This window comes from Falco punctatus, assembly GCF_963210335.1.
Source record: "Falco punctatus genome assembly, chromosome: 5".
In the NCBI taxonomy this organism is placed as follows: Eukaryota; Metazoa; Chordata; class Aves; order Falconiformes; family Falconidae; genus Falco; species Falco punctatus.
In genome coordinates this window covers 50,734,278-50,878,456 of record NC_137584.1, presented here as the reverse complement: position 1 = coordinate 50,878,456, position 144,179 = coordinate 50,734,278, and the positions used below count along the sequence as shown (strand labels likewise).

The 144,179-nt window shown below is 38.9% G+C and overlaps 1 protein-coding gene across 6 annotated transcripts; it reads left to right on the top strand.

The window, feature by feature from the left end:
* Nucleotides 1-24,186: 24,186 nt before the first annotated feature.
* On the top strand, nt 24,187-137,980 carry ADGRG6 (adhesion G protein-coupled receptor G6). 6 transcript variants are annotated; one of them, XM_080390059.1, is made up of 26 exons: nt 24,188-25,876; nt 31,900-32,000; nt 69,553-69,894; nt 73,706-74,326; nt 80,083-80,151; nt 83,402-83,485; nt 90,503-90,588; nt 91,971-92,023; nt 92,104-92,157; nt 100,726-100,868; nt 101,564-101,678; nt 103,610-103,671; nt 105,134-105,341; nt 105,829-105,994; nt 109,234-109,374; nt 113,062-113,178; nt 114,325-114,370; nt 116,101-116,207; nt 119,017-119,144; nt 120,458-120,726; nt 122,240-122,354; nt 123,422-123,705; nt 127,588-127,689; nt 130,014-130,166; nt 132,684-132,730; nt 135,092-135,231. In XM_080390059.1, coding segments are annotated over exons 1-25 (3,582 nt in total). In that variant the 5' UTR covers nt 24,188-25,874; the 3' UTR covers nt 132,698-132,730; nt 135,092-135,231. The 6 variants fall into 6 exon arrangements, with proteins under 6 accessions (XP_080246184.1, XP_080246185.1, XP_080246186.1 ...); XM_080390058.1 differs by lacking the exons at nt 132,684-132,730; nt 135,092-135,231 and adding an exon at nt 130,424-130,804 and having other exon boundaries at nt 24,187-25,876; XM_080390060.1 differs by lacking the exons at nt 132,684-132,730; nt 135,092-135,231 and adding an exon at nt 130,480-130,804.
* Nucleotides 137,981-144,179: the final 6,199 nt, after the last annotated feature.

The following is a 144,179-nucleotide window of genomic DNA, read 5'->3' as shown; positions in this document are numbered from 1 at the left end:
GTGTTTGTTAAAAAATTGGCCTCTGTACGTTACTGTTTAAGTAGTCAGATTATGCTTAAACAACTAAATTAGAATGTTAAACAGGTTCCTCTCAACAGTGAAGTAGCAGTGTCCTCGATTACTCCTTTGTCTGTCAAATTAAATATTTTGGTGATGCCCTTTATTGGGAAGAGCTTCCTTTAGGAATATTATTTCTAAAGCATTAAATCTGCATTTTCTACTGGAGCAGAAAAATTAGTCATCAATTGTGCTATATTTTTTCCCTCAGATCAAAATGCCTTTGAGGACCTTTTTACTGCTATACAACAATTGTTCAATTTTTAAACTGATGTGTACTGAAAGACCTTTTCAGCCATACCAAATCAAATTTCATTTGCCCAAATGTTTTCTGTTTTTCAAAGGGTGAATGCTACTAACCAATCAGATACAGAGAAGTATTTGGCATCAGCTACACTTCTAGTATATCCCTTTAACAGAAACTGAAAAAGTGTTTCCTTTTTGTATTTAGGTACTTTTAAAGTAAAGTTTTCACATGAATTGCCTACATTCAGGTAAGGTACTTTTTTAAAAAAACATGTCTTGGCAGAAGAAGAGACTTTATGAGCTTTCATACTTCAATACCAATGCAAAACATATGCTAAAGCAGTAATTATAATACATGTGATTTCCTTATCATATAGATACACTACAGCTAAATGCAATTTTCAAACACAATGCAGTTGAAATTCCACACAAATTCACTGAAGCCAGGTGAGCCCCTGTAGCAAAATTCATGCAACATAATCCCATGACAAGCTGCAGTGTGTTCTCCTCCATGACTTCTAGTTTGCATCTCTATATACAGGTAGAAAAGGTTATCCACCAAAGCTAACTTTGTCCTAGGGAGGTAAACTTTCCTGAAATACATTTCTAATCTTCAGTTTCAGGTAATAAATTTGCTGCTAGCAGTTAAGCTTGATTCAGGAAACTGCTGAAGCTGTATGCAGTCTGCAGGAGGTACCCGAATACCTGTTAGAAAACATTGTTGATTCTAGTGCAAAAAATTATTCTTTTTAAGTGAGAAAAGATAAATTGTAGTTATAATTTTACTGTTACCTGAAGAAGTGAGGAAGATGGAAGATTTTACGAAAAAAAAAAAAAAAAACAGAAAAAAAACCCCACACCACCTACATCTCTGCTAGGTGTAGTTTTCAGCTGTACAGATGTGCATGTGCTTTGGTTTCCAGTGGAGCCTGAATTTCTTAGTTGCACAGCGTTGCACTGTTGGCCTTTATTTCCTGTCCTTTGAACAAAAGTTGAGTTTAACTGCTTTATCTGGACTGCAGCCTCCTTTTTATAACTAGTGTATTAGTATTATAATTACTAGTTCTAGAGAAGATAAATAGCATGTTTATGAGGAAACTAAAAAGTAAACAAATGATTTCATTAATGGCAGTGCTCTGACACAAAAGATTTGTAAACAATAACTGAAAATAGTAGATTAGGCATGAAAAATAAGTCTGTCCTTAAAAGTGACTCTGTGCTGCTCCTTAAATCTCTTCCTATTGTGGGACTGCCTGTTTGAACTGTTTAATTAAATCTTGGTGCCGAGGGCTGTATCAATTATAACCTTGTTAATGACAGACAATAAAAAAGCTTTCTCTTTCAGTATCCTCACTTTATATGTAGTTTCCCAAACTTTAACATTGGGAGGAACAGTGCATTGCTGTTGTCCTGGCTCTGGTTTTTATTGAATAGGTGCTACATCAAACCCAGTAATTCTGTAGCTGATTTGAGTAATTTAGGTAGTATTTCTTGGTAGCTTTCGGTGACACCTTAGGGCTGGATCTGTATGATTTCTCTTTTGGCAGAACTATGTAAGGAATTACATCAATACGATGACTTTTGGGAGCAGATTTCTTTTTTGGCAGAACTATGTAAGGAGTTACATCAATACAATGCCTTTTGGGAGTATCAATATGCTTTTTTACTAGCATAGTTTAGTCTTCCCTCCAGATGGGTGTAAATTATTTCAGTATTAACAGGTCACTACTAGGGTATGATTGCACCAGTTGTCTTAATTGATGAAATGCAACAATTTCTCTGTGCAGTGAAGGCCTGTATCCTTTTTTTTTCCCCCCTTCTTTTTAGGGAGTATTCTTTACCTCTGGAATGATTCTATATTTAATATCTCTAATTTTTAAGCATATCTTAATGAATAATACTGTGTAGCATTTTTAGTTTGAAACTGCCAAATTAATGATCAGGTATAGATTGATAGTTGCATCTAGCCAAAACAAATGTATTTTACAACAAAGCAAAGAAATAAATGAAAAACAAGATGTGCACCTGCATCTTATGTATCCAGTGCAGTGCAATGAAATCAACAAAATAATTAAAGCATTGTTCTGTCCTCTATAAAATATTTTTCTAATGCAAGCCAGGCAGTACATGCCCATATGAAGTACACTGCACAAGCATTTTCAATAGTGAAAAGAACTGCAAATCACTTGCAGCTTGGCAAGGAGTTTCAGTAAACAAAAAAGGTCTAAAATAGTGTAACTAACTAGTGAGCACTACAACCACCTGCAAGGTCTTCCAAAAGAAATTCCAATTCATAAAAAGAGGTCCAGCAAAAGGAGGGACAGTGTGGGTCAAGATGATTAATGAAAAGGAGCGCTGTGTGTGTTCTGCCTGCCCCTTTCCACCTACTGTAAAAAACATGGTTATGTCTACATATGTTAATTGTCAAGTTCCATTCCCACATCTTAAGATGTACTCCGCAAACTAATAAATCACATTTTAAAATATTTCTGATTGGAAAGCCTCAGCTTTGCAATTCTCATGTGCAATAGGGAAAGGAGTAGAGATGTCAGAAGGATCAACTTGGAGCAATTACAAGAAAAAAAGTCAAGGAAGCCTTCAAACATGGACAGGAGAGTGATAGCTACTTATGGAACAGGAGTTATATTTGACATAGCTTGTCTTGAAAAGTGAAATATTGTCACCTTTAAGAACTTGTTGCTTGAGTGATGAAATGCACTTTATAAATTGTTTCATGTGGCTCAGGAATGTCCATATATGAAAAATGGCCCATCACCTAGGGCCATTTTAGGGGAAAATTAAAACCTTAAATTCTCATTCTGAACACTGAATTGTTGGCAATTAATTTTTTCTTTTAATTTTATGAACAGAGGGGTTTTAGGGTACTTCAACCCACCAGATGCCTGCTGGAAACACAACACAGCAGGGAGGGAACAGCCTAGGAGGCTCCTGGAGTGTGTGGCAGGTCCCTTCCTGACACAGCTGGTGAGTGAGCCGTGAGGGAAGGCGCCCCGCTGGGCCTGTTGTTTGTGAACAGAGAAGGACCTGTGGGTGATGTGATGGCTGGAGGCCGTCTTGGGCACAGCAAACGTGAAATGATAAGAGTTTTCAATTCCTGGAGAAGTAAGGAGTGGGGTCAGCAGAACTGCTGCCTTGGCCTTCCGGAGGGCAGACTTTGGCCTGTTGAGGAGCCTGGTTGACAGAGTCCCTTGGGAGGCAGTCCTGAAGGGCCAAGGAGTCCAGGAAGGCTGGACACTATTTGAGAAGGATAACTTAAAGGCCACCCCCATGTGCTGAAAGATGCACCTTCAGGGAAGAAGACTGCTCTGGCTGAACAGAGAGCTGTGGCTGGAGCTCAGGAAAAAAAGAGTTTATGACCGTTGGAAGAAAGGGCAGGCAGCTCAGGAGGACTACAAGGATGTTGTGAGGTTATGCAGGGAGAAAATTAGAAGGGCCACAGCCCAGCTAGAACTTAATCTGACTACTGCTGTAAAAGGCAATAAAAAATGTTTCTCATTGAGAACAAAGGGAGGGCTAAGGACAATCTCCATGCTTCATTGGATGTGGAGGGAAACTTAGTGACAAAGGATGAGGAAGAACCCTGAGGTACTTAATGCCTTCTTTGCCTCAGTCTTTAATAGTAAGACCTGTTGTTCTCTGAGTACCCAGCCCCCTGAGCTGGAAGACAGGGACGGGGAGCAGAATGAAGCCCCATAATCCAGGGGAAATGGTTAGCACCTGCTACACCAGCTAGATACTCACAGGTCTATGGGACCAGATGGGATCCACCCAAGGGTACTGAGGGAGCTGGCAGAGGTGCTCACTGAGCCACCTTCAACCATTTATCAGCAGTCCTGGCTGACCAGGGAGGTCCCAGCAGACTGGAGGTTGGCCAATGTGACACCCATGTACAAGAAGGGCAGGAAGGAGGATCCAGGGAACCACAGGTCTAGTAGTCTGACCTTGGTGCCAGGGAAGGTTATGGAGCAGATCATCCTGAGGGGCATCACGTGGCACATGTAGGAAAATCAGGGGATCAGGCCCAGCCAACATGGGGTTATGAAAGGCAGGTCCTGCCTGATGGACCTGATCTTCTGTGACAAGGTGACTCAGTGGATCAGAGAAAGTCTGTGGGTGTTGTTCACCTAGATTTTCATAAAGCCTTTGACACTGTTTCCCACAGCATTCTCCTGGATGTACTGGCTTCTCATGGCTTGGATGGCTGTACTCTTTGCTGGGTAAAAAACTGGCTGGGTGGCTGGGCCCAAAGCATGGTGGTGAATGGAGTTACGTCCAGCTGGCGACCTGTTACAAATGGTGTTCCCCAGGGCTCAGCACTGGGGCCAGTTCTGTTTGATATCTTTATCAATGATCTGGATGAGGGGATCAAGTGCACCCTCAGTACTCTGCAGGCAACACCAGCTTGGGGGAGAGCGGTGGGGGAAGAGTGTTGAGCTGCTTGAGGGTAGAAGTGGACCTCAGGGGATCTGGACAGGCTGATCAATGGGCCAAGGCCAATTGTATGAGGTTCAACAAGGAGAAGTGACAGTACCTGTGCCTGGATCACAAGAACCCTACGCAATGCTACAGGCTTGGGGAAGAGTGGCTGGAAAGCTGCCTGGAGGAAAAGGACCTGGGGGTGCTGGTCAATAGCTGGCTGAACATGAGCCAGCAGTGTGCCCAGGTGGCCAAGAAGGCCAACAGCATCTAGGCTTGTATCGGGAATAGTGTGGCCAGCAGGACTAGGACAGTGATTGTCACCCTGTACTTGGTACTGCTGAGGCCGCACCTCAAATACTGTGTTCAGGTTTTGGCCCCTCACTACAACAAAGACATTGAGGAGCTGGAGCACATTCAAAAAAGAGCAGTGAAGCTGGTGAAGGGTCTAGAGAACAGGTCTTATGACGAATGGCTGAGGGAACTTGGGGCTGTTTAGCCTGAAGAAAAAGAGACTCAGAGGAGACCTTATCACTCTGTACCTGAAAGGAGGTTGTGATGAGGTGGTGTCAGTCTCTTTTCCTAAGTAATGAGTGATAGGACAAGAGGAAATGGCCTGAAGTTACACCAGGAGAGGTTTAGATTGGATATTAGGAAAAATTTCTTCATCAAAATGGTTGTCAACTATTGGAACAGGCTGCCCAGGGAAGTGGTTGAGTCACCATCCCTGCAGGTATTTGAAAGATATGTAGACAAGGTGCTTAGGGACATGGTTTATTGGTGGACTTGTCAGTGCTAGGTTAATGGTTGGACTTGATGATCTTAAAGGTCTTTTCCAACTGAAATGATTCTATGTTTCTGTGAAACAGATATTTGAAAAGGTGACTTTTTCTAGCTGTGGACTGTAATGCAGCTAGACAACCAACCATTCGCTACTCCATTCACAAACTGAAATCTTAGCTTAATTTGAAGAGTGTTCTATGTCAGATACAAATGCCAAGTGCTGCTGTTGGTGACTCTCACCCTGATTTGTTCATGCAAGTTCAGCATTCAGTGCTTTTGAAGAAAAACATATTTATTCTGGCATATTCTCACAGCATCTTTGAACTTCAGTGGTAGTTACATTTCCTGCAGAGAGAACTATTTGTGTTACAATGTCATAGTCTTCAAAAAGGCCGCAAAGACAAGCCTCCATATCTTGCCCTTGCAACATTCCACTCATTTCATTAGATATATGTCCAGTCAACAGGCAAATGTGCATGTGCAGTTTCTAAAGGGTTTGCATGTTGGTCCCACTGTCCTTCAGCTGGAACCCTGATTATTCATAGGCTTCTGGTTTGCATAATGGAAACCAGAGATATTTCTCAGCTATATCATTAATGTATTTCCAGTTAAAGTTGGAGGGATGTTTCTTGCTGATGTGGCTGGTAAAAGACAGGATAGAAAGGCTTATCAATACAGCACCCAGATATATTCTGTAACTCATACCAAGGCAAGTGTTGTGTCAGGTTGTAAATTTTGGGTCCTGATGGTAAATACATGCAGAGAGCATCCAGATAGAAGGCAGAATCTTGTCATGCAACAGAGAAAATAGAAGTAAATTTTCCTACAGTGACAGGACAAAGTAAAGTAAATTTTGTTACCACGTGCTAATTTGTCATTCTGACAAAATACAAAAGGACTTTGGAAGGAAGTCCAAAAGTTTTAGAAGCTCTCCCGCAGGTAAACTAGCCTGAAAGCCAAGAAAATGAATCTCAAGAGAAAGATGATATCAAAGGTTTAGCCCAGAAGGAACAGTGATACAGACTGTCCTTCAAGTCAGAGCTCTGATCTCTTAAACTGTGTGGTGGAAGTTCATGTGCATGTGCCTGTCATCCCATTACCTCTGGAAAGGCCTGCAGAGTAAAAACAGTGTACCTGGTAATTCTTTCAGATCTTGAAAACCAAAAAGTGGTTCTGAACTGTTGGATCATAGAGATGCATGTGTGTGAGAAAGATGTTCTGATTTCCCGAGAGTGCATACTGCTGTGTTTTTTCTTGAGGGGACTGTGGCTGGAAGGCAGAAAAGAGAGCAGCTGACCTTCTTGTCTTGTCAAAGCTGCCTCAGCCGACAACCCTGCAGAAGAAAGTGAAGATTACACCAAGGCTAAAAGTAAGCAAGCTTAGCAAGGGAGAGGTTCACAGTGCAAGAGTGAAAGAGAGCACAAATGGGATACTGGGGGCACTATGAGGAAAGCAGGGACTAAGCAAACAATAACAAGAAAGTAGTTTTCGTAGACATTCAAGGGAAACAGTGCAGCACTCAATGCTGTGCAGAAAGCTGCTAAAAATTGCTGGTCTAGAAATCAGGCCTTAAGTAAAGGTCTTATCGTTCAAAGGTAAGAGCAGGCAACAGAGAAATTGCTTTGGTTTTTGTCTGATTTATCTAGCAGATCTAAAGACCTGTCTTTTGAGTCATCTGGTTCTAATTTGTGTTCTGAGTATGCCAGTATAGGTAAAGATCCTGTTGGGGTGTTCAGTACACTCACTGTCAGGAAGAAGTGCAGACAGATCCACCACTAAAATTTTGGGCTCTGTCGAGATCCCATCTTAGACTCCAACAGCCAAAATCTTAAAGGCCTGATGCAGCTTTCAGTAAATGTTACAGGATTACCACATACAGTTTAAAACCTACAACCAACATGTTACAGAGGTGCTCAGTAGAAAGAAAGTGGTATGTGTCGCAGCTGAAGGAGGAGTTCAAATTCAGTATCAGAAGGAGAGGTATGGTGACAGCCCCTGCCTGATGGCATTGCATCAGCAAATGTTAGCCAGGGAGGTGAATGAAATCGCATGGAGGATGGGATGGGATCTCACTTGGCATCTAGTGAGCTGGTGCTGTCCTAAAACTAAAACAAGTGGGTATGACCATGAGAGGACAACTCAGAAAATCATTCAGACTCCTAGGAACAGTGTGGGGAAAGGAGTCAGAATAGCCCAGTCCACACTACAGATGGACTACACATTACTTCTTGTAGGGAATAACTTTCCTGACGGCTGAGACTTCATTCACCATAAGCAATAAGCTTTAGGAGGGCAGAGGGGAAGGGGGATTAGACCAGGTGGAGAGAGCATTTGTACCTTGAGTTCTGACACTGTGCAATGGGAAACTGAGACCAAAGGGTGACTGCCAAAACTGTTATGGAGATGGATATGTTATCGATTGTCTCCATAAAAATATTGTTGTCTTATTGTTATACTTCCCAAAAATGAAAGCCAGATTCCTTCTCCTCTTCAAATTTTCTTTGTTAGATGCCAGTATCATTCTTAAGAGAGAAAGGAAATACAGCAGTTATGTGGGGTCTTCTTCCATCCTTTGCTTGGTGTGATTGAATCAAGTTGTAGTCTATTCTCTATTTTTTTTGGTAATTCTGTAAAGGAAAGAGTAGAAATGCATGACAAACTAAAAAATATTATAAATAGCCATGACAACCATTACAAAATGGTTTTCCTTCACTCATGTGATGGTCGTTTAAGGAAAGTCTGGACACGTTATTTCTGTGCACAGAGCATAAACCACCCTTGGCTGCTGAATGGGTCTTCTGAAGAAATACTGGCAATCTTTTGACTGTCAACTAAGCTGACATACAAAATGGGAAATAATTTTAAGATAGTTTCTTTTGGAGTAAAAGGAACTGTGTGACTCGAAGAACAAGCTCTGTTGGAGTTCACCTCAGTCTGCCATTGTATATGTGTGATATTTTACTCTAAGTTTTTCTTTAAGTATGGTTGTGTGCACATCATTATAAGGGTGCACACATAAAACTTGTGAATTCTTGGTTTACAGTCATTCTGATTAGATTAAGCCTGAAATAAGTGTTTGCACTGGGAAATTACAGTTTCCTATCTTAAAGCTTAGAACAGTGTATGTCAAGAGTTATATATCAAGTTCTTTGGTACTGAATTTAATTATTCACTTCACATCTCACCATCTTATCTTTAAAGTGCCATACCAGTGCAAAATTCTTCTCATTATTTTGAGAAACAGCCAATAAACATTATATTGCCTGTTGCATAATAGGAATTTGTCTATATAGATAGATACATGTATATATAAATGTAACTGGCTTTTCATGAAAATAAGCCTCAGTCCTCAGAAAGGAAAATTTTGCCTGTGTTGTCTCAGTATGTGAAGCTCAACATGTTTATCAATGACATTCACACAGTTAACAAAATCAGCAGTGAGTTAGCGCCCCCAGGAATTTCTATTTTATAGTGGTAGTTAAGGTCACAACTGTACCTGAAACTTTTTGAAAAATGCTTAGGCTTATTTTGAAATAAGGAGGAGCACTCCTGCATGTGAGAAGTAGCTACAGCCTGCCATGACATAGTAATAATACAGGCAGAGCCAGGATAAAAGGGAAGAAATTATTTGCAATGTCTTATAAATACCAGAAGGGGACTCCAAAACTGTTGCAGACAAAATAGTGTCAAATTTATTTTATTTCTTGCTAGTTAACATAAACTTCTAATAATTGATTCAGAAATGAAAACACGAAAAATTAAACACCAAGGGAAACACCTTTCCTCCCCCTTTCCTAGGCTCAATTTCAGTCAAATATCACTCCTCTGCTCTTCCTGGTCTCAGCTCCCCTCATTTTCATCACCTGTTGCACTGAGGCTGTCCCAGTGCCTTTACAACAGGTACTGCATGAGATGGCGGCAGTGGGTAACTTTCTGACACTCCTTGATTACTTTTTCCACTGATGCTCTTCACTTCTTATTTATCGTCCTCTGCCCCAGCGTGGGTCACTCACAGGCCACAGTCCCTCTGGGGTGTTCCTGCCCTGGCATGGGTCATCCGTAGCTGAAGTCCCTCAAAGCCATAACTCCATTGTGGGGCACATCTTTCCTAGTGTGTGACTTCAGCCACATCCCAGGCAATGTTCATTTCTATGCCCATCCCATTTCTTCTGCCCCAGCAGCCAGCTACTGCTCTTTATTAAACGTCTGAGCACAGGTGCTAGATGCTCCCCCGCAGTGGTGTGCAGTAGTTACCCACACGGGTTTCAAAGCCAAGTGTGATGGGATGCCCAGGTGCGTTTCAGAGCCAGGTGGACCCAGCTGTAGCCAACACAGAGCAACTCATGACCTCCTCCTACACAGGTCTTTCCTGCTGCCACCTGTCTCCAAATCCTGCCAGTTACAGTCAATATATTAGCCATGATGATTTTGAACATACCATCCCTTCTCTATAAAGAAATAATGTGAAATATTATAACTAATAGGTCTGTAAGTTACAGGACAATATATGATAGTTGACTGGATGATTCTAAAGAGTTGGTGAGATAAAAGGGAAAGGAAAACATAATGAATTTGCAGAGGAAATATGGGATTCAACTCATTTGACATTATCAAGTTTATCAGACATCCACGGGAAGCTGATTTGCATCCCTCAGCAAGTAAATTCTCCCATCTAATTATAGGTGTCCAAAAGACATGGGATGGCTCTTCTATATCTCTCCTACCTAATGAATGAGGTAGCATGGGTGTCTGTATTAGACTGTACACCTATCTTCTAGTTAGTTTCATTTTTATGCACTCAATCCCACTCTATGTCAGTTGTCAGTTATGAAATGAATTATAAAATCCGTGCTGTTTGCACAGACTGAATATCGATTACCATTGTGAGAAAATGTATAATTTAATGGCACAAAACTTTTCTCTTTGTGTTAGCTTATTTGTTTTTCCTCTGTGTTTCTGTTGAGAATAGCCCCAGAGCTATTCTCAAAGATTTACATGCATGGATATTTCCGTAATGGCTCAGACATCTCTCCCACTTCCACAGAGGTTAATTCAGTCTTCTCTAAGAACAGCCCACAGATTAGTTAGATTCTGCCAATTACCTGTCTTTCATCTGGCTTGTGTCAGCTTGCCTCTCTCATTTAACAGGTCTACTTCCAGAATCTGAGGATGCAGTGAGGCAGGCTGGGACAGAGGGAGTGTGAAAGAAAAGAGAGGTAGGTAAAAGGCTGTGGTCTGAAAAATTGATAGTATAGAAAATTATTTGCTTTATGAACACAACAGGGAGGAAAGCAGACTGGGAAGAGGATTCAAGGTTAGTATGCTCTTGCATTGCCCTGAGCACCACAGGGAATAGTGCTGTTAGTTGGGATGGGATAGAGGCAGCAGTGCTGGGGTCTCCACAGCACAGTGAAGGTCAGGAGAAGAAGGAGCTTTTATGAAAAGATGGGCAGTATGTGGGTTGGAGGGAAGACATACTGTAGGTAGCAAAATTTTTCCCAGGCAGCTGCTTTCTATTGTTTCTCCATTGGCACCATGGGGAGCCAGTTCAGCACCCATCAAGCAGAAGGCAATTTTGAAATTTTAGTGCATCATGGTTTTGAGAGGAATGACTAAAAGGCTACATTTGCCATGGTTTAAGCAGTTTGAAATACAAGCAGAAATACATGGATAAAGCATTAGATGAGGGACCATCAACGTTTGGTTAGACAGTGTTACCCTCATTTGGATTCTGGATCTTAACTGTTGTCTTGGTGATTTTACTCGCTGCACTGTGCAAGACTTGTTTTTATCACATCAGTAATTTAAATGAGTAATTCTAGCATAAGCTACAGCTAAAATAATAAACTAGAATATATTTACACCTGTATAGACACAAGTGGGTTCTTAGCTCCTTTATTAAGGTAATATTTTACTTGAGTAATGCACATATTAGCAAGCTGATTGTTTTCCATGTAATTTTCTGAATACAGCACTTTTTTTCAGCATACATCTATGAGTTTTCAGTTTCTTTCAGTCCCCATGTAGGCAATAAATCAATTAGTTATTAGTCAGCACATTATGTGTGTGTGTGTGCATAGGATATATATGAATATATTTTGATCATAACACACAACATTTTCTCTGAAGAGGAAATCTTGTACCAGCTACTCACAATGTCCTGCTGTTTCTTATGCAAAGCAAGTAGAAAAGGCACGGTGAGTTGCCAAGGAACTATTACCTCAAGGGAAAATAAAGCCAAAACCTCAGGCATTTGGATCTATTGTGCATTTCAAGTAAAAAAAACTATTCCATGCTAAAAGAGACCCAAATCAAAGGACCTGCAACCTCATCAAGGCTCATTCATATATCTGTTTCATCAACTAACAAAAGTAGAATATAATGTATTGCATCCAACTTGCCTGCAACAACTTTTGCATCATTAACTAAAATTGCACTGAATTTGGCCCCATGCTTTAACAATCTAATTGTCAAGATGACCTTTTTAGACATGCCATGGTGAGGCAACCCTAGTCTATCACTGTATTGTTTTCCTGCTAAGTTTGGGCTGGCGGATGTGGTGAATAGGTTACAGTCAAGGGACTTTTTTAAATTGTGCTTCCCAACTGCTTTTACATGATTCCCACCAAAAAAATGTTAGTGGGAAACTTAACTTTGTATTTTCTGAAGAAAGCCTCAAGGGCCGCATTTTTTCAAAAGCTTAGACAATAACGTGTAAGTTGCACGTATTTGCACTTCTGACACTGGGAAAGATGAATGTGCTTTCTGGCTCAGAAAAGGACAAATGCTTTCCTCTGCACTGGAAGTTCACAGTCTTTATGAACTTGCTTCCCTACATCAGTCTTTGTTCAAACCTGGTTTTCTGGTAAAAATTATGTTTGTTATATCTTAAAAACACCCATGTGCCACAATAAATTTAATACAGCACTCACATTTGCTTCTTTTGTCTGCATGTCTGCTTGAGCAGAAAGTGCTTGAAGATAAAAATGGTGATAAATCCATTGATGATGTAAAGAATACAATCTTTAAGCATTTGCAGTGCCTAATATGATGATTTTAATACATGTTCCAGCCTATGACATGAAAATAAATCAAGGTATTTAATTCTGGTCTAGTATATAAATTATGTATTTTCAAGGTGTGGTCCCCCACTTCATAATGATTTTTAAATCTAGTGTAACTCAGAAGGCATTAAGACTTAGTTTAATAATATGAAAAACAATGGGAAATTAAGAGAAACGTTGCTCAATATAAATTGGAATTTTTGCTGTGCTCACACAAAATCAACTTTTAGAGGGATGTCTTACTATAATCTCAATAAAAAGAGCACTCAATAAAAGGGATATTCCTTGGCTCTTCATAATCCCAAAATTGATAAAAGGGAGGGGTAATGTTATATATTTTCTCAAAGAGGATAACCCAGGATTAATCATCAGGCTCTTTTCAAACAAGCACAAAATAGATGCTGATGGGGAATGAATTCTCCAGTGTACATTCTGACATTTAACCCAAACCTCGTTTAGAAGAATTGTTCCTGGGTTCTAACACCATTGACTGTTCTCCTAGATCATACCTTCCTATGTTTTGGTTGCTGTCACTGTCAGTAGCATCAAGAGTATTTAAAACAGACTGGTTTCTCATGAATGTACTCACATTCTGTCGAAGATTTGAGACAGAAAGAAAAATTCGGTCTTTTCTCCTGTTCCTTTCCCCCTGACCTCATTTGGATGGGGAATAATTAGAGCTAAAAAACAAAGGATAGAAAGTCTCATTTCTTCCAGGAAAGAAACATTCTGAAATTCCCTGTTTCTGTGTTTATCTGGCAGAGCCCCAGATCCTGTCACCAGTATTTACCCTGCGCCGTTTCTTACTCACAGCTTAATCCAAAGCGTGTTGAAGTCAGTGGGAACCTTTCCCTTGACCTCAGGGGGAATCAGCTCTGCTTGTGTAGGCAGAGCAGTTTCAATTCGTTTCCACTGCTGATTACAGAACAAGCGCAGGTTGAAATCGGTAACCTGTCCTGAGATTCAACACTACAGTGAAGTTGATGATGTCTTAAGTCACTATTATACTCTTTTAGTTGTGCTTTAAGAAGCTTAAGTAGTGACAGCTGCCAAAAAAACCAACAGATACATGACTTTTTTCTTCTCTGTTGAGTGAAGAAATTAAAAACTGTACTGCTTCTAATGACTGTGCCATTAATAACCATTGCTGGAGACATCATGGTTCTTCTTGTCTTTTGAAATGTTTATGTCAATAATATAAGGTAATTTAGTCATTATGACTGAGAGAAAAAAACCTTAGGTTTTGTCTGGAGATTGTTTTTAATAGTAGAGGAAGTTCTTCTGATACAAGATAAAGGGACAAAATCTGGCGAGCAGCTTAATAGACACTGTTCTTACTGACTTCAGTAGGAATTTGGGGTGTTCAGACCTTTCTGAATCTGAGCTGGTTATTTATGGGAACTCTACAAAAAGTCAGTTTTGAATCTTACTGATTATTGAACCAAGCAGCACTGGGAGCCATTCCAGGCAGACTAGAACAAATTCAGCTCCATTTTCCTCATTAGCTTAATGGATGTCTGCATCCAAGTTCATAAAAAAAGGAATGGGAAACGGAGGAAGAATGTAATGATTGTAAATTCATGGCTTTTAATGATTTAGGTTGTTCATCCTTATAATATTTAGTATAGTGAGGATTATCTCTACACACACATTCTCACATAGTATGTGTGATACCTAAAACCAGTACTCTGAAAAGTGCATTTCCAATTAAGTTTTTAAAACGTTTACAAAAATACTTGCTTGCAGTGTATGATCTCCAGGTCCAAGTTTTTGCATCATCTGTTCCACACCCATTTCCTTTTGATCTAATAATTTTAATTCTAATGCTTATCTCATATTTTACAAGTTAGCCAATTTGGGTTGTTGTTTTCCTTCTGTACTTCCTTCTACTTTCTTCCATTCTTTCCTTTTCTCACAATGATGACATCTCTTGCCATTTTTCCAGTCTGTAGCAGTATTTCTACTTTTCTCTCTATTAGGTGGTCCTGTCTCTACCTCATCACCACCTCTTTGGTTTATCCACCCAGCCTTCCTCCACCAGCCCATCTTCAACACTTCTACCATTTTCCCAGTGTCTTCCTTCTGAACTTCCCACCTCCTGAGATTTCCTGTAGCTTTTTAATCACCCCACAAATGTCTGTCTTCTGCCACCTCATACACTCACCTTTCTTCCTATATGGTTTGCACTCCTTTGTTTACATGTGCCTTATTTTCGAGGATGATGTGTGAAATTCCAGTGCAGGGTGGATCCAGTTGCCTATTATTGAGCAAGGAGAAGGAGGAGGAGGAGCGCTGCGTGCCTGGGGGTCAGAAAGATGACTAGGAAGCCATTGTTATGGTCGGTGGACACAGTGCTGTTTCCTTTTTCATTATCCTCGAAAAGCACGCATGGGGAAAAGGGCGGAGAGGAGAAGGGAGGAAGCGTGTTTTGCAAGGAGAAAGGACAGTACCCATAGAAGCACCCACTCTGACAATCTCAATGCAGCCTTTTATAGTAGTATCATTTAATGATACACAAAAATACTCTACTAATATGTTAGTATTTCTAGTATACTAGTGTAAATGTCCTAAGGCAGTTATTTGAAAATGGGACTCTAGTGCTGCACACTACCTTTTCACAGGAGGAGTTTGTGGTAGACATTGCTGCCTTCCAGGGTTGTTCAGCTAACATGCCTTGTCCATAAGCTGAATGATATATACCTACAGTAAGAGAGAGGTCCGCCCTCACTGTGGTTCTGTTCACTTCTCTGCTGAGACTTAAATAAAGATCTCAAGGCAGATGTTTAGAGTTATGATGTGATGATGGTAAAACCGAGTCATTGAGAACTGGACTCCAGTAACGTAGGACATAAAAGAACCTGTATATTAGGTCATTGCTTTAGGGACATATTTGAGCTGCTGAGTCATTAACTCTTAACTGCTTTGCCAAATACCTCTAGTTTAATAAATTACTGACAATATTAATGTTGTGAAGTTAATAAGCGGCACTAACATTCAACTGTCTGAATTTCCTTTTCTATTTGAAAAAATAAATAAGTATGTTCAGGATAGATTAGACAAAGGTTAGCTGCAGGAAAACATTTCAACATCATAATGAAAATGGTGAACTTCAAAAGAATTACTGTATTTTTTTTAATTAATCTTTGTGGATTATCAAAAAAGATAATTAAACTAAGTTCAGATGTTTTCTTACAGGGGATTTATTTGGAATTTGTTCTTTAACCCTCTTCATTCTCATGATTACCCATTTCTAATGAAAAAAAATTAGAATAGCAAAATAAGAAAGTTAAATAGGAATTATATTTAAAATCTTGAAACTTTGGGAATCTTGAATATTTATACTTGTATCTGTATGTACATTACTTGCAAAGGTTTGTCACTTTATTGTAATAGATTTCAGAGCTTAAGAGTATATGTAAGTAGTCATTAATTAGTATTATTAATAATGAGAAGAGCAGGTTTTGTTTATTTCTTTTACTTTAGTAGCACAGTAACCCTAATGTATGCTATAATGTAACACTTAGAGCATGTAAGTAGCAGCAGCTCTGATGATTAGCTAGACCTTAAGGCTGAAATATGAAGCGAGCCACAGGAACACAGGAGCAGCTACAATTCCTGTGCCATGGGATATGTCCTCTGCTCCTGTGTCCTCATCCACAGGCAAAGCTTGCTTCTCGTTTTAGTAAGTAGTGGGTGATTTTGTCTCACCGGCTGGGATTTGCTGTGGGTAAGCTACCAGCTCTTGCTGCTGTTGTTTCACTGGGGAACACTGTCCTGAGCCTTTGTAACCCCAGCCCTGGGGAAAGGGCTGTGGTATGGAGTGGGGGTGTGAGGGGGGAATATGCTGCCAGCTATGTCTGCATTTAAACTCCTCCTGGCAGTCAGGGGTACAGCCAGTAGGATTATTTTGTGTATCCATGTATAATGTAATGCTTAGTGAAGGAAAATAAACAGTCTCCAGGTCCTAGCAAAAGAGTACAGGAGACACCTCTGCTGAGGCTAGAACTGGTCCATATTTCCCAAACAGAAATGGAAAACAGTACTTTAAAATTATGAAAAAATTAGAGGTAAGAGGGTTTTTTTCTTTCTTTCTTCTTCTTTTTTACGGTTTGTCCTTTTTGTGATGTTTTGAAAATTTTAATACAATTCAGGAAAATGACTGAATACATCTAGGTAATACAATCTTGGAGTTAGTGGTTTGGGGTTTTTTCTGCAAACATATATTAATCTCATATATTAATGTTTTTCAAAATACATGCAAAATATAGATTTTTTTTAATACTTTAAAAGGTATGTAATAATTTTCATTTCAGTATGTCTTAATGTAGAGTTAAGTTGAATAACATTGAATTTAGAATATGTAATTAAAACAATTTTCCCATCAAATATTTGTAAGGGAGGGACATGAAGGGAGAAGGGACCGGGAAGAAAGGGGAAGCAGGGCAGGAAGGAAAGAAGGAGGAAAGGAAGGTAGGAAAAAATTTATAATAGTAAGAATGAAACACCAGTTTCACATGGGTTAAATGGAAAATATTCTCTTTTCTCCTTGTATAGCTTTCTGTGACTTGTCAAGTCCTGATTTTGAGTTAGGGAAGTAGACATTCTTTGTTTATTTCCCCTTCCTCACAAAATTGTCCAGGTCTTATATATTCATTACAAAGAAATACAGCCTCAACTGTTTTTCTTATGGACTCCTAAATTAAGGAAAAATGCATAGATATAACCATCCAACACATGATCCATTGAAGTAATACTAACAGATAAGTGAATTAAATTCCTGAGGCTATGTTTTAGGATGCTTTACTATGTCTTATTCTTAAAAACTGAAGAAAATGCATAAACTTTCACAAAGGATCTAAAAGATTGTAAAGAAATTGTGTTTGGGGCTATGACAAGTTATAACCGTATCCTACAACCACAGTCTTAATTACCCCTCACTAAATTCATGGGACTGCACACTCACATTGCAGTACAAGTAGGTGCAGTCTTGCTTCTATGATAAGAGTCACAGCCATGTTTAAAAATAAATAAAATTAATTGAAAATGTGTATCTAGCTCAGCTTTCACAGTGAATTAAGATGTTCAGATGGTGGACTAGCTGTTTTATTACAATTCTGAACTAAAGCTATCTGTAAAGCTTTGGTGTCTGTTTCTCCACTGCTGACTGACTTCCCCTTTTCTGCAGCTGGTCTGTGGGAAGTCACCACTGATACCTTTCCTTGTCCCTCGCAATCACAAAAAGATATTCCTGTTCCAGTACCATTCTCTTAATGTGGCTGCGCCTTTGCTTTTCAATTTTTTTCGCTGCTTTTCTTTCTTTCTTTCTTTTTTTAAATTATATTCTACCTGTGAAAAGAAAAGAGAAGATACAAAGAAGCAGCAAGGAGATCTGCAGGGGTGTGGATTCTTAAATAATTTTCTAGAAAGGTCCAGGTTTGAGTGAGGCAAATACACATTAATCTAGTGATTTTGCACTCAATTTTTGGTATTCCTTGGAGTAAATAAATTGTAACCTGTTTCAGATAATCTGTTTTTCCTCTGTAGGTCCTAACAAGGATGTTGTACCAGTGTCAGGTCAAGTTGGAGTAAAATATGGTGGCTTAATTGGAGGTTCTGGAGTTAGGTGATACAGTTGCAAGAGGAGCTCAGTGAGATGGACACAGTTAGCAAGTAGCCACATAACAATATATATAGTGATATAACCTTTTATTTCTCCTTGCACCCTCCTCAGGGTCCCAGATTTATTCACTGCTGGAAGTCTGTACGTATTCCTGCAAGAATCAGTATTATTTGCAGAATTTGAGACACTTCTTCACTGTGCACGAGTGAGAATGGGGGAACAAAACATGGGAAAGGAGCTGAAGGCAGACAAAAATTAGTTTAAGGAAGCTACACAGAACTGGTTCCTGGCACTCCCATGGAGTTTTTTAAATTGAAAAAAAACATTACTAGCTGCTGTATTTCCACTTCCCTATTAGTTTTTACTATGAGGAAGCCTGAGCTCAATAGGAACACTTAATAATATAGAAGTATTATAAATACAGACAAAAATCACAAGGGAAAATAATATCCTAAGAACTCCAAGCTGGAAGCTTAGTGTGTGGGCACTTTTCTGTAATTTTGCTATTAATCTCTTTGTCTGTCAGTTCTCTATTTGGAAAATAAGGGTGAGTCCATGTGTTTACTCAAGCGTGCTGTGTTATCAAGTATTCAGCTATTATGGTAAGGGTAATTTTAAATGTGCTTTGAAAAGTTCATGTTTTAGATTTTTTCTCTCAGATCATGCTCTTAATGGGAAAAACTTTTTTCTTTTAATTAACTGTTCTTGTACTGGCTGGGGCCTGGTAGTCTGAAGCTTGAGTTTAATTGTTACTCTGAATTCACACCAGAGTCTGTCCTATTTAGTTCAGCTTTTAAAGCATTCCTAATCATTTGGTTTGAAGAGCTGAATGCTTCCAGATTAAATGTTACCTGTACCACTGCTTTATGTGCTTCGGGCTCAAGAAACTGTCAAGTTCCTTGCAGGTCTTGTGGAACAGATAGTATATGCTTGTGTAATTTATAACAGTGCATAGGCACAGGAAAAGGAATTTAAGTTATAGAAGCAGTTCAAATTTTCATGTAGTTTTGAACTTATATTGTTCTTTTTTGTATAATTTATTGAGAAGTGGAACTGTTAAGAACTTTTTATCATACCTTCAAAACAATACTTTACAGTACAGGCTTAAAACACTGCTGTGTCCTGTCGCTTCAGCCTAGATACAGTAAAAAGTTTTAGAAGAGCAGTTGATAGCCAGTTCATCTCAAACATGGCACTATCTCATGTTTTTCTTTCATTCTTTAGAAGCAAGAAAGGGTTTATACATCTGTACATTTACTGCTTTCACCCTACAACTGTAACCCCGCTCTTTGAACACTATTTTTACTTAAATGTTGCATTTGTGTTTAGCATCTAATTTCCATTGTGCATGAGAAGTATATTATTGCTTATGATAGGGGGAAAACTTATTGATTATGATTGATGTGCAATTATTTCCACTTCTATGTGATCCTGTGATTTTGTTACCACTTGTGTGTTTTGTTTCAAAGAATGATGAATGAACTTCATAATGTTCACTTTGGTTTCAATTCTGATAAGCATCCAAATATTTTGATGCTTACTCAAAACTTATCCAAAGTTTCCTAAGCTCTTGAGTCTGCAAAACTAGTCTGAACACTTTGACAGAGAAGGGCTTTCCTCATGAGGTTTCCAGTTGTTCCACTAGTGGAACCTGATGGAAATACCATGAGGTCAGCTTTTCTTCCAGTTGTTCCAAATCTTTAACATCTGGACAGAAACCAGAAGTGAGAAATCCTGCCCTGAAGTGGTATTATAGGAAAAGTTGGGTTCTAAAAATAGGTGAAGAATGACTGTTTTTTTAACTCCTCCAAGCTGGTTAATCCATGACTAACAAAAATCAAGAACCCAGAATTACAGATGAACGTTAACTAGTACCAGAAACTATAGCCTACTCAGCTGAAACCTTTTGCTCCTTAGAATTTGGTTATTTGCAAAGTGACACATGCAGAGCAAACCTCAAATCTGTTGACAGCTTAGAAGTTTTCAGGGATAAGTATTCATGTTCATTCCAACCAAGTATTTATCCATTCATGAGGGGGTAGTGCACAGGCCCTGGTGGGAAAAGGTTATCTCAGCTTTGTACAAAAAAATCTCTGTGTGTTTCCTCTCAATATTAATACTCTGGGTGAGCCCCTAGCTATCAGTGTTACCTTCTTTAAATATCTCTAGTTTCAGATTTAGTCTATTGAGAAGGAGGGGGAGTTTAGCTGGTGTTGAACTTAGCATTGAAATGACTTGCAGCCACAGAGATGTATTTTTAGACAAAAGAATTGGATAGCTTAATGCGTTCTACCCTGTTAGTTGGTATTTAGTAAGTTTAAAGTATACTTTGGAGAAATCAATGATCTCTTTGATGAAGCCCCTGTTTTCACTACCTGTGATCTTCTGTTTACTGTGCTGCTTCCCACATGCTTCATATCAAACCAAGGATGAGTAGCACTCCCTGCATATCCTCTGATTTTACAAGCTCTTACTTGTCAGGTTTATCTTCCTATTCCAATCCCAGACACCAGTGCAGATCAGGCTACTGATAATTGTTCACTGCCAATACCAACATCATGCTACAGGTTCTCTATAGCAATAGAGTGCATCACCATGTAACGTGAGTATTGCTCCCAGGTTCATTCATCTGAAGCTGGGAAAAAGTTCTGAGGTTCCTTTTCCCCTTGAGAGAAATTAAAGTTCAGGAAGCCTTTACAAGTGGGCAAGCAAGGACCGCCAGCATCCTCCCAACCCCACAGATCAGAAATGTGTGTGAGAACACCCAGTGGCGACATGCTCCACCAGGCTAAGGTTTAGGACCCCCAAAGTGCATGATCAAGAGTAAGGAGTTGAAATGGGCTCAAAAAGAAAAAAAAAAAAAAAAGATAAAAAAAAGACAGTGATTAAAAACCTGAAATTTTTTGTGAAAGCCCAAATTAGTTTGCTGCCCGATCTGTCTCTCATTTTGCTTGAGGTCACAGACTTTACAGAATTTTATGGAGTGCAATGTGTGCAGGCACTGTATAAACCATGCTCTCAGCACTTCATCAAAGACATTTCATCTGGGACGAAGCAAAGAATTTTAGCCATTGGTAACCTCCCTGACAGGAAATACTTCATAACGAAAGTTTTATCCACATTGAAGCACACAGGGAAAGTACCAATGAGGCAAACACAGGAGTGTGTCTTAGCCCCTGAACTTCTGCACATACATTGTAAAATAGATATTAAAGTTAGTATTCACTTTATGCTTGTTTTTAGGAGACAAATAAATAATTTCAAGAACATATATGTCATTGCAATCATTTATAGGCAGTATCACCGATAACTAACTTAAGTCAATACGGTCCTTCCAACTCCCTTGCCTCCCAAGTCCCTGGAAGCCCATGGTTGCTTGGTACTTGGTCAGACATAGAAACTGGGTGCCATTTCGCACTATGTACTGAATCAGCAGCCTCTCAGAAATGATCACTCACCCAGCATTCACCCATTCCTGACCAGCATGTACATGAAACCATCGCATTAATGACCACAGTGAAAACTGACTTGCTGCCTCTTCAGTCTCTTAGTAATAGGAAACAGCCCTGTCTGGATGGCATCTCAGACCTGAAGGGAAAACATCTCACCAGAAATAAGAACTGAACAAAGAGAAAGACCTGCCTGATCCTGTCCTCAACTCATCTGCACCTGAAACAGAAAGGTAAGGCTCTTAATCTCTCAAATAAGGAAAAATGAGACAAGCTGTTTAGAGACTTTCTGGCAGACTCAGTAGAAAAGCCAGGAAGTTCAGGCAGATTGTCCATCCGACTATGAAAGATGGTTTCTGCTGTGACCCAGCTAGGGGCAAACAAGGCTGACCGGGTCTGGGAGCTGATTAAGTAGTCTTATGAGAGATAGAAGACCCTCAGAAAGGAAGAGCTCAGGACTCTAAGGTTACTTTATGTAAAAGCATATTGAAACAGAGTCCATGTCTCATATCTCAACAGTCTGAAGTAATTCTTGAATTACAAGTATTGGGAGCAGCAGTTCACATCAACTCTGCCACTTCACCTTTTAGATCAACGCCCAGACTTTGATCCTCAAAACCAGCTTCTGGGAGCTCACCTTTGAACTTTCAGACTCAGCAGGGGTATCCATCATGTTTTCTCCAAGATAGGAGAATGACCAGGCAGAAAGCCAGGAATGATTGTAGGGTGCACAGCCTATTTTTTTTTTTGGCCTTGGACTTTTTGAGAATGCATATGATCTTGAATTTTCTTCATAAGTTTATAGCATTGCACTATTTATTTTAAGCTTCCTTTTTTATTGTTGTGAGTTAAGTGTTTTCTCTTTTTACTGTTACAGGCAATAAAGTTTCAGTATTTGCACTTCTTTGGAAAATAAACACAGGTTTTCCTAAATGTAATTGATATAATAAAGAGGAAAGTTTCAAAAGTTCAGAGAAAAATCAAGTTTCTTAAACATTAAAATGAAGTATCCAGACATAAAATATGATACTTTGGCTTATTGTTTCATGAAATATTCTTTAACATTCTTATAAAATATTTTCAGAGGTCCATGCAATGTTGTACAAGACATAAGGAAACCATCCTAACCATTAATTTAAAAAAAATATATGAACAAAGCCATAAAAACCAGGGCCTATAAAAGTCATACAAAGTATTTAACTATTCACTATATATCATAATATTCACTAAACATTCTGGAATATTCATAGAATATGATACCCCTGTACCTAACAATATTCAGACAGCATTGCTTGTAGTATGATGAAATAATGAAAGTAAGTGTAAAGCAACACTGCCACTACAAACACAGTAAGAAAAGAACAAAAAGATCCACTCGCCTTTCCGTTGGTATCACTCACAAGGTGTGATCTGGTTGGTTATAGCACTGTTTCCCAGACTTCGGTAATTTTTTTCCTCTTACTCATATTGTGCAAAGCACAGCCCACAATGTTAACCTGAGACAGGTGTTGTAAGGCAGCCTGCAGTCTCTCATTCTGAGACGGAGACCTTAAAATCACTGTGATGCACACACTCACACCCTTGCTTTTGCTAAACAGCATCCAGATAAGTAGCCCTTCTCCGACTGCTCACCCCATACCAGGTTGTTTCACTATTGATTAAAGGCAGATGTGGCGCCGTGAGCTGCTGCTAGGTAATGAAGGGCATTTTCTCGTGAGCAGTTAAGCTGCTCTTGCTGCTCTGCAGCTCTGAGACAATCTCCAGCAATATGCTACTTCATCATCCAGAGAATCTGCACTGTATACCATCCCCACTGCACAGGCACTTTTCACCAGGCAGTGTTCAGTTTGGGGATCCATAAGTGGCAGTGCTCCTGCAGTGGAGGGGAAAGCAGAGTGCTGATTGAGAAAGTATATCACAGCAAATTCAGAACAGAACTAACCAAGAAACAGCTCAACAAAAGCATGACAGGAGAAAAATCCCATTATTTCTTTTTTTCCTTTTTTTTTTTTTTTTTTTTTTCTTGACTCCTCAGGTTCTGGAATTGCAGTCACCTCTGATGCCGTCCAAGTAGGGAAGGAAGATGAAAGTTTCCAACATAGCCAGCAGTTATGCACTACATGGATATCACTGCTCTCTGCGTGGACGGCAAATTGATTTCTTTCAGAAGCTCTTGACTTACTGTGTATATCACATGCACAGTGGGTCCAATATGCCCAGCAGATAGTGAGCTTAATCTTCAATTGATCTGCACATGTGCAGTGAGTGCAATGCATTCTAGACACAGAAACTTTACTGTGCACATGAGGTAAATGCAAACTGAGTGTTTTCAATTAACCCAGGTGGCAAGAACTTGTAGGTTCATTGCCCAAGCATAAACTGTACATAATAGAATATGTCTTATGTGCATTGATACATTGGACTCATTGCAAGTGCAATATAAAGTTGACCTCCATGGACATTATGCAGAAATAGAGCAGGTTGCTACAGAAAGCAATAGGGCCTTGGCTATGAGTCTTGGAGGCTGGCACGTACCCTTCCCTGTGCCTCCCACCGCCCCTGGGGGGATCCCCTGTGTGACACTAGATCCAGAAGCAGGGTGGAAAGTAGCACAATACCTACTCAGAACACAGAGCTCATTACAGGGAGAAAAGGCCGACCATATACAAAGTCATTTGTGCTGCCTTTGAGTCACAGCTGGCCATGTAGGTTTGGCTAACCCAGCCCAGCTGTTCCCAACCTCGTGTCCAGTGCCGGGAAGTTACAATGCAAGCAAGCCTACAGCTTACTGGTTTGAAAGACAGATAGTAAAAATTGACCAGAATGAGTGAATATTAATGCTCAGTATAAAGTTCATGAAAAATTTAGTGACGTTTTCTTTATTTTTTTTAAATAGGAACTCTGCTTGTAACTGCCATTGCATGCCGATAACATCATTGAATGATTCCCTACGCCAGATCTCCTGTTTCCCCCATCCTTCCTAAGCCAGCTCAGATCCATGGAGTAGGGTGAAAATTTTGGACTTCTTTTGTGCTTGTGTGTTTTTCTGTGTTTCCATTTCTATCATTTCTATGTATCCCTACCTCGCTGTAGTGCAGTGCCACATTCTACAGGTTTCAGCTGAACAGCTCAGGATCTTTAGCAAATGATGTAAACTGCCGCCCTCCAGAAAAGCTACGCAGGAGTGGGGTGTGGGCCTGTGCTGCGTGTGCGAGCAGCATGCAGCCTTGTGTGCGTGAGAAAATGGGTCAGAGATGTGTAACCTCCACCTGCCTCCTATCCAAAGTGCAGTGTGGTCTGTGCCCCGGAGACAATCCACGCACTGTCAGTGCCCAGGGGTCTGTGTCAGCAGCTCTGGGACACGGTGGGGGGGTGTTTCCCGGAGGTGTGGCGCGCCCACCCTGCTGTGCACCGGGCCGGGCCGGGGTGTGCGGTGTCTGCTTGCCCCCGGGGACCCGCTGCCACCGGGATGCTGCGAGGGGCGGCGTGCCCAGCAGGCCGTGACCGCCAAGGGTAGTGCCCTCCATGTGGCATCTCCTGGGAGGGGGCCCGCGCCCGTTGTGGGTGGCTGCGGCCCCGTGGCTGCTGTTGCCTGGAGGGGTGTAAATGTGCCTGGGGACCGCGCAGCCCAGGGCCAGCCCCTAATCGGTGGGCCGGGGCGCTGCGTGGCCGTGACCGCGACCGCGGGAAGGGTGGCGCGTGGTGCCGCCCGTGGCGCCCCCCGCCGGGGGTCGCTGGCGGCGGGGTCCCGGTAGCCACCCCTCTCCCCGTGAGCGGGGCCCGGGCGGAGGAGCGGGGCCTCCCGGCGGCGGCGGCTCCTCGGCGGGTCCGGTCCTGCCCCCCGCGCGGCGGGTGGGGCCGGGCCACCCGGGGACCGCGCCGGAGCCGCCGCCGCCACCTGAGGCCCCGGCGCGGGGATGTGCGGGCGGGGCGGCCGCTGCCCTCCGCGGGGGCGGGCTCCCTCGGCACCGAAGTTTGCCCGACTTGTGCCGAGAGAGGCGCGTCCCGGCGCGGGGGGGGCACCGCGGCGGAGGAGGAGCGGATCGGCGCGGTCCCGGCCGCTGCGGGCGGCGTGTGCGGGGGCGGGCGTGGAAGAGGTGGGCGAGCAGCGATGACCTTTGCGAGGAGCCCGCGAGGGAGCGGGCCAGAGGCAGCGCGAGCGGCAGCGGGGGAGGATGGTCGCTGAGCCCCGGAGCAGAGCCGCCCCGTAATGTCACCATGTAAGTCTCCTCTCCGGGCTCCGGGGCGAGGGCTGCGACTTGCCGTCCGCGGCGCTCGGGGACCGCGATATCCCCCGCGGGCTCCATCGTGGGGCGCGGAACCCCGGCCTATGAGCAGGGCTTCCCCCCACCCTCCGCCCCCGTAGTAGCTGGTGTGTAATGTCAGGTTTGAGCCGCGCAGGTGGGTAGGGCTGAAGGAATGGGGAAACGAGAGAGTCTCACGTCGGGCGCTCGCAGGGCAGGGCAGGGCAGGCAGCGCTCTGCCCCGGCCGGGCTTCGGGTCCGCCGGCGGCTCCCCAGCGGGGCCCGGGCGGCCGCGGCCGTTCCCAGAGCACCGTAATCCCGTCCTTAGGGCCGCTCTGGTGAGTTTCCCGGCGCAGGGAGCCAAGGAGCGAAACTCTTGGCCGCGCTCGCCGCCCGCTGTGAACGCCGGTGCCTCGGCACCCGCCCGGCCCGGCCTCGGGGCCGTGGTCGCGCACGTCGAGGAGCCCCGTCCAGCACAGGCACCATTCCCAGCCCTCCAGGTGCGGTGCCAGCACAAGTAGGGAAAAAGGGAGAGGGAGGGCCGGGCGGGCTCCATAAAACCTTCCCAGCCCCACCGCTCCTCGCCGCAGCGCACGGAGAGGAGGAGGCAGCGCGGGGCTCCGCCGCCGTCCAGGGGCCAGAGGCGGCGGGGGCGCCGCGGGCGGGTCGGTGGCTCCGCGTCCTCCTTCCCTACCGTCCGTACACACGCCGCCTGGCCCCGGGCGGGCCGCTGCCGTGGCCTCTGGGCACCTTCCCCGATGTTTTGCCTTCACTGACAGGCTTTCACCGAAGGTAAGGCAAGGTACTAAGGTTTGGGGTTAGGCGTTGGCAGCCAGGGGGACCTGTGGCTGGACCGAAGGCAGTCAGGGGAAGGGGCGAGGGGTGGGGGTTTCTAACAGTGCACGGTGAAGTTAAGGCTGAGATGAGAAAGAGTTCTTAAAGAGCTAGCGTTGCACTGCTACCAAGCTGCAAACAACCGGCAGATTAGTTGCCTCCAACTGGGAAAAGTTCATTTTGAACGGAAAGCCAAGGGACTCAGACAGATCTGATAGAGCTGGCACTGTTTAAATTAAAAGGCAGTGTCCTGGGTTTTTTCATCTCTTTCTGTGAGTGTGAGGGAGTTTTCAACGTCGACTGTAAGAATAATTAGGAACGTGTTATGCTTAACCAAATGAAAGTTTTAAGTGGTATTGCATAATTAATCTTTCAAGACATTCGCGTACTAGAGTTAAAAACAAGGGTTTCAAAGTTAAAGTCGACTCCTCTGTTAACCTGCAGGGACTGAACTGTGAGTTGTAATCACCTTTCACTTGTTGTAGTTCCACTTAAGAGTGATTAAGCTTAAAATCTTTTTGTTTACAACTTACATGAGAAAAAACTGTGAAATTGATGTTAATTTTCTTTTCATTTCAAAGCGTCAGCAACATTTTTCCTTAATAACTTTAGACATGTCAAAGACCAAAGAAAGTCATGTCAGACTGCCTGAGGCAGAATTCACATCCTACTCCAGGGAACTTTGCCGAGGCTTTGAACAAGGAAGATGGTGTATTCAAATATGTATTGCATGTTTTGAGACCATACAGTATACAAATGCTCCAGGATTATTCACATTCTGTGTATATCTTCTTGCAGAGTTGTGCGCTCCCTAAAAGGTGATAATGTCTGGCTGCTGGCATGTAGAGTAAAAGGTTCAGTGGTTAGATGTAACAAGACTCCCACTAATTTCATCTTGATCTATGACAAGTTACGATCCATTTATGGTTTAGATAAATTACTAAATTTTGCTCTTCTGGAATGAATTGTGAATAAGCTCATTGTCTCCCTATGTTATAGGAAATGAAAGTAGCTGTGGACTGGACTATATTGAATTGGTAGCTAGAGTGCATAGCTGGTCATGTCGCACAGTGCCTACAATGGAATAATGCAAGTCCGTAGAAAAATTAGTAGTTCTTCTATCATACTCCAGAGAAGGTCACTTTCTAATTTTTCTGCTCTTAAAAGAAAAAAAAAAATGTTAGGAGGGATAAGAGTATGTCCAACTGTAATGGATGTACTCCTAGCTTAGGTGTCCTAATAGTCCCCAAGTATATTCAATAAAATGTTGTTTTGGTTCTGTGTTTGACAATCTACAATTATTTATTCAGAGCTACCAGCATGTTACCAGCTGGGGACAGAACAGGGCTTTTTCATTTAAATTGAAACAAAATAGAGAAGAAAACCCAGTATGAACAGTGTTCAGCAATTCTAATGTATCCAGGGTTAAAGACTGAAATAATCCATATATATTCTGAGCTCTTTTTTATGGACTGCTTTGCTTACTTAAACTCTTCGTGTATTTTAGTACATTGCTGTGCTGATATCCATTCTCTGAGCTATTGATGAATATTAAATGACAGAACACATCCTTTTAGTACTATTTAAAATAGCAGCACAAGACCAAAAGGGTCTCTTGGGCCGTCAAGTCAGTGCTGTTGTAGCAGGGGACTGTATCATCCCTTGACAAGATATAAACCAGTCCAGAATTGTTTGCTAATTTTTCTATTGAATTATTCATATGCTGTTTGGATTCAGTTCTAGCTGTTACTAACACTAATAATCAAGAAAATGAACCTTATAATAAATATAAACATAGTGGGTATTAACAGGTGAATAATATCTGCAACTAAGTAGTTTTTTTGATGCCTGGGAAGTATTTAACAGCTGCTCTGGCTCCTTTTCGTAACTGTCTGCCAATTGGGATGTCATATTACAAAAGTATCAGGGATGGATTTTGTTATGGAAGAAGACTTTTTGTTGGCAATGTGTTAGCTGACTTCTACCCCTGACAACTGCTTGTGTGAACAGGGGTGTGACACACCTCACGGTGTAAGGCTGTGAGCAGTCAGGTTTCTGAATTGTGGCTTTTTGTCTATGCAAGATCTCAAAAACATGTGAATAACTGATTTCCTCACTCATTTATAACACTCAGCTAGAGGTTATGCTTTTTAACATAGATCTTTAAAAGTCCTCTCCAAAAAAACCAGGTCTGACTCATGGTGCCTGCATTAGTGGAGTCTTTTGGTAGCATGCTTCTTTTGTGGTCACTCTTATTTGGATTTGATAAACCTCTTTTTCTTGTCAAGTGACATGATGTGGTGTAAAGAAAATTCTTTTTTCCTTCAGCATAGGGAATATAAGTGGCGTAGACAGGTTTGCTATTTTTTACCTATTTATTTTGGTGGATAATTGATTTATTATTATTGTTGTATTTTTTATTTTAATTTTTATTTTTTTAGCAATTGTAGAATTATCCAGCCTTTTTTTTCCCAGGGAAAAGAAGTCTTTGTAATTACTCCTTTCTGCTTTGTTGCTTGCACTTATTTATGCTTTGCTCTGTTGTTGATTATCCATGTTTTTTAAATCTTTCTTGACATGCTTTTTACAAGAGTGAGGATGAGGAATCAAACAGTAAACTAACACTGTGGAATACTGGCTTGTAAGTGTTATCACAATGCAAGTAAACATTAACAGATAGAAACTGGCCAAATAAAATAGTGTTCTCAGACTAATGCAGAATCTCAGATTCTTTAAGAAGGGCACTAAAGGCAGTGTGACTGGGTAGATTCACTCCAGACCTAGGCAGCAGAAAGTTGTCATGTTGTTTTTCCTTAAGTATCTCAAAAGTTGTGTCTTGGATTATCCAGCTATTCAATAAGCAAAAACTCCAGCTGAGTTCACAGAGACATCAGAAGTGGTGATTGCCATAACACATAGAAAATGTACCAATACAATGAAAACCAACACAGATTTCTTCTGAATTACTAAACAATTGTTTGTGACTGTTTCCTAGTCTGGTAACTGTAACTCTGCTTGCTCAAAAGTAACCAACAAACAAAAACCAGTAATGCAACCACTTCTATAGGTTTGCATTGGTAGATTATGCAGCAGGCTGGCATGTATTTTACCAGTAGCTGCAAACTCTTCTGTAGAAACAGCAACATCCTTCCGTATCTCTGGTATGTCATGCTGTTATCCTCAGCATTTCCATTTTACTACTCTGTGAGTATATATGCATGCTGCATGTGTTTGCATATAACCATTTTAATGTCTTTAAAAGGACTAAAGGGCTTCTGTTCAAAGTCCTTTTTCTAAAGTAAGATTAAGGGTACTGTGGATTTATGAATTATATACATTGAACAGTAACTGTTCCTAAACCTCAGCATTCTGTTGTCTGAGACTAATAGGTATTTTTGGGTCATTAAGTTGAAGGACAATAATTCTATTGTTTGATAATCTGGTTATTTTGCATGTCTGGCATCATCAAAGAGATTCTTGTATTTCAGAGCCCAGAGTATTTTGTGCTTGTCTTCAACACTTGTTAAGTTTGACTTTACAATATCTCAGAAAAATAAATCAGTTTCAGATTCCTAATTTGATACAACTAGCTATAAAGAACTGGACTTCTTTTGTAATCAGACACTTGTGCTATGTAACACTGCACTGAAAGGAAACCTAACTGATTTCAGCAGTCTATTGAAGTGCCATTCACCTGGGCCCATTGGCATCTAATCCACAGGAGTGGTTTGATGAACTACTACTTTTAAAACTGAAACATTTGTTGTTCCTTTACAATGGTTTATCTTGCTGCATTAAGTTTGGCTTGTCTACATTACAGAATTCCACTTTGGGAAGAAATAGGAGCTGATACTGGGAAAGAATTTACATTTGCTCCCAGGTTTTACTGGCAAGTTCACAGCAATGCGTGGGGAGCAGAAGGAAGATTATTTTCCCAAGTTTAAGAAAATTAATTTTTCTTGCCACTGAGTATGACCTCTGTACTTTCTTTCTCTTACCTCTTTCGCATTTTCATCTTGATAAATCATACTGGTGGCCATTCCAAATGCCTTTCTTTTTTCTGTATTTAATATGCACTAACCTGCAAGACATTTGTGTTCATCAGTGTTTCTTTGTGACTATTCATTTGTGGTTCTTTTTCACATACTCTTGGTGGGAATAGACTTGTGAAATATTTTGGGGATTCTGCTAGACGTTTGCTCCCAGTGTAAGCAGATAATACCTTACCAAACAAAAGCCAGTGACCATGGCCACATAAGAGGAGTAGAAGTTGGTCAAAATAATTCATGTTGTGTTTCATTACTTGTTGCTTGCTTTTGCTTGTTGCTAACTTGTTGAATAAAATGATACCGGAATGTAATGGAGCACCATTCATTTTGGATACATGGTTAAAAGTCTGACCAAATTTATTAAGAGTCCTTCTTGCTTCCTCTTCTGCCCACTGTGGAGGAAACATTTTGGTTTAGCCATTAAATGTCCTGTGTGCTTCAAGGCAAAGGAAACTTTAACTTCAAGCTATAACTGGTAAATATTTTTATATAATTGTATTGGGTTTATTAAATAATAAAGATGTCCCTGACTTCACTGACAACACAGGTGAGTCCCTAGATTTTGGCAAGGAAAGTTTCAGGTTTTTCATTAAAGTTGTCAGCAGAAAGTGTTGTAGCCATCAAAATATTAGCAGTGAAAAATATGGAAAGGCTGGTTAAGGGCAGAGGCAAATTCTCACCTACCATCTTCATATAGTTAATAACAAACATCTATGTATTTTATATATACATATATTTGAACAGCATAGATGTATTTGTATATGTAAATTATGTAAATAGGTAAAGTAAAACTTTGCAGCCTCCAAAAAAACTCTTTCAGACTGTCAACATATGGGCTGTTTCTTTTACTGAAACACCACCCACACCTATCTGCTTAGAAGCCCAGCGCTGACCAGTCTTCCACTTTGTTGTCCACTAAGAACCAGACAGCATCATTTCTGACCCTTTTCAGCAAGCATAGAGACTTCTGTCCCTGTTTAAGCAACACTAGGGCCATCCATAATTTTCAAGTGCTACTTTATTTACTGGTAGTTACTAGTTTGAGTAACAGGAGTATTTTCTCACTTTCTTGACTTGTAAAGCTTGCTGAATTCTTGCTTGCTTTTTTTTCTACAGGATGTCTCATGTAAGTGAAATGTGGTGCTATCACTGGAAATGGAAGCTGCAGCACTGTCTCTGCTTGTTTACCATATATATTATATTCATGCAACAAGCAGGTAAGTCGGCGTATAATCTTCCCACTTAAATAAACGGTCTAGGAGCCAAAGTTTTGATTACAAAGGACTACGCTTACATATGACTGAATTAGGTACAATATAATATTTTGAGGAAAGTAATGTGTTATAATCATTAGCTGTGATAGGTTGGGTCCTATTTCCTGCTACTGCTGAATTTTCTTTTTGTTGTTTTTTATAATTTTGCTGTTATTGATTTTTTTTTCCTTTGAATTCTTTCATTTTACCATTCCTTTGCTTTTACCTCATTAATACCTACCTCTCTTTTGAATTTCTTCTGGTTGGAATACTGTGAGTAATCATGTAGTTCTTCCATTTTCCACAGTGCTGTTTGTGCCTGTAGATTGTGTATTCAGTAACCTTTCACTCTAGTTCAAAGCTGTAAAATAACTGTAGTATGCTTATTATTTTTAAACACTTTTATGATTCAAATAATACAAACATTCCTCAGCAAGCTATACGTGCATAAGATAATCATACACTGTAAAGAACAATCAGTTTAAACTTGAAATCATCTTGGTCTGTAGTGACACTTGAGTACAGAGTAATGTAAGATATTCTGACTGTTTTCTTTAAACATGTGAATGAGAGATTTCATTTACTAAATGTCTTTTCCTAACCACTAGAGTGCAAAGTATTTTAGGAGCTCCAGCTGCTTTACTGGAAAAAACCTCTGGAGTTTATTCTGGAGCATATGAAAATTTTGGAGCAGCTTGTAGTGCTTAGCTAATTCCATATCAAATGGGTAGTGTTGCTGTTACAGACTTGCCATTGGAAAAAGGATGGTTTATATATAGAAAGAGTTTCTGACTTCTTTGATATTGTTTTTTTCTTTAAATAAAAAGTGCAGGGGGTTGGGGTTTGTTTTGTTTTTAAACCTGCACTTTTTATTTAGGGAAAAAGCGATGCAGTAGCTGTGTGGTAGCAGTTTCCAGCTCTATGTCACTTTAATAGGTGCTTTCCATTTCCATTAAATTGTGTAGCCAGAAATGTTCTTAGGTCCCAACTCTCACCCATGGCTCCATTCGGTGGTGGCCTTTGTGTCCTTGTGTTGCTGGGCTGTATGTGATACTGGGCCATGCAGCTGCCAGCCTCACCATAAAGTAATCAGCAAAACCTGCTCTAATTTACAGCTGCTGGAGGCTGTTATGGAATGACTAGAACAGTAAGACCTGAAGACCATTAGTCTTTGCTAATTACTTTTGATAAAAGTTTAGTTATTGAAAATGCAGGTGATGCAGCAAGGGTAAGTCCCATGAGCCAGAGGGTCTTAGCCAGTATGCTGTGAGGACAGAGAAAGCCAACTACAAGCTCACCAGTGCATTCAGGTAATCTCAGCATATCATTGCTACCTGTGCTGGTACTGAACAAGTAGATGGATCAAAAGCCCTATGCCAAACTCCAAGATACGCTTTTACAAAATCATATATGCCCCTGACTAACTACTTCACCAATGAGGTGGTTGGTGCCATTGCATTGGTAAAAGCAGCCAAAGTGTTCAGCTAATTCAGTCTCCTCTGTTATAGTTACCGGTGGAGCTCTTTTCTCAGGCACGGGTTTGGCATGTGGAGGCTCAGAACCAGGTCTCTGATGGAAATCAGAGCAGAGACCTGAACCTGGGTCTTTACATCTCAAGTACATGCCCCTGGGGTCTTTTTCTTTCTTGTTTTGACTGGAAAAGATTTGCAATCTTCAAAACTTTCAGTAAATGGAAAAGACATTTCCCTATCTTCCTGAATGATGAGTAGGTAAATAAGGTATGCTGGAAACACCCAGGTTCAATAGACAAATGTTTGCTGTTCAACAGTGAAAGAGATCACAGGTAGTCTGCTGTTAATACCAAATGAAATGAAAATGAGGCATTTACCTTTACAGCAACCTGTCATTTGGCAGCACTTGCCTGTAGACCCTTAGGATTCATGTGTCTTTTTATGTTGATGTAAAAGCATAGGTTATACTGCAAAAATGGAGTTAGTTTTTAACTGAGCAAGGCAGACAAGGTGAGAAACACTGCTGCTCCTGCATTTTGTATTGTCTGCTCTTGAAAGGTATTGGTCCCTTTGGCTGTGGATTCATATGGCATCCATAATCTCTGGCAGCTTAAGCTTTGCTGAAGTTACAGTAGAAATATCATAAAACCTGACATTCATCCAGCTTCACTAGTGAGCTGTAAGCTTAGAAAGCTATTGGGGCTTATTAAGCTTTGCCTAGAGGAGGTCACATATAAGCAAGGGATTAAGATCATCAGGTACAGGTTTTATGGATTATTTACAGGGCTATTCATAAGGATAAAAATGTCAGTCATGCTGTGACATGGAAAAAATGCAAAAGTAATAATGTTATAGTTTAACTTGAGATGAACTGTGAGACTTGGCCTGCTTTCAGAAACAAAGTTTAGGAGAAGGATTACACAGCGGAAAACTTAGAACAGGGGCAGGATGGCCTGTGAAGAGGATATTCAGCCACAAATTGATCAGTTAAGTACTAATGAACAGGTGCAGCAGTGGAGTGTAATCCCAAAGTATAGGCCTGATACCTCAGAGGAATCAGTGGATGGAGTCTGACACTTAAAACAGAAAGACGGAAATAAATTATTAAAAAAAATATTATGAAATTATAGAACATACTTTAGTTAAAATCTCAGCAGCTGTAACTGTTCTGGCTTACTGGCTTCAAGTCATGCCTTGTGACATGGGGTGAAGTTACGAGCAGCTCAGTAAGCAACTTGGCAGGTTTCCATTCCTGTCTGTGGGAGGTGTCCCTGATGGCTTTGTGTGAGTCATTTAATTGTGCCTCAGTCTCCCTGTCTATAATGATGAATGATATGTCTTGCCTCCATTGTAAACAGTTTGCCTATCTTCCAGTGGAGGGACTGTATAGAAGCTGAGATGTTACGATCATGGTGTTTTAAACAGAAGTAGTTAAATCTGCTTTTATCTGAGATTCAGACATTCTTAACTTTCCATTTGTATGTACATAATTCGTTTCAGAGGGCCTAAAAGAGAACAAAAAGAGTGAATAGAGTTCTGGAAAACATAACTAATGGGGGCAGGCAGAAGGAACTGAGATTTTTTTGGTCTAGAGTAGGCAGAAGGGGGAATGCATAAGAACTGAGAATATTTAAAGAGATAGCTGCAGTGGGAACAGATAGACAGATCTTTCTGGCAGCTGAAAGGGCAAAAAGAATGGGCTTAAATTACAGCGAGATAGATGAGGAGAGGGCATCTCATCAAAAGGTATAGATAGCAGTGGAATAGATTGCCATGGAAGACTGGGGAATCTCAGTCCTTAGGCATGTTTAGTAGTATCTGCCAGAAATGGTTTAAATCTATAGCCCTGTTTCCTTGGGGCTGAGAAATACATTAGGTGATTTCCAGACTTCCCTAATTTCTGTAGTGCTTCCCTAATCTTTGCCATATAGAATCTGGTTTGGCTCAAAATCTGGGAAATGAGGACATCCATTGGAACTTGCACTTCTCAGAATATGACAGCGCTTTTGCTGTGCCTACAAAATTGTGTTGGTGGTTGTCCTGTTGCAATGGCCTCATTTTCACCTGACATATGGAAGCAGCAGTTCAATATGGGAAGTAAAAACTGGCAGCTTCAGGTGTGTGTAACCTCACAAAAAATGTTCAGTTTAGTCTCCCCTTGCTTTTTGGCTTTTCTGCTCTCATAGCAAAATGTCTAATATTTCAATATTGTACTGTCTCTTGGTTTTGCCTGTGCTTTCTGTGATAACCCAGAAGCAGAACTGGAGATTTTTTATTGACCTTAAAAGCACATTCCAGTTTGCATAATTACTTTCCAATGTCGTTTTCAAGTCTCTTGCCAGTACTGAACTTCAGGTTTTTGAACACTTGCACATTTTGGGGAGATTGCGACATCCTTGTAAAAGTTTTTACTTTCTGTCATCAATAGATACATAATTACCCAAGAGTCAATAGCCATTTTATGACTACCATGCAACTATATTGAGTTTTATTCAAGATGTGGAAAATATTTATTTTAATAAAGCCATGAGTATGTCAACAATACTTATTACACGATTTCTGCATTATGCCCCATACTGCTGTTATCACAGAATTACTATGAGTGTAACTAATGCCAGAGTGAGCATTTGTCCTTTTGTTCATCCATCAGTAAAGTGCATTGGTATCTGTAGCCACTTTTCCATGTCCTCAAAGGGTTTTAATGAATCCCCAGGAGCTCCCCAAAGAGTAGCTTTCAATTCAACTACAGTCCTTGAAATCTGCATTTCATTTAGTGAGGATTCAAAGCAAAAACTTGTGCAGTTTTTAATTCACCAAAAAAGAGAGGTGAGTAAAAAGAATAAATCTGAAAGCAGTTCCTTCACCCACATGGCTGGTAATGGTCTCCAGTAAGGGGTCATCTCTGCCCATCATGCTCCTCAATTGGAACTATGAAGATAAAGGAGGGATTAAAGTCCTCCCTTTGTTTATGGCAGAGTTTCAGAGTGACCGTGCTGGCCCAGGAGCCTAATACGAGATAGGAAGGGAGTATGGTGGGAAGTATTGCTCATGCCACCAGCACTAGCAGCAAGAATCACATTGCCATCTGTGAAAATGAGTTGGGTTTTATCTGGAACAGCCCAAGTCAGGAAGTGTGTTTTTTCACCACAGACCTGAAACTGCATACCACAGGCAAGGGCCAAATATCCTATCACCACATGAATGATGAAATTGTTGTCAGCACGTTCCCTTATCTTCCTCTCTCTTAGCATGTGCACAGCAAGAACCAAAGTGCCAAGACAACAGCCCAGTCAGCCAGCACAATCCTTGCGTATGGCAGGGAGGCAGGGGATGATTTTATAACATTACTACTGGCACTTTATGAAACTTCTCCCATGGCATCCCCAGGGTGGGAATGGGCATGCATATATTACTGGGCAGGGTCAATGTGACTGTGAGTGTTGCCCCTGACTTAGGCATGGATATTCGCGTTTCTGAAAGTTACGGAAGAATTTAGAAAACCTAAAAAGTTTGGTAAAAATAAGTATTCGGTTTGGCAGTCTCTTTCTTTACATAGACATACATACATCATGTGTAATTAAGAGATTAGTCACAAGGAATCTGGATATTTAATAAATAGCTCCAAAGTAAGTATTTTTATTCTTTCACCTTTCTCCGTCAGTCTTCTTTTCTATTTTAACATAGCGTAAGCAAAACAAATCAAAAGCAATCATTTATGTTCTGTTTAATATCTAAATTTCTGTTGGCTTGAGGCATGTGTTTAGAATTTCTGTTCATATAAATCTAGCAGACAAAAAGTTACTGGTTGGCTTTCATGCATTTCCCTTAGTCGACAGTTCATTAATGTCAAAGTAAATCACAGTTGGAATTAATTTCACAGGAAGCTGCCTCTCATTACCTCTGTTTACTTTTTTAGCTGTAGTTTTTTGATGGTGCTGGTAATTGTTTTCCCTAAAGTGTTTGAACCTCATTGCATTAACTATAATAATATTGCCTTAAAAGCACAGTGATATCTCCACACACCCCCTCTAATATGCACTTGTAGCCAAACCCAAATGGAATATGGTCAAACATCACAGAAATTCAAAAGCTGACTAGGACCTCATCTTACAGGGTTGCTGCATTCTTCTAGTAGAAGATAGGCTAAGTAATGTACCTTTTTTTCTAAAGGATATATGTTTCACTGAAGATCGTATCTTTATGACCTGTAGATTTTAGAATCCATTTACAATTTTCTTTGCCTCATTGTTTCTGTTCACTGTAAAATATTAAAAACATAGCCAAATGACAATTTGTCAGTTTGTCAATATTGTCTATGACAATGGACAATAAAAATCTCTAGCTCAGTGGTATATCTAATAATAGTCCCAAAATAACTTGTGGCCAGATGGACTGTGCTTTACAAAAGGCTGTCTCTGGTAGAGATTATTGTGTAAAGAAATTAAGTCTTTATGTATTTGTCAGTTGCTCCCAATGAAATGAATGAACATTCTAAAGTATGTTTCTGTCTTATTAAAAGACTGAAGTCTTTGAGAATGTCACGTTTTTTCTCTTGTGGATTAGAAATGTGAGAAATGTTACATCATGAAGTGAAAGCCTTAACGAGGAATAGAAGTTTTCCAGATAGAAGTACTTTACATATAAGTCTAGCAGTCATATGACATGCATTTCACTATGTATTGCAATTAATAGAGTAATTAAAATGGATGATTTTATATACCAGTGGACCTTTTAGAAGTGAGTGATTACCATTGTGAAGTCAGCATTTCTCAATTAATCATATAATCTTGCATATTATGGATGCATATTGCTGTGTCCCTGATTGTTTTGCCGGAGCATTGGATTTGTTTACTTAATGGGATTGCTTAAGTGATTTGCACAAGGTGTAACATGCAGTGTTCACTAGATCAAGGTGTCAGTTATCACTGATAATTGAAATGTTAAAATGTGTACTTTTATTACAACCACAGCCCAAAGATGTCTGAGATAGATATACTTACCCATATATTATGTATGGAAAATACTAAAATGAAAAACAAACAAACTTTTATTTTTTAAGAAATTGAAGAAAATCAAGGGAATTAATTTTAGCTAGAATTTATTAAGGTACTAAGAAATAAGAAGACCCATCTGGAAAATTACATTTCTTAAGATTGTGTATAGAAATACCTCTAAGTAATTCACGTGTACTGTTTCAGAAGTCCTTCCTTTCATCATAGAAGAGAAAAATATCTTTCCCATGAGAGGAAAATAAAGTATTTCAGCTATAGACTGTAACCATTTTCTACTGAGTTAACTAATATTAGTGTAATAGTGATAACTTACATCAGAGAGGTACATCCCTTACTGTGTTATGCATTGAACAAAAACTACTTTTCCTGCCCTAAATATAATATCGGCACTCATATCAGGGGAAGGGAGGGCTTCCAGAAACATCTCTTGTTTTGTCTGGGTTCAGTGCTTGCTGGTCATCTTAGTTCCTGTAAATGACAGACTAAGCTCTAACTCTTGCTGCAGTATGGGAAAATTAAGTGCATAATTTATAGTTAAGAGTTCTGCTTATGTAGCCTGGCCTCCAGGTATCGTTCACATTAGTTCATTTTATTTGCCTTCCTTGAAGGATCAAGCCACTTTCCACTCCAAGCCCAACTCCAGTCATAATTTTTTTGGTACCGCTATGAACTTGTACTCCTTTTTTCTCATCTTTCGTGTTGTAGTTTTTACCCTATGGTCTGAGACACCAGCAGCTTCACTTCAGCAGTATGTGGACTGTTTTCAATTTGTTAATTGGAAACAATGTTGCTAATTGTCCCCAAGATTTCAGCCCCCAGACATGCTCACCAATTCCCATTCTGTGAATTTCCCCTTTGGGGAATTTCCAAACATCTTTTCAGTTATTTACTATGTTGTCCAAATTCCAGTGCAGCGAATAGTCACTTTTGACGAGAGAGGCCACCACAGTGGTAGCTCAGATGATTGCTTAATATTCCAAAACTACAGATATATCAGTCAAGATGTAAGATACTTAATATTCTATAGAAGTGCAGCTTGGCATATTTTCAGAGGACTTTTTGAACGTTGTTGTAAACTGAGAAGGTGTGTGCTGGAGAATATTTTGCTTGATTAAAGACTGACAGAACATGTTACCATTCTTGAAACCAATTTTTTTCTGGATATTCCCAAAGCAGTCCAGCTGTCTTCCAGTGCTTTTTTTCGGGGCTAAATATCCATAAGAGTTAGTTCTTGCAGAACACAGGGTAGATCCATGAAAAGATCATCACACAGCTAACATAATTTTTGAAAGGATACAATGCAAACAGAGTTTTTCCAGTTCCAGCTTTTTCAGTCATGAATATGCTTCTTAACGGGTGTCAGACAGAAAACTGCAGCTCCGTATCTTGGACAGAGTTTGTTTTGTGCATGCGCTGGCTTTTCACACCTCTTTTGATTAAGAGCTGTGCAGTAACAAATCCATACTATGAAGCTGAAGGCATTTTTTTATTTGAACTTGCTTTTTAGGTGGAGAAAGACCTCATGGTCGAAGTTATTACAGAGGCAATTGTACAAGTGGCCCAGTCCTCTGTGATTTTTGTTTTGTGAGCAGTGAGGGGAAGTGTTTGTTTCTCGTTGTCTTGAATTTACAGGAAAGGTTTATAAGCAGGTTTAAATTTTAAATATTTTACTGTTTTTTCTTCTAAATCAGTGTCTAAATGTTTTCCAGTTCCAAAGTAATGTTAGTCATAAAGTCACATACTCACTTTACAGAAACTGGAAGAACTGGAAGCATATGGAGAATCCTGAAATCAGCTTGTCTGCTGAGTCATTAAAAATATACCAATAACTCAGAGGTTTCATGCTGTGTGGATGTCCACCAATCCAATGTTTTAAAAAAAAAAAATCACTCAAATGGTGTTCAGCTTATCTTGGATTTTAACTTTGGTTAAGAGAATTGCTATATTTCAACAAATCATATCTGTAATACACATAAAGAAATAAAAGCAAAATGCTGATGTCGAACAAAGACATCATTCATACAATGAGTTAGAATCTATGACTTTTAAAAACCAACATACTGTTTGGCTGATAAAAGTATTTAAAGGAAGTGCAACAATAAAAACATTGAGCCCCCTCCCTTGCATGGGTAAGCATGGTACATCAAATGTTCTGTCTGCACCAGCTGCTCTGGTTACATTTGATGATGTAACTAGTTTATAAAAATGTAGGGTTTTTTTCTTTGACCTGTCGGATTTTGGCAGCATGTTGTTTCCGTGATGTGCTGTAATTTGATCTTATTTTGGATTGGGTGTGCATCAGCTCAAGTTTTGCCATTGGAAGTGGCAAAAACTTTGTATAGCAGCAATGCCACCAGTTGGAGCTTCCCACTCTCTGTCTCTGCATATGGGGAATTACTCTTCTGTTAAGTGATTATTTCAGTGCTTTACAAGTGACTTGCATTTAACCCTGCATTCTGAGAAGGGTCAAAATAGAAGTAGCACTGGTACAATGATGAATTCCTCCGTCTGGTGGCACATGGCAATCGGGAGACAGTACTGAGGATTAAAAAGGCAAACATCTCTATATATACACTCCCTCCTCCTAATAAAATCTGTGCATATTTTTCATGTGTGGGTAATACCAAATGAGTGATTTCTAAATCACGTGCCAAACACCAGTAACTTAGAAGTTACCTGCATATAATATGTTTGGCTTAGTCAGTTGTCTCTAGTTTTTGATCATTTTCTTCCCCCTCCTTGTCAAAAGTGTCAATGTATGCCATACAAGTATTCTCTTTCGGGCAACCCCTGTAGTTACTGACTCCTTTGACTACTACCCTCAACAAAGTATCTGAAGTTGTTCTGCATTGTTTATAGCATATCAGAATTGATATTCTGGCAATTTAATTACATCATCAATAGTTGAACTCAAGATCTGGGGAAAAAAATTGCCTATTTTCTTGTGCTTGGCTGCATAAATCTTTTCTGAATAGCGCATCATAGCAATGGAATGCATTTGATGCCAGAAATGTAGCTGAGAAGAGTCCAGTTTTTAAAGTTATTGTTTTCAAAACATTTATCTTGCTTTATTATCTTAAACAGTTTTCTGATGTAATAAATATTCTGAATTTAAAGGAGAAAATTAAAATGTTAATTTTAAAATTTCACCGTATATTTTTATTTCTAAAAAGAATTAAATTTCTTAAACAAAAGATTTTTTCAGGGAAGTAAAGAAAAATAACTCTTACTAATAATTTGATTGGAAAAATAATAAAATCAGCAAGCATGTCACATGTTGCTTGGGTTGTTTATGCTTAGGAGTGGTGAAATTGCAACAGATCTGCTTTAACCTTGAAATAGTTTTGCACAGATTTTGGAAGAAGATATAAGGAAACTCTTCAGTAAATGTTTAGCTGTATATAGTCTGGTGGTTCCTCCATTTTAACTGGATTGCATAACATTCATTTTACTGGGTTCCACCAAAGTCAGTGCAAGTTTTACTGCCCCCTTGTATAAAAGCCAAGATACATCACTCTTGAGCACTTTGGAAAATCCCTCCCCAAATAGAAACTATTTGGAAGTTGGTGTCTTGGCAAAACAATATTGTTGTGTTAGAGGAAGCCAAAGTTTCTGCCCCATGCCTTTAAAAAATTTAACCTGCATGATGCTGCAGCATTGCTGTTCAGTGTTCAGAAAGCAAAAAGGCTTACAAGAACGAAAGAAACATTACTGTGTACACTTGGCAGTGATTATATGTTGTAACTTGTGGGTTTTGTCTGCAGTTTACTGTGATCTCACCCAGTAATGCATGAAATGGAAGAGAGTTTTGTATTCTGCTTTTTGTCTGTGTAATCCCCATGTCATGTGAATCCTGACTTTGTACTTAAGAATTGACTTGAGCTCCAGCAAAAAACTCAAATGCACAAATGCTCCTGAAAGGACTGATACTGAAAGACTTACTCTTCCAGCACTGTTAGTGCTTTATGGAGGACATGGTACCATTTGCAGGAGTTTGGTGTGCCTCAGATTTCCAGAGATTCAATGGGAAATGAGCATTCTCAGCACTCCCAAAAACTGAGCTGAGAAGACAGCATTTTTGCCGTTTCACTGTTTTCAGCTAGGTTTACTGCATCCAGTTGGGGATTGTTCAGTAACGGGCAAAGACAGTTAAAATATAAGAATCCAGAAGTCCACTCTTGTTTCTACTACCCATCCATCCATAATCTGCCTGGTTTTCAATCCTAACACACAGAGGAAAGCATTTCTTAAATGGATTGCTTTTGATTATAGTGGCATGAAAGATTTTTTGAGCTTTCCTTATGTTTTACTGTAGTGTGTATGTTTCTAGTGAGAAGACAGCTCAGCCTCGCCAGAGTTTTAATCTTTAGGGTGAGGTCTGCAATGCTTCTTATCTTAATCAGCTACTGTGTTTATTCACTTGAAATATGTAAAAATCTGAAGAAACATCTTCTGTTAGCAGGCATGAAGCCAAACTAAAAAAAAAAATATATATATATAAAAAATATCTGGTCTTTCAGCAGTTTATGGTATTTCACATTAGATTCTTATTAGCTTTCCTTTGCAGAATTCATTGTAAAGAGTGATACATGACAGCAGAATGGAAATCTTGCATATTTGAAAAATAGGAAAAGGTGTTAAGCTAGAATCTGGTCATCAAAACATGAACCTTGTGAGTCACAAACATAAATTACTTAATAGCAGCTGATGAAAATTAAAGGAAACTCTTTTTTTTCCTGCCAAGAAGCTCTTCTGTGGTACTTGCAATTTGTTCTTTATCTTCATGTTTGTAGTTTAGGATTTTTTTATATTGGCCCTCACAATAGTTCTTATAAACAGTCCCCATTACTCCTTTTATATTAGTCCTTGTAAAACATGTGGTGTTGTAGTGTAAACTTAGAAGTACATATAAAATACCAATGGTAACAAATACAATAATCAAACGCTATGCAAGTAGACTTTGCATGGGCAAGGTAGTCTATACATTCAAGAGCTGGTTACCTGGAATGCAAGGAAATAATCTGTGTCATTAGATACCATTGTTGGGCTATACTTACCAATTTTTCAACAATTATGAAAAACACTGAAGACTAATGTGTCCACTCTAAACACTGATCTAGCAAATATGTTCCCATAAGGATCTTTCTAGGGGTTATTGTGCCTATTACACATACAGTTTTCGGTAAGATTAATAAATCACCTGCTATGTTTTTAAAGTTCTAATATAAATGTTAAGTAGTAATAATGGTGGTATTATATTATTTTTCTCCATGGAGCATGATCTTTCATAAGTAAGCCAGTAATCATCGTCGTATCTCACAGGAGATACAGTCTGGATGTAGGATCGCCCATTACCCTGTGCTTGTGTACCAACATAAATAAAGTTACTTGGCTTGTTCTTTGTTACTACTTTGAAAATTCAATTCATATAAATTATATGTGATAAAAATTACTGATAAAAATGTCTATAAAACATTATATGTTTATGATGCAACTCTAATACAGGTAAACATTGAGCTAAACTTTTGGAACAGTTTAAGGACAAATATCTATACAGAAACATGTTACTGTGTATATTTGGATTGTGCAGGTGGATCTCCTGTGCTGTCTGTGCGCAGTGACAGATTTATAAGTGTAGCCCAATAGCACAGAGCCTTTGTCCACACTTTAACTAAATTATGTTCTTAAATATGGGCTGCTTTGGTCATGGAAAAGTACATTGTATGAGTCTTGGATGAATAATATTTTTCATTGTGAGCACCTTTTTATCAGCAGCAATATGAGAGGTTTGAGTGAATATCCAGACTCCCAATTACATATGGATATTGCCATTTCCCTGTAATCTATCTTTTCTAATTAGGACACAGTACATTTATTTCTGAAATTTCACATGCTATTAAATGTCTCTTACTTGCCTGTTACTGCTTTAAAGTAACACAACGCTTCATTCCTACCAATTCTGACAAAGTGTAAGACATTTACGTTTTTTAACTTTCTAATCATTTCCTCTCTTATGTAGAGGTGAGGAAAAGACTGGGATTCAGCTAGTGAACTGAAATTGAGAATGATAACTTCAGATCAATGCTTGCTACTTCAGGTGAAATGTTGGGGACCTGTGTGGTGGAAATAGCAGCATAAACTAGTGGGATAGGTTTCCTTTGTCACACAACAGTGGTTTTCAAAGTTTGATTTAGTCTAAATAATAGAAAAAGGCTTTAAGAAGGAAATATTATAAAGAAAATACTAAGGCTGGAAAGCTGGCAGTTCAATAATTTGGAAATTGAAGAACTGAAGAATTCAGGTTGCCTATGAAATTTTCCATTTTCATATCCACCGTGATGATGTAGGTTTTATTTACAAAGTCACCTGCTTTTTTTCATTGGCCTCCAGCTTTGTACAGAGCAGACGTGCTATGAGGCTGAAAATAAATGTGGGGTTTAAGGCCTTTGCTTAATGTGTGGCCAGAGGTAGAATACGTACACTGAGCGAGGCACTGGATTGCAAGATCTCATGGCTGGGGTGACTGAAGGCTGTGCTAGAAAACTGGACGCTATCTCTGACTCTTGTCTGCTAGGGGTGGCTGAGCAAATTAATTTCATGGCTGTCTTTAATGTGTCTCATTTTCTGTGCCTAATTTAAAGCTATAGAGTGATTTGCATCTATAATTGCAGTTGAAGTGAATAGGAACTGTGTTTGACTATATTAGCCTCTGTATAATGCCACAAATCATGAGTAAGTTAGGTCTTGTGTGCCTGAAATGAAACACCTAATGTTAAGGGATTCTTCCAATCTTGATATTCCCCAGCTACCCCTCGATAAAATGTATTTAAGAATACATCTTCCCTCAAATTCATATTGTAAGTTTTTAATTAATAAACATTGGAGAAACATTCAAATGTTATACTAATGAACACCACAGAAGAGCTGATGAGGAAATTGGTGATTCTGTCTCGGGAGAGAACTGGAATTGCTGCAAGGCTGAGGGTCACGCATCGAAGAACGGTGGTAAAGCAGGATACTGAAAAGTTGCTTGTTTCATGGGATTTGTCCTTCCTGTGCACTGAATGAGGTCCTGCAAAAACGGTAGTGTGTGATTATGTAATTGAAGATATTTTTTTTTTCAATTATCTGCACAAAGGCCAAAGGAAGGTTAACTCTGGCATTTCCTAACTTCAGTAGTCCTTGATTGTGCAATCCTAATGGTGCCTGCATGTTTCTGGGAGGGGTTTATATTGTTGGTATGTGTGTGTATATGCAGATAAAGATGTGATTACTGTTAGAGATGCTTACTTAGGATTTTAATTTAACCTGTATGCAGAGCAGAAAGTCGTGTTAACAAAATGTTATTTACTTATTTTTCTTTTTTCATTCATTCTCACTTAATCAGGATGTTCTTCACCACACTTATGAGACAGTTTAAGGAAGATGAGATTGACAGTAATTGGAGTAATCAAGCCACTTCACTGTGAAGCTATTCGTTTAGGAGTAAAACAGCTTTCCTTTTGATTTAATTATTTATTGTGGCCTTTGAATGACCCAGAAGTTAGAACAATAGCAACCTCATTCTGTGTGACCTATGTAATGCCAGAACATAGTATTTCATAATGAAAAAGTAAAAAGGAACAAAGAGGTGTTCTGTTGTAGTACTTCCTACATGCTACTATCACTTGTAAGATCCACCACCCACCACCCCCTTCATTTTTTTATTCCACCCGTAACTTCAAGAGGATTTGTGGTTATGCATTTGAAATATATCCTTTCTCCACCTTCTCCAAGACAATATCTTTCCAGGGTGATACTGTGCACAAGGGTTTTGGTGGGGGGTGGGGTGGGGTTTGGTATTCTTTTTTTTAGGCACTGTATTCTTAGTTTATTGATGGTTGATTTGTGTCGTCCGGTTGGAAAAAGGAAACAAAACACTTTGCATTTGGAATTCAATGTTATGCTTAGCAAAAGAAAGACAAGAAAATACCTATCTAGAGAAAAGATGTTAAGGCTTCTACTTCTGCAGTGCTAGTTTCTGGAGGAGCACTTCAGGAATGTTGGAGTCTGGTTGTGTAGGTCCCATGTGGACTGAGATTTGAATGAAGGTGGCATTTTGCTAGGAAGTGGGGTTCTCTGAAATGCATAAAATCTTTCTGTGTATCTGAAATAATGGCAGGGTGCCCAGAGCTTTGTGGAAAGAAGCCTACTTCTTCAGCAATAAATAAAATAAGTAAGTAAATAAATATATTTAGTCAAGGGTAGGATATCTTTGATGTGAAGTTCTTTTGCTAGATGAAAGACTGCAACTGGCATGCAGTGCCAAGCATCCCCCTGCTTCCTCAGTGCCTTTGGTGCCAACATCCTCAAAAAGAACATGGATTGTAATCCGTAAGACATCAGATTTGAAAAAGGATTTCCTTTAGAGCGAAGGTTGTTTTTCTTACCCTCCAGGCATGTAGCTATGGTAGGACAAATGAGTCTCCCAGAAATTAATAAAAGTTTAATAACAGTGGCAGTTTTCAGATTACAGATCATCAAATAATTTAATTTTCCTGTAACCATGGACATGATGCCCATCTGCCCTTGGGACAGAAGTAAGTCTGTTACTGGTTTAAGCCAGGGGTCCAGGCAGGCCAGTGGTCGTAGATGGGCACCTGGAATAGAAGAGTTAAAACAAGGCCTACATACATGGTGCTTCCCCTTAAAACTCTCCCAGTCTTCAACTGTTTCCATTTTGGGAATTAAAATCTCACTGGGGCTGGTGTGGCTTGCCTGTTTAGTAGTCTGCAACAGATTTCTGCCAACACAGTCCTTTGGAACTTGCACATCCACAGTTGTCCTCAGGCAGGGGGTGCCACGTGACCACTTCCTGCTGCATGAAGGGCCACCTTGTTCTCCTTTGAACGTGGCTTCTATAACAAGGGGCCACCAAGTGAAGACAGTGAGCAGATACTGCCTCTCTTCCTTTTCTGGGTCACCTGCAGACATTTTGTATACCTTTATTGGATCTCCGTTACATCATCTTTTCCCCAGCTTGAAGAGTTGTTGACCACTCCCTCGCTCGCCCAGACCATCCCCACACAGGACCCCCACCCAGGCATCCTCTGCCCATGACTCAAGGGTTTCATTTAAGCCCAGGCTGGGACAGCTATACAAGTCCTGGGCTGTCAGCTAGCTGGAAGCAACAAGAGCTGGGTGGCCCATGTTGGGGGAGGATCTGGGAGCAGGGGTGACCCCAGTGCAGACAGGGCCCTCACTGTCTGGGCACAGTCCCACCACGTCTGAGCTGGGTTAACAGACAAGGTGAGGCAATGAACCACATCCAGGGTTCATCCAGGGAGTCAGGTCAGGAGCAGCCAGAGACAAGGCCAGAAACAGATACACCTACAGCATATGTCCAACAAGAACTGAAAGCCAATTAGAGGCTTTTAGTGCACTTGGTGCATTGTCACACTTATCTACATTGACTTTTATTTGCCATTTTATTGCCTAGTCATTCTGTCTTATGAGACCTTTTTTTCAGTTCTTTACAGTTTGCCTTCAAGGTATCTGCTATTTGGAGCAGCTTTCTATCAATAGCAAACTGCATCTGTACTCTTCTGCTGCTTTTCCAAATACTTTCTGGATATGTTAAGTAGTGCAGATCCCAGCAAAGACCCCTGTGGAACTTTGCTGGTGACTTTCTTGCCTTTTTACAGCTTCACATTTGCTCCTATGCCCTGCCTCTTAAACAGTTTTTTATCCATGCCAGAACCTTCCTTATTATGTAATGGCTGCTTAGTTTCCTTTAAAGCCGTTGGCAAAAGTCTTTGCCAGAAACTTTCTGGATATCCAAGTGAATTATGTCAACTGGGTCACATTTACCCACATAGCATGACTGGACGCTGGAGAGAACTCCAAGAGGTTTGTAAGACAACACATCACTTTACAGAAGTCATGTTGACTCTCCCAAATAGGTTTTATTTATCCAGGTGTCCACTAATTCTAGCATTTCTTATACCACCATCCCTTGTGGTAGCCATGGCATTGGTCTGCTCAGTGAGAAAAATAGAATTGGAGTAAACTAATTTTACTTCACTGCCAGTAACCGGCAACCTTTACAGGTGTTAGTGTTATTAGCAAATCTTCAGAATGTGTGATGTAATTATGCTGCTGTTCTAGTGCTCTAGACCGAGACTACATCTTGGAGAAATGGGCTCAAAAATAATAGGATGTGTTTGGTCATGTTGACAAGCAGTGGAAAGGACTGAGTGGTACTTCTAGTACTTTATTAAAATGTAATGAAAGGTTTGAGCAGCTTGCTTGAGTGGTAGTTCCTCAATATAATTTTGTCCCAGAACTACTCTTGTGGCTCACAGCTGTGAACATTAGCAGAAGAATCTTCTCAGTTGCAGCAGGTAGCTAGACCACAGTTTGACTAGCTTGAGGAAGGAATCAAATATTTGTCATATAATGCTTCCTCAGACTGAAGGGGAGAAAAGAATCATCACTGGAAAAAGAAAGCACGAATTTCTGCTTATTTCTGAAATGCAGAATAGACAGGAATAAACTGAAATGCAGAAGGAACTGACAGAGTCTGAAATTCATGCTGTACGTTCTGTCTCACAAATGTAGAGACAAACCTATTACCTTGCACAGTGCAGATCTGGTAGTCATGGGACTAACAGTCCTACCTCTCCCTAAAAGAATGAAGCACTTCTGCATATCTGCATATAGACAGAGATATGCTCACATACATAGAACAGATTATTTCTTATTGATGGGCAGTTCAGAGATCAGCTGTTTCAGAGATCAGTGGGTTTTATACCTTTGTGTTTGAAAAAACACGCGGAAGTCAGTTCTAAGTGAGAGATAACACTGTCGTGCTAGTTTGGGGTTTTTTTAGTAAACACAAATACCAAGAAACTTCTGATATTATTGCTTCCTGGAAAGAATTGTTTTCTCAGAACAGGAAGGCTTGTAATTTGTAAGTGAAATAGCAAGGTTTGCATTTGCAGGGAATAACAAAATTGGTTAAAAGCAGATTAAAGTATAAGACAAAATAGTGTGAATGAGAATACCCTAATTATTTAATGTATTTAAACTGTTAGGCTTTTACATTCTTTTGGACTATCAGCATTACAACTGGAACAGCAGCTTTTCATACATTCCCCTTTAAAAAAAAATAATTACATAAATATATATATAAAGATAGTGGACATGATTCATAGCTAGAACTTCTCAGAATTATTTTTAAATTAATGACAATACTGGTGTGCAAGAGTAGCCGCATGGGCAGGAAGTCAGTAGAAGTGTTTCTCTCTGTACCTGCCTAGTGTCTTGCCTAGAATTTTTTTTCCCGCATTTCTATTCTAAAGTTATATTTTACCTACTTGTGATTATTGTAATACGTTTCTAATACAACTGTTTTCCATAGTATCTTGGTCCTCTACAATGTTTACCATCACTTTGACTTATTGAGGTTAAGAAATTTCTGCACTGGAACTACTGGGTTTTTTTATTGTCACTGTCATTTGCCATGAAATAATACATTTCATATAGCATCTGTGCTGAGTCATGGATTACAACCAGAACGAGGTGACTTCCCATTATAGCTCCTGCTTTGGCTTTTGGAATGAAACTGGGCCTTTGGTTAGTTTTGGAGACACAGTCCTGGGAGGAGGACCAGCTTCAGGCAGAGCAGAGAGCTGTTTTGAGCAGAAGTCTGCTATAGGCAACAAAGTAGCTATGGTCCTGCTACATATAGCCCAAGGTGGCCCCACTGCCATGAAGGAAGGGATGTGAATGTGTGGCTCATGCTGGAGGAGGTGGCATCACCACTGCAAGCAGCAGCAACATCACAGACTGATAAAAGCAGTAACTGCTGCAAGGTTGGCTTTCCGGACCTCCCATGGCAATTTTCATCATATCTGTGTCACTTAACCCACTCTGTCCCTGAAGCTGTCCCATGCCTGAAGCTGGTCCTCTTCCCAGGACTGTCTCTCCAAGACTAACCACTTTGCTGGAGCTGCTTAATCACAGCCCCTTCTTCACTGACATGCAAAATAAGATCATTCCTACTCTATTGAGAAGATCTGAATGTGAGTGGTGGTATTTATTTCTGTTGATATGTCCCATTTAGAAAGTCAGTATGATCAGCTGTTTTAGGTTACAGCATTCATATTTTTGTCTCTGTTATCATTTTGCATTGTGTTGTTGGTAGAGTCAGCCGCAGAGGTAGTATTTGTGAAATGCCAAGAAGCTTGAAAAGAAAAGGTGCAATTGTCTGTCTAGTCGTAAACGAAAGAAGATACTTCTGGCAAATGTTTGCAAGTCATACCTGGTGATGAATCTAGGAGTTGCCCAACTACTTACAAACAACCCTCTGCCATTTCTGTGTTTAATAACTGCTTAAAGTTGCTGCTGGCACTTCATTTTAACTAAGTTTAGAGTTTAGGCTGGAGCAGATTTACCAGCTGAGCCAAAAAAGTGTTTAGCCAGCCATGCTTACTACCACGTAGTGCTGCATGTGATTTGATACTGGAAGATGCGGTCACAATTTTGTGAATGTTTAGATCAAAATTACATCAACCCTTTGTTTCTATGGCATTGCATAGATAGGACTGGGTACCTGATGGGGTCTGTTCAGCATTGTAGGCCTTCCTCATTTTGCCCAACTGTGTCCTAGGCAGACCATCAAGCTCTGCCATTTTCGTAACTGATCCAGACCCAACTAAACAAAACATGCAAGCAGTTACCATCTGAGCTATTAGAAGAGTTTTCCTTCTTGTAGTTGCTGCAGCCTGATCATAATGACTCAATTATCACATGCTATAAAATGCTATAATTGCTTTTAGTACCGTGTACTGTCAGAGCCTGTTCTGGCTGAGTAGTCTTGAGACTATACAGGAGGGGTGGGAACTGCCTGGGTGGAGAAACCCCTGCAGTCAGGAGAGTCACAGGGAGCTGTCTAACACACCTGAAGGCTTTTCAAACTGCAGATGGATCTCCAGCACTCTGTCTCACTGCAGAGTTTACTGTACAGTTACACTTAAGAAAACTACAAATATGAAAGAAAATATCAGAATTCCTGGAAAGCTGTTTGGATGAGAAAATGTTATTATTACATCAGACTGATTTATTTTCTTTTTTTTTCTTCTTTTTTCTTCAGATACATTGGTTTTGTCAAAAATGAAAAGTGTATCAATTTTAAAGAAAAATGACAGGATAAAAATTCTAGCTGAAATGCTTTGATGATGGAGAAAAAATACTGCTTTGAAAATTTGAAGGCAAAGCTTTGAGCTATTGTTTTGAATTTACTTTGATATTTAAAAAAAAATTCCTAAAATTTTTAAAGGCAATTTTCTGATTTGCTTAAAGTGACTTATTGACAACATTTTGCTGGATATTTTTTGAAGGAGATTTCTTAATTTTTCCTTTTTTTTTTTTTTTTTTTTTTTACATAAGAGTTCCTTTCTAGTTATTCCTATGCCTCTTATTTTCAAGACATCTAATTATCAGCTATCACATTTTTAATTTTCCAGTTACTTCTTTGCTACACCAAATTACCATGTGTGGATGAGCTGACCAGGTACCAGGTATTAGGTTCATATTAGATTACAATGCCTGCAGTTCTTAAAAGATTTCTCAAAAAAACCCCAACTTTTATGTGCTCTTTGAGAGTGTGCTATACTGAAGCTGACCTGAAACTTACTGAAGACTTCTCTGTCTGTACACGCTGCTCAGTAACTTTCACTGAAAAACTTGCAATGATTGGTCCTAGTGCCAGCCTTACAGCTACTAAAATAGATTTTATAGATTTACTTTCATAAGAGCTAGGAGATCTGGAACAGCCCATCTCTTAAGCAAGCAGGTACAATAATACTTTAACTCTTAGGCAGCAGCTGTTTTGCAGACCTTGGCACTAGGGTCAACTGGCGTAATTAGAATAAGAAGGAATACTTTCCCTAAGGAGCTCTTAATATTGACTGTATCTTAGCAGAGCTACTAGGTGAGACTCCTTGATAAAAAAATCTTGAAGAAAAAAACCATAAAGTCACTGAGTTATATTGACTAAACTCTTGAGCAAAGACCTAGTCTTAAACAAGTGGATATGTCATAAATCAAAATAACACTTTATGCCTAAAAATTCTGCCATTCCTGCCATTGGAGTCTACCATAGTTCTAGGCTTAGTCACTGACTTGTGTTGAAGAAATAATGCTGTCACAGGACTGTAGCAAAGTAGATTTAGGTCGACATGACAGCTTGCAGAATACAGTGATTACTTGGTTATGCACGTAGGTAATGTGAAAGGAATTGTTTAATTTTTCTTATCCATGGCAATTAGACACTGTGGTCAGGGTGAAATGCAAGACTTCCTTTATTTCCTGTTTACACAGACTCTATCCTCATTACTCTGTGCTTCTGAATGATGGTTTTGGACTCTTTCTCCTTGTTCCTCAGTGTTCTGACAGCCAGTCCAGCTTAGTTCTCCCACAGCCTTGGTGTTGGACTGGTTTCTGCAGGGCTGTTATGAAATCATTCATGACTCATTCTTCTCTTGCTTGCATGAGTGAAATATGCCCACTGAAAAAAATCTCACCATGGCATGGCAAGGAACACTTACCAACTTGTTAAGTATGTGAGCTGTGTTGTAGCAGGTCTGTACAGGGGGTTCCAAACTATACATTGCAGTATTAATATGCCTCTTCCTAATTCCGACCCATGGATGTTTGGGAATATCTTTGCTCTCAGGATACAGTATGTCATATTCAGATGAGGATACTAAGAGAAAGGGAGAGTCAGACACAGACTTCACTGTTTTTTTCACCAGGCTTTGTCTGCCTTTTTCAGTTCCACCCTTGTGTAAGTACAACGATATGATCATTTAGCAAGCAACAAGGTGTTATGGTGTGCCTTGCCTTATTTTGCATGTCTGTAGCTTTGCTATTGTGTCTCTGCATTACAGCTAGGACCCACCAAACAGTTAGTTCTATGTATTTAAGCCATTTCTTGCCTTTTCTGACACTACCTCTATGAAGGTAACATATTGCCCAAATTAGGCCTTGCATTTATGCTTTTCTTTCCCTTCAGAAATGTTCCATGATCTGCTTCATTATCTTACAGTTTTTATTACTTTCTGCATTCAGATAGATGCTAGGGCGACATTGTTGGAACAACTTTGTCAGATTGCTTTTACTACTTGTTTATGCGTTTTTTCTTTTCATGCTGTATGCCTGGTAGGGAACACCCTGAATAATGATTCAAAACTAACACTGTAGATTTATGAAGTAATATGAACTTTCTCCACTCCCTTGCCTGCTATATTCCGATCAGATATTATAACCATTCATAGGCTATATGCTTTCCATGTAAGAAATTGCCACATTTAAAGTGTTCACCTTAAGCAACTTTTATATTTCTGTTGAACTTTATGTATTAAGATAGTGAAGTAGGTAATTTGTTTCTATTTCAGAAACTGTACATGACCAGAGGTCAGATCACCCTCTGAGATTCCCTTATTGTCAACTACAGTTTTTCATGTTTGAGTCTGTAGGATTTGATCCGAATCCCACTGCAAACAGTGAGAATATTTCTTTGAGTTGAAAGAGTTTTGGATGAAGCCTAAAACTAGATGGACTGGCCCAGGACCATGAAAGGAGAAAAGCTTCTAGTAAGCATAGAATCTCAAACTAAAATAAAGAGAATTAGATATGGGTTTTATATGTTATTTATATAATACGTTTAAATGTATCTCTTCTTCAAAACTTGAAATTTATTACCCTGAATTCCTGTTTTTAAGTTCTTATCTGGACTTCCAATAAAATATCTAGAACATCTGGGTGGACAACAGTGAATAGGGTTCACCCTAACTTTGTACTTCACTGGGTGATAGGATGCGGATGTGGGAGACAGACACTATTCTCACCAGTCTCCTCAGACTGCTTTTGAACGCTTTACTGATATGCTTCATTAGCCCCTGAAGTGAATTTTCAATGCAGGGAAATGATCATTGAGATAAGTTCTAAAAGAGCTGAGATAAAAGTCATTGATAGGTTCATAAATGAACCCAAGTTTACAGTTCACAGTTTAATAGTTTACACAGCAGATGTGAAGAAGTTAGGCAAAAACAAAAAAAGAGAATCCCAAGCACATTGCTTTGCCCTATTTATTATATGAGGTAAGTTTAATTGTCTTGCTGCTCTACTTAGTGCATTGTGAAGGGCCATACTGGTAACATAGTGAGTGTGCCATAGCAATTGGCATATGCTTTATATTTTGCTGGTTTATTAATTGTCACATATGGAAAATTGCTTTTCTGTTAAATATTCTGTGCCTTAACACTGAGAAATTTCTCTCAACTTCTCCCTCCAAACTTTGCAGCTAACTGCATAATCACAAATGTGTAGTCATGGGTAAAAATATACTGACTTTTAACTGTTTGCTTCTCACTCTTGTTATTGACTGTTACTGCAAAGTAAATCTACATTCAAGAGGCAAAATCCCCTCCCTCATTTTGAGAAGTATGCTTATACTCTCCACACTGGTGTGTTTATGTCTTTGGGCTTGCACCATTGCTTTTTCAAATGCTAGCTCAAAAGTTGTAGTATCGTAAACTTTAAGATTTTGAGTACTGAATCAGAATAATTGTGATTAAAAACTGTAATAAAAGGTAAGTAATGTGAAAGTAGTGCGAATTGTAAGCACTCTTGGAAATTCAGCGTGAGGTGTTCAATATTATAGTTTGATGTCGTTTCCATATTCGCTTTTTTTTATTAAGCCCATTTTATTTTAGATGTCAATCAGGCTCCATCACTGGAAGGCCCAGGACTTAATATCTTGAAGGATTCAGTCTCTGAGGCTTTGAAAATTTCAACCGTGGTAAACTTGCAGTCAGACTGGGGTTTTATTCTCAGAGGGGTCCAGATATTCTGTCTAGATATTCAATACTGATGGCAGATCTTAAACAGTTACTTTCATATTGTTATTAGTTCATATTTCAGGTGCAAAAACAGAGAAAATTGATAAATGGACTCCTGCTTTAAATAGGAAGATATCTTTTCTGCTGTGGCTTTGAAATAGGCTTTCCTTGAGAACAGCTGAAATGTAATGACAAATGGTGTTGGAAACGGTGTTAGGGAGGAGAGCACCATGGTCACTGGTGTTCTCTGAGGGTGGGTTTTACTAGAAACATTAGCTGAAAAATTACAAGCTGAGGACGTTAAGTTTTGAGATGATGACACATGTTGGCTTGCTTGAACTTAAAAGATTTGCTGAATGCAATACAAGTGCAGAGTTTAATATTTCAGGAAAATATTTTAAAAAATAACCTTAGACAGAAGGAATATGGGAGAATCCAGGGCTTGACTGTCATTAATTGAATAGTTAAGGCAATTAATGCAGTACAACATGTTAAAGGTCAAGTAAAGGTACAATGCTTGGTTGTAAATGTTAGTGTATAGTCATTATTAAGTGAGAACAGTTTGTCCGTTTAGTTTTATAGAAGGATGGTGCCATCAAGTTCTGTCTCGTACTCACTTCCCGTCTTATTTCAAGGAACACTGTGCACCTGTCATTATACTTCCTAATCTTTTAAAACCTCCTTAAACTGTGTCTCCAGACCTAACAAAATACTTTCTTCCTGTCTGCTTTATATGTAAATAACAGATTCATGAAAGAGGTTTCCTTTGGTTGATTGGCTTGGTTTGGTTTCAGAAATTACAGAGCAAGTCAATTGTGAAACTGAAGTTTCCATTAAGTGGCAAGTGTTTTAGATGTTGTTTCCAAATAATGCTGATGACTGCAGAACCAGTGCAGAAAATAAGTTCCTTCATATGAGGCAAGTTCTGTTAAGACTAAGAAAGCATTTTTGTTCTTATGGTAAGCTGAATAGTTTGCTGATTTCAATATGGGGAAACAAGAAGTTGTAAGTCTATTTTCAGAATTCCTCTTTCAGTGAAAGATGGATTTCTCCTGGTATCTGAAGTTGAAGCTGTCCAGTTTAGCTTTGTAGCAGACATTAAAAAAATCACATCACATCAATAGCTGGAAACCTGTGCATTAAGATGTAGAGTAGACATCTTGTAATAAAAACAAGACATAAAGCATTTTGAACCCTAACAGAGAGGTTTTCAAGCCAAACTTTGTCAAACCTGTCATAGTTTCCTTCATAAAGAGGGGATATTTTCAGGTTTTATGTGTTAAGCTGTCATATTTGACAAAAAAAGACACACATCAGTTATTTATTTCTGATTTGATCATTGTGAATTTGTTTTCTTCCGTTCAGTAAAGCAGCATGTTGCAAAAAGAGAAGTGGAGCATGCACTGTCCATCCTTAAGGAGTTAAATACGTGTAGTTTGATTATAATCAAATTCCTAACTTTTGAAGTTCATTCATCCATGGAATATTTTTCTCTAGGCAACTGGTAAAAAAAAAAAAAAAAAGCTATAGAGTTGGAAAAAGCACTGGAATGTGTAGGGAGACGTCTTGATTGATTGCAATGGGAGTTCAGTGGCCAGAGCAGTTGGAGAACTGGATGGAGGTTAGAAACATAAATCATAGAGGCCAGACTGACAAAAATAAAAGGTTCAGGTGTAGTCACACAAAGAAGTCATTGCAGGCTTAATGGAAGCAGTAAGGACATACTTGACTGTTTAATGCAAGATTTTGCTGTTTGTGTTATAATGTTTTCTTTTCTGCTACTAGGTAAGGAGAAGAAATGGACCAACAAACCAGGCGTGTAAAGTTAGTAATACAGCTGTGAAGGGATTATTGTTTTGAGCTATGTATGCCATTCCCTTCCATCTTTACATCTTACAGAAACACTAAGATAAGAAAGCAGTTCTAGATGGCATATCACTGAAATTACTCAAAATTAAAATTAATGGCTTGTTTAAGAACAAAAAACAGCATTAGAGATGTCAGAATAACACCAAATGTCAAAAATGTACACACTTCCCCCGCCACAATGAATAGCAGTTTGCTATATTGTATATAGCATTATTCTGTTCTTAGCAATGCAAACTATTGAGAAGTAATTTCTGATCTCACTTTTACTTGTGTATCTTTGCTGTTTCCAGCAAGACCCTAAATGAAGTATGAGAGGTGAAAGCTTCGGTTAGCAAAAAGGCTCTAACCCCTTTCCAGTCTCCTGACCCCTTCATTAACAGTGCACAAGAAAATACCTGATATCGTTATTCAGAACATCTTCCAGTTTGCTCTGGGCAGAACTAGCTGAATAATAAGTATTAACACTGAATATGTTACTGTCTTTGGAAGGTGAAAGCGTGGCTAATTTTCTATGATGGGGTAGAAGAGAATATTTCTGTGTGTAATAGAAAAGCTCTTATTATTTTATGATGTTAAAAAATCACAAATATTTTGACTTAGATTGCTCCTTCTTGCATATTAGATGAGACAGATATGTTACTGACAGTATCTATTTTTAACAGCTTACTGAAAGAACCCAGAACATAATAAAGTACTGAAATATAAGTAGCCTAAATCATATTGAAATAGGTACTTTAAAAACTAATAGATGGGGCAGATAATAAAACCCAAAAAAAGATTCAAAGGCTCTGTGTGAAATTGATTTTGAGTTGGTGTCTGTGAGTATGTCTAGAATGCCTTCTCTATTACAATGAATTCCAATGTAAAGTAATTGTGCATAATTTCTGTATCTTGTTAAACACCAGCAAACTGTAGTTTCAACCTCTACTGCAACAGATCCATGTCATTAATAGCAGATTTTCTGGAATAGCTAAAAAAATCCAAAAAATCTTCTAGATGCGAGATTTGGCCTATAAACACACAAAGATTGAAGAATATCACTGAGTAGCAGTGCAATAATCCCCCTACCCTGTGTTTTCTGGAGGCATTCATAAGAGTTAAGATGTTGCTTATTCAGAATACTGGTAGTAGCAGCCAGAAAAAGCATTCCAACGTTGCAACCTGGGAAAGAAAACCCTCAATTGAGTTCTTCTCTTATAAGCAATAAAAGACATTGAATACAGCATGGTTCAAATGGAAACTGCTTTGGATATTGGTTGTGTGTTGGATTAGTTGGGTAAAGCACACAGTGAAGAGGCAGTATTTTCCACTTTTCACTGCACAAAATATTGTTACCCAGAAATTTTGTCGTAACAATTTCTTTAGTCTGTGCCCAATCTATCTGCAGAGGTAACGTATTTCTTGTATGCATCTGTATGACTGAGTTTTAGTAAGAAACCTGTGTCCAGATATAACATTATTTTAACCAGTATCTGTGCAGTTTGGTGGGATCTCAAATTCCTACAAACCATACCTCACCAAAATATTGTCAACTGTTTTGGCATTAATTTTTTGAACAGCTTCCCAGGCAAGCATGACACTTGCTTGCATGAACGATACCCAAGAAATTATTTAGCCATAAAACTCCTCAGCTTGTACAGCCTGGTATAGACGTGTTGAAGCTAACTGCACTCATGGATTTACTCCAGCTGAAGATGTGATCCTTTTTGTAACAATGCAGCAAATGTTCAGCTAGGAGCCAGAAGCCAGAACTTCTTGCTGGGGTGGAAAAAAAAAATACAATGTTCTTGATGATCGTTGCCCTTATAAATCTCAGCATGATTTATGATGTAGTGTGATATATAGACCACAGTTTGAAACCATTATGTTACCTGCAGCAACCTCACAGAAAACGCACCTGCTCCCACCCTTTCCCTTCCCTAACATAATCTTTTTACTGACATGTGTGTTAGCTTATGTGCTTATTGTACTAGCCCGTATACTTACTGGTTAATACTTTTTTAACCAGCATATCTAAACTGAACTGTCAATACCACTCTTTGTCCCAAACTTCTGCTACTTTGTGGAAAAAAAAATCCAACTCAGGCCAAAACTAGCGAGTCAATTCTGTTATTTTTATAAGATTATCATAGGAATGCCAATGAAAATATTCTTAAGTTACAATGGGTGTAACACAGGATTTTCACATTACCCCCTCCCTCTGGGGGAAAACCATAACTTTGTCTACAGTGTGAACTCCACTCATATGGGTCAGGGCAGATTTACCCAGTCAGTGTGTTTGTTTCCACTTCCATTTTCATTGGCACAAACTCAAACAACTAAGGGGAAACAGGCAGTGCAGGGCCCCCACCCTGGCTCTGAACGTATTTTCTTCTATTGTAGCTGGTTCCCTCAATTTCCCAGATCAATCAAAACCTGCTGGAGTCAGTGCTGTGATAAAGTTGGTTGCTGTCAGGAGGTACGATATTTGTGCTAGAGTGATGAAGAAGGTAGAGCTTTTTATGGCAATGATAACTCAACAGAAATAAATACCTACTGAATTCCAGCATTAAATGGGTTCTGGGGGTGGTATGGAGTATCGGGAGATACACTGAATTTCTAATGGTCTCTGTATTGTGCTAGCATCCCACTCTGAGAGAATGAAGACCATCAGCTCTAATCTTTCCAGGGCTATCTTAACATTTTAGCAATCTGACATACAACAAATGCCGATAATGTCAATACTTGGGTAACGCCATTTGAGGGCTGGTTAGTATGCTAGTCTTGAGAAGTCCAGAGGTCAGTTCCCTGAACGGTACACCCTGAAAAAAATGAATACCCTGAAAACCTGGTAAAGTTCCAGTCCATCTGTGTCCCTTGTGAAAAGGATTAAGAATCATGCTGTGGTTTATATGTTTATTTATGAGTAAATAACAAAATCTCTTGCGTTCTAGCACCGCGTTATAGAGTTTTGCATAAGGAAGTGCAGATCAGCTTGTCTTGTGTTAGTGAAAAGTCTGCAGCTGGGTTTAGTAGTAACTGGTTACTGCCTGCATTTGTGGTAAATGCTTCCTGAGTCAGTAATTTACTATTCTTACTTCTGCTTTTCTAATCTTAACCTGATTTGAAAATTAAGCTTTGCTCTTCCTGATTTTTTTGGTACATTATTACTGTTACTGCCCTCAAGTGCATCCTGAAAGATAATTTTGATTATCGTGTTAGAAACAGGATGTACTACCACCTGTTTCTCCGGGATTTACGTGTACTGTTTGAACGACCAAAACTAGTGAGAACTGTTCTATTGGCTCCTACATAAGATACCAGAGATAGGGCCTCATGCTCTGCCTCGCGTGGCCGCTTTCCTTTTCCCACTTATGCGCTGGCCATCTCTATTCCAGTAAATGAGCCGTGCCCAGGGCTGTTCCCTGCCTCGGGGGGCCAGCCCATGCTGTGTCCCAAATGCGCAGGGTTATAAACACTAAGGTAGCTGTGTTCAGGCTGCATGTTGGGAATGGTCCCTGACCCGTGCTGGCTGCTGAGCAATGCCCAGGAAGGGTCTGGGAGGAGCTGGCTGGTCAGAGCGGTGCTGGGGCAGCGTTGCACTGTGGCTGTACTGGCAGTCGAATCCCAGAGCCTGAGATCGTCCACGCCACCAAAGTGGAGCTATCAATACTGTTGGTTGAGATTAGTTTCAAGTATAAGCTATGAGGTTTACAATTCCTTACAGTTATTTCTCTTATGAATTATTATATATATGGAGGGATTCAGAGACTTTATTAAATACTTGGGGAAATGTCTTTTGGCCTTCTGAATTTTATGTTCCCCACTTTGATACTTTTCAGGTCAGACTTTCACAGGCTGATGTCGTAACTTAGAAGAAAATAATTGTCTTTTATCAGTTTTCAAATTTCCACATACAAGTTCATTAATTGTCTTTTTCTGTCTTAGAAAAATGAGAACATAACCAGTTGTGTGACAAAAAAATTAATTTGTTAATAATCTGATAAGCAATAAGAGTTAGAGCAACAGAAAGCAGGAACAAGTGACTTCACAGGCAACAGTTACACTTCCATATATGTCTATGTATAAACCTGTGAGGAGATTATTTTTTTACCATTTCATTATTCTTAGGTGCACCAACCGGTTCAGCCATTTAAAGCATATGCCGCAAGACATAATGCAACAGGAAAGGAAGATGCGAGGCAAGCTGATATGACTGGCCAGGGCATAGTACTCTCTTTGTCTCCTGGCTTCAGTGGCCAAAACCCAATTGTTGAATTATTTTGTGAGAGCACAATCTTGTCTTTCATTGAATTATAAAAGGCCCTGCCAGGGTTATGTGCTATTTCCAGTCAGGAATATGGAGGCTTTAAATTCTTGCTGGGTACAAGGAGTACTATGCAGATGATGCAATGGGAATGATGCAGAATGTGAGTCTGGACTCAGCTTTTAGTAGTGCTTAAAAAAGTATTTTCTTACAAATCAACAAAAAAAAGTCACATTTGCAAACTAAGAATAACACAGAGATGAAAGATTCTCCCCAATTGCATCTTTATTATACTTGTGCTGTGCAAAATGCATTTAATTCTGTTGTAGCTTTAAGTAGGATAATGTAAAGTTTCATTGATGTAAAGCTTATAGGATTTTTATTTTTTTCATTACGCTGATTACATTATTGATGAGTCTAAGCAGGTGGTTTCACATAAAAACTGGCAATGTTTACCCTGTTGGGGATTCTATATATTCTACACCTGTTAATATAAATAAGTATCTTAGGAATGTTTTGGAGAATTATTTAAATTGTACTGGGTTTTATTTTTTGATGACCTACACTACACTGCCAAGTATTTTAGTGACCAGCAGTTTAACTGTTTGGTGTTAGGAGAAATTAAAAAAAACCCCAAAGGTGAGCTGAAATACCTTTCTCTACACACAAGTTGTCCAGTGTCAAAGCCTCCTACTGATGTCTTTGCAGAGATGGAATTTAATATAACATGCCGCTAAGAAAGGGTGATGGGACAGGTTTGAGCCCTACCCAGAGAAATAATGCTTCTATTTTTAAGTGGGGAGGACAGGGTGACAGTTGTAGAAAGCTCATTGACTGCATTGGAATTAAACCTTGCCTTTCCTGGTCTTTAGGCAGAAAGTAATTTGGGAAGGAAATTCAAAGACTGGAAGGGACTATTTCTGTTAGAGTTTGATATAAAAGATCAGCCTCTTGCTCCCCCCAAATTCAGTCAGCAACTTGGGAATCTAGAATGCGCCCAGTGGATTGGTAAGGAAAGGAAGGAAGAGTATGGATTGCTGTGTAGACGTTAGGCCAGGTGTCATATGGTTCATGGTAACTTTTCACATGCAACTTGTGTGTCTGAGAGTGGATCTCTTCCTGGATGGGTGTTTGCACGTGTTGGTCTAGTTATTACTTCTTTCCTTAGAAGAAAAAGGAATTATCAGAACCAGAAAGGATAGCAGAGCCTTCCTCACTGCTCGGGTCTGTGCAGTGCCTCCCCCGTTGTTTTCATACGGCAGCAGTTATGGTGTCGTGCCCTCCCGTTCTGCCTTGAGGGGGGATGCAAGGCTGAAGACGGGACTGTAAAGCTTCAAATACAGGACTCAAAGGCATCATTGTGCAGGAAAGGACTTGAAACAGTTGCTGAATTTTAAGTCCATGTTTAAATCCAAATCATATCTGTGAGATTTTAGGATTTGCTTAAGATTGTTGTGAATTTAGGGCTATGCACACTGTAGAAATGCTGAAGTAGAAATGGTTCTATATTAACATTACAAATCAGGGGACATTTACATTTATATGCAACCACAATCATATTTCCAATGAGTAGACCACATACATTATATGTATGTGCAAGGACAAGCTTTTATACACAGAATTTATATATCAGGATGAGAGTCTTACTTCTGCTTATTGCAGAGAAAATCCTATTTTGTTGGTTTTGTTGTTTTTTTTATCCTTTTTTTAAATCCAGATATTTAAATAGTTAGAATTAGGATTGCCTAATTTGAAGATTACAATGCATGCTCACATTAAATTATGTGTTGTGTACAGTAATTTTTATCAGGGCTAGCCTACTGTAGCAAAATAAGGATTTTTTGGGGAGATAGTTTCTGCAATTTGGAATATAAATAAAGAAGCAAAAATAAACCTGCCACACCTCTTCATTTGCACTTTCTCAGAGAGAACGCGATCAAATTGTGGGTTGCATGGTAAGCAGGCAACATGGTTTGCTGTGCAGAGGCCCCAGAAGAGTGTTACTATGCTTAATGTTTTGCATAAAAATTTGTATAGGTCTTATAACTAACTTACAAGTGAGTAAGCAGACCATTACTTTATGTCCAGAGGGGATGACATGCAACTTCTTTGCAATTAATATACTCGTATTTTGCATATAGATATTTCTGTAGACCTACAGATCCCCTTTACATCCAAAATTATTTTTTTTAAGTGAAGATAAGCTCCTGTTGAAGCCTTTGCCATGTGATAGCTGTTCTGGGTTTAGTGTCTGTGTCTCATTGGAATAACATGGGTTTGTTTGTTCTGTAGCCATTCCAGCCCACCCACATCTTAGTGGTTTGGCCCTTCCTCATGCTTGTCTGCAGGTGTGCCTGTCTCTGACCTCATTCACCCATCTATTTGTAAGCATAAATATGTTTAACCTAATGTTTGGCTATATCTCTCTTACAGCATCCTTGAAATAGAAAAAAAAACCACCCAACAATTAATTGCTTATTATAAAGCAAGTCTTTTTCCTGCCTAATGTTCAGCAAAATAGGTATGTTTTCATGCTGTCACAGTAAACAATTGTAAGGTTTTGCTTCTATTTTGGGCTTTGCCATGTTCTTGCAAGAGCCTACATCCTGTCACATCCTTGTGCTTTTCTCTTGGTTGAAAATGACCATGCTTGTAAGCACTACCTTTTCAAATGTATGTAAAGTGCTTAAGGGTTCTCATATGTCTACATTAAAATTATAATTAACTCTGTACTGCTTTTTTATGTCTAAAGTGCTAGGTACTGTAGCTAAGATTTTCTGTGGTTTAGGGCTGGCGTAATTCTGTCAGGCAGGAGAGATTTTACTGTTCACTTGAATAAGAGGAGAGTTAACATAAACGGGTTGTTTTGTTTTGTTTTGTTTTCTGAAAATTCTGTCCCAGAGCTACATAGATTTATTTCAGGATATTTTTGTATGAAAGTTGTGTCCTTTACAGGGAGCAGTAGAGTTAATTTTCATGCCAAAATGAAATCCAGCAGAATTTTATCTTACTTTTATGAGGGAGCCTTTTAATGGATTTCTAAAAAACAGCAGTAGCGTTAATTCAACCCACACCGACTATCATTAGTATCCTGTGCTGCTGCCTACTCATATGTAGTCATTTACACTTCTGTCGGGTGGAAAATGCTGTACAGAAGGCCACGCATGCTACAGCTGGAAAAAGAAAAACCCAATGCAAGGTGTAACAGTGTGAAAACAGACTGCATAATACACAAATTGCAAGTGCAGACACTTTCCCCCAGAGACCCTGTTTTCCTTTGATCCTACCCTTCACAAACTTTAAGTCTTTAGAGCTGAAATAGGCAGTGTCCCAATCTGGATCACTTTTGCTCTTTTTAAAAAATCTTTGGCCAAACAAAATTTGCTGCCCGGCAGTTCTCCAAGGTTGGGTAAGTGCAGAAATGAAAGCTGGTGGGGAGGCAGCAAAACTCATGCCTGAGAAAGAAATGCGGAATATAATGGGGCAAAAATGAGGTTTGGGGGGGAAATTATGACAATGGAGAGAGGTAGAGAAGCGTGAGGACCTAGAGGAAAATATGAATATTAGGACAGATTTTGGAGGCAAGTGCTGGAATGTGTTAGTCATATAAGAAGGAATAAAAAAAAAGAGAAATAGAAATGTATGGGATGAGGCTTTACACAGAATGTTTCCTTCCCAAATCTGCAGTTCAGCGTTGTAGCTCTGGGTCTGACTGTGGCTTCAGCTGCCCACAAATGGCTTGTGAAAGTCACTTTCAAATTGTGTATCTCAGTGCCTTCAGGTGTCTTCATGAGTTCAAATGGTGGAATTCTTTGCTGAGGCCCTAAAGAGACAAAACTGCTAGGCTGGACAAGCGGGGTGATTAAATTTGTTCCATAGGATATGAGATTTGCGTGTACACGTCTGTCTGTATGGTGCAATCTTTAATGAGTCACGTACTCTTTCTGTTAGCCCCTTAGTTTTAGGGCAGTCTTCAGATAATTCAGCATGATGTAGGAAAGACTAGTATAGTGTACTTTCCTCTTCACAGAAATTAAAAGGTATATGTGTGAAATAGGCAGAATACTCATAGAAAAGAGGGAATGCTCTCATGGTTAGGAAAACTGGCAACCATGAGAACAGGATTCTATCCCTGTCTTTACTGATAAGTTCCTATTAAAGATGGCCAAATTGCTTTGACCAAAAATTTCCATTAGCCACTAAAGTATTCATTTTTGGATTTTCTACAGTAGGCCAGGTTGGCAGACTGCTCTCCCAGCTGCAGTTTAGAGTCATTGATAGTGTGCTTTGGACATAAAAAACCCTGTACAAATAGTAAGTAGTTAAGGAAAATCAGTACTCTTATTACATAGATTAGGAACCCAAAATCCATGGGAACTTTTGCCATTTTTGCCAATTATCTCCATGCCTAACTTTGTCCTTATAAAATGGGCATGATAGGAGGGAAAAAGGCATTTCCCCTACAGTCAATTCCCCTTCTGAAGTCAATTAACATTTATGAATCACTCAGATAACTTTGGTGAAAGCTCTAACATACTCCAGAAGAATTTATTAATTCTCCTTTTTAGTATAGTGTTGAAGTGTCATACTAAATACGTAATTATTATTTTATTATAGGAAGTACGAGTTCTGCAAGAAAAAAAAAGTGATTATGAAATGATACCATCAGGGTATTCTTGTGATGGAGACAAATGACTTGCCCGGTGAAACTTTCAATTAGGAAATGTTGAAACTAAGTGGTTAATTTCACTGTATGGGGAGGGTGTTCATTTTGGTTTGGGGGAGAAAAGAGGAGGAGAAAAGATGAAGGTTTCTATTGGACAAAATATATTTAGAAAGTGAATTTCCTGTGGTCTAGGGTGATAAAAAATACCTGACAGGCAGATTCTGCATATGTGGGGTTCCTGACCAAGAATATCAAACCTAAATTTATTCTCATTGAAATCAATAAAATATCACAGATCTCTTGTAGAAATGTCTGTGGTGTGTATTGCAACAAGTATTCAGTTTCCAGAGGTCAGAACTGCTCTGGGCCAATGGCATTGCAAAATATCTGTCAGCTTTGGCTGGCAGCCTAAGATTGCCACAGCAATTTTTCTCTTTAATGAGTAAAATAGGTGGTGTTTATAGAAAAATGACTCTCATGAGAAACTGTGCAAAAAGTTCCATTCAAAACCATTCTGTTTATATATAATTTTGTTGTTTGTTTTCTTTTCTTTTTACTTACTACTGTGGACATTTGCATGAAAACAGGATATTTCTCCTTCAAATTGCAGTCATGGACAGAATAGCTACTATGCCAAAATGGAGCCAACCCACTTCAAAAAAGTAAACTATGTTGCTCACCAAATCTGTTTCTTCTGTGTATGTAAAGTTTTGAGCACTTATTTTCCTACCTAAATTTAGGTGCTGGGTTTTTTTGCGTTAGTTCTGTAAACCCAACAAAACAATATGGATAAAATAAAATGAAGATATGTTAGTGAAAAGATTAAATTAGTAGAAAACCAAATAACATAAATAACATTTATGTTTTAATATTTACAGTGACAGCAGGGATAAAAGTATCTTTGTTACATGTACTGACAGGGTTTTTTACATGGCTTAGAAACAACGGTAAATACTCAAGACAGAGATAAATAGAAGAACTGAGTGCTGTTTTGGCTGGTGGTGATCAACAGAGTTAATAAAGGCAGGCTCCTGTTAAGAATGCCTGTGTTCTTTCTCATGCACATATTTGACTTTTCCAGTCTCAGGTTGAATGCAGTATTCTACCAATTTGAGAGATACACTTTTACTGACTAGTGCCATATTTTTTCTGGTTCAGCAACATTTTATAATGCCGTTAAGGTTTACTATAGTGGTCCAATGCTGAATGAATGTACATTAACACCCATGTTCTGTATCTATTTACATCACTTAACAGCTTAGTCCCTGGTTTCAGGTCCATCTGGGTGCACAGGGAGAGCTCTCAACTGCCCAGATAGCTCTGTGTCATATATTTCTCTGGCAGGAATGAGTAGGAGAGTGGGTGTGGCGTGCTGCCAGATGCTCAGCCCCTGTAGCCCTCAGCCTAGCAATAAGGAGGGCAGGAGCGTGAATCACGGAGCCCTCCAGCTGCAGGCAGCTCCAGCCGGAGCAGTCTTAGTGCTGCTCTGCCCTACAGAGAGAGGCTCACTTGCCCTGGACTTGGAGACTGCAGTGGCTTGTGGGTTGCAGCGTGCTTTCCCTGTTCCTCCTCCCCTCGGTCTGGGGTGGTTCTCTGAAAACTGATACCTGCCTGTGCAGAATACTGGGTGAAGCTGTCATCTCTGTACAACCGCAGCGTTTAGAGTCACCATACTAATAAGTAGATATTTCCTCTCCAGTTAACAAATGGAACAGCAGGGTTTCAGGGCAGGTGAGCATACTCCTCTGTAAAGATTTGCAGAGAAATCAAGAGTGGACAGGCTCTGCTTTGTACTACACAGATCAAGTTTTCCAGTGTCATGAGTGCCACTTCTTCCCAAAGCTACCTGCAAAACTTTCAGACAATCTTTCTCATCTTAACAAATAAGCATTCCACTAGTCTTTTCTAATGTAACCAGCCTGTATTTGGCTCTGAGAGCCCAATTAATTATCAGTCTCTTTACCTCTTTGGGGCCAAATGAATTCATGATTTTCAAATAAAAATTATAAAAACTCCATCAAGTACACCTTGTAATTCTCCCTGCAGGTGTAAACTGCTTCTTTTTTTGCCATGCCACTTCACAGAGTTGGCATCTATTTGCTTTGGCCAAACACCATTTGAATGTGACTGAACAATATCAGGACCCAAGTAGTGGAAAGAAACATTGAGGGTTTTTTTGAGAACCTTGTTGCATTTAATAGGAATTAAAAAAACCTATTTTACACTGCTCCATATGTAGTTTGCACTTGACAAGTTTTTTAGTTGCTTTTAGCTCACATTTAGTTCACATTATCTATTTTTTTATACTTGTGTACTTGACTCAGAATTGTGGTATAATGCAATGTTTTCGAAGTAGTTCAGCATAAACGTGCCAGTTAGTTTCTTTGGTTATCTGTTGCTCATTACACCAAGTCTCATAATCTGAAGGGCCTCACACGGGGCACCAATTGTCTGTTGGCGAGATTCAGTTCTCACCTAGTTTGTTCAGTGCTGATTTGGCAAACTGTTACAGATTTTAGCAGCAGGCAGTTCACAGTAATCCTATCTTATATACACTAAGTAAATATATAATAAATAAGCAAATGTGAACCAAACAAGAAATGCAACCTTGAGTGCTAACTGGGTCTGAAATTCTCATGGATAAGCACAGCAGGTGAGCAAAGGAGTATGAAGAATAGGCTAAGAATTTCTTGAAGCATGACTGCCACAAATATGTCAATGGAGCTGAGTCAGAATGGGAAGAGTGCAGTAATTTGCTGTCGATTCAAAAGCCAGTGAGTAGCTCGCTGCTACCCTTCTGGGTGAAGTGGAGAGCATTTGCCAGAAACACTGATGACTAACCTTCGAGAGCCCTGCAGAGCTGCTGCTTCTGTCGCCTTTCAACCCATCTCTTTTGCTGCTGCGTTCCAGGGACATTCCACTGGAAACAATAGCATGGCACAAAGCTGCTGGAATAGCCACCAGTCAGCATCAGACCAGCAGCCAGAAAATGTAAATTATACCAGTCATCTTTTCAGAAGCTGCAGTTTAAGAATTCATTTGCCTTTCTGAATTCAAAAATGTCACTGTTGTTTCACTTTTGACAGGTCAATATACATAGCAGATATATATTGTGTGCAGAAATGAATATTTAAGTGTAATTAATACTTCTTTTGTGTAGGATTTCTTACATATAGCATTCTCTTGCTATACTAGTCCTCCAGCATTTTCCCCATTATAAACCAGGCCTTTTTCTGCCTTTCTTCCCCCCATCTCATTTATGTTTTTCTGTATACAAATACATTTTATTATTGTGTTGATGATTACTTTCCTGTTAAGATATTTCTTTTCCTGACCTGAAACCTTTCTTTGTTTTTTATTGCCAGCTCACGGATGCTACGACTGTAGGATCGTGCTAACTGACCCGTCTGGAGTTTTCACTTCTCCCTGCTTCCCCAGTGATTATCCTAACAGCCAAGCATGCAAGTGGATCATCCGAGCACCTCATGGATTCATTATACAGTTAACATTTATCGATTTTGACATTGAAGAAGCTCCGGGCTGCATTTATGATTCACTGACATTAGACAATGGAGAAAGCCCAATGAACCTTTGTGGCATCACTGCCAAAGGATTATCCTATAACTCTACTGGAAATGAAATGATCGTGTCATTTAAAAGTGACTTCAGTATCCAGAAGAAAGGTTTTAATGCCAGCTATGTACGAAGTAAGTAAAGCCAAAGCCTTTCATCCCCCTTGTAGATGCTGGAAGGAAATGTCCTGTCAGGATTAGAATAACACTTCTTGTGTATATACACCATTTGTGTATATATACCTACAGGTAATGTATTTTTATGAAAGCAAAAATAGTACCTCCATGCCCAATTGAGTAGTACCTTACATTCATGGATAACACCATTAATGAACAATAGTCTTGAAAGATATTCTTTCATTCTGAGTAAGAAGACTACTCCCCAGTGTGAGTAAAGGTATCAGTGACCTTCACCAGTGACTTATTTTAATGTTTCACTTATATATTACTTCAGAAACTCTATGTTAAGGCTTGGTGACACCATTGTTACAACTACAAACATGACACCTGGGCAAAATCCTTAATTTCTCCCAGAGCAAGGGGAACAGTGTTACATTCATGTTTTCTTTCACTTCTCAGAAATGGTCATACGTAAATAATAAAATTAAGTAACTTGCTTAATTTTGAGTTTCACAAAGTAATGCAAATTTGGAAAGTAAAGGGCCATTCAAAGACACAGAGCAATTTGATATTTAGAAATGGCATTTAAAAGGACATTAATGGTGCATCCTAGTATGCAATATGTACCCAAGACAAAATATATGTGGGGAAAGACAAATATAAAAGAGTAGGTGAAGGGAGGCAGGAAATGATTGAGAGGGAATTAGCCAAGAATAGAACAGCTTTTGTGTGACTGCTGGATTTTATGCAAAAGTGATTTCAAAGTGAGTTTCACAGAGTATGTCTTGTTATCCGTAACGAGTTGGCCACCCGCACAAGTGTTGGCTTTCCTGATTGTCACCTACTGTAGCACACCAATAGCAGATGGGTGGGCCATATCCTCAGCTACAGTAAATGAACACAGCTTTGCTAGTCTTAGGGGAATTATGTCAATTTACATCAGCTGAAGAGTGTAATTATAATTTATTAGTAATAGTTAACTGCATAATTAAAAGCTCCACCAATGAGTAGAAGTTGCTCAGTGCTGAAAGGAGAGGAAGGAGAGGCAACAGACCTCTGTTAGTACATAAATGCTTGGGACAATGTCACGTAAATTTAGCATACAGTTGAGTAGTACTGCAGTGGCCCAGATTCAGCGCAATAGTAACAAAAACCTCTCTAACAGGTATTTGGTATGCAGACAGTTGCAGACCTCATTAAAGTTGATGCATTTCTTCCAGCATCAGCAAAAGGGCAGATGAAAGCAGTGAAGCTAGGAACAGCAGAAGCCACTACTTAAGCACCGAACCATGCTGAAAAGTTTGACTGGCAGGAAAGCAGGTTTCCCTGCAAGGGTTTGTAAAATACAATCTAGGGACTCCTGGCGTGCTTATGGGTAAAGGGGTGCATGAGTTGTGAGACAGTGACCCGCAAGTAAGCTAGGGGCTCTAAAAAGCAGCAGAGGCAGGCCTCGTGTTGTCCCAGCACTCCTGTAAAAGCAGATGTGGATCTCAGAACAGTGAGCTGCCTATTGCTTGGTGCTCCTGCTGTGTCCAAGCTGCCAAGGCTTTTTTATGTTCTTCATGTGTAAATAGCAATGTGTCAAAAAAAACCCCCACCCTGATCATTGTAATCCATTTATCTTCCTAACAGAAACAATTTAACATCATTCTGAAAGTAGTCTAAACACTTGGATGAATATTCCAATAATATATGTATATTCTTCCTCAGAGAATAACCAGTTTCTGCAATACTAACATCTGAAATTCATCAGTATGATGATTGACTATGCAACAGTAATGAGAAAGGAGATCTGTGCTTAATGTTGATGGCAGGATTCTGTTTTCTCCATATGGACAAAATACTTGTCTGTTTTGTGCTTTCACTGTGTGGGGAAGGTGCCAGTGGTTAAATCTGTCAGATGAGTACAGCAAAGTTGAGTAGACTTGTTCAGTACCAGAGCACCGTCCTCCCTGTTTATTTTCTTCCTGTACTGTTTAAATGTGACCAGATGGTCCATAACTCTCCTGACCACCTAACACAGGCTGAACAGTGCTCATATGAGTGAGCTTTCAATTTTTTTCAAGTCTTGAATCCTTATGCTTCTTCTGGAACACTTTCCATGTTATGTAAAGAAGCTTACAGTATAATTAACCCATGAAAAAAATGCTACTGTTTTCATTGGAGAGTTGAACATATTTTCTATCTATAAAATAGTTACAACTATTATTGCCCCTGGGAAGAAAAAAAATCTGTGAAGTAAATCCAGTAACTATAAAAGCCCAGTATTTTTCTCTTCCCTCCCGTTCTCCGGTTGCTGGGTTGGTGGATAATGTGCAATGCTGTATGTTATTTTACTATATAATATATTGGTCAGATTATGTCCCTGTGTGTATCCAAATGTGGTAGCTTGGAGCTCAGAGTCTTTGCAAGCAGCTGGCAAAGGGAAATTGCAATACTACAGACTACACAGAATCTTTATACCCCATGTATCTGTCTTTTTTCCTAAGTGTGGCGTCACAGTCGCCCTTCCCTTACATGTCTCACCCTCTCATACTGAAAGGTATTTATTTCTTTCTGAGAAGGGAACAGGTGTAGTAATTAATATGTGTTGTGGCATCACTTGAAAATCCCAAGGGAAACTAGGGATTAACTACTGTGGCAGTTATTCTTCAGGTTTAGCAAAAACCAGTTTAACTTCCAGCATATACGCTGTGAAAATGTGTAAAAGAGGTAGCAGACATTTGCTGAAGATGTATGTGATCTGCCACAGAACTGTGGAGCCAGAAGTAAAACCCCAAGGGCTGCTGCAATCTGGTCTTGTTGACTTCAATGCCTTTGCTTGACTGACAACCTGAAACTTCTTTCTGTGGAGAAATTTACTAGAAGAATTTTGCTCCCGTAAATGTGCCAATAATACTGAGCATATTGGCACTTTATTTTGAAAAATAGTGTTCTCCAAAGCAGAGTGAACAGAATTGTCATTAACATACTTACGGAGAAAAAGCCTATGTCGTGTGATACTGGTTTTCACATCTGGTGACTGCCTTTTTTGCTACTGCAAATGAGAATACTTAATAACAATTAGAGACAGAGTAATTCTGTCCATGCCTAAATTACTAAATTACATAGTTGCAAGAGGTCTAGCCACTTCTGGATACTTGTGCAAAATCCAAAACTGCTGACCCAAATATTAGCAAATAGTGGACAGCTTGAATGTAAATATTCATGAGCACATGATTGCAGTATTCAACCAGAAGGCTGCTAGGGACAAAATGAGACACTTCGTAGAAACCCATTAGCTGAATTTAGGAACAAAAGACTTCAGTTGGCCAAGGAAAGTAGTAGGGGCTTGCTTCTATTGCAATATTTAAAAGAAGCAAGGCCTGAACTTCATTGGTGTAATGCAATCATGCAGACAAGTAATTAAAATAATCTACCTTAAAAGCAAGTCATACTGTGTTTTTCAAATAACTGGTTTATTCTATTGCTTAATGCATCCTTACTAGATGAATAAGTAGTAATATTTATAAAGTGAGCTGAGGCAGAGTTGGAAGTTAGTAGGTAATATTTCCTAATATTACTCTTAATGCAACTTCAGGGATGGTTAACAATGTGTAGCACAGCATTCTCCATGCCGTTGAAAAGGAAATCTGCATATTTTCAGCTGAGTGCACTCCCAAGCCGATTTTCCCTTTGTGTGTGCTATTGGTATATTACAGTGATAAAAACCATCTGATAAATGTTTGACTTAATGAATGTTCCTTTGACCCCTGCTGCCAGTCTGCATTTACTTCTATATGATTAATTTATTTTTAAAAATGTATTTATCTCCTCTTGTTTCTAGTCGCCGTGTCTCTGAGGAATCAGAAAGTCATCATTCCCCAGGTTCCTGACATTGATGCTGTGTCTGTGGCAGACACTGTCTCAGTGCCAGAGCTTAGCCAGTTCACACTGTGCTTTGAAGCAACCAAGGGCAGCAACGATGACAATGACGACTGGAAGGTTTTCTCCTACACTGATGCGTTGTCAACAGAATTCTTCAGCTTTGGGAAGACCACAAAAGGCCATTTTCTGTCTATCTCAGGCACGCAATGCATCCTTGAGAACGCATTGCCACGAAATGCAGAGTTTTTCACGGAAACCTTTCAACAGCTCTGTGTTGTAGGGGATAGCTTCTCAGGCAATATAGGTATATATGCCAAAAGCATCTATCATATAGTCTTCTGTCCAGATATCTCTGGCAAAGTTATCCCGGGAAATGGGAGGCTGGTGCTGGGCTCTAACAGCAATGAAGTGAGCTCTCTAAATGGGGACATTTACAACTTCCGCCTCTGGAATTTCACCATGAATGCTCAAACACTGGCCAACCTCAGCTGCGATGTGAAAGGAAACATTGTAGACTGGGAAAATGAATTCTGGAGTATTCCAACTTCAGCACTGAAAGCAGAAAACAATTTGAGTTGTGGTGAGTATGCTCTGCCAAATCTTTTTTGCTTATTTTCCCCCCACACTTCTGCATTGTGCTGAATATATAATATACCAGCATCGGAAAAAAAAAAAAAAAAAGTCCCTGTGAAAGAAAAACAGCTAGGTCTTACCTTTCTTAGACTTTAGCTCAACTCTTACCATACACATAGGCTTTGAAAGGGTATAAAGTTGTTTCCCTAAAAGAACAAGTCTCCTAAGTATATTGAGTTGCTGCTTGAAATGATCTGCAGATCAAAGATTTTCCTAAATAGTTTGTTTATTGGCCTTATGCTTACATGAAATGAGGATAACAGGCAAGTACCTGCTAGCCTCGAGTAAGATTACAGTGGTCTCTGGAGAAAAAAATGGGTGTTACCTTACCATGTAGTAAATATTTTTGTACGTGCCCTTTGGCCCTTTGATTAGCCAGAAGGAGCCCTTGCAACCCTTGTGCTGTGTATGCAGAACCAGCAAAAGTAGTGACAAAACAACAATGCATATGAGACAGAAAAGTACAAGAAAAGATTAAATTAGAGGAGGAAGACAGGAAGGGGTTTAGATCAAAATCATTGGGTTTTATCTTCCTGATAACATATTATCAGTCCTTCTTTTAACTGGTAAATAATGAAGGTCTTTCTTCCTGTAGATTACTCCAGAAGATAAATTCCAATACATTGCCCAACCTGTTGTCATTTCATGGCTCAGACACTCAATTCTCATAAGTGCTCAGGTGTAATTTTTATGTATATGTATGTTATTACAGCTGGTTTACAATTCTGTACTGGAATGTCTTTTCTAGATGAAAAAAAAAAATCAAAACTGAAAAATGTGTCAAAAAACAGTATTATTGTGTTTTTTCAAAAAAATAATCTTTTTGTTAGTCATAACTTTAGAGGCATTTGGTTAATTAAAAAATGCATAGGGGAAAATCTGAATCACAGCCAGCAGTAGCTTATACACACACATACAATGCTCGTGAAAATCAGCTGCTGTCAAATTCCATGTGTGTTTGACATGGAGTTTGAGCCTTGCTATTATAACAAAAACAAATTTGTTAAAAAAAAACACTCAAAAAATCAAAGTAAACAGTTAAAAATACTAGTTCTTTCTGAACCACGTGGGGTCTCTTCATATCTCATGTCCTTTCTAGTTTTGCTTCTTGCTCCTCTGACACCTTACTACTTATTAATTTAAACATAGCTTAAATAGTGTCAATATAAGCATCTCCTGGCAGAGCACCTGTCAGCACTCTGAGAATCCTTAGCTCTAAAACAGAAGCTGGCATCATTAAGGTGTGATAATTTCTGTATTTAATAGCTCTTGAGGGGTTAAGGTGGCTAAAAAAAAAAGGCTTGCTTGCTTTAGTTTACTCAGACCAAAACATGAGGTACTCATTCACATCTAGACTCGCTGGAACAGCTCTCAGCACGCCTCTGGTAAACAAATCTAAGCAACACCTCTATAAAATCACAAGCAACTAGGTGCCTTCACCCCTCCACCAGAACAAAGAAAAATCTGATCTAAAAATTGACTGTGACAGATGAAGGTGGTGTGGACAAAAAAGTTGCTGCTTTTCCATCAGTACAAACTGGCCTGACAGAAAATTACTTCCAAGAAAATCTTACTCCTCCTACATTGTTATACTACAAAGATTACCACAACACTTTTGCTAAATGACCTACCAAGGCCTCCGTAAATGTTATGGTTTCATTTATTTTTGACTGGAGTATGGGTCTTGTCCTTCTTTCTGTTAAAGACTGTACAGTCCTGTGATACAAATGTAGTATCACAGGCTGTCGACATAGAAACAATACACTTACTTTCATTCCACAGCCTTATTCCTTGGGATGCCATTGTTCAACTCTTTCCTTAAAGCAGAAAATTATTTTAGAAAACATATTAGCCTTCATGTGTTAGGGCCAGGTGTCTATACAAGCCACTTCAAATGTATCTATATATAAGCATTTTTATTTCCTCTATCTAAGCGTAGAAGAAAACTAACTCACTATTCAGTCTTATTCTTTTGAGATGTTAAATCATCCCCTGTGATACAGGCTTTCCTGAACCAGAGTGTTTCCTAAAAGAAAATACTGGGTGCAGTGTAATTTAAAAAATGGTTGCTAATCCAGAGATGGAATTGTTAGAATTTTCTTCCCTTCATCTTCTTGAATAAAAGCCTTCATTGTAAAACCAGCCTTCGACAGGAGAGTTGGAGTCAGGCTAACAACCATGAATAACCCACTGATAGTCAGGAGATGACTCTAACTTATTAGGCTTCATTTAGCAGCAATGGAAGGATTTATGCAGAAGAAAGGTTTTCACACAGCTCCAATAATGCTTCCTCAGAAAGTGGCATGTAACTTAACAAAAAAGCAAACCAAGCATTTAGCAGTGATCTCAATGTATCCGTGCCTGAACAGTGCTTACATTTTTTAAGGGGTATTATTTTCATGGGTTTTCAGACAAAGCTTTTACAAGTAGATTTATGGAGCATAAAAACACGGGCAAATTGTTCCAGATATCTTTTCATAGTTTTACCTTCTCCTAGTTTATTCCTTAGACTAATGTTTTCACAGCTGTGCAATCATGGTGGGGTGTTTCTCTAAGACTTGACTGAATTCTGTTTTTATTGCCATACCTTAGCACAGCTTGCATTTAAAGGTATATGTACACAGCCTGGATATCCAGAATAATTTTAAAACAAGCAGTCTAGGTAATGATAGTGGTGTAACAACACCAATTCAAAGCTCAGTGCAGGCAAACTGAGGAGCATTTAATCAACTTCTGGTACTGATTTTGGAGCCTGCATTGGCTGCACCTATAGCAGGATGTTATCTATTCAGTTTAAGGGTAACGTGGCCACATGTCTGTCCATGCCTGCAATTGCATTTGCTTCGTGTACACTACACGAGTCCTTCATTCCCAAAGGCCGGAGGAATTCTTAGTTTCACTGTCAGCCTTAACTCAGGCTGGGATCTGTCCGCCTTCGGCAGCTGAATGATGTGTCAGGCTGAGCTAATTGCCCTCAATGCTGTTTATGTATAGTGGAATAAAAAAAGCTGTTCCAAAGATCAGTGCGTCTCATACTGGAGAAGACGTCTCAGTGAAGTCAGAAGGTTTTTTGCTGTAGGAGTGCCTGTTCCTCTACACTAACTATAAAGAAAGTCTAGTGTGATGAACAGATATGGATGTCAGAGTTTTAGACATTTGAAGGGAGTGAGAAATATCACACAAAGCGTCCATAGTACGGGTCCACGTCTGCTGTTCACATTACTGACCATGCCACTTGGCTTCATAAAGTAGCTTATGCCAAGTATCTGTTTGCATCCAAATCATTACGTTTGCTCTAGTGAACACTGAGGGAATGTCTACTCTGGCCAGAATTCAACCCAATTAAAACTTAAAAAGCTTATCGAATATATTAACTGAAAATATTCTTTAAAGTATACAGTTGTAGTAATTTGACCCTGGCTGGATGACAGGTGCCCTCCAAAGCTACTCTGTCACTCCGCCACCTCAGCTGGACAGGGACGGAAAATATAATGAAAGGCTCGTGAGTCAAGACAGGGACAGGGAGAGATCATTCACTGATTACTGTCATGGGCAAAACAGGCTCGGCTTGGGGAAATTAGTTTAATTTCTTACCAATCAAATCAGAGTAGGGTAAAGAGAAATAAAGCTAAATCTTTAAAAACACCTTCCCCCTACCTCTTCCTTCTTCCCACGCTTAACTTCACTCCCCATTTTCTCTCCCCCCTCCCCACCAGCGGCGCAGGGGTCGGGGAATGGGGCTGCGGTCAGTCCATCACACGCTGTCTCTGGGGCAGGAGGCTCCTCACACTCTGCCCTGCTCCAGCCTGGGGTCCCTCCCACAGGGGACAGTCCTCCACGGACTTCTCCAGTGTGAGTCCTTCCCATGGGCTGTTGTTTTCACAGACTGCTCCAGGGTCACAAGCCCTGCCAGCAGCCCTGCTCCAGCCTGGGCTCCTCTCTCCATGGGTCCACAGGTCCTGCCGGGACCCTGCTCCAGCGTGGGCTTCCCACGGGTCACAGCCTCCTTTGGGCATCCCCCTGCTCCAGCGTGGGGTCCCCCCATGGGCTGCAGGTGGCTATCTGCTCCACCGTTAACCTCCATGGGCTGCAGGGGCACAGCCTGGCCCACCATGGCCTTCACCAGGGGCTGCAGGGGAACCCCTGCTCCGGCGCCTGGAGCACTTCCTGCCCCTCCTGCCCCGGCCTGGATGCCTGCAGCGCTGTTGCTCTCACCTGTTCTCACTCCTCTCTTTGGCTGCAGCTGCCGTTGCCTGTGTTTTTTCCCCCCTTCTGAAACGTGCTGTCAGAGGGGAGCTGCCACAGTCACTGATGAGCTCGGCCTTGGCCAGTGGTGGGTCCATCTTGGAGCCAGCCGGCATTGGCTCCATCGGACATGGATTGGATTTTTTTCTTTAGTTTCACCAAATAAAAATCATGATCTTTTTTTAAATGCTCCCTGAAGAAAATATGTAGGTCTACAGATTTTCGAAGCCAACTTTCAGGTGGTCTTTCCATAATACAGAACCAAGGGGAGATAACTTACAGTACGCATTGATACTACTGCTTAATATTATCAAATATATTGGGGGGGATGGGGGGAATCCCTCATTCAAGAGGTACTAGAATCACTTAGAACATCCTTTCTGGAGTTCATAGGAAGTGTACCAAGGAAAAAAAAAATTAAAAAATGCTGAGTTTTAATATTTGTTGAGGATCACATGTTTTAAATTCTGCCCTGTTTTCATCGGCAATACATGTAATGGTATCTGTGGTGTGACATGATTTCTCTGTTGAGGCCCCGTGCTTCATCTGTTCTTGCATCACAGGAAATATTTTCCTAGCTATCTTTATGAGCTGATGGGTGGTGGCTGTTTAATTTTATGGAAGGATACAATGTTTCATGAGAGAACCTCATTGAGTCAATATGATTCTGAAGCAGTAAAGCAAAAGCCAAAAGGGCAACACTCCCAGTAGATTCAGATTATGCCATGCTCTATGGCCCCGTTATTTTCAACACAGCATGCAAAAGCAGCTGTATCTGCAGCTGAACCGCTGGGATACACAAAGTGTCATTAATGCAGTTTCACCAGTTCTTTTTCTGTAGCCATTCTTATATGCCCTGGTTTTGTCTCCAGATCATCACAGTGTGTGCATGTCAATATGAATAATTCAGTAGAGATACAGACTTATAACATTATCTGCTTATAAATCATGCATACCAGAATATTAATCACACCCACTCCCTGAGCAGAGGAACAAGTTTAATCACCTTTTATCTGGTTGGTGTCTGTCACAGGTTGATTACTCACAAGTGTGTGGCAGTTAACCTGTGCCACAGCAGCGGAGCAGGGTGTGTCCAAGGCACACATGATTACTCATGAAGATTGCATAAATCCTATGTCCATGCTGACCCCTCCACTTAAAGCCATTTCACAGAGTACACACAAGCTGCATTCATTTAATGCAATGCTATTTAGTGAAAGCTAAGAAAACTAGGGAATGATACTGTAACTTGCAAGTCAGCAGGGTTTTCATGGATACATCAGTAGCAACAGAAAATAGGAACACTTTGGCTCTTACAGGCAAATGGCAGTATCCCTTTAGCCACCGAGAGAAGTTAGGAAGAAGACTGTCACGGCAAGATACAGTATATTTTGAGACATGATAGTTTTATGCCCAGTAGCCAAACCTTTCTAATTATTCTACTTTCTTTTCCTAAAGGATCATACCTAATTCCCTCTTCTGCAATTGAACCAACCAGTTGTGCAAACCTGGGAAGCCTTTGCCAAGGTAAGAAGTCCAGGTCATTTTCACAGTTTCATCTTTGGTAAACCTTTACCATGGGGTTTTCATTCCCTTCCTTTTTTGTTATTGTTTCTAAAAGGGTGAACTGCAATAAAAAATAGCAAGGAAAGGAATTTAGTCTCATCAAGTGTGTGGGTGTCCTGTACGTACAATATGTGGAAAAAATGTGATCACTCCCTTGATAATACATTTTCCAAATAGTCTTCATTATATCAAAACTGAATTAATTGAGTGCTTTCATTTCTTTCTCCATTTCTTCTCCTCCTGCACATTTTGACGGTAAAATATTAACCAGGGTAAGAAGTGGATGCATCTGTAAACAAAAAGTGAGCAGATGTAAATAAAGGAACTGACTATTCATATTTTTTTCCCAATAAACTATAGATACTTGCGACAGTAGCAGGTAAAAATTTAACATCAAACTGCAAAATCCAGAAGCTATTGGTTAATGAAATACTTGTTACATCACTTACCAATGGTTTAATATTGTAAAAATCACCCCAGACAAGAATTCATTAGGTGTCTTTAAAGATCAGCTCAGTTGAACGCAAGGAATAGGTAAACCCTAAAGAATTTCATGCCATGTGAATTGGACATGCAAGGACAGTTAATTCTTTCTGCTCTGCTTAGAGGCTGAAGTTCTATAAAAATGTTCAACATGAACAACATCAGCCCATTTTCAAGACCTTCATGAACACAGACCTGCTTATGAGGTGGAATGCCATGTTAAACTTCAATCACAGCAGCAGCAGCTGCACCCAAAATGTCTAGCTCTGTAACCCTTTTCAGGCTGAATGGCCGAAGAAGGAGACAGAAGAGAATAAAGTATAAAAGGGGATGAGAAAGTCACAGAACTCTTTCAAAACCAGCATTTAGAAGTAAATCAGACTTGGTTTAAAAATAAAAAGGAAAGTGCACTCAGCTTGGGAAGCCACTAAGAGACCTATGTCAGTCTTCAGTATACTTCTCCAAGATTTTCCTGAGTTAAATTTAATTCAGGTTCTTAGAGCATATTCTACTGGTCTTCACAGGGAAGGTAAAATGCCAATTATGTCTGTAATCAGATTTCAAACAGTAATTTTCAGGCATCATATTCACAAAGCACAATATGATCTAAATAGTGCTACTTGAATACCTTAGGTAAATGTCACAGCAACAGTTATTCAGTATTAGGCTTTTTATATGTAAAGGTTAATATAGCCACCATATAAAGAACTTTGTGTATTCTCTTGGAAGAACTCTGAGCATTTCCCTCTATCAAAATGGCATGTTGTGAAAGGACAGAGAATATCTTTCATTAGGTCAGCTAATACGGCTGCAGAAATGGACACACTTTCAGTGATACAAGCCTGCCTTTCTGAAAGCCTCAGCCTTTTTCCAGCTGTATTAACTTGTCTAGTAGAAGATATTGCCTCTAATAAAAGATGCTACCTTTCAAACTTGCCTCTCTTAACTTCTTAGACCAGGGGTCCTCTAACTACGGCCCGCAGGCCGGATATGGCCCCCCAGGGTTCTCAATCTGGCCCCCGGTATTTATAGAACACACATGGCGGGGGGAACCAAGCAGCCACAGATGACTGCCTGCCAGTTCATCCGTGTGCCGCCCCCCTGTTTAAAAAGTTCGAGGACCCCTGTCTTAGACCATCGCATCTTCAATAAAGACTACGAATACCTGCATGAAGATAATACTCTTTCCTTCTCTGCAAAGTGTTTGGTAAAGTGTCACTGGTGTTCTGTGTTTGTCACTTTGGAAGTGGTGGATGAGGTTTACCTTGTTCATCATCAGTATCATTATTGTCATAATAATGAAAATCATAAAAAGTCATCTGTCTATTTCTGTCAGCACAGACTTATTTTAAACTGAGAGGCCGGTTTATATTCCTGTTTTGTTTGTTTGTTTGTTGTGTGTTGTGCAAGAGCACCAGTAACACAGTTTGTGGATGCCAGATTATGTCAGCTACATCTGATGAAAGATCTGTTTTCTCCATTATGCTTAGCAAATATTTTCATTCATTGGAAGATGCCTTCTTTAACAGCATTGGCTGGAAGATACAATCAGTAAGAAGCCTTGTCTGCCTGTCAGACAATATAGCCCTAAAGTTTCATATAAAAGCAGCTTTTTTTGTATAATAAGGTTCACTTTATACACTCACTTTCCCAGTTAGAACCTGGCTGCTGCAGTGTCCAACTCTTCCTTCTCTTTTCCCAAGTTTCTTGTTTCACTGAAACCTGAACATAAACCTGCTCCCGAAGATGAAACCTGAGGTTATGACTTTCAGACTCAAAAAGGTTAGCTAAAACAACCTCACAAAAAATCCAAAGTGCAATTTCTGCCTAAAATACAGTCATTTAACCTTTCCAGGTTGATTCTTGCTCAAAATCTTCAAAACTTGTGCAACGCTGTGAGATTATACTTCAGTAACCTTCAGATTGTTCAAAGAGTTTTCAGGAAAAAGAAATCTGTCAGAATATGCATTTGCATTCCCTGGGAGTTACTAAATAAAATCAAATTATTTTCCAAACTATTATTTGAAAATTCGATGTCATGATCTTTGAATTCCTCTAGCATGTGTACCCTCCCAGTCCTCTGTGGGTGAAATTTGCAGTCTGGGCTCCTCACTGATTTTGAGAAGTGTTCTAGCTGCTTTGTCCGGGAAACATTTGCCAGGGTTCTGGGGAGTGACTCCCATTAGTGTCAGTGGGAACAGTACAGTTGAGATCCTATATGAAGCTTTCAAAATAAATATTCCACTTCAATTATTCTGGGTCTGATTTCAGTTCAATGGAGTTAATTAGATTCTTACGTGGGTGTTTTAGTTTCACATTTGTGTGTCATCTTCAGTCCCTGAGTAGGGACAATTATTCTTTCCACAAGCAATATTCTAAGTGCATGCCTCTTAGAACTTATAAGATCTATTTTCTGGTCTTTGCACAACTGTTTGGATCTGAAGCTCTCATAAGAGGATTTTGAGTTTATGAAAGTACAGGACTGATCTTGCAAACCTTACACTGGCAAAACTCCCACTGAAGTCAGTGAAAGTGAAGATTGCAGGACTGGGATCTCAGTTCATATCCATTCATCTTTGTGCAGAAAAAATAATGTGTTTATTTAACATTTATGGCATTGTGTGCAGATGGTTTCATTTTACATTGCCATGCATTGTTCCCATTTTGTCTTACCTTATTAACATTCATGTTTCATTCAAGTTCACCTCTTTCTCGTCTTTATTACCAGCTACTGTAAATGCTACTACTCCTACACCACCCACTGTCTCCACTAACATGCCCGATACTAATAGAAACGATAAGCCAAACAATGGTAAGAAATCCTGTGTTACATTTTTCCTTGTACTGTGTCTAGAGAAAATTTATTGTATTTTGAGGTGTTTTTTTCATACTATCATAATGTCAAGGGTCATGTCTCAGGTCTGATCTCATTTACATCTAAATAAATCGGGAGTAGCTTCACTGGACCATGTAAAAATGGTGTAAATGAGAACAGAACAAAATGTGGTGTTTATTTGTATCATGTTTACCTGGCTCTTGTACAAAAGGGACTCCCTTTGTGTCATACTTTGTGTTTACCCATGCAAATAACAAGGGAAGGGAGAGGGATTTTCAAAACGGGTCTGAAAAGAACCATCCTATTGAAATGTTTTAAGTCTGCACATTATGAGGCATAGTCTAGCTCCTGCTTGTGCAACCAGGGTGGTAGTATGCTGGGATTGTCTGTTCCTCACTAGTCAGGCACAGGAGCCAAGTGGAATCGTTCCTATGGAGCAAAGCCACTTCCACTGAGTCAACAGGAATCTTTCCACTGACTTCAAGAAGAGCTGGATCAGACTTTACTAGGGAAAATGTTGACAGTATCAGATATCATTCACTTTTCATTTAGAAAGATTAAGGGAAAAAATAAGGTAGTAAATGAGCCTATTATTAGCACAGGAAAAAAAGCAGGGATTTCTTTTAAGGTTTTCTCAAATTCTATGATATCACTGTCTCCTAGACACTGAGCATCATTTTCTGAGGCACTGTTAAAATACTTCTTAATTTGTTAAAGATCATTGTTAAACATTATTAACCACACAGAGATACATTTCTACAATTTTCGTCTAAGGCTTAAAAGATATTTTTTGTAAAGATTTATTTTTTCAGTGTACTCCACAGAAATAAATTAGAACCTGGGGGGGGTTGTGATTTGTTTTTCTTTCTTCTCCTCCCCACCCTCCCACCCCACACCCCACCCCAATGCATCAGTTGCTACTGTAGGTTTTAAAGTTCCTGGAGTATTTTTTCTCTTGGCAAATAATTTCTTGTACATTGGCAATCATGCAGTACAGTAGACAGTGTGAAAGAATTTATCTGAATTAAGCCTGTTTGAATTTACTAAGCTGTTGAAGTAAGAAGAAAATACTGAAAATTTCTTCCAAACTGTGCTTTTTTCTTTTTGTGGAGCCACTCACTCTATGTTCACCGTCAGTAGTTAAGTCCGATTTTCGTAACTACAGAAGGAACTGAATGCCGTAATGTTATTATGAATAAAAACTGGACAATTAAGTCCCTTCTTTGGCTTTGAAACTCCCAAGAGAAAGTAGAAGTACTAAGAAAAATAACACAAATTAATTTACAGTAGAAGAAAATTAAACTCAGCTAACTGGCATAATTTTCCAGTCTTGGTAAGTTGATTTTTAGACTAAGAGCAGGCAGGAACAGACAGTTAAGTTGCATATATTTTCTTTAATCCATTAACTCTGTGGCTTGCTACACACAGACCTGCAGGAATTCAGACTTCCTGCTACAGTTATCTTCCGAATGAAGAGAAGTTTACCTGAATCCTCCCATTCACGACCACAGAGGCAGCAAGAATCTAAGATAAAAGGGGTCAAAACCATAGGAATTATCTCAACCCCAATTATTTGGCCAGTGAAACAAAGGCCTCTCCATTTCAGTAAAAACTCAGCAGATGAGAACCCAGAGAGAAAACACATGTACAGCTTGTTTCTTCCAACTGTGTCCACATCAGATGCTTCTGAGGAGACCAGCAACAATACCTTGGCTGCTTTTACAGAAAAAAATGACCTAGATAATACTGTCATGAATCAGTTACCAAATGAAAATATTTCAAATTATTCTAGAAGTTCATTTCGTGGCACTTTTGATACAGCAGATGCTGGTACAAAGCCTTCTGTGAATGCAGCAGTTCCTCTTCTTCAAAGCAGAAGTCCTAATGCAGAGAGAGCCTGGACTTTGGCAGATAGGCTAGATCATTCTGAGTCAGTGTTCCACTCTCCTGTTAGCAGCAGCAGCAATGCTTATGGACACAAAAAAGAAACTGTGTGGATTTCATCCTCCAACAGCAGCACAACCAATTTCATGCATGTAGGCAATGTCTTGGAGCATGTGAGTTTGTGGAATAAGACAGTATTTAATTATCATACCACCTCTGACATTCAAGAAGAGAGACATTCTAGGTTAACTATATCACCTATAAAGGAGAAATCGTCATTCCAAAAAAGTAAGCTAGATTTTCTAAACTTCACACCTGAAAGTTTTAACCTGGAAATGATAGAGAGCAATGCTGATAGGAAGACGTTTTCTCTGTTAGCAGCAAGCAGTGAATTTCCATTTAGAAAATCTATGCACCTTAAGGAAAATCCCTCAGGAGTCATTACAAATCTAACCTCCGTGGAGACTCCACATGCAAACCCAACAACTTTTTTTCAAAACATTAAAAAATCATACACAAGATTTATGCCTGATGTCCAACAGACAGATTCAGTCCTAGAACACGGTAGGGAGCTACTAACATTTTCAGCACTTTTGGTAGGAAGAGGCTGGACAAGCTCAGCATTTAACCACGTTGTAACGACCCTGCCTGTTTATCAACAATCATTGACTGACCTATATTTGGAAAGTGACAGCATATTTATATCCAATAGCGACTATTGGTCTCATTATTTAAAACATTCAGGATATTTTCAAAAGCCAAGTGAGACCCTAAGAAATGGAGTGCTGGAGAACAATTTAGATGCATTTCCTGATAGTAATGAAAATGAAGAGTCAGCTTTTTCCGTATTAGAGCCAGAGAATAGAGTTGGAAACTCCTGGGACTCAGGTTACTTGGATTTTCCAACAAAATATGTAGGTATTTCCCCTTCTTTAACAGCAAATTTCTGGACTGTTTCCTATCATTTGAAAGAATTATCTCAAGTATTTTCTGGGGAGCCATCAGAAAATTGGTGGCTTTCATTTAATAAACTGCTTTCTTCCCCAACAGAGGGATTGCCATCCATTAGTTCACCTGCTAAGTCTGACAGTATCTCTGAACAAACATCTGCCATTAGATTATTAGATCACAGAGCTGAAGAAATGAACTTCTTTAGTCATGCATCAACTTTAGAAACACAAATCTTTAGTTCATTTATGCCAGGACTTTCGAAGAGAATTTCAGAAAGTGGTGGCAGGACAATATCACAGTTGCAGTCAGCAATGAACTCTGCAAACCTAACCATGTCTTTGAACAGTCAATTTTATTTTGATTTTCCTTTCCCTTCCCTGGAAGCATCTTTGAGTCAACCCTTTTTACAGGTACAGGTAAGTCCCTTTGATAAAGTACTTGAAAACTCCACAGAAAAATTAATGATATTTGATAGTTTGCACATGCAAATCAGAACTGACATAACTGATCAAACCAACACGACCCTCCTAAGCAACAGGCAGCAGCTTGTGTCTGTCCTTCCAACACATTCAGGATCCCAGACTTCATGCTCAAGGGACAGCCAAGCTGCTTTCTTGATCAATACACCAATTAAGAGTACAGTAATCAGTACAAGAACACACAGATCACCACAGTCTCAACGTCTTTCAGCAAATGATGCTGTAACAAATAATATTGATAAAGCAAGGAGTAAAGTTCAAATAGATGCAGGTGTTTTTTTAAAAAACATAAGTTTGATGAGTTCTGACTTCCTTCCAATGACATTGTCTTTGGAATTAAGGCACGTTCTTCAGTCAGACTCAAAAGTCAGAATCAGCGTACCTCCTAATAGCTACTCCACACCTCCACTCCCACAAAGTCTTCAGAACCATCTTGATACAATTTTTCCAAGCCTGATCCCTCAGTGGGATGTAGCAGAGTTAAGCTTGCCAACCACAGTAACACCAAGAAGACATCTAACTGTTTTAGGACAAAACTCCGCTGAAAATCAAGGGGACAGTCTGAGATACTCTCTACAGGCAGTAGAACAAGAAATCATTGGTGATGATGAAGACATAAGGAATTCTGCTGTTCTGACATCAACAAACATATTGAGGCTTTCCAAATGGGCTTCAGAAGAGAAGGTGTATGGATCCTTTAACAAGGACAGAGAAGGAACGTCTTCTCTGAATATTGTTAGTCCTCATGCCTTGGATTTTGAAAATGCTGATTATGGACATTTTGCAAATCTCTCTTCTATTTTGGAGACATCAAGAACTGCAATAATGAAAGATGTGATATCTTTGCCACCATCATACAGTGGAGTTATTATTCAGCACAAAGAGACCATCTTGAAGGGCACTCTGATGACACCTGCAGCAGCAATCCATCACTCTTCCACGCAGTCCCAAATGCCAGTTTCTTCTGTAATGTACCATCAGTCATCAGCTTCATCACATCTTCATTCCTTGGCCAATTTACTATCTGGAACAAGACAAAATACCACCTTTTACCCACCACTGAAACAACTTACTAGCTCTCCTGCTGTCTTTTTATCTTGTTTATGTTACACCTTCACTGAGCTGGGCTGCCTGTGTCATCCTGAGGTCAACTACAGTATGTCAAGCCGTTAAGTTAGATCTAGAAAAAAACAGATCATCTTATCTATTAGATATTCAGTTGGTAGACTGAATGTAGAAGTAGCTAGCTTTCATCCTTTAGATATAGATCCATTTAGCATACAAAAAGATTTTTGAATACTAATTCAATTACAGTAGAAGGGAATTTGTAACATCTTAGTGACAGTAAATGTCAATAACGTGATTTCTAATTTTTGTGTGCTTCTTTAAGACAGCTCTCATGAGACTGTGAGGATAATATATTGGGTTGCCGTGTATTTTGATAGATTTTTATGCCATTTTATTGTCTGAGGTTGTATGAATGTTTTTCATTTACAGTATTCATATATTTTTGAGGATTTAATGTTCAAAAAGCGAAGATTTTCCAAAAGAAACTTTTGAATAATTTGCCTAACAGAATTAAAAGAAAACAAACCTGGTATTTCATTGATCATTATATTTTTGTAGTTGGTGGTGGGTGTGGGGAGAATTGTTTTTCCAGGTTCTTTTTTCCTCTTTTTTCAAATTGTCTTTGGCTACTTTTCATCAATTTTCTGCCCATAAAAATATTTTTTTTTCATTCAGCGTTTTGAGATGGGATTTCCACTGTTTAATTTGGAGAGTGAGAAATCATCTTTAGTTTTCACTATCTGCCACTGCAGTCTCCTGAGAGTCTTTAAAAATGTAGATTAGTTTTTTGTTCTTGTTCTTTTTTCACCTCATTAAAACATTCTTTGGGTCACCATCTGGTTGAGATCTTGAAGCTGTTAACTAGTTTGTAGTTACTATGTTTGATTTTAAAAATAATTTGCATATTCCTATATTAAGGTGATTGTATCCATATAAATAATTACATAAATAAGGTTAAAATTATATATATAGGTTTATATATTAATGTGTGAGAATATATATAATGCACACTTTCTGTATGTGTGTGTGTAGCACATATAAAAGGTACATTATACATATAAGATTTAATATATGTATATACAGGGATATATACATATAAATGAGATCCACCTCTCACAAGTGTTTTCAACTTGAGCAAAGTCCAATTTTCTACTTCCAAAGGCTTTTTTTTTCTCTTTTAATTGAAACTATCACAGTAATAATAAGAAACCAAAATACATTTTCGGATTAAACTGCACACCAAATTTGTGTGTCTGCTAAGTTAGGGGAAGAAAAAACAAAAATAAATCAAAAACCAAGCAAGTTCATTCTACCCATATCTAAAATCTAATCATAGCTTACCAAAGAAGGTAACTGGTAAACCATCTTCCTGTAAGACATTCATTTTTTAGGATTTTATTGCAGAGGAATTTTCATACTAATCTCAGTGACCATATGATCAATTCCATAATGAGAAGAAAGAGCAATACTCAGGCTAGCTCATGAATAAGATAGTAACTAATATGCACAATTAAATTGGAAAATACTGACTTCAAAATTTTTCCAGATACTTGATTATCTATGAAGTTATAAAATAATGAAATTTGCTCCACCTAGAATAAAAGGTCTTTAAGAGTCAGAAAGATAGAGTAGTTCCTTTACAATCAAAAAACAGAAAGGGATTTCTGTACAATTGTTGTCATGTACTGTTCTGTCCTGTGTAAAGTCTCTGCAAGATTTAGATAAGATTTATATAAATACATGTATCTGTGATCAAGACTCATAACTTCATTTTCTAACAGCCTTGAACCAGGCAATGCCACATGTACATACTCATACAAGTGAATTGATCCAGAAACTCTTAAACCTCCCCCACATCCTGAGAAATTTTATCCAGCTAGAGCATACAGAAGATTTAGTAGCTTAATGAAAAAAAATTAACTTGTGAAAGGTGTAGACTTTTAACACAGAGCATAACTATGAGATCATTTGATGTTATTTACTAGATGTGAAATCTTTTAAAGCTGCCTACGAACTAATGAGCTTAATTCTATGATCTGGCCATCAACCAGGCCTAAGAGCCAAGACTATGTAGTGAAAAGAAGAGCTGGATATCCCTTCTCCCACCTATTTCTGTCCTCATTTATCTTGTTACTTTCAATTAATGAGCCTTATTTGCTCTCACAAAGTTTTAAGTCTAATCTGCATTGGTTGAATTCTGCATTATAACAATATGGCTGAGAGGAGAATTTATCCATGTAACAGACTTCAGTAGTTATGATTATTTTCTAAACTCATGACACTTTCATAATCTTGCTTTTACACACCACATAAAAGGCATATGCAAAATACTATTTATATGTACATTGTGAGTTTCCATGTCACATTTCAAGTGTCTCTAAAAATATGGAGAGGGAAGGAATTCTCATCTAATTCGACAGGACTAGTAAGAATGGGCCCAAGCCTGCAGGGCTTGTTTGCTCCAAACTTGCATAATGCCAAAAAGAGCTTGAGGTGTTCTTTTATCTGGGGTTCAGCCAATCTTTATATTCATCATGAACATTTAAGTTTTGTTCTTAAAAAGGCAAATTTGCTCATTTTCTAACATTATAATGCTGTTTCTAATGGACAGGTGGACTGTTCTACAGGATATCTATAACTGTCTTTAGTTCCAATTCCGACTCAGTATCTAAAGTACATGATGTGGTTGCAGAATGGGTAAGTTAAGTTTTCTTTCCTGTGTGATTACCTATATGAATCTGCCCCACTGATGTTATCAATCAGAAAAGAAAAAGAGACTACCAAATAAATTATTAAATTAATATGTGTTCTCTGAAGAACTTTGTATTATTGATTTGTGCAGTAATTAATTCAGGTTTAGCTGGGGCTATTAGGCACTGTGGATAGGATTTTGAAATGTCTGCACTATACTAGCCAGCTTCATAAGAATTGTAGATACTGAGATTTTGGAAAGTGTGGTGAGATCAGAATTGTCATTGAAGGAGGAAAAGAGACTGAAAGATGTCTAAGTTCCAACATCTCTCTATTCAGAGCAAATTTTTTTCTCCCCAAATACCAGTGTGGTTTTGAAGTTATATTGTGATAGAAGTAATAAAAAAACAGGCAGTGTGTATTTGTGTGAGGCAATACACTTTTTTCCAATTTACCCTAATAATCTCTGCTTCAGAAGTCTTCTGCTATAGGTCAGTTGTTGGAGTTTCTAGTAGCTCCTGGTTTTTCAGCCCATTTTAGCAGACATAAGCTCCTTTCTGGGCCCTCTGGGTAGAGGATTCTTGAAGTTCTTGCCTCTGAAACTTCCTTCTGTTGGAATACAGATATTCTGTCCTTTCTGACAGTATACATAGTGGCTCTCACACAATCTGTAAGTAGTCTTTATACCAATTAAATAACATGAACATAGGATGTCATAAATATATGGCAATTGTTCTTTATTTTTCTTTTAATAAACCTGGAGGCTTTTGGCTTTCAGAAGCTAAGGACTTTCAGTCATCTACAAACCAGAAATGCAGCCGTCCAACCCTGCCAAGGTTGTCCTTTTAGCAGCAGTATCCAGGCAAAGTATGTAGGTGCCTGAACCAAAGAATCTAGAAAGGTGTCTCTTGGTCCTAGCAGAGTATGCAAAAGTGTCTCCCAGGGAGAAAACTGAGCAGCCATTGTCCACTCAGAATAAATAATACAAAGGTCTGAAAAAAAGATCATAAGGTTGTAGACTTTTAGGTGAAAATTGACCCTGTAGTTTTGTTAGTAAATCTTTTCTAATTGAAGTGTTTCTGAGAATTTAAGATGAGGAAGAGAGGGAGAAAAGAAAAAGTTCAGCATCCTGTGTACTCACCTATTCACTGTGTCGTGACCTTAAAGAGATTTCCTTCTGTCAGTAAAAAAGCCCACATCTCTCACTACCAGTTGTACATCTAATGTAACAATCACCTCACTGAAATGAGAGAGTGTTCTCTTTGCTTTGAAAAACTGAAGGGAATTTCTCAAGGGGGAGAAGGGTAAAATTCTAACTCTGTCTTAAGCAACAAAGAGCCCCATTAACATCTCACCGTTCATGTGATCAATGTCTTCCTGTTTTTCAGCTAAACCGTACTTTCCAGAACTGGAATTACACTGTATATGTGGTCAATATAAGGTAACTGAAGGGGGAAGATGTTTATGCCATGTTCCTTATGAGAATTAGCCCACCCTAATCAATGTTTATTTCTTTTATAGCATCTACCCTGGCTCCATAAAAGAGGGAGTAAGAGAAAAAAGAAGTCTCAAAAGGTAACATATTTAAAGACATTTTCTTGATAGAGGCAACAGCTGCTATTACAAGGGGCTTTACAGCAGACTTTATTGTCTATTATTGGATTCATTGTCTATTACTGGGCTATGCTCCAGTCTGTAAATATATGACTGCTGGTGAGCTGAGTGCTCTGGATGTGCTCAGAAACCTAATACTGGTTATTGTGTTTGGTTTGGTTTAAACCTACTGAGCTTTAAACCTTAACAGTTCATTTTTTCAGAGCTCAGGTATCATCTGTCACAAAACTGAACAGACATAGCATATATTTGTAGTATGGCACACCCAGCTTTCTTTAGCAACAAACTTTAGTGCACTGGTATCTATCCACTGTCACTGCATTTATTCTCTTGAACCAGAGCCTTTGAGTTAACAGGCATCTTACTAGATGCAAAACACTGAAAAATCATGCTAGAATTGAAAGCCAAACTAGTGTGAGTTAAAGTATTTACCATATGTTCTCATTTCCTGACTTCTGCTGGGCTCAGAGGCACTGGAGTTGGGACAGCCTCAAAAGCAGCCAAAGAAAGTTATATCGGTCACACCCCCTGAAAATTGGCCCTTGGGGGATTTCTTTGAAAGTGGCAGGCTGATTCTGAGGGTTATATGGGAAGGGAGTGAATCTTAGGACCAAATTAAGGAGAGAAAACCAAAGCATAATTAATCTTGTGAGGAAGGGACAGCAAGTGGCTGTGGGATGTATCTGTTTGCAGTGCAGGCAAAAGTCCCAAAGGAAAGTACTTTAACTGCCATGATAAAAGCTGGGCTTTTCAATTTCAGTGGTAGTCAAGTAGTTACTGATGCTTCCAGTTTTCTACAGTTTACCTAGACATGAAAAGATTCATGAAAGGTACTATCTCCTTCCCACACACCCACAGTAGAAAGAAAGCTTTTATTGGCAAAACCATTTAACTGGTGTAGTGTAAACCCAGCCTCTGAATGGGCTATTTTGCTGCTTGACCTACATTTCCAGTAGGGTGTAGTGATGTGGGTGGGATTTTTTTTTTCACACTTCTAAATGATACGGTTATGCCAGCAAAACCTTTTAATTGGAGACCATGCCTTATTCTTACCAACAATCCAAGACTGCTGGGGAATGTAAAGCTTTCCCTATCCCCACCCCTGCATCTTTATGAGGCTAGCAGACCAGCTTGTCAGGATCTTGTTCTCCCCTAGACTGCACACCTGATTTCTTTGCATCTCACCTTCCCACCATCCTGTCCTCTGGACTTTGTTTCTTCTTCCTGGTCTATAAAAAAAGGAGGTGAAGAGGGAGAAGTTATTCCAGTAATTCCACTTTCCTTTTCCTTTTCTTTTCCCTTTCTCATTTTTTGACATGAAGTGTATACCGCAGTAAGTTATTTATAATAATGTATCACTGTTATGGGGAAGCAACCTTGTTCCTATTTACTCATCATACATAATTTCAGAGGCAATGAAATTACATGTTGATAATATGTCATAAAGTTTTTCAAGCCAGGCCTGGTCTAATGAGAAACTAGTCTTCTCATGGGCTCTAGTGCACTTTGTGTTAAGGCCAAATGGCATTTTGTCATCATTCTGAATAATTTAGTATAAATGCTAATCATGTCACTCAAAATGTTACTGTTCTCCAAATAATCAGGATTGTTATGCTCTTCATGTTTTCTTAGAAAAAAGAAAAAAAAAAGGGGGGGGGGGGGGGGGGGGAAGTCAAGATTCTGCCCAACCTAGCAATCTGGTTGGGGTAACTTAAATATTCCTATAAATTATTTCTGTGAATAGTTGTCCAAACATTTTCTTGTTTCTCCATTTTAGGTAGTCAAGAAAAAATTCTGTTGCAGTTTTAGACAATCCACTATTTCCCTTAGGTTTTGAGTATTCCATTTACCTTCATGTTTATCTGAACAGAATTTCATTCCACAGTAAAAAATTAAAACCTAACCCATAAGTATCATGGCCCTAACTTTAGCTTTTACAGAAGTGAACATATTAGCCTTACCCTAACTCACTAAACCTTATGTCCCTTTACTGAATTTTCCACAAGATCATAGCCCTCTTATTTCTAAGGCACAATCATAAATCTTTAAATTGCTCTTTGAGTTTTCCCTCTATTTACATGAATTCATATTCTTATCATTCAGATCACATCTTTTATCCTTACCTTTTGGATTAGTATTTTATACAACAGTTTAAAATTACCAACCAAACAACAAAACAACCTATGCCAACCTTTTCAATGCACTTTGCTTTGCTTCGTTTCAACTCTTATTTACCACACTGCTACCTTATCAGGGATCTTCTGTTATCGGTCTCTCCACCTAGTCTTCTTGCAGGTGAAGGAGGAAGAATGATTAGAGAGAATAATTCAGAGAAGGAATAGAAGCTGGAAGTGGGAGGTAGGAAGCTGGCTTTTTTTGGCACATTAAAAATAGGTGTTTTCCAAATAAGTATTTTAAACTGTACTGCATTCTGGAGAAGAGCAAAACAACATACAAATATGGAAGTGAATTGTTACACTTTCATTGCTGTGTTCTATGAGCTGCAGAAATCCAAAGTACACTGTGCTTATTATGCATTTATGTACATGGTGATGAGAGACAGACAGAGTGCCAAGTCCAAAAGTGCATATTATTATCAGCACCTTTAATACTGTGAAATCTCTGGATGGCAGCAGTATATCAAGCTAATGCTTTTGTAGATCATTAACTACCTTAATAGAATTTTATCACAGCTGTACTTGACTTTGTGTCTGTTTTTAATCTTTTCCTCTGGACATACTGTTTCCATCTCTTAATGAGAGGAGAGCAGTTAAAAATAAAGTGGACAGGAGTTCAGAATGGGTTATGGACATAGCTGTTTCTGTTTCCCATTATTTTGCACAAACCTTTGAAAGTGAAGCTGGTTTGTGGTTTTTATATAGATAAATTATAAATGTGTTTGTTTCTTTCATTAATTCTTTGCTTTTTATGACTGCAGCTTTGTCAGAACTTTCTATGACTGCTGCTGTTGCTTTTCTCAGAAGGGTCCTACTGTTCCTAGGTCTTGTCAGATGACTATATAGGGCTGTCTTGGTAGGGGAACTGGTCTTCATTAAGCAGCTCAGCTCCCTTGCTTCTCCTTTCTTCTTTTATTTTGCAAGCAATGTTGAGATTTCAGGCCCAAATTAATTTATAACTTTTTCTCCACTTAACATACAAGTAAGATTATGCTTGCTCCAACTTCCATTACTTGATTGTCATCATTTTGACATATTTCCTGTGATCAATTGCTTCTACTTTGTGAAACAACATTAATGTCAGCCCTGTTAAACAACCCTACCAAATTAAAAACCACAGTGGTAGCCATCCATGTAAAGACCACTAAACTTAGAAATCTCTTCTCTTAGGAATGAAAATAGAGAGGAAAGCAGGAAATCAGAGCAGCCCATGCCTAGTCCTGCTTTTTTGAAGTCTGTGGGAGTTTTGCTGCCAGTGTCAGTGAGGCAGATTCAGGCTCCTGCTTGCTGTGTTCTTGGGTGCTGTGTTGCTTAATGGAAAGTTTAATGGATTTGGATACAATTTAAGCTAATTAGATTGTGTAAGAGTTTTAAACAGGAGTTAGCAACATCAGAGCAGGATAGTTTTGCTTTTATAGTCCAAAGTATCTTTACTGAGTAAAGTATTAGGCTTTTGCATTCTTTGTAGATTACTTCATATTATTTGTTTTGAAATAATAATGCTATCCTTGTTATAAATGAACACATCTGTGATGCCTATTCCTATTTTTAAAATTTTCCCGGTTTCTACTGGTGAGGTTTTAGGAACAACTTGCACCTGGCCCACCCCTACTCCCCGCGACTTCAGCTTCAGTGTTACCAAAGGCAGTAAGGGACAGCCTTGGCCAATATTGAGCACCATTTTAAAATGCCCCATAATGTGTACGTGAGGTGTGATACTTCTGCTTGAAAAACCGACCAACAAAGAGCCAAGCAGAAATTCAGAGATGTCTGCACAGTGTCCTGCTGGCATCTTGTGTCCATGACTTGTAAAGAAAGACATCATCACAGATGGAAGAATTTGGGAATTCCTCCTGATTGACTGAAGGATGATCCCTTCTTAATCTCCTGCTAAGACTGCTTGCTCTTGATCCAGCTTCCAATTGCTTCCTTTGTCCTTCCACTGACTTCAACTGGATTTTGTGTAGGCCTGACATTGTGAGATGCCATTTTTAGGAAAATAATATATTGGGGAATAAGGGTTTTCTTTGTTGTTTTGGAACATAGTTCAGACGTAACCAAAAACTCATTTCAGTGAATACTGGCTGTTGAAATGTGAGGGATTCCAGCCCTCTCCATTTTGCCTTTCTGTTAGTAACGAATAGCCTTCACAGAAAGTCATCATGTACTGTAAGTGCTTTCTGTCGAAAAGCCATGGTTGTTTGTATTCCCACACCAGCTCTGTAAGCAGCAAGGCCTGGAGACACAAGGACAAGCACAGAGGTGTGACCATGCTGCTTGCGGCACTGTTCTGATACAGTGGCCATTAACTTAAAAGGAAGGCTTAGAATGCTTTTATTTTTAGTAGTCCAAAAAAGAGCTGCAATTTTTAGTTTTGTGTCCTGAAGTCTCAGATTTTGTTTTTTCAATAACATCGCCTGCTGAGAAAGGAACCTCTTCATCCTTGGCATTACTTTGAAAGCGTCTGTTATGCCCAGTCCTAATTTTTTGCTCTCTGTTCTGCACATTTTAGTGGTATCATAATCACAATTGCCTCAAGTAAAAGTTTATCCCCAACTCAGATGCTTTTGTGGAATGCTTTTAATTTCCCTCTGCTTTCAGATTTCTTTCTGTCTCATTCTGTGTGTTTTCTCACATTTTGTCTGTTGTCTGTATTACATCTTCACTGAGTGACTTAAACAATAGGAAGCTATTTTTTCATCTGTCCTGTTAATGTGAAGAAGCTAGTAGTGTTTAGAGGTGATTCTTTGGGCCTACTTGTGCTTCTGGTCTTGAGCTACTGCTACTCATTGCTGCTTATTTTCAAAGTCAACATAACAGCAAGATTGGTAAAGAATTTAATGCTGACATCTTAAAACTTTTAAATATGCCAGAGTAGTTAGGAATGAAATTCCCAGTGACTTTTAGTGGAAATTTAGATTCACTGAATACTTTAGGTGCTTTAAAAATGATTCTTTATATACCTCAAATCAAGTAACATTAACTATGAGAGAAAATAGTGATTTGTTAAACAATTTGACAGCCACAATAATTCAGTATTAGTTCAGGCTGTCTAGTACAACTGAAACTAGAAGTAAAATATGCATTGTTAATTACAAAGTACATATCTTCAGGTATGAAACAGCCCGTGCTGCACGGTTCGCATGGTTTGCTAATCCTTCCTTCAGGCTCCTTGCATCGTGTAGCAATGAGACCACAGCCTGTGTGTAGGCACACTGTCCTGGAATAGCTGTGAGTCACACTGCTGGAGAAGAAAGCCGGCTTTGTGGTATGTGCCGTGGCAGCACAGGCTCCACCACCACCTCCTGTGCCTCTGATGAGGATGCAACTTTGCAGACTCCTCCTTCTGAGCCAGCTTAGCTCAACAGACCAGGACGAAGTAGAATAGATGCCGTCTTCCCCTGCTTTCCTGCTTGCTTCAGCTGACACCATTTCAGTCAGAAGGGAGGCATAAATACTTATCCCCATTGTGTTTACCTACACCACAGTCATTTTTTTCTTATATTGACAGCAGTAATACTATCAGTACAGGTTACTGTAGGTGATGTGTAATTTGTAATTGATTACTGCTCTGAGAATCTGTCTACTTATATATGGCACACAATAAAAGATGTAAGGTTCAGTGTAGCAAATCTGGTGACACCGACAGAGCAAGGCATTGTTGCCATTTATTTGAGTGTTGGCCTGCTGTTTCCCAAATCAAGAATTTTGTTCTTCACCATTAAAATGTTTTTCTTCTTGGATCTGAGTTTGACAAAAGTAGAAGGAAGCACTTAGCTTCATATTGCATCAGCTGTCAAGTTAAAAGGTATTTATTTACTTTGGGAAGCTGGCATGAGTCATTCTGAAAAGTTTATAGACATTGTTTTCATCATAATATGGAACAGGCTCTTATACGTGACTTATGCTCTAAGAGTTTCTCAGAAAATAAATAACAAAGTGGTTTAACAGATTATTTTTATCAGTGCTTCATAATCAATACTTTTCTGTATAATTGTTCAAGGTAACTGCAATTAGTTCTACCTCATCTAAGCAGTTCTACCTCACCCTTCTACCGCAATCTACACACAGTTATGGGTACTAAATATCACTGTGGTTAATTGGGAGTCCTGCAATAGGCAGCATAGCAGTAGCGGTGACTGTTCACTTATGACTTCTGTTCTGCAGCCAAGTGCTGAGGTAGGGAGTGGCATCAGTATATTAAGTTTTCCTCTTCTGAAGTAAAGGGAATAGATGATTGAAGCCAGAATCTTTTAGGAAAGATGGTTAAGTGCCAGGAGACTCTGGGGCTGAAGTACTGGAGGGCTGAAGGAATTGTCAATCCCGTAGGCAATTTCCATGCTTCTGCTAAAAATAAATGCCATAATAAACTTGTGCCTCGTAATATATCCGAGGTATACAGCAAAAGCCTGCTAATGCATATCCACCCTACTGAGGCTATTGCCATATGTTAAACACTCCATGTAGACCAAAGGAATGTTAGGAGGAACGCAGTATCTCAGGGAGCAGGGCAGGTGCAACCTGGCCAGGGATAGCCAGAATTTCCCTGCTAAAATACATCTACTGGGGAAAAAACAAGCCAAGTCGGCAGGTAGTCATATTTTTATCTTCTTTTTCAGCAACATGTTACCAGCAAAACAGCAGTTACAGCAATAAAAAAAATAAGTGTACTTATGTTCAACAAAAAATACAATAAAAAAAAATTATCCAGGGACTGGGTATATTTATTTACTTATTTCTTTACATCTGAAACAGTGAAATGTTAGAGTATTTAGTTCAAATTCATGATATCTTAGTGAGGTTTGGGCTTTTCTTTTCTTTTTTTTTTTTTTTATTTTTTTTCCTAGACTGAGGGGTTGTTTTCTAATGCCAGTTCTTTTAATGCCATTCCACTAATGAGAGTACTTCAGAATTATTGGTTGGAGTTGTTCAGTTTTCAGAATGATGTCTGAGAGAAAGAGGATTAAAACTGCCATCTAAGAGCAACATCTGTACACTAAGATGTAGTTTTATACCGTACCAAACCAGGCACCTCTGGAAAATGCAGCGCAGAGCTGTCATCATGGGGATGTCTTTCTAGAAGATTTTTGGTAACGAAGTCCTGGTCTGTCTAGGAAGTGGCACCTGAAAAGCCTACTAGCCCTTTTCCATACAACACCCCTATGGAGTTTTTCTCCTGCTCTTCTTCAAGTAGACCACAAGACCCTTTACCTCACCGCTGCATTCTTGCACTGGGGGCTGCCTGTGAAAGCAGCTCTGTTTGGTGTGTTCCCTGCTCACTGTAGGTGTGCTGGCAGTGCTGCCACTTCCCAGGCTGCCAGGAACTGCTCACACACTGCGAAGGTCTGTCTTTATTCAGGCTAATGGGTATCCGAGGGCAAGGCTAAGATGAAGCCCAAAGCAGGCTTGCTTTTTCCTTTTTTCCACATTTTGGCTCCCATGGAGATCCAATGTTCCATGCTTCAGTGGCGTCACCTCCTACTAGCCAGAGCCAAGCAATGCTCTTGGGTACCAACATAGTCTCTTCTCCAACATGTGTTTTCTGTGTCCCAGGAGGAAATTTCTGAGCCTTCCACTCTGGGTTTCTTTCCTGTGTCCTGCTTAAACTGCTTTTCTGTTCATTATTTCCCTTCCAGAAAAGCTATGTTTTTGGACAAGGGTGGGGACTGTTATATTTCTCTCACAGGAAAGAGACTTGGGCACTTTGAACTACTTCTTATGCCCAAGAAAGTAGCAGTGGGCTACAGTACAAAACAGCTATTACTGCTCAAATTTGAATTACTCATCTGAGCAACTAGACTTTCCTAATTAGGACTAAAAGTTTCAGAAGTGTGTCAGGGTGTTTTTCACTCCGTCAAAATTTAGACATTTATATGTTAGGCATCTGTTCTTCGTTAGTCTTTCACTCTTCCTCTGTAGTCAGTGGAGACAGACCCTCTGGAGGATGACTTCTGACAAGTTTTGTAAGGTGGGATGAATCAGCTCTTAAACTCCTAAGCCATCAGCTACCAGAGTTTTAGATTTGATTAGGGCCTATTTAGAGCTCACAACTCACAACTTTATGCTTTCAACTTTTAATATATTTTAATATAAGAATCTAAATCTTCTGAAAACATTTCTTAGCTCTTTTGATGAGTTTCTTCCTTAATGGTAACTAGAGGATGAAACTTCCCAGTCATACTTTCTTCTTATGACCCTATATATACAAAAATAATGATTTACAGATAATGAGCAACATTGTCTTGGTGACACTGTTCCATATTCAGAAAACCAGAGTCTGACAGATATTCTTATGTCCTCACATTTAATCTCTACTGTTCTGACTCAAACACTCGGATAATTTTCCTTGCAGTTTTTCGGTTTTGGCTCTTCTGGTTTATAATGCTACCAACAACATCAATTTAGAAGAGGAGGACATCCGACAGAAGCTCATAAATAATAATGGGACCATGGAAGGAGGATATAAGCTTCATACCGTGGATGTTGATCCAGTGGGTAAGTAGTTTTCAGCTTTGTTACAACAGCTTTTGTTTGCTTGTCCAAAAATAAGCATCTTCTATGTTAAAATGATCCCACATTTCCAGAAGGTATGAATGATTTTTAATTGTCCCTTTAAGCCTCATTGTTCCACTAATCTCAGAGAGCTGTACTCCAGGTACCTTTTAACACAAACGCAGTTGTTCAGATTGCTTTAGTCAGTGTTTCCCTATCTGGTTCAAAGAGGCTGGAACAGTTCCTGATGGCACCTCTGGTAGTTTGAGGATAAAGATGTATGATTTACAGCCAGAGCCATAATGAGACATTTTGGACCTCCAAGGCCCCTCATAGCCACTTCTCAACCCTGTGGTCTGTGCTTTTGCCAGCTGCTGCGCTTAATCAGTCTCCTTTTAGCAGTCATCTTTTCCCATTCAACTTCTTTCAGTCAGAGATTGCCCTTCCCTTGGGAGAGAGGAGGTAGGGGCTGGTGGACTGCAAATGGATGCAGCATGCAGTTCAATCCTTTCCCTTGAGAAGAGCCGTATAGATTGACCTTGTTGTGCACCCCTCCATTGCCACTACTCTAGATAACCAAGCATTTGATTTGAAGACGGTTTTGTGCTGTAGACTGGTTGATGAGCTGAAGACAAGAAATGGGAGATGATTAGATGAAGAAATTTGCCATTAACACTGACATACTTTTATTTTTACAGAAAAATGTTTAGCTGAAGAAAACCCTCCAAATTATTTTTGGCCAGATACCAGACCGACTGTGACCAACTTCACATTATGCCATGGGAGCTCAGTTCAGACCGCATCAAGAACCTGGTAGGTGTTCAGATAGCTAAAAATGATTTCTGGAAGATGGTTTTTATACTGTGGAAGATTATTTGTGTGCAGTAAGAGTATGTAATTAATTGGTAAGAAAAACAGGCTCATACACCCCTTCTGTAGGGCGTATTGAGGTCTACAATGAATACATGTTAAAAGTTACTATAAAAATAACACCTTCTTATGGAACAAAACTACTTTCTTCAAGTCCTGAAGTTTATGTTGCATGTCTGTGTTACAGTTTCACATTTTCTCCCACTCCACTACTACTATCTGACTTGCATAAGAAATTATCAACAAAACTCTGTGAAGATGAGATGTGTATTTGGTTTAATGCAGAACCTCTCATCTCATTAAGGGAAAGTAAAAGAAATTCTGTGAAACAAGTATTTTGTTGCTAGTCAGTCACAACTGAAGGTGGGGATAATCTTACACTTTAAGACCTGAACTTGTGTTTTTAAGGTTTAGGCTAAATTTTCCCTAGTGTAGGCTTTTAGATGCTGTATCTCTATTTCCCATTTGTAAAATGGTAATATTATTACTTTCATTGATATATGACCAAAACAATATGGCTTTGATCTCCTTTGAGTGCCCTGAACGCTATGATGATGCAATATTAAGTAATTTCTTCAGTATTTAGGATGATCACCAGTAAATGCAATATAGTAGCCTTATCCGCCCACATTGCATCTGGAACATGTTCTGAGAAGATCAGATCTTTTTACTTTTTGAAAACAATATGGCAACATGGATATGAATCAGCTTTGAGGTTCTGTGCCAAACAGGAAAGCAACCAGCATTATATTTAACTCACTTCCTCAGCCTCTTAATCTTGTACAAGAACTGCTGGATTCTGATTGACCAGCTTTTGTTGTAGAGTAGTGCAGAAGTCATATTGTTTTTATGTCAGAGCCTCAGAATCATTAAATTAAGACTTCTGGCCTCTTCTGCCCCAGTATTGCTTATCTTTATTGTTCATTTGTGGTCTACACAATACCATCATCTGTTTACAGCACTTCTCATAAAAAAAAAAAATATTGTGTTCTGCACTGTGATATGCTTTCCTTGCCTCTGCCTTCACTAGCTTTTGCCAATATGGAGTACAGATGGGATGTGTTTTGAAAGAAGAGGAAGCTCTTCCAATGATCTTTTCTAGTCCTATGCATCCTACAGTAGGTTATCTGCTAGTGTGCTGTTATAATAAAGGTGATCAACTGAGGAATAACTTTATTGTGTCATGTGCTGAGTGAAAGAATAACACTTTCCCATTCTCCATCCTGCCTTTGCCATGCTATGATAAGATTGTTATCTATAAAGAAAACTAAGGGGAAAATGTGTTAAATTTTGGAGCTGTATCTGGGTATTTTGCTATGATAAGGCTTTCTAAAAGAAGCATTTTGAAAAAAAAAACAAAACAAACTTATCTGCCCCTCACCAGCACCTGGATCTGATGCTGACCTGCCCAAGTTTTCGTGGGTCGCATAAGTTTCTATCTCCACATAGCTCCTGTGCATGCTCTTCTGAGAGATATTACAGCTTGCTATTGACTTGATCAAAGCCATTTATATCAAAGGGAAATCATAGAAACATCATCTGATTAGGCCATAATAGGAGCATAATTTGTGTTAAAATTTGTGTCTTTCCCAAAATAAAAGGCCAGAATTTCTGCTGATGCAGTTAATTAAATCAGTACAGGAATCAGCTGGGAATTTGTCCAAACGAACAAGGGTTTCTCTCAGCACTGTCACTTAATTGATCACATATTTCTGCTGTCAAGCATATATATTTAATGTCACTAGGGGTCATATTGCTAGGAAAATTGTGAATTGAGAAGAGTGGTCCACTGTGACACCTACAAAAGAATTATGAAACATTATCATATTTTTACTATTTTATTTCATATAAATTTTGTCATTTTTCCTCTTTAGCTATTTGGGTCTACAGAATTACACATCATACTGGGGCCAGCCTGATCTTAGAAACTGCACAGGTGAGTATATTGATGTTGGTCTTTGGCTAAAGGAATAGTTTTGTAGTCTTTGGTTACTGCTTACTAAAAGAAAGTTACATTAAGGAAGAATATCTTCCCCTTTATGCTAAGTTGTTTAAAATCTTTCTAAAAAATCAGTGCAAAATAAACTCTGGGAAGTGCACCAGGCTCAATTCAGTCCACCCATGAAAATCTCTGGATACTGATTAATGACATTAAATGCAATTTAAGCAAAAATAGAGGCAGGTAGTAGTTTGCCTCAATTTGGCATTCATATTTAGACAAATTTTTAAATGTTTCCAATGCCTATAGGTGACAGTGGAAGGACTCCCACTCTCTTCACTGGGCTTATGATGAGACATTTTCAGATTTATTCTCAGTTTGCAAAATACCCCTGGATGTCATTCTGGCCTTAAAGGAGGAGTAAAATGAACAGACAACAATTTTATGGCCCCTTTTTCTAGTTCCAGAGCTAGTGAAGAGAATGATACTCTCGTTTCAGAGCCCCTGCAGCAAGCTCCTGTTCTGAATTACTTTCTTGGAGAAGCTTCTTTTTCTTTCTCCACTAATAGGGGTGTCCTAGGGAGACTGGCTACCTTAGTAATTGAGAACTTGCAGTCAGGGTATACAAAAAGATCATTTCATGTAAAATGGACATTCTACAGTAAATGTAGTAAAAGCTGTATTATAAAACAGAACATTAAAAGAACAGAGCCAGTTGCAGACTAAAGAAGAGTGATATATCAAAATCTTATTTGTAAATTCCAATAAATCTCAAACATTTTGATATTGTAAAATACTAATGTTTTTATTAGTTTTCTATCCAGGTACCCCATCAAACTTAACAGTTCAATACATGATTTACGCTAATGTTTTGCTGTTAGACACATACTCAAGCTTTCCTTACCAGGAAGATTCTTCTCATGAAATTTGCTTAGGTGTTGTGCTTGCCAACCCTCTGAGTAAGACTGCAATCCTCTGAAGGAACTGAAATACTTGCAATCAGGTCAGACTTTCTCACCAAAGCTTAAAAGAATTAATACTTTTTCAGTAAGAGTGACTTTGGATGCATTTGTTTCACTTCAATAATGAAACTTTTTCCCAGTGAAAAAGGAAGGATAGCATAAGGAGAAAAAAGGAGAGAAAATATGCTTCTTATTCCTTACTTCCCCTGTTTTTCTTTCAGTCAGTCCTTTCAATAATAGTTCTGATGTACAAACTCAAATCAAATTAAGGAGAAGGACACAGCCAATGCGGACAGTATGTAATAATCAGCAGGTTCTATACACTTTTTCATGAAATTATAAATTTGATAAAATGATAAAATCCTATGTTCATTATAAGTACCACAGACCATGCTCTAATTTTCAACAGTAAGTATAAAAATTTGTGTTTCTGAATTACTTCAGGACTGATAGGCATTATTTTCTCTTTTTATTCCATTTTACGTGTTCACTTACAGAAAATGCAGCTGACATAGCCAATCAGCTTCTGAATCTCACTGGTGAAGGGCAGCAGCTAACCTCAGACAAAGTAAATGATGTTGTGCAGAAGCTCAAAAAAATTGTGAATGATGAAGAAATTGATGAATCTCTGGGTTCTACCGTGGTGACAATTTTTTCCAATATTCTAACCAGTTCAGACAGTGTATTGGCAGCATCATCTTCAGAGTAAGTATTTCTGCATTTGAGACAAGTTTTTGAAAGCAACGTGTAAGGCTGGAAGGATTCATTCTTCCATATATAGACAAACAATTGCAGTACAAAAATCAAACTTTTCTGATTTCCACTAGAAAGAATTTTCCAAATTAGATATACAAATATTTCTTCTTGTACTAAAATTAATGTGCTTGACAAAGATAAAGTATTTGGGTGGAAAAGAAATCTCCTGATACATGACATAGCATAGATCTAAATATTGTTGGAAAATTATTTCAGGACCAGTGATATGTAGTCAGATAGTTTCTGTCAATCAAAAGTGTTTGTTTTCAACAGAGACGCGTAAATTTACAGCCTGACAGTCTCCTTGTGAATACATAGATGGGTGATAGAGACAGTCAATAATAAAAGAATCATCTGAAACATGAAGAACATATAGAGCATAGTGGGTTTTTTTTTCTGTATTCAGTTTTTAGAATAACTTTATTTTTATTTTCAGAGCTTTAAAAACTATCGATGCCTTGGCTTTAAAGATCCAGTTCACTGGACCATCCATGAGTATTTCAACACGAAACCTCGCTCTTGGAGTGTCTTCTATAAACTCAACTTCATTCAAAGGTGGTTCTTTCAGTGTCAGTCCACAGAATAATGCATCTGATTTCCAGGTACGGAACAAGCAGTTGTATTTACATGTGAAATGTGCCTGTTGTTCCAAGCACGTTTACTGTGGTTCCTATAAACCCACTTATAACTCACAGGTCTCCCCCTACTTTCTATTTCCTTTTTCCTGCAATCATCCAAACAGATTAATGTAGTATTTCCTTGAGTGACAGGAAACCAAGATAAGCTCACATGTTCCGTATGGGTGAAAAGTAATTTTCTTACAAATCCAGAACAGACTTCATACTTTTTAGGTTTTCTTTTACTAATGAAAAGGGAAAATAATCTTTAACAGTCTGCTGTATTACCCATTGTACACTAGCTAACAATTCCATTGATGCATTTCAGCTATAGAATAAGACACCTAAATATAGGTATGTACATGTAGATTTCTACAGATAGATCTTCAACCTTCCAGTACAGTTTAAACACCTACTAATGGAGTCTGAAGGCTGGTCCAGTTATTCACATGTAGATTGATAGGCTTGTGCCATTTGGGATGTCTGAGGCAGTTCAAGACATTCATGTGGAGTTTGACCAGCCTAGATATGAAAAATAAAAGAAACAAAATGCAGAATGGTCTCCAGTGCTACAGTATCTAGACAGGCTGCTATAGTTAGGATACTTGTCATCAACTCAAAAATTTAATTTTTTTTTCCACAAATAGAAATTATATTTTTTTCCTGCAAATAGAAAAGATCAGATGTCTAATAGCTATGAAATAATATTTGAGGTGCACATGAATACCTATTGGGATTTTCCAAAGGTTCTGTTGAAATCAGTAGCAATGAGGTGCCAAGTCTTTTTAATTTTCATTGTATACCTGTCTGCATCTCCTGGTACCTAAATGCTTTTTAAAATGTAGTGCAATGTAATTTTTCACAGTTATATAAGAAGCCTATGAAAAAGGTAATGTAATCTCAGTTTCCTGGGAGTCTAACCATTCAAATACACTGAGGCTTACTTGGGGAAACACACAGAAAATATTAAACAGAAAAATAAAAATAATCTGCTAGCATTTGGGCCAGAGGAACCAAAACTGAATCGAAACAAAATGTGGTATTATAAAAACAGTGTAAGACTATTCACCAGAGTACAAGCATCTTATGCAACCGAATTAATTTCCACTGCAAAGCAGCATGACAGTTATCCTAATAAAAGACTGATCATTTTATAAAATACTATATCCTGTAAAAATCAAAAACAGTAATGAAGACAGTGCTGGGAAAGTAGTAGTAATATAATAGGATGTAGGGCTTTTACATGTGATGTATATAGACTTTGGATCAAAACTCAAATGCTGGTTTAAATAGACAGAAATGGGTTTAATGTTATAGAGTTTTCACATACTTATATTCATGAACATTTTGGCTAAGATTTCTTACAATCAATTTTATTAGAAGTTTTTGGTAATTGTACATATAGTTTTGTTCAGCTCTCCTATTAATGAAGCTCAATAGCTGATTGTTCTTTGTTATCAAAGGAACATTTCTCCTCCAGATTTCATCCTGTATTTATGGAAAGAGGAAAGGAAAAATTCTGAAGCCAGGTTTGGGCTGTTTGCATGTATAAAAGAATTACCATCTGTGGCTTGAGGACATCCAGGAATTTTCTTGCCCTGGAATCATTTATTATAGCACTGTCTAAATAATCATAAAATCCAAACTCCGTCAAATTATTTATAATGTTCCTATTGGAACATGAAGTTGTTCTCAGACTTCCACATTTCCAACAGCTGATTGAGAATTCCTAGCATCCTTCCTACCAGAAAAATCTGCAGCAGCTGTGGTCACAATTTATATTTTCCATGCCTATCAGGAAAGATACTTGCTATCCCTGCTGGAGGGAGATTCCCTTTTTAAAGCCCAAGTTTTTCAACAGTGATGTGATGATCTATCCCAGGCTCATCAGAGAGCATTAAACTCTTCAAGCTGTATGTCAGAATGTTTCCAGATTTTATTTCATTTTTTTTTCTTAAAGTAGATATCAAGCAAATGTATCCATGGCAATTTGGAAAGATTCTATTTCAGTCCACTGTGTCTTTATGTTTCTTGCCAAAGCTTTGACTAAGTTAGCTTTTGGTGATTCATATTATCAAATTATTCCTGTAATATATCCATACTTCTTTATAGAAGCCTCTTCCGCTCTATTTGCAGACAATACCTAATGGCACAACTTTATCACACACACACTTCCTGTTTAACGTGACAGAATTATTCTTTGAAAACCTTTTATTCAACTGCATTTAGCACTGTCAGGAGACACCTATGAACCACTTCTTACTAATTTCCAAGGATGCCTGTTACTCACAGTAAATCAGTGGAAGTTAAATATATCTATCAGTAGCCTATGGCTTTTAACTTTCTATTAGCTAATGGTGCTTTTAGAATCATATGATTGATCATGAGAGGCATAAATACATGACCAAGTTGCCTCTGGAGAAGTCAGGAGTGTGAGTTTCCTTACCTCACAATAACATTCTTAAACACTTTTACTATAGAGCCACTGTGAGATGGCTTGCTCCCCTTCCTTTGACGGGTAGGGTGGCACACCTTGAGTGTGCTACGGTGGGAGAGCTCTCTTGTAGCTAATGAAATGCAAGCTTGCATCCTTGTTTCTTTCCTGCTCACTTGTTATATCCCTGTGCCATAGAGGGCTTTCAGCTGTCTGACACATTACCAGTACAGATTAAACTTATATTGATGGCAGAAAGTGACTTTTTTGTGCTACACGGAATGATAGAGAGGTGACACTAATCATTGTTTTAAAATCTCCCTTCTGTAACAGAGAAACTAGAAAGGCTGATAGGAGAATTAATTCAGATGTGCAGATCAAGCCAAATAATACAACTCAAGAAAGAAAGATTCACAGCATATTTTTCAGTTCTCAGCAATGTTTGGTATGATGAGAAGTACCTTGAAGGTCACTGAAAATTATCATTACTGTTATATTATCATCTCATTATTTCCAAATCATTATTATAGTAATGGAGGAGTGTTTTGATTTTATCTAGTACCTTTTTGTAGCAGAAGGCTGATCTCATGCCGGAATGGTGGGAAAGCCTCCTAAGCCTTTTTAAAATTTATTTATTGCATTAACTCTTACATACATACAGGTCATAGTAGTGTTGATTGGTTCTAGTCCCATGTTTACATATCTTTGTGTAAGGGTGTGAACCCAGTTGTGGACAATGGATGGTTTGGGTTTTGTTTGAACATGCTCTTCTGTTGTTTTTATTTAACAGATAGATTTTGACAAGGATCAGACAAATGCCTTCGCTTCTGTTGTTCTGCCACCAAGTTTACTGAAGAATTTAAGTCAAGACGAGTTTGAAGTTATATCAAGGGCTCAGTTTACTTTCTTCAATAAAAATGGTCTTTTTCAGGTAAACTTTAATGTGTTTGAAGTCATTCCAATTAGGCTGAGTCAAAGCCACCTGCTAAAGGTTTTCTGTAGTGTAATCATTTCACAGCATCCCATGAATTACAGGAATGAGAAGGTGGTACCAGATGTAGGCGCTAGAGGCAGTGTTATGTTCAGTGACAAGAGAGTCAAAGTACCCAAGCTGAATTAAAGTCAATGATTTGACTGCAAATTCCTGTCACACGGGAGATAAACTTTTTCTCAGGGTAACCTATGGAAAACTGTAACAGAGTAAAGTAGCAAGGCCTCTTAAAGGGCATAACATGTTAAAATGCATTAATATAGGTCCTTGTTATTCAGTGGAGTCAGGTTCCTTTCAATCAGAAGAGAATTTGGCTTGTCACACTGCCAAGTACTCTTTCTTCCTCTTTTCCTTAAAGGAGTTGGTTTACACTCATATCCAGCTGACTACTCATATTTAGTTGCAAACTCTGGGCTGATGGCCATTGCCAGAGAACATTTGGTTTTGTACATATCACTCTTCCTATATGTGTTTTCATAAGCACACCGTATTTTATTATGGAATAAGGATAACAGTACTTGTACCTGAAAAATAAAGGGACTCAGGTAGATTTGATTTTTTTCTCCTTTGGGTCCCATCATATGGTAATTATAAAAAGTTCCTACATGGTAGATGCAAAAAATTAAGGAAGAATTCACAGCTTGGAAAAAACAACCAAAACCATACCTATATGGAAAAAAAAAAAAAGTTAATTAAAAAGGAAACATTGTTTCATAGCGAACCGTAGACTGAGTCTCAGAAGACTTGAGTCTGTTTTCCCATTAGTATTTCAAGTGACCTTTGGCTCTTGTTCATCCGCTGAACTGTGTAGTATTGTATTGTCGCTATATTATCATTTTTATTGGCAGTGTATCCAGATTCTTCAGATAATCTGAGCAAGAAAATACCCATGACCCTCAGTTGCCTTCTGAAATACACCCCAAAGTACCTTTAACTATTGAAAATAGTATTCATTTTAAGCCCATTTTTGAGAAAAACAGGATGGATATATTTAATAAAGAAACCAGAATACAGATGTAAACTTGTCCTAATGGCATAAAATCATATAAAGTCAGAATGTGTCCTTTAATGGTGCAGGAATGTGTTTCTAAGGGATACTTAATAAGTCATTGAAAAGCAAAAAACATTAAAATCTGCATCTAAATTTGCAACTAAAATTCCTTCCATTTTTTTGTGTGTTTTTCAAACAATTTGTGAGTGACATGTTCAACACTATTAAATAAAAATGTGTAAAGCTCACCTTTTAATAAGTCAAAAAATAAAGTAAGTCTAAAAAATAATAAAGGCTAAAAATAAATGATCTCCATGCTGTCTCAAACCCAGTAACTTTATCTGTATATATATAAAACTATATAAAAATATTTCACAAATATATTTATTCCAATCACAATTTAAAAAAATCCCAATGCTATTAGCTGCATTTCTTATAAGCATTCAACATAACAGTGAAACATCATACTTTACATCACTGGAGGGTTTTTTTATTTGCCACTGGAGAATGCTAGTAATAAGTTTTATCTTGTCATTCATTAAAATCTGATGTTTACATTACTTAGAATACTATATGAAAAATTAATGTAAGCTATTCAGGGTGGGATTCATTTTGCCAAAGGCAGGTGTGTTCAGTGTACATACCTATGCTTGAACTGTTCTCCATAAGTTGCCTTCAAAGCCAGTTAATGCAAAAGAGTGGACACTGTTGAGGTGTGACACATCTCATCCCAGTGCAGGACTAAGCATCAGTTCCCCAGGCAAATAAGCAAAGTGCAATTTGAGACACCCCAAGGTACAAAGGTACTACTGGCTGACAGATGGGACAAAGAACACCTAAGAGATGTGAGATCTTCTGCAGTAGTAGCTGGAGACTAGGCAGGATACCTTAGAGCCTCTAAAATGGACACTTATTTTAGGCAACCCATATTCAACCTAGGTGTATAGAATAAGTAAGATGGATTACACACTGGATGTGCTAGTTTCCTTTCACTGACTGTTAAGAAATGCTAGAATGGCTACTTCAGTTCTAGACATCTTTTTATGTGTTTAAAGTTAGGTGGAAAGAACATCCTCATGAGTTCTAAGGCCATGAAAATAAAGTGAAAATATGATAAATATGTGAATGGTGATTGTCTAGACTAGACCAGATTTATGGCATGAACACTAGCCATATTGCTTTACTTTGTACCTCTGTATATTTTATTGGCTAAAAGCTTACCCCTAACTTTAGATGAGCACAGCCTTATAGCTAAATAAGCAGTTCTCTGTATTCTACTTTAATGCACACAATATTTCTATTCCTTTCTAAGGACAAGTAAGAATATATTATATTGCCTTTCCTAAAGAGACATCTGATATGTCTGCTAGAGACAGAATCCACTGAAACCCATAGAAATCTGTCCAAAGGCTTTCCTAGACTTTGTCAGGTGTTGAAATTTAGGTAGTAGCCAAGAGGTTTTCTCGTTTGAATGCTCAAGAACTGTCTAGAAAACTGCATTTTCACTCCTCTGCAATTTTTAAGTTTTTAGGAAATTAGGTCACAGAGCTCCAGTATAGTCTGAAATGCCATGTTTAAAAAATCTTGCATATGGTTCTTAAGAAGTTAAAATCTCTTCGCAGGATAATGTGCACTTAATAAATGAAGCTATTCTGCCTTTCATGAGTGGGTGGCGGGATCTCATGAGCCCAGTGCTGAGCTGATACCTGACATCTTGTCAGGCTAACAAAACCCCTAGACTGAAGGAATCGGGGTGTGGGTGTGGGGGGTGGGTGGGGAGGGGGCTGTCAGGAGTTTCCCAGTGCAGATTTTTGGAGGAAAAGTGAGTGGCAACAGATTCATTTATTCATTTGACCTAAGATCTGCCACACGGAGTGGCCAAGCTTCCCAGCTTCCCATAAGGCCACCCAGCCATGTAACTATGCAGGTTTCAATGGAAGCTCATCAAAAGAAAATAGTATTTCCAAAGCAATTCCATTTTAATAAATCATCAGTTTCCAAGGAAAACTTCTCTTTTGGAAAATTCTCAACCTGGTACTTGTTCACTGCCTGTTAGAAATGTTATTGCTCAGTGGTAACATCAGTATTCTATTTCATTTCTCATCAAATATGACCTAGTAGCAAATATCTCCTCCAGTATGTAACATTTCTTTGAATTTGTTTACTGTTTCTTAGCCATTCATTGTAAATGGAGGATGATTTAGCAGCTATACACAGAAAACAGGTTATTGGCTAAAAAATGCATCTACTGAAAAGGATAGCATTGACAATAATAAGAAAGCTAGTTCATTCTTGTTTAGGGAAATGAGCTAATCATATCATGGGTTATCTCCTACATTGTTTGAGTTATAATTTTGTTGGCAACAGACATAATGATTAAAGGGGGAATTTATGCCTTCTAACCTCTCTCTATAATTGTGCCTATATATGTTTATGACTATAAGGAAAATAGGGAAACTTCCATGAGGCAAGCTCATAATTTGATTTTATAAACATAATGTTCGTATATTGCATGATCAAAAGTGTAAAAATGCTGAAACTTATTTGTTCTGGCATGCTACAAAAATGAAACTGTGTGCTCTGGCTTTTATGTTATGTGCTGCGTAAGCATTTATATTTTTCTGAATCTTTCAAAGGATGCAGAAAATCCTGCCAATTTGTCCAGTTTTGTGGTGGCATGCAGTATTGGAAACATAACCATTCAGGATCTTCAGGATTATGTGAAGGTTACAATTAAGCATACCAAAATTCAGGTAAAACAAGATTGATTATTCAGATGAACAGGCAAACAGTTTATATATAGCAAAGGCTAAGCATATAGCCTGATTGATTTGGATGGATTTTTAGTAAGGACATAAACTAAAAGGGAAATAAAAACTCTAGAATGAAAACAAATAAGCAAAAAGTAAAAAAAAAAAAAAAAAAAAAAACCAAACAAAAAAAACCTCTTCCTCGCACATTCCTGCTCTGTATTTATATGAAACATGTTGATTCTGCCACTCAGAGGCAATTTCTGTGCCAATAACTGTAGGCAAAACCTCTGTTCATGACCACGTTTGTGACCAGTGACCAGAGACATGATTTATTACACTGGAACTTTAGATTTACTTAAATTCTTTGATCAAACATGAATTGTATTGTTAATAGATCCCCAGGTTATTTTCTTGTTAATGTGGTTTTCAGCAAAGGAAGAATGGACAGGACCATATTGTAAAAAGATGACTACAATTAATTTAGGAATATACAGACCAAAGGCAACCTTCTGGCACATACTTTTTCAGTTAAAAAACATGCGAGCTTGAGTGTCCTCAGACATGTTGTCAGCAGCTACTGCAAAAGAGACAATAGCACTAGAGAACTTAAGAAAGAAGATGTTAAAATGCAATAGCTAAGTAAATTAAGTGATGAGAACCCAATTTCTAATTTTCACAGTTTGATTAACTTTCCTGTATTTCATTATAACGATTATTTTAAGGACAGGCAAAACAACCTCCATTTAGGTTCAGCAGGCTTTTGCACATTTTCAAGGCCAGTTATATAAAGGATTCATCAAGAAGTCCTAGGGAAGTGAACAGTAAAAAGTAGTTAGACTCTGTAAAGACGTCATACTCATGGATGACTTTAGTGAGACAATAAAACTTAATTAGTCTGAGGATGTGGAAAAGGAACAGTGCAGAGGAAGAGTGCTCTAGATTTTATAATCTGGGCAGATCTGTCTTTCTAGTGGAGTAAGTTCTGATATGACACAAGAAAAAAAAAATTGACAATCCAAATATTGATTCTTCTTCTCATTAAATAAAAAGATAAGGAGTAAAACATCTGTTGTAAATGTGTATGTTGACGAGATTTATGTTTGAAGAGGTATACCAAGTCTACTTTTGCATGTCATGTGTTCTTAGGAAGATCCTAAGCCTACCTGTGTCTTCTGGGATATGAACAAAAATGGTAAGTTTAAAAATACCATAGTTTTAAAATTGCTCACCGTCTTAGCCATTTTGCTTCTTAATCAGTCCTTGCAGAATTAGAAGAAGTCTTCAGACTGTATCATTTTTTTCTGGTTAGTACAGTTGCTTGTAACAGCAGATGTTAATTATTCTTGTAAAAATACTTTAATGTAAATTTGTTTAACATTTTAAATTCGTAAATTAATATTCTCTACTTTTCTGTATCTGACAATAGTTTTTCACCGCTCTGTCTGTCTGTGCAAATTAAATAGTAATGCTACTCAGACACATGAATGGTTCTTAGCAATACTTTTAACTGGTCATTTTTAAAATGTTGGGTTATTTAGTGGTGAGATTGTGCCTGTTACAAATCTTAAGCTGTTTTTTAATTCTGTGGAAGGTTAGGAACTGCATTACACAAGTTTCATCTGCCTTGTAAATGGATGACAGTCAGCATGATGACGTCTCATGTGGAGACACACATTAACAAGGCAGCATTTTAGGCCATTGTTCATTGCTACTGCCTAACCCATGTGTGATGTTACACTCATGCTTTTCATCCTTTGCACAAAATAATTATCTGGGATGACTTTCCAGTACTTTCTATTTTAGAGATCACTACTGAGATGTTACTCTTCCTTACGATGAAACAGACGGAGTGAGAACTGTCCTTAGCAGTAGTATATCAGGTGGAGGGGTTTGGTACAGAGTCTTGCAAGAAATAAAATTTAGCATCCAAACTTGTAGTTGAAAGCAGGAAATTCAGACAGAATAACTGAGAAGAATACAGAAAGATAAAAATGAAGGGGGAAAAATCTACTTAGAAAGCTAGTCTTAAGAAACACATTAAAGGAGAAATGCACAGGGAGGAAACTTCTCACTGGCTGCTTGAGTGTGGGAGAGCTTAAAGTGGTTTTGAAACATCTTCACAGTCTTTTAAGAGATTCTGTCTTGAACTGGAGGTACATTTATAGGGCCAGTCAGAAAATTTGCTGGATTTTGCCTGGAGTTATGCAAAAAATATCTTTTAGAGTTCAGAGAATATGAACTATTTCACAAAATTAGTTCATATTTTAGCAGGGGAAAATGAAAGAAGAAGTAATCAGAAATACAAATTTTACTTTTTAACATTTAACTTTTAAAGGTAAAATCTTTTTACTTATTTTTCAGCATGGCCTTTTCAGGTGGAGTGAGTAGGGGATAGTTTACTTCATGTTTTTTTCTTAAGACCACAAAAGGTCATTGGGATTATCCACTCTGACCTTCTGCATTACACACTGCAGAGAGGAAGGGTGGGACCGTCTGCTCCTGGGCCATAAATACTTTCATGTGACAGGAGGTATATGAGTAGGAGGAAGGTAGGTGTAGACATCACATCAGTGTAGTAAAAGGGAGTTCTAAAACCATCTTACTGCTGGGTAAAACTGAGGTGTGATATAATGCGTGATCCACACATTAGGTCTCACTCATCCCTCATTAACCAAACAGCTCCCTACCTTTATTGTAGCTCTCTGTCTATTGCTTCTGCTCAGTAGTCCATTACTGGGACACTCATCTGGTGTGATTCTCTGCTAGGAAATCTCATACTTGCTTCTGTCCTGATTGTTTTTAATGTTCACCCATTCAATTTGAGAAAGCATTTCTGCATTTGCACAAGATGAAGTGAGCAATTTGTTTAAAAAGAGGATGACATGAGTTTGTTGGAACGTTTCACCTGTTTCATTTCCATAGGTGGCAATGGTGGCTGGAACCCTGCGGGCTGCCAAGTGGACGCCAAGTCCAATGAAAACGAGACAGTTTGCCTATGCAACCACCTCACACACTTCGGGGTCCTAATGGTAGGCAACCTCGCTGTTCACTAAGTTATCTTTCCTAGGAACTGCAGTGCAGTCTTTGTCTTGCATTGAGACAACTCTTGGTTTTGTTACTTGTGTTATTTCTTTTGCACATTATTTTTAATAATGATACCTATTTTTCCCCCTTATTGTCATAAAGTTGTCTTTTCATCACAAAATAGCTAGTGATAAGGGTTCAGGAATGAGGTAATGAATAGAATTAGTAATGAAAGTACATTATTATTATTATTATGTTCTTTACAAGTGGCTAAATGTGCCCATAAGAGTATTCTAAATTTTGAAAATACTGTGCCACAAAAGACCTGGGGTTGAGACTTCTGAGTGATACCAAAGTACAAATAGCATATTATAACATCCTACTCCGAAGCTGGGACATGGCTGGGTGAAAAAGAAAGTCAGGGATCGTAAAATCAAGGCCCAGTACTAACACTTCCACTAGCAAAACAGAAAAAAATGATCCAAAAGAGTCCTAAGGTGCAGGGAGGGGGTCCTGTCATTTCCCTTAACAATATAATCTGACAAAAATTACCTGAGTGGAGACAGGAGGGTGTAACAAGAGGGAAGTGAATGAGAAAAAAGTCTAGGTAGATTTGAAATTTCAAGATCAGAGAAGTGGGAATTTGTTTGAAAAAAAAAAAAAGTAGGAGAAAAAGTTGAGGTGCTGTTTTCAGAACAAAAAAAAGTAGACTCATATTTTTAGGGAAAACAGTCAGGGAAAGAAAAATGTCTCACAGTCTGTAAAACTGCTAATGAGGATGAAAAGGCAAGGGAACACAATTGCCTTTCATCCCGAGATTAAAGAGGCTAAATTGTCCCCTGGAAATTTAGGTTGCACATCTGACAAGATTTATATTTATCTAATGTCAAAAACTATAAAGTAATACTTTCTTTTGTGAAATGTGTAAACCTGTATTTGCTGTTTTCTAGTAAATGGCTTTAATCAGCTTTGGCAATGCCTTGCAGTATAGGCCATCTGTTGGAAAAAGTGTGCCCACTGAGGGCTGGTACAAAACATTTAACTCTACTCGATCGGAGCCTTAACCAAAGTGTACAGACTGGTTGGCTGAGATAGGTAGAGCATAGCCTTTAGTCTACGTATCAAAGAGATGAAAGAGGGAACCATATAGAGCACTTCAGCCTCATTAGCCTAAGCACCTTATCATTCAGGTGCCTGTAGCAATTTGCACATGTAGTGTTTCTGAGAGAATAACCCAATGTGAAAAAGATGGAATATTGCTATCTTTTCTTAATATTGGGCGGGGGGGGGGGGGGGGGGGGGGGGGGGGGGTGTATGCTTAGTAATGGGCTGAAACGTTTCTCTCCTGAAATTTGCATTCTTTCGTCTCTAAAACATACTTGCAGAAAAGATGTTTGGTCCTCACCATAGTAACACTCCTAGTGGAAGTATTTGGGTTTTGATTTAACTTGTTGCAGTGACACATAGGACTTAACTGCCCAAGGGAGCTGCATGCACTGACTTTCAGCTTTGGCCTTCCAGACCCTTAATAGAGCTGCTCTCTTCATGCCATGCTGAGATGTAGATATGAAAAAGCCACAAGCTTTTTGTCTTTTTGCAAGTTAAATTGTGGTCTTGTTTCACTTTTTCATCCTCGGAGGGAGAAAAAAAAGGGCTTTCTTTAGGATATGTTCAATGACTCCCTTCTCTTCCCTGAATGCTTTTGTGGCAGTAGGAAATAAGGCAGAAGTTCTTTGAATTTGGGATATGTTCCAATAGTTTTTAACACAGTTTTGACCCTTCTAGTTGCTTTTCTGCTTTAATAATATTTTTTTACTTTAATTTAGATATCAAATTATTTTCAAATAACACTCTCATATATATTTAAACTGTCATAGAAGGTTGGGACAGGGTGTAAAAAAACCTGCTCCTTCCTTTTCCTATGAAGAATGGCAAGGTCTGTAGTATTTTGTTCATTTCTTTTTACTAGATAATTTTTCTAGAGACCACAGTGACAGTGACTGTAGAATAGATACCATTATGTGTTAGTATTTGTTCACATTTACTCTACAGTGATATAGATCCAAATATTCTCATTTTTTTCTTGTCCTTAGAAAAGGAAATAGCACTGGCATTTATTCTCAGATGGTACTATGTGGCAATTACAGTTGGACAGAAAACTGGAAAAAAAATCCTCAGAATGTTCCTGCTTCATTTCCAATTTTTTTTTAAGTGTTGTCTTTGTCACTATTTTTGCTGACCAATTCTATTTATAACTGTAGTTTGCATGTCAAAACAGACCTTAAAACCAAAAACCAGTATCTTACCCTTGGTTTCAGCCATAGATGATTAGCTACATTGGCTCTTACAAACTTTTAATAATGAGAAGTGATGTCAGAAACTCCCCAGAATATTGTATGAATGTTGCAAAATGTTTCAGTATGAAAACTTTTAAATGAGTTGCCTAAATCTTACATCTTCTTAAAGAGAGTTGTCTATAAGCAACAGAACTAAAAAGTTTGAAAAGGAGAGATTTTTCCAGAGAAGGATGTTTGAATTCTTGGTACTGAATTGTAAGGATCAGTATCAGGCTCTGTCTATCTGCTGATCCCAGCAGTTATAGTACTTGAAGCACAATGTTTTGAAGAGCTATGGGAAGGAAGTGAGAGGTGTAACTATAGACTGAGTATACTCAGTAAACATGAACCCTAATGTCAGGATTATAGTGCTATTGCCAAAGCATTGTTGAGTTTTACTCAACTGATCACCAAGAGTGTAGTGCTCATGGAAAAGGTGTTTGCTATAATTGATGCCTCTTCCTTCTCTCTCATGTAGGACCTTCAGAGAACCGTTACACAAATAGACCCACAGAATACCAAGGTCCTCACCTTTATCACTTACATAGGCTGTGGGATATCTGCTATATTTTCAGCTGCAACTCTTCTGACATATATTGCATTTGAGTAAGTATTAGTTCTGTGAAAAACATCACAAAGGAAGTACCTGTATGTGATAAGATGAATTAGTTATATTATTAGTGCAGTTTATTTGTTTAGAAAGGGAAATCTACGTTTTAATTTAAAAAACAAACAAACAAACAAAAAAACCCCTCCATAACCATGGTCACATGTTGCAAGTGGAAATTTTTTTCAGGGGGATGCAAGTTCAGACTCTTTCCCCCTGTTTCCAATGTGTTGTGCTGCTCAGGCCTGAGAATAAGACTAGCATGTCTCAAATTTTTCTCTCTGGGGAGTACAATATCCTCTAGATTCTGAATATCTATGTATTGTTTTAAAGTCTGCAACCATGCTTTATGTAAAAACAAAACTTGCCTGTGTGAGCATAACAAGTCCTCAGAATAAAAAGATAAATTTCCAGCTCCTAGAACCCTTCAAAAAGAAGTGGGAAGAGCAGTAAAATGAAGATAAACTGTGAAGTGTTACAGCAGTTTCAACAGCAGTCCCTACTGAAATGTGAAAGTGACTCAAGAGAATGCAAAAGTTTTGAAGTGACAGTTCTGTGAACAGTGAAAAGAGAAAATGAAGTCATGTCAACACAAAGGAACCATTCTGCCTGTAACAGGACAGGACAGAGTAGCTGCTAAAGAAAGGCAGCTTGATGGGGGGGCAGACACAAAGGGGGTTTTCGAGTTCTAAATAACTCCAGTGACTGCATTCCTATTGCATTACCTATGGTATAGTGTTCTGGTCCAAGATGGCAGAAGTTGTTGGCTTGCCTCTCAGTTCGTACATTTCAATGTATATTAGTTACAGAAAAATGGACTTGATCTTTATTCTTTCTAAGATCCTATTGAAAAAATCAAAACCAAAAAACCCAAACAGAAAGCAACATGCACTGGAGAATATATGCCAGAAATTAAGCAAAATTTACATATAAAATAATCAGAGATGACCTTCTGGTCAGCTGTATTTTGAAAGCTTTCTTTTCATTTTCTTCAGTTTTCATTTGAAGTATAAAACACTTTGTATTATATTTAAGTTGAATGGTTTTTAATAATAAATCGGTTGCTAAAATATTGTCACAGTTAATTAGCTCATTAAGGACCCAAAGAAGTGTAACTTTCCCACCATACACAACCAAAGGCTTCAGCAATTTCACACAGAGGTACACATCCCTATACCTTATTGCCACAAAAACATACAGTTAGGAGGAAGTTCCCTGTGTTTTTATTTACTTTGTAAACTAGTAAACCCAGCTGCTGTATGTGGCTTGAGTGGTAGTAATTAATCATATGCACCTGTATTTCTCTCATTAGGAAGTTGCGAAGAGATTATCCATCCAAAATCCTGATGAATTTGAGCACAGCCCTGCTCTTTCTTAACCTGATCTTCTTGCTTGATGGTTGGATTGCATCGTTTGACATAGACGGCCTCTGCATTGCTGTAGCTGCGCTTTTGCACTTTTTTCTTTTGGCCACCTTTACATGGATGGGACTAGAAGCTGTTCATATGTACATTGCTCTAGTGAAAGTGTTCAACACATATATACGGCGATACATACTGAAGTTTTGCATCATTGGCTGGGGTGAGTTCAGCAGATGCAGTATTTACCTAGCATGTATTTTGAAATGATGCTATATGAAAGCTCTCTATCACAAATGCAGAGAAGAATCAAAATCTGCATGGTGTTTCCTTCCCTCTACCCCATGGCAGTGCTGGCATGCAGCCAGCCCTCTCTGTCACTGAGTTCCCCTGGGTAATTCCATGCAAATAGACCATAACTGGCACTCTCCACCTGGAGCAGCTCACAGCCTGAGGAGGAGCAGAGACACCAGATAAACCGGTCTTACTTTCCAGAGGGGCCAGAACTGGAGATGGGAAATGTTAGTGTCATATCAGAGATGGAGAACCATGGCACACAATTAATTCAGAAACTTACTACAAAGCCTATGAGGATCTTTGCATTGGCTTTCAAAAAGCTTTCAATCCATCTTAAAGTTTCTTCCCAGCAAGTACAAAGCCTATGGCAGAATCAGAACCAACCAAAAGTTCCTGAGCTTCAGCACAGTGTTTATACCACAGAGAGATCCTGCCTGCCCTAAGCAGGACTGAAGTGGAAAATGTAATACTGAAAAATAACTGTGAGGCTTGGGCAGCAAGGCTTTTATTCTTCATTATTTTTCTGTATCAGGAATCTGTGCCTTCTGCCTGAATGCACATATTGTGTTTGAAATAATACAACACAATACAAAACCATTAACCTCATGGCTAGAGCACTGACCTCAGTCCAGCTGATAATTGATGTCTTTCCATTGGCAACTAGCATCCTCTTTGGCAACCTCAGCAGAGGACAAGGACTGAGTGGTCGGAAAAGCAAATTAACCTCTTCCCCTTTGAATCTGTATTGTCATAGAAAGGATAAGACATGTAAATAAGGCATGTCAGGAAACGTACATTTCTTTTGTGTAAGCTGTACCACTCTACACAGAGTTCTCTTCCACATAGTTGTCTATTTTCCCAAAATATTCCCTTTTCCTTCTTATCAAAAAGTAGAAATTTTGCTTCATTTTTTGGGAGACACATGTAAGTGAAGGATATATAATGCTGTAGAAAAAGAGAAGACATTTACAGTTGAAGGAAGCAGTGGAGAAATTACAGGTTCAAGTTCATGTTACCCAGTTCCCCAGCCTAATCAAATGACATTAGCATCTCTGAAAAAAACATCCCTCCATTAGATCTTGGTTTTGTAATTGTTTGTTAATCTTCTCACTATATTATGAGAACCTGTGTGCAATTGCAACTTTAAATTTGGGTAATTAATGGAGATTACATCACATACTAATATATCATTTTGTACCTTAGAAATCATTATGAGGCTTATTCCTTAATGCCCATTAAGTGCTTTGACAGTTTATACATTTGTACTGTTTGAAAAATTGTTTCCTTGTATTTCTCTGTGCAGTTTTCTGACATAGATCTATCGCAGGATACCTTGTACTAAAGCAATAGGGATGGAGATATCAATAATTGAGATTTGCATGGTAATTTTGAAGGTTTAGGAGACTTGAAAGCAAACTGCAAGTTTTCTTGTGTTACAGGTTTGCCAGCTGTGGTGATAGCAATTGTTTTGGCAAGTGCTAATACAAATGCAAGTCTTGTTTATGGCAAAGAGTTATATGGCAAAGATGCTAATGGGCAAGGAGGAGATGACTTGTGAGTATTTCATTTAATCTCTTAAAATTTAGCATTTGCAGTCTGCAGGAAAAAAATAGCATATTCAAATTGCTATGGAAAAGTCAGAGGTGCATTAAACAAGCAAAGTAGGCAAAATCATCTTCTAAATTATTGGAAACTGAAGTGTGAAGAAGGCTATAAGAAAAATGGAGGGAAATCTGCATTACCCAATGCCAGGTACAAACACTCCTCTGGCAAAAGAATGTTCAGAAGTTTTGACATGAAAATAAAATAAAAATACCTGTTTTGGTTTATCTTAAAAGAAAGCTATGTCTTCTAGGTAAGAGCAAAGAAAGAAGTAGTATACAAATAGCCTCCTTCGTAAATAAACCAGGCTTTTGTCATTGTAGTTCAATAGCTTTCCATGTTCTTCTCTTGATGTCCAGATAATAATCTCCAAATGCCAAAATTACTGTCACTTCATTTTCTGTTACTTGCCTGAAAAAACTTCATCATGATAAGTAAAAGGTCATTCTGTATTTTTATTACAGTATCATGCAAAGCATTCCAGCCATTTGTTGCTAGAGGAATAAGCTAGCTCTCTCACATGGCTGTCAAATGGCTACCTCAAAGGACTACCTGTCCTGCTTCTTTTCCAGAGATGTATGAGTTCTTTTATAGCTCAAGTGGCAGAAACTTGAGATTTTGACACTGAAGATCCAAGTTTATCCATTCTGTTACTAAAGCATCCTATGCTTCACACAGGTGAAAGTTGTGAAGCTACTCATACTGAGTCTAAACTTACCATGATGAGATAGCAGTTCCTACAGCTTGTATCTGAGGTCAGATTTCCTTTTTAATCAGTGTTAACTAAAATATGGTACCACCTTCAGATTTCTGACATGATAATACTATGGGCCATAGTCACTTAAGATGCCACTGGGCTTCATCCTATTTACAAACAGAAAATAGACAAAGGTTTCGTCTTAAAGTTTAGGTCTGCATCAGTGGTATCAGACATAGGGTGATTTTCCTTGTGGTCATATAAATGAATGGAGGATAGTTTGCATTATCTAAAAATGATCATATTTTCATATTTTTTACAGCTGCTGGATCAAAAATGAAGTTGTATTTTATGTGACCTGTGCGGGCTACTTTGGAATCATGTTTCTCATGAACGTTGCCATGTTTATTGTGGTGATGGTGCAGATCTGTGGGAGGAATGGGAAAAGAACTAATCGGAGCCTGAAGGAAGAGATTCTAAGGAACCTCCGTAGCGTGGTCAGCCTGACCTTCCTCCTGGGCATGACATGGGGCTTTGCCTTTTTCGCCTGGGGTCCCTTAACTCTTCCTTTCCTGTACCTCTTCTCAATTTTCAATTCATTGCAAGGTAAGCTGAATTGCTATTCCGTGAACAAATAATATTTGAGCTATAGCTGATCTGAGACATTTTATGTTCAGTCAGTTTACTGGAGGACTCAGATCCCTAGCTGATATTAAACCATCATTAGTTTCCCTTTACGTGGAATAATGATACCAACTACATATGGGTTGAATATCTTAGCTATTTTAATTACTGTTTCAAGGCCTTTTCCATAAAATGCACTGTTATTATAAATAGCGCTGTTCCTAACTGAATCTGCAGTGCTCTCTGTTGAGATAGATTCTGTATGACCTTCAACATTTCCTTTCACTGATTATAACAAATATAGGAAGCTTCTGTCCTGAATTTATTCCTGTAGGGAATCTGCAAAGCTTATAACTGTTTCATTAAGGCATGAGAAGCTAATAAAACAAAACTCAGCCCTGTTTCAGTGTGGAGAGATGGCACAGAGATACGGGGTATTCTTTGGTTCTATAAGGAAAATCCAATGACTGTTATAGTCAGCTTATTTTCATTTCCTTTACTGAAGTTTTGAATATTTTAATTTTATGACATAGTTCATCCTTCTGAAAAATGCTGTAAATTGTAATCAGTTATAAATTACAGAAATGTATAGCTGACATTTAAAAGAATTTCAGCTCAGAGCTGAAATTTGCATATGTACCAAATGACATAAGAATCTCCACCTCCACTTGCCCTACCCACTAATAAAGAACAACGAAAAATGTAACAAAAAGAAAAAACTCAAGAAGGTCATTGAAAGGGCATGTGCTATACTACACATACTGATACAAAAAATAAATTTCCCTGGAAAAAAAACCATAACTGAAAATGAACCCAAGGATGTCAATGGAGGAGCATGTGTTATGCCACACAAATATTGAGCTAAAAAACAAATCTCCCAGGGTCAGCAAAATGTCTTGCCTCTGTGGAAAAAGTACCTAATGTTACACTGTGTAGATTTTATCTGTTACAGTTGAGATGTATTTACTGCGCTAAAAGATTTATTGAGCTTTCGTGGAAAGAGAATAATGTTGTGGGTTTTGGTTTGGTTCAGTTTCAACCTAAAATGCTAGGCAACATGGCAAAAACTGGATGTAGTGTTCTTGCTAAAGACTTTTTTTTTCCAAAGGACACATTCTGATACTCCCCTAGCAGCATAATGAAGTATTTGCTGCAGTGTGTCTGTGTTAGAAATTCAGAAGGGCCTAGAGAGATTAGAAGTATGGGAAGAATATGAGAAAAGATTAAAACTCTGAAAAGCAGGCCAAGGATCAAATTGAACAAGTTCTCTGTAACCAGAATTTCCAGCACCATCAATTACATTTCTATGTGCAGAGTACTGACCACCACTGCTTAAGTCTCTGTGGGGTAATAGCACTGTTCAATGGAAAATGAGTATTTGGAAGGCAGTTCAGTCAGAAAATAAAACTGAAAAACCTGAGGAGCAAATGAAAAAAGGAGTGATTAACTTTTCACAGATTGTGGTAGCAATGATGACACAGTATATGCTCAGGCACGTCATATGAAGCACAGGAAGATAACAATTCTGTATCTGAAAATGCTTATTGCTGTGTCAGAAAGAGCAAAGCCAAAGAAACAAGGAAGAGGATGTTTAAAATCACATATAACTGGTGCAGTGCACATGGAACAGTAAGGGAGTGGAATGAAGCAAAGAAAAAAACGAGGATTTGTACCAGGAAGCATTTCCAAGCAGCAAAAAGCAGTTCAGTATGGCAAGTCTTTCATCAGTATTAGCATGACCTTAATTATCAAGGCCTCAGTAAACATGTTTATTCTCTCTCAAGTTTTAGTTTTTGAAAACTGCACAAGCTATACCAGCAACCTCCATCAACTGTTTTTTCTGCACTGGCAATGAAAAAGTAAATTGCAACAACTACTGGTGTTACTGTACATTGCTATTTCATCTACATAGGAAATTATTATTCTCTCTTTGATGCTCAGAGAAAAAAATCTGGGAACATTTCTTTTTTGGCTGCTCATTTTATACATATGCCTGGGCAAGCCAAATACTTTCAAGTCAGAGCCAAGCCAGAGCCAAGCCTAGGGTCTGATTTGGCCCTGGGAAACAAAATCAAAGCTGTATTACTAAAGCACATTGTAAACTTAATGAATAATGAAATACAGAGAAAAAAACTTTGGAGACCAAGCCCAAACAGGGCAAAGTACTTAATGCAGTACATTTGTTTCGTATTACTAGAGACATACGCATTTTCTTTTTTAACCATTCAGACTGTTATTTAAACCATTCCAAACATTCACCACAATTTATTTAAGCATCAATTTAGTAACTGTGTGCTGTGCACAAGTCCTAAGAAGTACTTTGGGCCACAGACAACTGCATATCTCTAAGCCTGTAAGAGCTGCTAGCGATTGCATTGGAATGACTCTGTGCTTGAAAAAATCACACACAGAAATACTTCACTAAATGCAAACACAGTAACTGTAATGCAACAGAGTTTGCATATGGGATGTATTAAGGTATGTTTGCCTTTCTTAACATGTGCTTTTCCTTTTTTTTCCCCATCAGCTCTTGAAAAATTTTGCAAAAACAGTGTTGCATGACACAACTTTACCTAAAGTTAACTGATCTCAGTGGTCTCAGCCTGGCCTTGTTCTATAAACAAATAGAAGTCCAGTTCGGTGACATGCATCCATGCAAAATCAGACGTCAGCACTTTGGAGGAGAGAGGATAATTTTATGCTCCAAAGCATTTTTTTTTCCAAGCTATACTCTGCCATTGTGTTCTACAAGCTGAAACACAGTAGGCATTAGTGTACAGAGCTATTCATGATGACCATAAAGAAACAATTTTAGAGGATGGCACTTAACCACATTTGCCCGCATTATGTAGCATTTATTCATGTTTAAGATATAATCATGAGGGATTTGGCAGTAACATTTTGCCATCAGGTGTTCAGCCTCAGGTTGGCTTTCTCCCAGGGAATAAGAGTAAAACAAGAACAGGCCAAGCTGGAGAATGGCAGAAGATTCCACAGCCAGTGCCTGCCTGGGAAGAGCCAGGAGCATATGAGATTTCCAGCTTCTATATATAGCTCCAAAGTATCTCTGTAGAATGATGAAATTATACCATACACCCAGTTAAGACCTTCTTTACCACACGGTAGATGCTTGTCTTCTGTCTTGAAAATAAAGATTATACAATTACATGAGAAAAACGAACAAAACATTCTACAAAAACATTTTTAGAAGCATTTATTACGATTGCATGCACAAACCAAGTAATTTTCTTCAGAACTAAGTAGCTGGACACCTAATTAATACTTGTGAACATATCCTTACCATTTTCATAATCACTTCAAGTACATGCATGTGATGCACATAAATCCAAGTGTGCTTTTTCAGGGCACTCTTTAGTGCCAATTACAAGGCTTACGGTTTTAAGAGAATACAACCCACAGTTCAGTAAATAGAGAACAGGAGGAGATAAAATATCTCCTTGCTAATATAATAGTGTCTGTATTTACTGTGCAGTCTGGCTCTTGCAGTCCTGTTGGGCTCAAAATATTTATTTGGTTCAAAGACAAAACCTTTTAATTATTTTCCTCTAAGCCAAAAAAATAATTAAAAGTTCCACACTTGTCTGGATCTAAATCAACAGTGTCGATAAAAGGAGTCCTATCCTCTTTCTTCTGATATCCCAGACACTTACATAGCAGATAGAGGATGGGAAGACTTTAATTAATTTCCATATCTCTTCAGTAAGGCATGGATGACTCTAACAAAACTCTAGGATTATTTACCTTTGCTTGTACTTCATAGTCTTTTGTTAGCAGACTTTAGTTAATCTGTTTATCTATGTATTAATATGTGCTTCATTTGCTGTCTTTTTGCTTTTGTTGCAGGTTTGTTCATATTTGTATTCCATTGTGCTATGAAAGAAAATGTGCAGAAACAATGGAGGAGGCATCTCTGTTGTGGCCGATTCCGGCTGGCAGACAATTCAGGTAAAAGCAATTCACAGCTCCCCTCCTTAGGTGCTGTAGTAGTGCATAAAAGCCCAGGTGAACAGCTTGCTATGTTGTTTTTAATATAATACAACATGAGCCAAAGATGTGGAAAAATGGATTAATCATAGGTTGTCACTTCAGTACTAACAATTGCCAAGGGACTTTTCAGATATCACTTCATAAAAATTCTCACATTTTCTCTTTGAGTTTTCCACTGAAGGCAGCTGGTAAATTTTGTAGTGCTATAAGCATGGTTTTGGAAGGCTCTTTGGACCCTGAAAAAAAAATAAAAATAAAAAAAATCAAATAAAGATCCAGAGATTTAAACTCTGTCATTCAAAAGCCAATATTATTCCTTTTCTCCTATATTACAGTATGTTGACTGAATTGTGTGGACTGTTAGATTGATGTAGCAGCAGTTCTTAAAAGGCAGATAGAAACACTCTGACTTCTCTTGCTTTTATCTTTGCCTTTTCAAACTGTTTTGTCCTTCACCATATAATTCAGAGCGATCATTAGAGACTCAAAAACATAGAAAATTCCTTTAGCAGAAGCCTGATGACGTTCCACAATTGAAGTTCATCTTTATCTGTAACTCTCAGATAGAAAGGAAGGCAGTTGATTTGGACACTTACACGTGCAAGACTTGGGACACTGAGTTTGCAGTCTCCCACACCTTTGGCCACCTCGGATGGCATTATACTCCTGTGTTTAGGCAGCTTGATCTTGCTTTGCTCTCTGATGTAATAGTATTGGGCCATATAATTCTTGCTCGTATGGTTCTTGCTGAGTGACCAGGGTTGAAATCTACAGTTGATATAAGGTGGTGTAATCTTATTGCCTAGTAAAGTAAACCAGTCTATCCTGGATAATAACAGTGCTCCAAACACCCTTGTGTCCTTTTTCTCTTGGCATCCAATGTTTGTTTCAAGGTTTTAAGTAACTGCTTTGCTGTCAAGACTTGTACACTACAAAACATTTATGCTTTCAGTTTGTAGTAAGATAACATGATTCGTGATTTCAAAGAGTTAATTAGGAAAAGTGTATTTGTTCTGATCCTGCATCCAGATTGTTTCATATGTTTAGTTTCTGTGTGGTTCATGCTTTAACTCCTGAACTGGAAAACACAGATGGATCAAATTATTTCCAGATTTTTATGCTGCTGTTGGGCAGCTTGTGGGTATGATAGAAATAAAAACCTGAAGGTTCTGAGTACTTCAGTGGTATAGTTTATGTACTGTCATTACACCTAGCATTAACCAGTCCATCCCCACCAGCTGGTTTTATTCTCCATGAACCTGACACAGTTTCCTGGCAGAGCAGTGCAATATAAGCCAAATGTGAACTTGCATACCTATCTAATTGAAGTGTACTTTAGGGCATGCGATGATAAAGCAAAGACAAGTGAAAAGCGAAGACAAACAAGCGAAAGCCTTGCAACACTGCCATAGCTAAATCAGAGAAACAGTAACCTATACCCTAGCAATGATTTAGGATAAAATATTTGTCTTGATTTAACCCAGGGCTAAAGTGGCCAATGTGTTTTTGGTTTGGACTTCTATTCCATTTTGTGAATTTAATTGCAGTACAGTGAATAAAGGCAAGACTAAGGTGTGAAACTGCCTGTACTACCTGCAAGTATGTGATGCAAAAGTAGTTAGATACGTTTATTATTAGAACCCTTGTGATGAGTTTTCCAGTGTCAATTTCCCTCAGTAAGTTTATTTGTATTATTTATTTTGTTTAATTTGGGAAGTTGTTCCAGTATAAGAGGCTATTGTGTTAATGGTTCAGACAAAACTCTTCAAATAACTAAAAACTACTAAATAACCATTATTATTCATTAATAGTGCGCCAATGTGCTAAACTCTAGAACAAGAAGTGCAGACCCACTAGTATGTAGTATTTGACTCAGCAGATGAAGCCCTCAAATGATAAAACCACTGTAAATGCACCTATCCATCCCTTTCCTATCCATCCCTTTCAATTTCTCTCTTCAGGTCATGAAACTGTGCATCCTTGTACTGCTACAGAGCTTCACTGCTCTCCTGCGTCCTGGAAAGGGTCTTTCTTACAGTTCTGCCATCCAGCCATTAGAGCATTAGAACCACCAATTTTAAGTACTGTGGTAACAGTAAATCAAGTTGGAATAATTCTTGTATTTCTTAAGACCCAAAGAGGCTACCTAACAGGAAAAGGATAGGCTTTTTGTTAAGCAAAATTAAGAAATGTGTCTGATAATTGAAATGTTCATAACTGAATAAATGAGACATTTAGTACCTATGGTAATTATTTATGTAAAACTTTTCAATCCTTTTTAGACTGGAGCAAAACAGCAACCAACATTATAAAGAAGAGTTCTGATAATCTGGGGAAATCCTTATCCTCTAGTTCCATCGGGTCCAATTCAACCTACTTAACATCCAAATCAAAATCTACAACAAATACATATTGCAAGCGAAACAGCCATACAGGTGAGTTCTTGCACTGTAACGCGGTGCATCTGTGAACATGTAGTTTTGTGTTAAAGGTGCAGTGGAGATTTCTACCCAAAGGTTATGTGAGAAAATTTCACCAATATGTATAGTTTCAATATTTTTAAAATGTATGTTACTGTTTGATAAGAATCTTAACTTAATATACTATACATCCAATGCATACTTCTGATCTCAGTATGTTCCCATACTAAACAAAGTAGGCATGACGAAAGCAAATCTTGCTTTTTCTATAGCACTTTCACCTTTTTGGCTACAAGAAGGTAAGTCTTATTTCCCATTGTAAACACAGGGTAGCCAAAGCACAAAGGGTAGCCAAAGCCAAAGAGAGATGATGTTCATCACCCAAGGAAACATGAAAACTAGCAGCACAGCTGGAAAGAGGGATCAAGTCTCCTGAGTCCATGTCCACAGCTGATTCACTTGATCAAAGTGAATTCCTTCCATTTAACTGTAACACAGTTACGGGTGAAGCAACAAATGGAGGCTACTTGGAAATGATACTGTGTTCCCAGAGTATGAATTGTCTTTCCCTTCTACAAATAGAATGCCATATCCACTGCTTATTTCTTTACATGTCAACAGTGTATGTAATAAAAGGCATCATTTGTATTCCACTCATGACATAACAGTGTGCTCATTTTAAGAACACTTTAAAGGACCGAAGAAAGAGGAGCTGGAATGATTTGCAAGTCTCTTTGTTTATGTCTGAGATAATATTTCAGAAAATCACTTAAATAATTCGGATTTTTTTTATTAATAAGTTTTTGTGAACTCATGTTTCTGTCCTGTATAAAGTCACATAACATCATCACAGGATCCTCTTCTAAAACAGAGTGGAAATAAAATCTGCACACATATTTAACACAAAGATGTGTTTACTTGCTTTGAAATATTTATTAGAAGCAATGTTTAGATATGAAATATGTAATTTTACTGTCAGGAAAGTTATGTTGTTTCTTAAGTTATTTTCAGGAGTCCCCAGTGTCTCATTTATGATGGTACAGTCTCCTTTCTTGACAAGTGGCATAATTTCCAGGAAGTGCCTTCTTTTTTTTTATTGACAATCATTATCTAGTTCAGTTAGGCACACAATTTTTATCTTGAAATCCCCTTTTTAAAAATTACATTGTTATTTTCTCACTAACCAATAGTCAGTGCATCCATTAGCATGAAGGGTTGTGCATCAGGTATTTTAAGAGTGCAAATCTTTTGGGTTATCAAGAATATATAAATACAGTGAAAATGAGTGGTATAATTGATACCTTTCTTGATAAGTGGCATAATCTCCAGGAAATGCCTTCTTTTTTTTTATTGACATATATGATATATTGACATATATTGACATATACAATCATATCACCTGGTTCAGTTAGGCACACGTTTTTTGTCTTGAAATCCCCTTTTTAAGAATTACAGTTATTTGCTCACTAACCAGTAGTCAGTGCATCCATTAGCATGAAGGGTTGTTCATCAGGTATTTTAAGAGGGCAAATCTTTTTTGGTTATCAAGAATGTATAAATACAGTAAAAATGAGTGGTATCTTAGAAATTCTCTGGTGTACCTGAGCTTGCTTTCAGGACTGCCATTCACGGCTGCACTGGGAGCACACAGTTGGTGCCTCCCTCACAAGGGTGCCTGTCCCTACTGCCATGGCAGGTTTGATGTGCCATGCACCTAGTTGCCCTGAGCAAACTGTCTTCAGCTCTCCTGTGAAAGGACACATCTGTCAGCAGTCTTCCATGAATAGTGTCTGTAATATCCACTGGTCACAGTGCTACTATTAATTTCACAGTAGAGGAGGGGAGCATCATGCCCTTTCCACTGCAGAGCATTCTCTGTTTTGCAGACAGAGAATCCCAATCTGTACTCATGGCAGATCAACCTTTAGACCCTTGGCATTGGGATTAATGATAAAAATATACTTACGTGTTTTGTCAGACTCAGGGCTTTTTATCAGTCTGACAGTTAAAGAGACTTAGTGCTGGAGGTTTTGCAATGTACTCTTGAAGCAAAACAATAAAACATTTCCAGATAAGAAGCAAGTTGAAAGAAACTTGTAGCTAGGAACGTGCTCATGTACTTTCTTCAAAAGTGGTGAGCTTAATCCCATGCATAAAGTATTTCCTAAAAGGGACTGCAGTTGGTAGTGTAATCATAGTTTGAAATGAGGTGGTTTGTTGGACATTAAGGGGATACCACAGTTTTAATGCATTTTGCTTGGACCTCTGAAAATATACATTTTGCTGTGATACTCCAAAGAATTTTTGTTAGTGTTAGGTTTTTAAATAATGACATATCTTCTCGTATTAAAATAATAGAAAATAACATAAGATTCCATTTTTTAATACAGCTAAACTTCTCGGTTTGATGTCTTAGCATAATTGCAGGCAAATAATTTAAGAGCTACATGTCTTGGCAACTCTTGTTAATATGGTTATAATGGAATTCCAATCCCTGGAATTGACACAAGCATTCATGTGTTTGTGGTATAGATAATGTCTTCTAAGGCCCTTTCCTCATCAGTGGTGGAGCATTACAGGTAAAGTGAGAATTGCTTTTGTTGAATGCATGGTTTGAACAGGGTGGAGGGATGCCACTTGCATGATGTCCTCATTGACATAAAGGACTTTGCTAATCAGAAATGCTGCTTATTTCTCACTATTACATCTTGCTCCATTGATGCTGAATCAAAGGATAAACATGCTTCAAACTCTGGGTATCTGCACTCTGCATGAGGCATGAAGCATTTGGAAGATACCATTTTAGAAAACAGACCATGTCCTGACACTAATGCCGGTGTACAGTAGCCTGGGGAAAGGAGATTAAGTTGAAAGACTCATAACAAAGCATATATTAAAAAGCAAAAAACAATCTGATAGACTTCCAGAAATTTTTTAGCATTTTTACAAGTTATTACAGGAATTTTGAGATATTGTACTTCTATTCGGTCTATGGCCATTACACAATTAGTCTTCTAGCCATTGTTTTTTCATATCCAGTCACATCCAAAATAACTCTGAATGACAAACTATACATGCCTGAAAGCAATGCTGTAAACTACTGGTTGAATGCAGAAGGTGCCAACTGGGACATGAATATCGGGTGGACCCTACTGGGTGGATGAAAGAAATCACTTTGGCATCTTGTGGCCCTGCTGTCTACGTGTCTGAAACAAACTTATTGTAGATACTGTTTAAATACCATATATGAATACTTCTGTGAATTAGAAGTTAAGATTATTTCAGCAGAGAATTTGGTGGTACAACTACCATTTACTTCAGTGATACAAGATTTTAACCCTGTACTTAGGTGTGAAGCCCATTGAGCTAAAAAATAAAGAAGGTCCCACTGGTTTCAAAGGCCTTACATAATTCCTGTGCATGCAAATTTCATGAGGAAATAGCTGATATTTAACAATGTAATAGTGCCTTGTGGGGAAAAAAAAAAAAAAAAAGGGAATTCCAAAATCTTTCCCTAAAGACTGAGAATTAACTTTTCATTTTTGTAATAAGATATTCAATATGTAGAAAACCTTCCAAATGTGGTACCATTGGCTAGTAAGTACATACATTGAAAGGCTCACAGTACTCAGCAGTTTGCTATTGGACATGGAGTTATTTGCTGCAATTCATGGACATTCTTGCGTGCTTCAAAAAAATCATCCTGATATGCCTGAACATGCCTGTTTCTTTCTTCATGAGTGAAACTGTTTTGATTTCTGACTGCAATTCATTTCTCCTTTGCAACACTTTACACTCTTTTATGGCTTGGTATCATGACTTCTGCAGGGGTGGGTTTATTTCTGTTTATTTTTAGTAAATTTATTTCTATAGGAAAAAAGGTTTGTATGAAATCATGGTTTAAGTAATATGCTAAATTCTTAAGTGATCCTTTGTCAATGAATTTTTGAAGCTGACTTCACCAAGATCCTGTAAACAGCCATAAAAAAAGGCACTTGTAGAAAACATTGCTTCAGAAGATACTCCATCCGTTTGCAATGATCTAAACCTTGCCTGGGTTGAAAGAATTCGTTCCAGCCTTATTCACTACAGTGGAAGAGATAAGAAAGCTCATTAGGGTGATGTACTTGAGAAAATGACATACAGGCTCTCTCCTTCTCATTGCTCACTACATGAGCTCTACCTACTGACCGTTCTCCGAACAGCAATAGTCAGCTGCTGGAAGCAGACTGTCCCAGCCCGGCTGCGAATTGCTTTGCTTCCTTTTTTTCTTCAGCTCCACCCTTGGCTTATAGCACATGAACTCTAAGGAATGCCAATTTTCTGCATATTCCCCTCTGCCCACCCCAGTTGTTCAGTCTGTACCCTCCACATTATGTAAAAAACAAAGTGATGCCAGGCAAGCACAAAGTTTAAGCCAGTTTTGGCTCTGGTGGTCTGCTTTAAGATACAAGTCATCTTCTGCTGCATTCCATGCAGAGTACATTATTTCCGTGCATATCTTAAAACCTCCTTTGTGGAAATAATTTAATATTTTATTGTCATTTTCCACTACTTTATTATGTGGAGAAGTTTTTTACCAGATGTTATGGAGATCACCCCTTATTCCAGTGCTATCAAAAAGGTTTTTGTTTGTAAGATTCAAAGCATCAACATTAAATTAATATATTAAAAGGTGGTGGGAGTCAGTTATACTTTAGGCAAAAGAATAGAGGGATAATTTCAAGAGAGACCTGAGAGGCCCACAAAACCAGGCATTTTAAATTAATTTAGAAGCAGCAATACCAAAGCAAAAAGTTGTGTGCTGGCTTTTAGAGCACTAATTTCATTCAGCAATAGTGGCAATTGAAGGCATATCTATGTGGGAGTGACACACCTCTTACACTGTGAGTCGGCTTAAGAAGCCCTAACTATTTTTTGTTCCTTTTTCCTCTTCCTAGAGAATGTTTTTCTTGACAAGCCATCTTCAAAATTTGCCCAAGAGGATGGAGAACAGACATCAATCATCCCTGTCCACCAGGTTATTGACAAGGTCAAAGGATACTGCAATCCTCACTCTGACAACTTCTATAAAAATATCATCATGTCTGACACATTTAGTCACAGCACAAAGTTCTAACTGGGCTTCTGAATTTTTTAAACTGAAGGAAAACAAAAAGTCTTCCTGGAACTGAGAATACTGGATGTCATAGAATGTGACCTGTTTAGTTCCTTTTTTCCAGTTTATAATGTCCTCCTGTTAACTGCTCCCACTCGAGGGCCAATTTCTCTACCTTTTTACTGTTGTGGAAAAAGGCAATTTTCCACCATGGTATTGAGCTGTTTTTAAATGTGTGCCAGCCAACATGATGCTTGAACAGCTAATTGTAATCCTGTGTAAATATTTTTTAAGACTCAAGAGCCACAAGCCTGACTCTAAATTACATAGTCCAAACAGAAGCAGGTCTTGACTCCTGGAGAAAATAACAGACATGTCATACAGAACAGGCAAGCTCTTATTGGACCGTTTACTGATGTGTTTTTTCTTTTGAAAAATATGGATTTTTCTCTACAACACTTAGATTCTTACTTCTTGACTGTCCAGTATTGTCTGTTCTTTATTGGTATGTGAATAAAACCCTAACACCAGTGTTAAAGGGTTATTTTAAACCCATTTTTGACTAAGTAGACCTAATCATGCAAACCTTGTTTACCACAACAGTATGTGCTGTAAATTCAGGCTATTTTGTATCCATGTACATAGAGACGCACTTGTTATATAGATGTGCTGGCTGAGAAGGGTGTGCAGGTTGCTAGTAAACCTTACGTATTTTAAGCCCATTGATCTGTATTGAAACAGTCAGTCATATGTTTCATTTGCACCCACCTGTGCAGAACAAGTACACAGGCAAATCCAAACTTTACACAAAGTCATGTTTCAGCATTCATTGATTGGTATGTATTAAATGCGGCATCTCCCATTGCAATTCTATGTTTAATGTTCTTTTTCACTAAACAAAATAGAAGACATTCCACTATCTATAAATATATACCTAGATCTCTCTCCACACATTTTTACAATAATGCACACAACAAATACGACAAAATGTGTACCACAGATAATCTAAGAACGAATGAATGGTGCTAAAACTTAATTTTAAGTATTTAAATACAAGGTTAATATTTTTTAAACCCATGGGTTCATTTGTCAGTCTCTGTACTTACGATATACTGTATGTATAGACACTCCATCAGATGGCATTGCAACATTAGAATAACCTGGAATACATTTACCAGTAATAAATAAATAACATCTTTCTGGGCACATAACGTTATCAGTATCCCTCTCCTGCCCCCCCTGTTAGTTGACTTGATTGAGGTTGTTGGAGGCACAGAGTTTAAACAGCATTTAGGCAACATTAAGGAATCTCGCATTGCTACTACGCATAATGACGCTGAGTTTGTGTGTTTGCAGAGAACAGACAACAGCACAACATGCTTACTTGTTTTAATCTCTGTAAATATATGACACATTAGCATGCAGCCATGACTGCCAAAAGTGCATCTCTCCTCACAAGGCATGCCTCGCCCCATGATAGGTTTCATAAAAATTGTAACTGCACATGTCACTGAAGACATGGGCAAAAACTTCAAAGGTCTTTTCAAATACTGTTTTCAGAGGAGAAAATCTCCTAATGGAAATCTTAATTTAAAAAAAAGGCTTTAAAAAATAATTTGAGCCAAATATTTAATTAAATGCATTCAAAAGGTGAGCAGAAAGTTGTGCTATTTTTCAGCTGCCAGGCAGGTGGATGTTCAGTGATTAGGGGTGTGGATTTGTGCCTTTCTTTGCTCTTTGCACATGCTTTTGCGTGCAGAGATCATTTAATGCTGTGACCGCACAAATGGCATATTCTCCCTGGCTGCAAACACCTGGTGGGAGGAGGATGTCCTGACGGTATTCCGTCCAGAAATACTGCTGTCGCTACACGGACCTTAACGGAACCTCATTCTCGTAACTGCAAATACTTAAGTGGTGGTATGAATGAAAGTCAACCTGACTCACTTAAAATGTAATTATTAACATGGATGAGTGTTGTCAGATATATTTAATAAGCAAAATAATCTAGGGAAAGATTATGTACAAGCATTTACTGAACTTCTATTTTATCATCCCACTTGCTTAACTACTGTAGATAATAGTGTTCACATAGCAGCTTACTGTGAGATTTCTACCTGATTAAGGTGTTCAGAAGTGAAGGAGAACCAAACGTTCCTGAAAAAATGAGGAATCACTAAAACATAATAGATTAGTAAAATATAAATGAAAAGCAAGCACAGTATCCTGACTGACGCTGAGCTGTAACCTATCAGTTTAATGTACAGCTATCAATATTTTTGCTGAATTAAGATTTTTTTTCTCTTTTTTTACTACCATGTAGTAATCTTAAACTGTCTGTGTCAGTTAGATGCCCTTGAATGCTCTCAATTCTACAGTGTAAAGCTTCTACTTTGTAGCTGACATGCTGTAACCTCCCTTGTATATATTTATTTATTTGTGAGGTTAAATATGTCAAATATATTTAGCTCTATATTGACTGTTCTTGTAACTTTAAAACTAAGCTTCTGCTTCATCATAGAAGAGGGGAAGAATAATTTCTTATATATGTTTTTTCCAAACATCTTGTGAAACAATTTATTGTAGTTCTACCTTTTACAAGCATGAGGAAACATGTCAGTGTACTATATAGTGTATGAGGTTTGAAGATGGACTAAAGTGGAAAGAAACATTTTCAAGTAAACATTCTTGATGTTAGTGTTCCAAATAATTAAAGTATTTTAACAGTGAATGCTTGATTATTTTTTTTTCTTTTTTAGTGTTTAATGGCAAAATTACTCAGTGAAATTCTGGAAAATAATCTTGTGTTTATTAAGTATGTGAGATAGGTACATGCCTAGCCAAAATCCACCTCATCAGAGGAACGCATCTTGGAGAATATGCTTTTCCGTTTTGTGATTTACTCAATGCCACATCCAGTGAATGATCTGAGAGTTATCCAAGTTCATTTATTTATGGTATCAGTCATGTCATAGAAGTTAAAGGAAAATCAAGGCAACCGAGGATATGCTGGGATGATCTTTTAGAAGTAATACAAATGAATAATCTGAAACTTGGGTGTTATTTCTATTCGTATGTTTCTTTCCAGCTGAATATAGTCCCTCATTATCAATAATTTGATTCAACTTGTAATCATACTTTGATCACTGTTGAAACATTTTAGTCAGCCAATCACTTAAAACACACTAATGTATAAACATTAAATGTAACATGCTAATGGCCTACCTTTAAATGTTTACCTTCAATGAACATGGAAACCTAATGAAATGCATCAAATCTGCTCCCCTGTGTTTAAGTTGCATCACAGAATATGCACAGAATATGAAGATTTAGCAGTAATTTTTTTTAGAAAGCAATCAAAAAAAAACTCGTGTGATTAGTGGCATTTACTAATGAGGATACTGGGTGTGCCTGTGGATGGTCTGTCCACGTGTGTCTGTGGACAGTGAACACTACCCTTGAGCTTTATGCCTTGAACAATGTGGGAGGACCCTCTGAGGGAATGAGCCCAGCGTTTTTTTTCCAAGTTGGATCTTGGCAGATGCCAAACTTCTAAGGAGTGATTTGCAGTGTTTGGGGGTGGATTTATTTTTCTCCTTATTTCATCACTTTTTAAATATCCAGAACAATTTTATTTTAATCCTCTACTGTTAACAGCTTCCTACTGTAACCCATTGAGTTACATAAAATGCCACTTCATTTTATTACTTTTGAAAGGCTGATCTATAATCGGACACATCTATATAACCACAGGGACAGCTACTGAGTTACAGGGCAGCAGCATGTCATTCATGGAGCCATTATAAAAAGTTTTTATGCATTTACTAAATATAAAGATGTAAGACCATATATGTGTCAGCAAATTAGGAAAAGGGCTTATAAGTTAATGCTGGGGAAAACAACCATGCATACCAGTCTGTGGAGCAGCTGTTCCATGCCCAGTGCTCCAGCTACTGCTGTGACAAGGAAACTTTCCCCTTTACCCTCCACTTAGCTGGTCTTTGGTTACTTTACTTAGTCCATTTAATTTCAGATCTCCTGACCCTATCATGGCACTCCCATACCCAGGACAATCATTTGCTGCAGTGCTAGGGAAAGGGATAGGGAAAAAGAAAGAAGTGAAAGGGAAACCCAAAGGGAAAAAGGGAAAGGGTAGTTGTTAAAGCTGGTTCTGCATCTTCTTACACTTTCCACACGTTTTCTTGCCCTTGCCTAGGATATGTCACCCTGATTAGTGATGGAGGCAGGCAGGAGGAGTAGGTGGAAAACATCACCATGGCTATTTGTGAACCTGTTAATTAAAACTAGTATTTTTGACCCTCCAGCTTTAAGCAAAAGATCAACCTGGTTCCTCAAGACAGCAACTCCAGGATTTCCATGCTTGGAGACTAACCTACCAATAACATCTTCCTAGTCCAGGAAGAATCTAATGCCCTTCATGATGAGAAATCAATCTGATAAGGTTCAAGCACCACACCAAAAACAGCTAAATAAATCTCATGGAAACCTTTTCTGGAAAGACAGCCCACCCTTTGAGTCTGCTCACACAAGGCCAGTGCCGCTACTGGTCTTAGATTAAGGCCAGATCTAGTACTCATGAGAGGCACAGATTGTGGTGATGTCCATATGGATTGTATAACCACAGCCATCTGACAGCAGTTTGAATGACATGGTTTTCTCAAGGTGTGCCAAATGACCCAATCTACAAAATAAATACCAGCTTGAATCTTGAGTGTGTACCAGACAGACTGAGCGCTTCATGTCCAGACTATTCTAGTAAAAGTTCTCCAAAATCGTAGCCTTAGATAGACAAGAGTTCTCAAAAATTCTGACTGTATTCCATATGTGAAGTGTAGAAGAAAAAGCAAATGCTGATAACTTGGGTCTAATGCTTCCTTCCACTGCCAAGTTTTTTCCATCCTGAGAGCCCACCGAAGCAAAAGAAGAGGGCCACGTTAGGGGAGTGCATCCTTGTTCTTCCCGACTGGCAGAGGGCTCCAACTGTCTCTGTCATGCTGCATTTCACAGCACTGCAGTTCCAAGTGCAGTAAATGCAATAATGCTACCCATTTACAAAATTCCACTCTGGTTTTCTTTTCCACCTGCCTGGCACAACTCGTGCTCGTGCTTTTCCAGCAGAGGGCACTGGCATATTGCTAGTTGTAAAGCCGTGAAGTGAAAAAAATGCAAGATTCTTCCACATGTAAGCACCGCCACAGCGATAAGTAGGAGAGTTCATATCAGGTTTGTCTGTTATTTAGCAATCTGTTACATCACCGGATAAAGCAAACACTCTGCACTTGGGGAAGTGAGGGGAGAGAGCTGTCTGCCTGTATTTGGGCATATTTAGTGGAAGGAGCAATACAGAGTTTCTTGCTGGTTGCTGCACTTTCTTCTTTTTTGCTCTGAGGGATGCAATGGAATCAGCAACTGCTACACTCCTTTCAGCTAAGCAAAGAGAGGCAGCTCGCCATTTCAGGCTCGCACACCCGCTTATACCAGTACTGGGCAAATGATTTGATCTCCTGGGCTGCCATCCTGTGACTCAGAAATTCACTGTATGCATAATTGTCCAGGAAAGGAAAAAAACCCAGAATCTCTCTGTTGGCAGTGGCAAGCCCATATCTCCCTACCTTTTTCCCTCAGCAGCATAAGGATGTCAGCTGGGTCCTCTGCTCCATATATTCTTTCCCCATGGCACATAGTACCAGGTCAGCTCAGACAAGGTGCAGAACTGCTTGTCTACACGGCTCAGCTGTGCAGCTGCCCCCAAAGCCACTCTGTCATGGGGCAGGACTGACCAGAAAGATGCTCCATTGGAAAATGCCATCATGGTGAAAGGAAAATGTCTCATCTGCAATTCTGGAAAGATCCCCAGGGAAAAAAACTTTCAGAAGACACTTTGAATCCCGCCATCTGTGCTTTTCCCAGAAGTCTCACTGGCACATCGCTCTCACCCCACACCTGCACCAGCACTAAGCTGGTACCAAGCTAAGGGGAGAGGGGTAGTCTGGGGCGGATGGGGTGTGGAAGGTAGGGAAGGATATGACCTGCTTTGGCCTCACCTACTTTTTTGGAGAGACCCTGCAGGCATGGCTGCCCTGGCCATGGGTAGAAGGAGCAGTGGGAAGGGAGGCCCAGGAACAGTCAGGACTTGGTGTATAGAGCAGAGCACAAGACTACTGTGACAGACATCATGACACCATCACTTCTCCAGAAAGCTTGTGGCTTTAGTGTTGCACAAGTTCAGAGTCACAGCACAGCTGCATTACTGGCACATGAACAGTGAGTGAGCTGACACAAGCATGACTCTGCACAAGGCAGGAGCCAGCATGAGTTCCCTGTCATTTCTCTGTGCTCCATACAACCAACTCACTTCCCAGGAAAGTAAATGTGCCAACATGCCTCTCCATCTGGCTGCAAATGCCTTGTTGCTCAGACATGATAATTTTCTAGAACTACCCAAGGCACGGGTAAGCTGGGCATTACACAGATGCTGACAACACTGCCCACCCAGATCATGGAGCTGCAATCAACAGCTTAGGACAGTGAGGGTGCTCAAGAAAGGAGGGTGAGCATGGAAAACCAGCGCTTGTAAAGCTTTGCAGGGGCACTGGAGCACAGGAGCTGAAATGCTGTGGTTTCCCATGCAGAGTGCAATTCAAAGAGCTCTCAGAGGACTTTTGTGTGTTTGCAACAACTCGGTGGTGGGATGGGCCCAGGCTGAGCTCTGCAGGGAGGGCAGCTCACGAGGGTGCAGCTCCAGCAGCCTAGCTGGACCTTGACTCACGGACGGCTGCTCCATCGGTTCTTTGGTATAGCCTAGAGATGGCGGTAACTGTGGAGCAAGATTTGAAGCAGCCAGGCTAATGCTTCTTGCAGGTTAGCAGGATGTATTTAGGCAGACCCACCACCCTGGCCTGGTTAGGTGGCAGCTCTTACCAGAGGTGAGGAACTTACTTTTATTTTAGTTAGATTAGATGGAACAGAAGCTGGGGTTAAGGCTGCCAATTCCTAAGATGTGACTCTAAGGATTACACTGTGGGGGTACCTCACTGGATTTTCAAAGAAAAGGTGAGCCTGTTTCAGCCTCACACCACACCCCTCCAGATCTTTGTAACAGGTTCAGGTAAAGACATGGTGAAGCATCTGTCATGCTTCTTCTGAGCTGGCTGGGCAGACTGAGGGAAAATTCTAATGCACAATTCATTGCAGAAAAGATAAATCCAAAAAAGACCAGCATAGGCAGAAGCAGCCCGTCCCTGAGACTGTGACTGTCAGATACAGTTGCTGGGTAACAGCCAGCTGATTTTAACACATCCTGCACTTTTATTGCCATTGATTTCTAATGTCTCCCAAAGGTGGGTCTTTTTCACTTTGTCTGTTGTTTTCACCCAAACTGATGTGTACTTTGGTTCAGCAAATAAGCTATTTTCTGGCCATATTTTATCCTACCAGATGCTACATATGATATTTCTTACATTCAAGCAAAGAAATCGTCTCACTGCAACCAGACTGGACATCATCTGCAGACTAGTGTAAGGAAAGTCTATAAGTTGCCTGCTGAACAAGGCAAAGGTGAGTGGTATGTCCTAGAGAAGCACTGGAATACTTTTAGGACAGAGGAGACCCTCTGTCACTGGAGGTGTCTAAGAACAGACTGAACCTGGGCTTCCTAAACCCACTCGTGTGGGTGCCAACATCAACATCGACAGCAGTATCAGATGACACACAGAGACAACCTCCTGCCCTGTGATCCTTTCTAATATCATGTAACTATATTTATACTAACACAGTACACTGCATGAGGAGGAAGGTGCTCCCACAATAATTCCTATCAGTACCCTATCTCCATGGCTTATCTTCTCCCCACCTAATTTCTCAGCTGCAAACCATTTACCCATAGCAACTGCCTCATCCACGAAACAGCTTCATCCTCCCAAACGAGGACCCCACACCCATCACACTTCCACACCACCATTAGTCACCCTGGTCACCACCCTCCTCTCACTGCAGCAACAGCCCCCATCCCTTCACTTACTGAAGCCCCTGCTGCAGACTGAAAGGAGAGATGGCCACAGCAGCCAGGGCTCACAGCTCTTGAGCAGCCTGGCACTGCCACGGTGCTGTGGTGCAGCCGCTCAGTAGTAACCTGCCGTCTGCGGGCAGCACAGGTGCTGCAGGAGCAGACACAGGCACTGTTGCCACCACCATCTGTGAACCCTGGTCCCTTTTAGAGGCGCATTGCAAACCTCTGGGTTAGGCATATGTATCTCAGGGTTAATTTTGACATAGGTAAGTTTGCCTTAAGCATGCTGGGAAATTATACACTTTCCTGAGAACCTTTCTGGTTCCATTTCTTTTTTCATATATTATTTTTTTACTCAGATTAACATCCAATGTAGGCTTGTGTGAGTTATTTATGCTAGAACCCAGGGCTTCTGACTGTAGCCTTTATGGACCGGACAATTCTGTGCTACAGATTCATGTATTTTTTTACTCCTTAACCTCTGTGCTAAATCCATGCGGTTGCCGTGTGAGGTGCCACCTTGAGCATGGTGGCCTGCAACTCCTTTGACTCTGCCAGCTAAAATTGACAGGCCCTTGATTTTCTGGTCAAAAGAAATCCATCCATTACTGAAGATGCTGCAAAAGACATTTCAGTGTTTTCTTTTGGTGAGGCTGAAAAAAGAACATGAGAAAGAAGCTTCAAGGATAATGTTAACATGAAGAAGTTTGACTCAGAGTGCTGACATTTGCCAGTGATGGTAAGGATTATCTTCTCAAACACTTGGGCATGCAGGTGCAGAGCCTGCTGCAGTGCTCCCTGTTTAAGCAGCCATTTCAGCAGGTACTCAGCAGGCAGTGGAATGGGAAGGATGTAAGTAACAACGCATATTGGTACCACATGTGAAGACAAGAATCTCCCA

Coding starts and splice junctions, on each gene's coding strand:
- ADGRG6 (XM_080390055.1), top strand. Junction 105,995..109,233: donor ATAATGCATCTGATTTCCAG/GTACGGAACAAG, acceptor TTTATTTAACAG/ATAGATTTTGACAAGGATCA. Junction 122,355..123,421: donor GGGCAAGGAGGAGATGACTT/GTGAGTATTTCA, acceptor TATTTTTTACAG/CTGCTGGATCAAAAATGAAG.